The 144,179-nt window shown below is 43.8% G+C and overlaps 3 protein-coding genes across 13 annotated transcripts in view; all 3 read right to left on the bottom strand.

The window, feature by feature from the left end:
- Positions 1-7,161: 7,161 nt before the first annotated feature.
- Positions 7,162-68,150, bottom strand: LOC143807946 (protein CLN8-like). Of its 2 annotated transcripts, none has more exons than XM_077290071.1 (3): positions 68,043-68,150; positions 9,726-10,358; positions 7,162-8,578 (listed from the first exon to the last, which is right to left on the bottom strand). In XM_077290071.1, exons 2-3 carry the CDS (start codon positions 10,272-10,274, stop codon positions 8,291-8,293), a joined length of 837 nt encoding a protein of 278 aa, XP_077146186.1. In that variant the 5' UTR covers positions 10,275-10,358; positions 68,043-68,150; the 3' UTR covers positions 7,162-8,290. The 2 variants fall into 2 exon arrangements, with proteins under 2 accessions (XP_077146186.1, XP_077146185.1); XM_077290070.1 differs by lacking the exon at positions 68,043-68,150 and adding an exon at positions 12,929-13,044.
- Positions 52,083-68,175, bottom strand: LOC143807945 (protein CLN8-like). 2 transcript variants are annotated; one of them, XM_077290068.1, is made up of 3 exons: positions 68,043-68,175; positions 59,088-59,720; positions 52,083-57,238 (listed from the first exon to the last, which is right to left on the bottom strand). In XM_077290068.1, the coding sequence occupies exons 2-3, from the start codon at positions 59,655-59,657 to the stop codon at positions 56,933-56,935; spliced, it is 876 nt and encodes a 291-aa protein (XP_077146183.1). In that variant the 5' UTR covers positions 59,658-59,720; positions 68,043-68,175; the 3' UTR covers positions 52,083-56,932. The 2 variants fall into 2 exon arrangements, with proteins under 2 accessions (XP_077146183.1, XP_077146184.1); XM_077290069.1 differs by having other exon boundaries at positions 68,016-68,112.
- A 51,014-nt stretch (positions 68,176-119,189) lies between these two features.
- The window catches only part of DLGAP2 (DLG associated protein 2), a 1,328,681-nt gene continuing 1,303,691 nt past the window's right edge, over positions 119,190-144,179 (bottom strand). For all 9 annotated transcript variants that reach the window (XM_077290075.1, XM_077290073.1, XM_077290074.1 and 6 more), the window contains 2 exons: positions 123,903-124,055; positions 119,190-121,629 (listed from right to left, as the gene is read on the bottom strand). In XM_077290075.1, the coding sequence (XP_077146190.1) occupies positions 121,411-121,629; positions 123,903-124,055 (372 nt within the window). In that variant the 3' untranslated portion in view covers positions 119,190-121,410. The remainder of the gene's footprint in view (positions 121,630-123,902; positions 124,056-144,179) is intronic.

The raw sequence follows: 144,179 nt of genomic DNA on the forward strand, positions 1-144,179 counted from the left end.
GAAATTTATCAAGGATTTTTCTATCATTGCTAAACCGCTAACTGACATGACTAAAAAGGGTACCAATTTCTCCGTTTGGCCTGAGGCTGCTGTTCGCGCATTTGAATTTCTCAAGAACAGTTTTGTTTCAGCCCCCATTCTTGTGCAGCCAGACGTAGCTAAACCCTTTGTCGTGGAAGTCGATGCGTCTGAGGTTGGTGTGGGGGCGGTACTATCTCAAGGCTCATCCTTGAGTGGTTTGCGTCCGTGCGCCTATTTCTCAAAAAAACTGTCGTCCGCTGAACATAACTACGATATCGGCAACAGGTAGTTATTGGCTATTAAGTTGGCCTTTGAGGAATGGCGACACTTCTTGGAGGGGTCGGTACATCAGGTCACTGTTATTACCGACCATAAGAATCTGCTGTATTTGGAGTTTGCCAAGCGTCTGTCTCCCAGGCAGGCTCGCTGGGCATTGTTTTTCACGCGGTTCAACTTTGTTGTCACTTACAGACCAGGGTCTAAAAACACTAAGGCGGATGCTCTGTCCAGGTGTTTTCCGGGGGGGAGAACCGCGGGAAGATCCAGTACCCATCCTCCAAAAGGGTGTTGTGGTTTCGGCTCTCACTACCGAGGTTGAGGCTGAGATTGCCGAGGCTCAGGAGGAGGTACCATCTGAGCTTCCCATCAACAAATCTTTTGTACCGCTTCATCTCCGCCTAAAGGTGTTGGCGGAGCATCATGATACTGTCCTGGCTGGCCACCCAGGGGTTAGAGGTACTTTGGAGTTGGTGTCACGTCGGTTTTGGTGGCCCAAAATCCGACAGGAAGTGGTCTCATATGTGTCAGCTTGCACCACGTGCTCTAGGGCGAAGACGTCCCGCTCCCGTCCTGTTGGCACACTACTTCCTCTGGAGGTACCTAGTAAGCCATGGACGGAAATCTCCATGGGTTTCATCACTGATTTGCCTCCCTCAGCTGGGAACACGGTCATTTTGGTGATTGTGGATCGGTTTTCAAAAATGTCGCACTTTGTGTCTTTGCCTTCTTTACCTAACGCTAAGACTCTTGCTCAGGTGTTTGTGCAGGAGGTGGTCAGGCTTCATGGAGTTCCGTCTGACATCGTGTCAGATAGGGGTACTCAGTTTATAGCAAAACTTTGGAAAGCATTTTGCTCACGGCTGGGGATCAAGTTGTCTCATTCGTCTGTGTTTCATCCCCAGTCAAATGGTCAGACGGAGCGTATGAACCAAAATTTGGAGCAGTACTTGCGCTGCTTTGTCTCTGATAACCAGGAGGAGTGGTCTACCTTTCTTCCTTTGGCTGAGTTTGCCATCAATAATCACCGCCAGGAGTCGTCTGGGGAGTCTCCGTTTTTTTGTGTTTACGGGCTACATCCTCAGTTTTGTACGTTGAGTCAGAGAGGCTCTTCCGGCGTTCCAGAGGAAGACCAGTTAGGAACACAATTGTCATGAGTCTGGAGGAGAGTGAAACAGCGCCTGTTGAGTGTGGGTGCTAGGTACAAACATGTGGCTGACAGTAGGCGTGTGCCAGGTCCGGACCTGAGTGTGGATGACTGGGTGTGGTTATCCACAAAAAACATAAGACTCAAGATACCATCCCTTAAATTGGGTCCACGGTGTATTGGTCCATTTAGGGTCACCGCCGTCATTAACCCAGTAGCGTACCGACTGGAGCTCCCTACGGTGTATAAAATACACAACGTGTTCCACAGGTCTCTTCTTAAGAAGGTGGGTTCTGTGGAAGCGGCGCCTATGCCACCTCCAGTCTTGGTGGATGATAACCTTGAATTTGAAGTCTCCAGGGTGGTTGACTCTCGTGTGGTGCGCCGCACTTTACAATATTTGGTACATTGGTGTGGTTATGGGCCTGAGGAGAGGTCCTGGGTACCAGCCTCGGACATTCATGCGGATCGGCTGGTCAGGTGTTTTCATCGTCGCCATCCGGACAAGCCGGGTCCTATAAGCCGTGAGGGCCCTGGGGTCCCTCGTAGAAGGTGGGGTACTGTCATGTCGGACACTGTCCAGACCAGGTCGTCTGACAGACAGCGGTAATTCCGCGTTTGACCACTGTTTGCTCATTGGCGTCGGCTAGTTTTCATCTGGCTGCTCCGGGGATAATTTATCTGATCCTAGGATTGGAAGCTGGGCCATGCCTATTTCCTTTAAATGGTTCTCCTGATCTTTGGGCGTCGCCGATTATAGCTTCTGTCTTATCCGTAGTTATCTCGGTCTGGAGTGGAGAGCTAGTTGTTGGAGAATCGTTGCTGGTGGTGTATTTTCCTTTGTCTTATTTACTCCTTCCTATATTTGTATTTATTTTGCCCTGCACCTTTATAGTGTATTCCTGATTGACTGCGGCGTGGTGTATATTTTCCTTTATCCTTGTTTGTTATAACTGTGGGTATTGGTCTATTGCATTCACTGGGTGGTGGGCGGTGGTGTTCAGTCTAGGGCTGAATCAGGAGTCAGGGTGAGGGTGGAGGCCTGAACATGCACACCTTCAGTGTAAACTTCAGGTAGAGGGTCAGACAGGGTTTCCCTAGTCTGAGGGAAATTGCAGGGGCCCGGGTTATTAGCTCTCGCCCTCCTTGTATCCCCGTGACACAATGAGAGTGGAATAGGGGTTTCTAGGCCCATACACACCACACTGAGAGTGGAATAAGGGTCTCTAGGCCCAGACACACCACAATGAGAGTGGAATAAGGGTCTCTAGGCCCATACACACCACACTGAGAGTGGAATAAGGGTCTCTAGGCCCAGACACACCGCACTGAGAGTGGCATAAGGGTCTCTAGGCCCAGACACACCACAATGAGAGTGGAATAAGGGTCTCTAGGCCCAGACACACCATAATGAGAGTGGAATAAGGGTCTCTAGGCCCATACACACCACACTGAGAGTGGAATAAGGGTCTCTAGGCCCAGACACACCACAATAAGAGTGGAATAAAGGTCTCTAGGCCCAGACACAGCACACAGAGTGGAATAAGGGTCTCTAGGCCCAGACACAACACAATGAGAGTGGAATAGGGGTCTCTAGGCCCATACACACCACACTGAGAGTGGAATAAGGGTCTCTAGGCCCACACACACCACAATGAGAGTGGAATAAGGGTCTCTATGCCCAGACACACCACAATGAGAGTGGAATAAGGGTCTCTAGGCCCAGACACACCACAATAAGAGTGGAATAAAGGTCTCTAGGCCCAGACACAGCACACAGAGTGGAATAAGGGTCTCTAGGCCCATACACACCACACTGAGAGTGGAATAAGGGTCTCTAGGCCCAGACACACCACAATAAGAGTGGAATAAAGGTCTCTAGGCCCAGACACAGCACACAGAGTTTAATAAGGGTCTCTAGGCCCAGACACACCACAATGAGAGTAGAATAGGGGTCTCTAGGCCCAGACACACCATAATGAGAGTGGAATAAGGGTCTCTATGCCCAGACACACCACAATGAGAGTGGAATAAGGGTCTCTAGGCCCAGACACACCACAATAAGAGTGGAATAAAGGTCTCTAGGCCCAGACACAGCACACAGAGTGGAATAAGGGTCTCTAGGCCCAGACCCACCACAATGAGAGTGGGATATGGGTCTTTAGGCCCAGACACACCACAATGAGAGTGGAATAAGGGTCTCTAGGCCCAGACACACCACAATAAGAGTGGAATAAAGGTCTCTAGGCCCAGACACACCACAATGAGAGTGGAATAAGGGTCTCTAGGCCCAGACACACCACAATGAGAGTGGAATAAGGGTCTCAAGGCCCAGACACACCACAATGAGAGTGGAATAAGGGTCTCTAGGCCCAGACACACCACAATGAGAGTGGAATAAGGGTCTCTAGGCCCAGACACACCACAATGAGAGTGGAATAAGGGTCTCTAGGCCCAGACACACCACAATGAGAGTGGAATAAGGGTCTCTAGGCCCAGACACACCATAATGAGAGTGGAATAATGGTCTCTAGGCCCAGACACACCACAGTAAGAGTAGAATTATTGTTAGCATAGTGGAATGACAACTCCTAAGAACAGAATCCATATTTCGGGACTAGGGATGAGTGAACAGAACCTATAGAACCTGGAGAAGTAAACTGGGCCCAGAGACCTTTGTTGAAATCCATTCTGCATTTTCTTTGCTGCCTGTGTTGTGCTGTATTGTATTTCAATGGAGCCCATGGAAGTCAAGGACAATCACCCGGCAGCTAATTATTTACAGGTGTGCAATGATTGTTTAATAAACTTAAGTTATTGTTGTTATTAAAACTCCTTAATAAACTGTTCTTGATAAACTTGTCGGTAGTTTTTTAAGTGGGCAATTTTCGCCGACATTCATCTGTGCTGCAGGGCATCTCACCTATAATTCTATGCTATTCTCTGTTCTGCAGAGCATCTCACGTATACCTGCATACGATCCCCCTGTCCTGCAGAGCATTTAACCTATAGATCTTTGCTATTCTCTCTCCTGCAGAGCAACTCACCTATAATTCTATATTATTCTTCTGCACTGCAGAGCATCTCACATATACCTGCATAATATCCCCCTGTCCTGCAGAGCATTTAACCTATATCTCTTGGCTATTCTCTGTACTGCAGAGCTTCTCACCTATAATTCTATATTATTCTTCTGTCCTGCAGAGCATCTCACATATAATTCTATATTATTCTTCTGCCCTGCAGAGCATCTCACGTATACCTGCATAATATCCTCCTGTCCTGCAGAGCATTTAACCTATATCTCTTTGCTGTTCTCTGTCCTGCAGAGCATCTCACCTATAATTCTATATTATTCTTCTGCCCTGCAGAGCATCTCACGTATACCTGCATACTATCCCCCTGTCCTGCAGAGCATTTAACCTATCTCTTTGCTATTCTCTGTCCTGCAGAGCTTCTCACCTATAATTCTATATTATTCTTCTGTCCTGCAGAGCATCTCACCTATAATTCTATATTATTCTTCTGCCCTGCAGAGCATCTCACGTGTACCTGCATATTATCACCCTGTCCTGCAGAGCATTTAACCTATATCTCTTTGCTATTCTCTGTCCTGCAGAGCGTCTCACCTATAATTCTATATTATTCTTCTGCCCTGCAGAGCATCTCACGTATACCTGCATACTATCCCCCTGTCCTGCAGAGCATTTAACCTATAGATCTTTGCTATTCTCTGTCCTGCAGAGCATCTCACCTATAATTGCAGTATATATTATTCTTTTGCCCTGCAGAGCATCTCATGTATACATGCATTTACTATCCCCTTGTCCTACAGAGCATTAACCTATAATTCAGCCTGTGGGCAATTTTCTGTGGGCATTCTTCACCTTGCACCTCAAATATCATGGATCTGAAACTTTGTGATGCTGCAATTGGCAATTTTCTGTGTGGGCAATTTTCCGTGTGGGCAATTTCCATGTGGGCAATTTTCCATGTGGGTAATTTTCCGTGTGGCCAAATTTCCGTGTGGCCAAATTTCTGTGTGGGCAATTTTCCATGTGGGAAATTTTCCTGTGGGCATTTTCCCTGTGGGCAATTTTCCTGTGGGCATTTTTCCTGTGGGCAATTTTCCTGTGGGCAATTTTCCTGTGGGCAATTTTCCTGTGGGCATTTTTCCTGTGGGCAATTTTCCTGTGGGCATTTTTCTGGTCACCAAACCAATGGTATCGTTCAAAAGTAAAACTCGTCCGGCAAAAAACAAGCCCTCATGGCCATTTTGACCAAAAAATAAAAAAGGTATGGCTCTGGGAAGAATAGGAGCAAAAAAATACCGTAGAATATGGACGAGTGCTATGCGAGAAAACCTCGCATAGCACTCGGACCAGTGTTAACCTATGCGGCAGCTCCCATCACCGTTTTTTTTCTTGGGCGTATTCAGCGTGCGAGGAAAATCACAGCATGCTGCGATTGTACGCGTATATCATCCGAGACCCGCCAATGCAAGTCTATGGGTGCGAGAAAAACTCGGACACCACAAGGACCATTCGTCTAGCTTGCGACAAATACGCACACATTTTCCTCATTTCAGCCCATTGAGCCATTAAATTCAATGGGGAAAAGCAGTGAGAAATGTAAAGCCTTACACATGTCATACGGATGCCATACGGATACATAGGTGCGAGAAAATCGCATCATCGCATTGCAAGTTACGCATTACACAAGGATGACCATACGGAGAACACTTGTCTCAGCGGACCAATTGTGACCCCAGCCTAAAACAATCACTGCAAGCAAACACAAGAGCTTTATAAGAGAGGCATTGCTGAAATCTGTATTTTAACCCATACCTCATATTCTCTTCAGCTTACATAGCAAAAGCCTGATGATAGATTTACTTTAAAGGATAATTATGTACTGTAAGTCAAAGGAGCAAGCCTAAATACGCTCCTGGTCATATCAAACAGAAGTGAACACTCTTTGGACTGGTTCTATGATGCATTAAATATCTTCGTATAAGGGCGGTTTCACACGTCCAGATAATTCCGGTACCAGAGAAATCGGTACCGGAGTTATCCGTGTCCGTGTGTTCGTGTGCTCAAGTGGCACATCAGTGTGGCACACGTACGGTATCCGTGTGCCGCCCGTGTGCCGCCTGAGGACCACACGGACCTGCAGGAGAGACAGCGCTAAACTAAGCGCTGTCCCCCCCGCATGTGGTGCTGAAGGCAGAATTCATCTCTTCTCCCCCAGCGTTCGTTGGAGAGAAGAGATGAAAGATCTTTTTATTTTTTTTTTTTGTGAAAAATAAAGTTTGCATGTGCCCCCCGCCTCCCCCCCCAGTGCGCCGCCTGGCCCCTTGCCGAAGAAATACTCACCTAGCTCCCGCGATGCCTCCTCTGTCCTCTCCGCGCTGGCAGCTTCTCCTGTGTGAGCGGTCACGTGGGACCGCTTATTACAGTCAGTGAATATTTCCTACTCCACACTGATGAGGGGCAAATACCCCGAAACAGCTGTCTGTGGATGAATACCATGTTTTGGCATAGGTGGTTTTCCTTTATTGGATGCTGCCCTTCCTGTGATTGTTCCTTCCCGGTGAAAGACCTGGCTATTCATTGCTTGCGTTGAGAAACACGTGATGGTGTCTCCGTGAGACAGGTGAAGTATATCCCCAGGGCTCCCGGTGTATAGATGGAAGATGGTGATGAATGGTGCAGTAAGGAACGAGGACACAGGGTTGCAGTCTCTTTACTTTGTTTACTGAAGACTTCAGGCAGCCACAGTCCAGGGCACTAGATCACAGGGCAGGCAGGGTCCGGCCAGCTTGGAAGCGAATCCAGAGTTCCCCTTTACCAGGTGGAGATGAAAGCCTTCCTTTAGCGCGGTGGTGTTGTAGTCCCTTACTGCCTATGGCTTCAGATAAGGTCCTCACAGTTATTCTCTCTCTCTCCCCATATAGGATAGGACATAACCCGTATGACTGGTGACTTGAGCCTTTTTACAGGGACTCTAGCACGCCCCGGGCTCTGTAGGTGTCACTGTGTCTCCTGGGTATTAAGGCAGACAGGTAACTTGCAGTTCAGCTGTCCTGTCGGTCTCTGCTTTAAGTCGTAGAGATCCTTACAACCTCGGTGGTCCAGCTACCGGTTCTCTGCGCCTCAGAGGGAGGCAGCCTGCTCGTAGCTGGTCTCCCCTGATATCCTTCTCCTTTGCTTCTTTCTCCTTCATGCTCACTAAACAATGTCCTGCTTTCTGGATGATCTCTATCCCGAAGCTGCAGCACTGCGGCTACACAGCTCTTTACACCTTCTCCGGCCTCAGACTGCTCCAGTCTGCTGTCTGGCACTAACTGTTCTAAAACTTTCCCTCCAAACCACAATATATATACATATGTAGGGGAGTCACCTAGTAAATAGGATCAAAAGCTCCCCCTTGTGGCCTGGAGTGTGAACATGTTGTGTGTATTGTGATTACCTGGTGAGAGTTGTCTTTCATCGCTTCCAAACGCAACATCACTCTCCCCGTGAGGAAAGCAATGCTACTGTGATGACCAGGACCCTAGGACGCCACAGTTATCTTTGCTAATAGGTCTTACTTGGGTTTTAAAAGTTACAATTCTCACTCCCATAGGGCAAGTGGAGTAAAAATTGGATAAAACGTTCTAGACAGAATTGGTTAAAGTATGCGGAAAACTTTGATAAGTTTGACATAAATTAAGGCAACACAATCTCCAGCTCTGTCCTCAAATAAAGGCATAAGCAAACATAATCAGAAGACATTTTTATAACAGACAAAAACTGTTCTATCATGATCTTTCCACAGAGCAAGAACAGGGACCATAAAGATGTGTTAGTCATTTTTCTTTATGCTAATTTCGACGTTTTCTTTACTTGAATGAACAGGAGTCAGAAGTTGTTTGGTCTTCATATAGGTCCAATAAGGGTTCAGTATAAAAGTAAGTAAAATCAGAGCAAATAAGAAGAAAGCTACATACAATCCTGTGGTGGATTTCACCAGACGATCATAGTTGTTAAGAGATACCCACCACAAATGATAGGTAAGGAACATGCGGCAATGGAACAAGTGAACCACAATCCACTGATCCACCTTCCAAATAAATGTTTGTGACCAGCCAGCCTAAAAGAAAAAAAAAATGCCTTAAAAATTATCCTGATAGAGTTAAACAACATCTATATAGTGACTTCTGTCCTGAAACTACAATTTGCGGTACAATAAATACCCAATTTTCAAGAATTGTATTATTGCCCCAATTAATTCTAAAGTAAAGCAACTTTGCAAGTAGGAAAATTTTCTTCCTATGCAGAATTAACGTACTTTTGTCTCTATGGTTACAGTCAAACCCTATGTAGTCTGACCCTGCAATCAAGTGTCACCTTATTATGCTCCTACGTGTATAGCATATTCACACATTGCAGTCACACTGTGTATATTTGCTGCAAGAAAATCACACGGTTTTGCTTCCATTTTCCAAAAATGCGGCAAAAATGTTATGCGCTAAAAAATACAAGGCCACAACGTGTGAACAAAGCATAACGGGTGAACAAAGAAAGATTTAATTTTTTTTACTGAACAACTAATGTTGAGCAAAGACAAAGCTTCATTTTCAACTACAATCCTCAAAAGGCAACTATAAATTGTGGCATCGTAACAATATGAGCTTTCGTGTGTGTACATGAGGAATAACACTATTTCTGGAAATAATATGATTTGTATTTTGCATTTTCACCAGTTTTCCCCTCTGCATGCTTGATTTCTTTATTTGTAATTGTCTCTGAGCGGATACGTCTCCCTAAGTACAGCACACATAGAGAGAGTCATGTTCATTATTCTTTTTTAAGCTCACATACAGAACCAGGACATGGAGTAAAATATATCACAGTCCTGAGTTGTTTATATGTGACTTCCCCTCTGGGATGAGGTAAGACTTGTTAGAAAGCTCAGTATTATCTTTCTGAATCTCTCTCTGCTTGTTTTTTTTCACTCTGCTCCTTACTTCTCCTCCCTTCCATAGAATATAGTAGTAAATGTTCCTAACACCTCATTGTTCTGGCAGTCCTTCTATACTTGAGGAAGATGGATTTGAGCTGTTTTGTCAGGAATAAATGGCAAGTACAGGGGAGGGAGGAGACGTAGTGGCTCATAAGTGGAGAAAGTAAATTTGCCTGAAAATATATATTACTTTTTTTTATTTGGCTGTACTATTGATTTATGCAAGCTCTACTTTAAGTACAAATCCCATTTCATACCAACAAGTTATTCTTACCTTTATTAGAATCCATGAAGTACAAGTGAATGGAGTAGCCATCTCTAATAGTAATGCAGCTACTGGCAAATAATGTCCTGCTGTACTGCAAATCGCAGCACCAAAGCAGCCAATAAAAGCGGTAATGTGGTGGGCAGCCACCGACCTATCAAATGTCCAGAACCAAAAATTATATACGAAAAGAGCTACGTTTTCATATAAAAAAAACCCAGCTGCTATCAAGATGATAAAAGCAGCCCACCCCTGCTGACCGGTGATCTTATCTGCAGTGAGAACTGGATCGATGAATAGTGCATTTAGCCCAGCCACATAGCACAAGAGTCCGAAAGATGCCCGTGTAGCGATTGAACTCCAAAATACCTTGTCTTTGGTAGGTAGTGATCTAAAAGTGGCAAAAAGTACTAGTGATGCAAGGTGAATCAAAGCAAAAATACCTGCATAAAATCCAAATCCTCCTGCTATCAACATCAGGCGGACGTTCCATGGTGAATAGTCCAAATCAAAGTCTAAACTGCTCAGGGCAGATATGAGATCACGTGGAGCAGCCATCTTGCAGGAAGAACGAGTCGTGTATGTGCCTTCCTTCTACATGTATACTGGCATCTTATTACACATAGTACATGTCAGCATTATCTGCAAAACAAAGTATACATAAAGAAAGGAACGCACTGTAATGTCATGCAGTGTTCTCTTCTGTAAAAATGGTGAGAGTCTTTCGTTCTACAAAATGTATGTTTTATATAAGCTGTGACCACCTATATGGTTGGGCAGCAACTTCATAGATAACAAATAAGACCAGGGCTGTAATAATGCCAAATCTCAGAAAGCTGGTGTGGTCACTGGTGCTGGATATTCATATATCAATTAGCAAGTACCAGCTTTCAGGAAAATAAACCAGGAAGCCAAACCCTCATGATGACACTGGGCAGGAGCTTCTGTCATCAGGGGCCATGAGGAGCATCCTAGGAAACACCACTAGTACGCCTAGTGTAGGGCCTGAGGGGGCAGTCAGATATTCCAAGAACACCAAGCTAACAGTTGTTCACTGCCCTCTCTGGCCCTAAAATTGTTTCAGTTTTGCGCTCATATAAGTGATCTTCTCATAAACAAGTCACAGGGACGTGTTTTACAATATGGCACCAGGGGATCGGCTGGAAAGGTGATTTCTTTTTTAGACAGCTGTGACAAGCAGAGATAGAAGCAGAGATCTGTCCCTGATGATGGCTCGAGCGTTTCAGTATCCCAACATGCACTGGTATTCTCCAATGAACCGTCATCACACAGGAAGTTGTAAAAAAATGCCGTTAGATCGCTTAGTGAGGGGAAGATAGGGACTTGTTAATTAAAAATGAATACCACCAGAAATGAGCAACAACAACGTCCTTACAAGAGACACTCTCTTAAGTGAATCAGCAACCTACATGAGTAAACCGAGTGCAAAAAGTCTCATATAAAGGGGTTCTGGGGGCGAAGCTTTGGGTGAAACATGCGTTGGGGCTGGTAGGTCAGCACAATACATTCTATCCCGATACATTCACAAACCATCTTTAATGTAAGTATTAGACTTTGAACTATCTTCTAGCTAAAGTCAAGTTATTGTGTGTTTGTTTTTTTGGACTAGGGGTATTTGGCTAGAGGCCACAATGTGGATAGTCCCTGCTGTAAACTACATATATGAAATAATTCTCTGCTAAGTTTATTTACATGTACGCTGGCACCACTTTTTTCAGGTGTCCGCTGTTTGTTTCTTATTTATGTCTGTTCATTTATATTCTTTTTTTAAAAAAAATATTGAAATAAAATGCTATTTTATATGAGACTTTTTGCACTCGGTTTTATGATGTAGGTTTACTTGTTTATTAAAGTATATTAGAAAATAATTAGATCATGACATTAGATATTTAGAATTTAAATAAATTTTAGTTTTGGTGAATAGATATATTTAGTGGCACTCATATATACCTGTATAACTGCTGCAAAATTAGGGTCTCAACCAATTAGACCAACATAATACAAATACAAAAAAATAAGAATCATTTGTGCTGGCTGGCTTCAGGTATTACAACTTCTCTGTGCTGAAACTAAGTATTAGCCTTTGTGCAATATTTTACTGCTTATTAACACTTAAGAGACCTTCAGGGCAAATACACAACAGAGGGGACTTTTCGGATGCTGAGGAACAGTCCTGATGGTTAAAGGGAATCTGTCACCCCATTTTAGGCCTACAAGCTAAGGCCACCGCCATCAGGGGCTTATCTACAGCGTTCTATAATTCTGTAGATAAGTCCCAGATGTAACCTGAAAGATAAGAAATACAAGTTAGATTATACTCACCCAGGGGCGGTCCCGGTTCGGTCCGATGGGCATTGCGGTCTGGTTCCGGCGCCTCCCATCTTCATACGATGACGTCCTATTTGCTTCCTTCTTTGCTGTAAATAAGCCCCTGATGGCGGTGGCCTTAGCTTATAGGCCTAAAATGGGGTGACAGATTCCCTTTAAGGTGCCTCAGTGCAAGGTAGATGTCCTTCAGATACCAATGTGGGGTCCTGATGATTGAGGTGCGTGCGTGCGTGCGTCGGATATCTTGTATCGTGATACCAAATAGAGTAAGTCGCATAGATCAGTCACTGGTGACTTCTGGATGCATGCTCTTGCGAAGATTAAGCAGCCGGTGACAGGCGCATAGATCCGGCGTCCAGCGGTACTGGTGTAAACACATGTGTGCTTACAGAACCTGTAGGGCCTGTGTGACGTATTCAGTCACGTGACACTAGGCGGCCATGTGGTACATTCTTTTCGTTATGATGGACAGATAGGACCAAATCCGAGGTGTTTCGGAAAATGGCGTTTTATAATAACACGATATCAATCAAATGCAAATAGGTCAATTTCATTATTGAGTCCTCTTGGTTATAGGCACCTTAATCATCAGGGCTGTTTATCAGCATCTGAAGGTAAAGTCCCCTCTGTTTAGTATTTGCCCTCAAGGTCTCTTAAGTGTTAATGAGCAGTAAAATATTGCACACAGGCTAACACTTTGTTTCAGCACAGAGAAGGTGTAATACCTGCAACCAGTGCAAATTTTAGTTTTGGACCTATTTTTCCTATGCCAAAAGCCATAAGGCCATAGTATAAATAATAAGGCAGGGGAGTTATGAGTGGATATTTCTATATGTAAATGTCACTTTGTAATTAGCAGTTACCTGAATCCGGAAAATGAGGTCCTCTCCCATCCAGGCCACGGCGTGTACGGTGAGGCACAGGAGTGAGGTCAGGGCTGTCTGGGCTTTGTGTACTGAGAAGAGCTTTCACTTTCTATTTCTCCATTTCTTTCTACTAGAAAATCTCTTTACAGGAAAATGAAAAAACAGTGAGAGCAAAATCCTATGTAGTGTATGTATGATGAATGTACAGTATATGTATGTAGAATGTATATGTATGTAGAATATACAGTATATATGCATATGCAGTGTATGTACTACATGAATGTAGTGTATTTAGTGGATGTATTATGTTTATATGCATATGTGGTGCATGCATTCTATGTACAGTATATGTATGCATGTAGTATGTATATATGCATATGTGGTGTATGTATGTATTACATGTATATGTATGTTTATATGTACATGTATATATGCATGTCTAGTGTATACATGTTTGTGATATCCAAGAATGCAGGGGCACCTAGTAATTGTACCCACTGCGCATCTCCGCTGCCACACTGTGCATTACATGAGCCATCACTGAGTGTTGCAGTATTTACCACACTGCTCCTTCCAGCCAGGCACACATGACAAGGATTACAGTTGTAATTGATGAATACATTGTAATAGGGTATGTGTCCACGTTCAGGATGGCCGGCGGTATCGTCGGAGCGGCAAAGCCGCTCGGCGTTAAGCCCCGCCCCCTTCTGGGACGCGATGATGCCGGATGTGTTCATTGTACACATCCGGGATCATCGCACCCCTCGCATAGGGCCCTGTGATATTCCTTGCGGCTAGAACACATACACTTGGCTTCCGCCTCACTGGTGTGTGATACTTTCCTGCACTCTTCTATCTGCCAGGAGCTGTGGGTTGTTTTTTTTTATCATGTAATCTATGACTGATGAATGTCACTGTTAGGAAGGGCCGGTTTTAGGCAACGTGGGGCACTAGGCAAAAGTTTAAAATGGGGCCCCAAATGCTAATATAGTCCACATCACGCAGAAGCATTTCTCTTGTATTTACTTGCGCTGAGTTCAGGCCGCTAAACGAGTGTAATCAATATTGAAGTCGTTCTATGCTGGTTTCCCGGCCTCTTTCCACTGTCTGATAAAGAATGATGGGGACAGAACAATCACTACTAGAACAATCTGTCCCAATACAGTATCATGTTATCAGCAGCACATCTACAGTTTACCCCGGCGATGTGCTGCTGAGAACAATGATTTCTGTTCCCACATGAACCATCCAATCACTCGATGAATAGGCAGCATTTTGCTTGTTTAGCATAATACACCCCACAGTCCTCCGTATATTATAATGTGCACCACAGTCCTCCATATTGTAAAATGCACACCCCATAGTCATCCATATAATATAATGTGCCCTATAGTCCTCCATATAGTATAATACACTCCCCATAGTCCTCCATATAGTATAACACACTGCTCAGTCCTCCTTATAGTATGATACTCGCCTCATAGTGCTTCATATAGTATAATGCATTCCTCAGTCCTCCATATAGTATAATACACTCCTGTTATGGTTTCCAATGGCAAGGAAACATCAGAAGCATAGAATAAACGGACAAGCTCTCGGGTGATGGAAACTAGAGCTGACCGCGATGCTAAACCTACACACCACACTAGAAGTAGCCAGGGGGCATTCCTGCGTTGTCTCTAGATGCCGCGCGCCAGCCGGAGAACTAACTACCCCTGGTAGAAGAAAACACAGTCCTGGCTTGCCTCCAGAGAATGTCCCCACAGGAGATAGCAGCCCCCCACATATAATAACGGTGAGAGCAGATGAAAAGACACACATAGTATGAAAGCAGATTTAGCACAGAGAGGCCCGCTAACTAAATAGCAGAAAGATACAACAGAGGACTTCGCGGTCAGCTGCAAAACCCTTCAAAACACCATCCTGAAATTACCTTAACTCATGTGACAACTCATGCCACTGGAGTGGTAATTTCAGCCCAACAAGAGCTTCCAGCTGCAGAGATTCACATAAGTGCAAACTGGACAAAACATACAAAAATAGACTTAAGGACTAAAGTGTCCAACTTAGCTGAGCAGAAAACTGGGAGCAGGAACATGCAACAGAATCACTCTGGATACATTGATGGCCAGCATTAGAATGACTGAGGAGCAAGGTTAAATAGGATACTCCCACATCCTGATAGGAACAGGTGAACTGAGAAGGCAAAGCTTGCAGGACACCAGTACCACAAGAGACCACCGGGGGAGCCCACGAACCGAATCACAACAGTACCCCCCCCTTAAGGAGGGGGCACCGAACCCTCACAAGAACCACCAGGGCGATCTGGATGAGCCCTATGAAAGGCACGGACCAAATCAGAAGCATGAACATCAGAAGCTGTAACCCAAGAATTATCCTCTTGACCGTAGCCCTTCCATTTCACCAGATATTGAAGTATCCGTCTGGAAACACGGGAGTCCAAGATTTTCTCCACCACGTACTCCAATTCACCCTCAACCAGCACAGGAGCAGGAGGCTCAACAGAAGGCACAAGTGGTACCTCATACCTCCGCAATAATGACCGATGGAAGACATTATGGATAGCAAAGGATGCTGGGAGGTCCAAACGAAAAGACACAGGGTTAAGAATTTCCAAAATCTTATAAGGACCGATGAACTGAGGCTTAAACTTAGGAGAAGAGACCCTCATAGGGACAAAACGGGAGGACAACCACACCAAGTCCCCAACACGAAGACGAGGACCAACACGACGATGGCGATTAGCAAAACGTTGAGTCTTCTCCTGGGACAACTCCAAATTGTCCACCACCTGCCCCCAAAAACGATGCAACCTATCCACCATGGTATCCACTCCAGGACAATCCGAAGACTCCACCTGACCAGATGAAAAACGAGGATGGAACCCTGAATTGCAAAAGAAAGGGGAGACCAAAGTGGCAGAACTGGCCCGATTATTAAGGGCAAACTCAGCCAACGGCAAAAAGGAGACCCAGTCATCCTGATCAGCAGACACAAAACACCTCAAATAAGTCTCCAAGGTCTGATTAGTACGTTCCGTCTGGCCATTTGTCTGGGGATGAAATGCAGACGAAAAAGACAAATCAATGCCCATCCTGGCACAAAACGCCCGCCAAAATCTGGACACAAACTGGGATCCCCTGTCGGAAACGATATTCTCCGGAATACCATGCAGCCGAACCACATTCTGAAAAAACAGGGGCACCAACTCAGATGAGGAAGGCAGCTTGGGCAAGGGCACCAAATGAACCATCTTAGAAAAGCGGTCACACACCACCCAAATGACGGACATCTTCTGAGAAACAGGGAGATCAGAAATAAAATCCATAGAGATGTGTGTCCAAGGCCTCTTAGGAACAGGCAAGGGCAACAACAACCCACTAGCCCGAGAACAACAAGGCTTGGCCCGAGCACAAACATCGCAAGACTGCACAAAAGTACGCACGTCCCGAGACAGGGAAGGCCACCAGAAGGACCTAGCCACCAAATCTCTGGTACCAAAAATTCCCGGATGACCTGCCAACGCAGAAGAATGAACCTCCGAGATGACTCTATTGGTCCACTCATCCGGCACAAACAATCTACCAGGCGGACAACGATCAGGCCGATCCGCCTGAAACTCTTGTAAAGCACGTCGCAGGTCTGGGAAGACAGCAGACAATATCACCCCATCCTTAAGTATACCCGTAGGTTTAGAATCACCAGGGGAATCAGGTTCAAAACTCCTAGAAAGGGCATCCGCCTTCACATTCTTAGTACCTGGCAGATACGAAACCACAAAATTAAACCGGGAGAAAAACAACGACCAGCGCGCCTGTCTAGGATTCAGACGTCTGGCCGACTCAAGATAAATCAAATTTTTGTGATCAGTCAAGACCACCACCTGATGTTTAGCACCCTCAAGCCAATGACGCCACTCCTCGAATGCCCACTTCATCGCCAAAAGCTCCCGATTACCGATGTCATAATTTCGCTCGGCGGGCGAAAATTTTCGAGAAAAGAACGCACAAGGTCTCATCACTGAACAATCTGAACTTTTCTGCGACAAAACCGCCCCCGCTCCGATCTCGGAAGCATCAACTTCCACCTGAAAAGGAAGAGAAACATCAGGCTGGCACAACACCGGAGCAGAAGAAAAACGGCGCTTAAGCTCCCGAAAGGCCTCCACAGCAGCAGGAGACCAATCTGCAACATCAGCACCCTTTTTAGTTAAATCAGTCAAAGGCCTGACAACGCTAGAAAAACCAGTTATGAATCGACGATAAAAGTTAGCAAAGCCCAAAAATTTCTGAAGGCCCTTAAGAGAAGTCGGTTGCGTCCAGTCACAAATAGCCCGAACCTTCACAGGATCCATCTCAATAGAAGAGGGGGAAAAAATGTACCCCAAAAAAGAAATCTTCTGAACCCCAAAAACACACTTTGAACCTTTAACAAACAGAGAATTGGTCCGCAAAACCTGAAAAACCCTCCTAACTTGTTGAACATGAGATTCCCAGTCATCCGAAAAAATCAAGATATCGTCCAAATACACAATCATAAATTTATCCAGATATTCACGGAAAATATTGTGCATAAAAGACTGAAAGACCGAAGGGGCATTTGACAGACCAAAAGGCATCACCAAATACTCAAAATGGCCCTCGGGCGTATTAAATGCGGTTTTCCACTCATCCCCCTGCTTAATTCGCACCAAATTATACGCACCGCGAAGATCAATCTTAGAGAACCACTTCGCCCCCTCAATGCGAGCAAATAAATCTGTCAGCAATGGCAAAGGATACTGATACTTGACTGTGATCTTATTCAAGAGTCTATAATCAATACAAGGTCTCAAAGAACCATCGCTTTTAGCTACGAAAAAGAACCCCGCTCCAAGAGGAGACGAAGAAGGACGAATATGTCCCTTTTCCAAGGACTCCCTAATATACTCTCGCATGGCAGCATGTTCAGGTACAGACAGATTGAATAGACGACCCTTAGGAAATTTACTGCCAGGGATCAAATCTATGGCGCAATCGCAATCTCTGTGAGGAGGAAGAGAATTAAGAGTAGATTCCTCAAAAACCTCACGATAATCAGACAAAAACTCAGGAATTTCAGAGGGAATAGATGAAGCAATGGAGACCAAAGATGTGTCCCCATGATTTCCCTGACATCCCCAGCTTAATACAGACATTGTTTTCCAGTCAAGGACTGGGTTATGAGTTTGCAACCATGGCAATCCCAGCACCAACACATCATGTAGATTATACAGTACAAGGAAGCGAATCACCTCTTGATGGTCTGGAGTCATACGCATAGTCACTTGTGTCCAGCATTGTGGTTTATTACTAGCCAATGGTGTAGAATCAATACCCTTTAAAGGTATAGGAACTTCCAGAGGCTCTAGATCAAACCCACAGCGCCTGGCAAAGGACCAATCCATAAGACTCAAAGCGGCGCCAGAATCCACATACGCATCCGCAACAATAGAAGATAACGAACAAATTAGAGTTACAGACAAAATAAACTTGGACTGCAAAGTGCCAATAGCAGAGGATTTATCAACTTTCTTTGTTCGTTTAGAGCATGCTGATATAACATGAGTAGAATTTCCACAATAGAAGCACAAATGATTTTTGCGCCTATAAATCTGTCGTTCGCTTCTGGACAGAAAGCTATCACATTGCATACTCTGTGGTGCCTCTTCAGAAGACACCGCCAACTGGTGCACAGGTTTGCGTTCCCATAAACGCCGATCAATCTGAATTGCCATTGCCATGGACTCATTCAGACCAGTAGGCGCAGGAAACCCCACCATGACGTCTTTTACAGCATCAGAGAGACCTTCTCTGAAAATTGCCGCCAGAGCGCACTCATTCCACTGAGTAAGCACAGACCATTTTCGAAATTTTTGGCAATATATTTCGGCTTCATCTTGCCCCTGAGAGAGGGCTATTAGGGCTTTCTCAGCCTGAATCTCCAAATTTGGTTCCTCATAAAGCAACCCCAAAGCCAGAAAAAACGCATCCACATTGAGCAACGCAGGATCCCCTGGTGCCAATGAAAATGCCCAATTTTGGGGGTCACCCCGCAGTAAAGAAATAACAATTTTTACTTGCTGGGCAGGATCTCCAGCAGAATGAGATCTCAGCGAAAGAAACAATTTACAATTGTATTTAAAATTTAGAAAACAAGATCGATCTCCAGAAAAAAACTCCGGTATAGGAATTTTAGGTTCAGACCGAGGAGCATGTAACAAAAAATCTTGTATATTCTGAACTTTAGAGGCAAGATTATTCAAATTGGTAGCCAGACTCTGGGGATCCATATTTCAACAGATAAAGTCTGAGCCATTCAGGGGTTAAGAGGAGAGGAAAACAGGAGACTGCAATTAGAGCTGGAGTGCAACTTCAGAGGAAGGAAAAAAAAAAAAAAAAAAAAGGTTTCACACAGTTCCTTTTCTCTCCTGCTTCAGCCTATAGATTAAACATTTGGGCTGGCCATACTGTTATGGTTTCCAATGGCAAGGAAACATCAGAAGCATAGAATAAACGGACAAGCTCTCGGGTGATGGAAACTAGAGCTGACCGCGATGCTAAACCTACACACCACACTAGAAGTAGCCAGGGGGCATTCCTGCGTTGTCTCTAGATGCCGCGCGCCAGCCGGAGAACTAACTACCCCTGGTAGAAGAAAACACAGTCCTGGCTTGCCTCCAGAGAATGTCCCCACAGGAGATAGCAGCCCCCCACATATAATAACGGTGAGAGCAGATGAAAAGACACACATAGTATGAAAGCAGATTTAGCACAGAGAGGCCCGCTAACTAAATAGCAGAAAGATACAACAGAGGACTTCGCGGTCAGCTGCAAAACCCTTCAAAACACCATCCTGAAATTACCTTAACTCATGTGACAACTCATGCCACTGGAGTGGTAATTTCAGCCCAACAAGAGCTTCCAGCTGCAGAGATTCACATAAGTGCAAAACTGGACAAAACATACAAAAATAGACTTAAGGACTAAAGTGTCCAACTTAGCTGAGCAGAAAACTGGGAGCAGGAACATGCAACAGAATCACTCTGGATACATTGATGGCCAGCATTAGAATGACTGAGGAGCAAGGTTAAATAGGATACTCCCACATCCTGATAGGAACAGGTGAACTGAGAAGGCAAAGCTTGCAGGACACCAGAACCACAAGAGACCACCGGGGGAGCCCACGAACCGAATCACAACACACTCCTCATAGTCCTCCATATAGTATAATGCACTCCTCATAGTCCTCCATATATTATAATATACTGCTCAGTCCTCCATATATTAAAATACACTCAGTCCTCCATATAGTATAATACACTCCTAATAGTCCTCCATATATTAAAATACGCTGCTCAGTGCTCCATATAGTATAATACATTCCTCAGTCCTCCATATAGTATAATACACTCCTCACAGTCCTCCATATATTAAAATACACTGCTCAGTCCTCCATATAGTATAATGCACCACCATAGTCATCCATGTAGTACAATTCACTTCCCATAGTATAATGCACCCCATAGTTCTTCATATAGTATAGTGTATTCCCCATAGTCCTCAATACAATATAATGCATCCCACATAGTATAATGCTGCCACTCCACAGAGTATAATGCAGCCACTCCACAGAATATAATGTAGCCCCCTGAGTATAATGCAGCCCCGCCATACAGTATAATGTAACCCCCATAGAATATAATGTAGCCTACTCATATAGTATAATGCAGCCCCTCCATAGAATATAAGGTAGCCCCCATAGAATATAATGTAGCCCCTCCATAGAATACAATGTAGCCCTCGTCATATGGTATAATGCAGCCCTCCATATAATATAATGTAGCCCCTCAGAGTATAATGAAGCCCCCCCATACAATATAACCTAGCCCCCCATAGAATACAATGTAGCCCCCTCATAGAGTATGATGCAATCACCCCTCATAGAATATAATAAACTTAATACATAGAATATAATGTAACCTGTCAGAGAATATAATACAGCCCACTTCCCCATAGAATATAATGTAGCCCCATCAAAGAGTTTTATGCAATGCTCCCCCATAGAATATAAAACAGCCCCCAAAGAATATAATACAGCCCCCCATAGAATATAATACAGCCTCTCCATAGAATATAATGTAGGCCCCATAGAATATGATACATCCCCATAGAATATAATACAGCCCCCGCAGAATATAATACAGCCCCCTGATAGAATATAATACAGCCCCCCATAGAATATAATACAGCCCCCCAACGAATATAATACAGCCCCCATAACATAATACAGCCCCCCCACAGAATGTAATGTAGGTCCCCACAGAATCTAATACAGCCTCCGATAGACTCTAATACAGCCCCCACATAGAATATAATGTAGCACCATAGAATATAATACAGTCCCCCATAGAATATAATACAGTCCACCATAGAATATAATACAGCACCCTAGAATATAATGTAACCCCCCATAGATTATAATACAGCACCACATAGAATCTAATACAGCCCCCCCATAGAATCTAATACAGCCCCCCAATAGAATATAATACAGCCCCCACAGAATATAATGTAGCCCCCCATAGAATATAATATAGCCCCCAATAGAATATAATACAGCCCCCCATAGAATATAATGTAGGCCCCCTCAGAATCTAATACAGCCCCCACATAGAATATAATGTAGTCGACCCCCCTCCCCTCATTCATTCATATGTTTAAAAAAACCCACAATCCTCACCTCTCCTCGTGGCCCGTGCTGCTCCAGGTTCTGCTCTGGTCTCAGCAGCTGCAGTCTGCCCGGCACACAGCAGGTACGCGATGATGTGACATCATCGCACACCCTCAGTATCAGAGGGGAATGATGGGAGATGGAGCGTCACTGATGCTCTCTCCTTCATCATTGCATTGAACTGTACTGGTGTCTTAGATGCCGGTATACTTGATTGAGTCGGCACTGGCGAGGGGGGCAGTCGGCGCTGGCAGGGGGAAGTCGGGGGGCCCTAGGCTGCTGCCTGGTCTGCCTGCCATTAACGCCAGCCCAGCTGTCAGGCCACGTTCACATAGTCAGTATTTGGTCAGTATTTTACCTCAGTATCTCTTAGGGTGTGTGTCAACGGTCCGGAAACCCGCTCAGCCCAAAGCGCCACCCCCTTCTGTACGCGCGGTGATTCTGGATGTGTTCATTGCACACAGCCGGAAACGCCGCACCCTATACATAGGACCCTGTTATTTACCTTGCGGTGACAGAGCGTCACCGCAAGGTAAACAGACATGCTGCGTTCTAAAAAGACTTGCCACATGTCCGTAAACGCAGGCCCGCCGGGTGCGTGTTTGCATGCATAGTGGAGACGGGATTTCATAAAATCCCCTCCACTATGCTGTAACATCTGGACGCTGCTGGTTTCTATTATACTTTTCCTCTGATTGTTCCACTCCTGGTTTTGGCTTACAGATACTGATGTACAATACTGACCAAATACTCAACATGTGAATGTGGCCTTAATGTCTATCACAGCCTTCAATTAATATAAGCGACAAAAGTTTTTCCCGTTCCCGACATTTGAAGCATATACAGCTCTGGCAAAAATTAAGAAACCACTGCACAGTTTTCTAAAAATCACCATCTCTACATGTCTGACAGCCATTCCATTCCAGTGTCAGTTGAATTCCAACCAGAGTACACCTCATTCTACTTAATGTGCTTATGATTAGGTGATCACCTGAACCAAATCTTATTTAACGAGGGAAAGTATAAAAACCCTGCTATGGTGTTCACAATCCTCTTGCAATAGGACAAGCTGGATGGCCAAATAAGTGCTAGGAATAGCCCCAAATTAATTTGCATGAAAAAATAACTTTTAACCATGTCAAAGGAGTTGAAAAGAAAAGTCTTGAGTGAGGAAAACAAAGGCTCAATTCTGGCTTTACTAGCAGAGGGATACAGTGAGCGTCATATTGCCTCCATCCTTAAAATTTCTAAGATGGCAGTCCATTACAAGAAAGTCAAGCAGCAGACATTGGGGACAACAAAGATACAGACCGGCAGAGAGCAAAAGCGACTCTCCACTGACCAGGCTAAGAGAGCCAGGTTGAAGTTTTCCCAAGACCATAAGAATTGGACCATAGAGGACTGGAGTCTCCAGACCTAAACCTCATTGAAATCCTCTGGAATGTAATCAAGAGGAAGATGGATAGTCACAAGCCATCAAACAAAAAAAGAACTGCTTAAATTTTTGTACCAGGAGTGGCATAAGATCACCCAAAAGCAGTGTGAAAGACTGGTGTAAAGCATGCCAAGATGCATGAAAGCTGTGAATAAAATCATGGTTATTCCACCAAATATTGATTTCTGAATCTTCCCTAGTTAAAACATGAGTATTGTTGTTTCTACATGAATAAGAACTTGTTTGCATTATTTGAGGTCTGAAAGCACTGTTTCTTTTTTATTATTTTGTCGATTTCTTATTTTCTGCAAATAAATACAAATTTTTTAGCTTTAAATTTCGGAGACAGTAGTTTAAAGAATAAAGCAAAAATGTACATTTTACTCAAAAAATATACCTATAAAGAGAAAAATCAGAGAAACTGGAAATTTTGCAGTGGTCTTTTAATATTTGCCAGAGCTGTACGTCATGGCGATTTCCCATGCTCCCATGCTCAGAGCATGGGCTAACAGGCCTGTTAGTGCAGTACTGACAGCATATAAAGCATAGCAATGCTCATGTATACAATGCTTCAGGGGCGGACCTACCACCCGGAGGTGGGCCCCTGCAGGGCGGCTAATGAGGGCAAGCTGTCCTGTTTCTCCCGCCCGAGGATCTTGAGGGCCCATGGCCTGATTGCCCTCATGTGCAATGGGCAGGGAGCGATCCCTGCACTCTGCTGCCTACAGGAGAAAATGTCAGTGGAGAGGAGCTGCCGAGATCCGTGCTCTGCTTCTTGCTCGCACTTTCTGTCTGACACAGCCGCACAACTGGATGATGTCAGCATTCTGTGCCCGTCTGTGTCAGACAGAAAGCTGCTGTCGACAATGATTCTGAGGCTGCAGGGGAACGTGCCGAGAGGAGAGGGGTGAAAGTAAATTTGTGAAAGTAAACAGTGCCCGACCTACTCGATTCACTGCCAATCTCTTAAGTAAACTATGCCTGACCAATTCAACAATTGAATTTGTGTATTCTTTTATGAAGTCATATGAACTTTTTTGTTCTGAATAGACACTATTTCTTCAGTCATAAAAAACTTTTTCCACTAAATAATTGATCAAATTGCCCTTTTTTCAATTTTTTTTTTATGGTTTCACATATTTCTTGCATTTGTGGGCTAACATCTTGTAATGTTCATGCTTGCATGGTGAAAGTATAGCTGTAGTGTGTGATCCTGAGAAACAGAGCAAAAAAAAAAGAGCAGAAAGTGGAACGCTCGCCAGGGCCGTCGAGTACTCGGTACTGGGTCTGGTACTTAAAGGGATGTGTCACAGTGGCGGCGACCCGGTCCGTGGCCCTGGGCGCCCATGTAAAAGGAAAGGTCTTTAAAGGGATTTGTAAAATAATAAAAGTTTTTGACGCCACCTGTGGTGAAGCTGGGTCCCCAGGGCTCCCACTGTAGTAGGGACAGGTGGTGTAGAAAGAAATGGAGGACACAGGGTTGCAGTCTCTTTACCTCTTTACTGTATGATTCAGGCAGCCACAGTCCAGGGTACCGGATCACAGGTGCTGGTGGTGGTCCGTCTGGCTTGGAGGCATCTCAGGAATCCCTCTAACCAGGTGGAGTTGGAAGCCTTCCTTCTAGCGCTGTGTTGTTGTAGTCCCTTGCTGCCTTAGGCCTCACACAAGGTCCTCATGTTCTCTCTCTGTTCCCCTTTTGGTAGAACACTAACCCATATGACAGGTAACTCGAGCCTTTTTACAGGATCTCTATCACGACCCGGGCTCTATGGGCTACTGTGTCCTTGGGTGTTAGTGGTGGACAGGTAACCTGAAATCTAGCTGTCCATTGGTTTCTGCTGTGGGGCATGAAGTTACCCCCACAAACTCGGTCTTCCGGCTACCAGTATATGCGCTCAGCGTGGAGGAAGTTCAGTCACAACTTCTCTCTCCAGCTCTTCACTTCGCCTTTGCTCCTTCCTCCTTTCAGTCTATTTACAAGTTGCTCTGCTCTTTTTCCTTCCCAGGAGCTGCAGAATCACTCATCTCCACGGCCCCAGCTTTCCTTCCTCTCTCCTCGCTCTCCTCTCATCAACTGACTAACACTACCCAACTGGGGTCACTTGTGGGGGGTTTCCACCGTTTAGGCACATCAGTGGGCTCTGCAAATGCAAAATGGCATCTGCTATCTATTCCAGGTAATTTTGCACTCCAAAAGTCAAATGTGTTCCTTCCCTTACAAGCCCTGCCGTGCGCCCGAACAGTAGTTTTCCATAGCATATAGGCTATCAGCGTATTCAGGAGAAATTGCACAACAAATTGTATGGTCCATTTTCTCCTGTCACCCTTGTAAAAATGAAAGATTTGTGGCTAAAGTAACATTTTTGTGTGAAAAAATGAAATTTTCCTTTTTTCCTTTCACATTGCTTGAATTCCTGCGGAGCACCTGAAGGATTAATAAAATTCTTGAATGCGGATTTGAGCTCTTTGATGGTTGCTTTTTTTTTTTTTTAAATTGTGTCACTTTGTGTTATTTTTGGTCACACAGTCCCCTCAAAGTCACTTCAAATGTGATGTGGTCCCTAAAAAATTGGTTTTGTACAATTTTTTGGAAAAATGACAAATTGCTCATAAACTTTTACCCCTTCTAACGTCCAGACAAAAAAAATATTAGCTTCAAAGATAATGCAGATGTAGACATGTGGTAAATGTTAGTTATTAACTTTTTTGTGTGATATCACCATCATGTGCCTTTAAAGGGCCACTGTTACCCCCTCCAGCCGTTATAAACTAAAAGAGCCACCTCGTGCAGCAGTAATGCTGCAGTCTAACAAGGTGGCTCTTTTAGTTTTTGCTTCTGTTATTCCCTCAATAAAGCGTTTTCTAATTTTCCCTAAATACCTATCTTTGAACCTGGAGGCAGGTCTGAAGCCTCCTTTGTGCTCCCCCACAAGTGACCCCATTTTGGAAACTAGACCCCCCAAGGAACTTATCTAGAAGCATAGTGAGCACTTTAAACCCCCAGGTGCTTCACAAATTGATCCGTAAAAATGAAAAAGTACTTTTTTTTCACAAAAAAAATATTTTAGCCTCAATTTTTTCATTTTCACATGGGCAACAGGATAAAATGGATCCTAAAATTTGTTGGGCAATTTCTCCTGAGTACACCGATACCTCACATGTGGGGGTAAACCACTGTTTGGGCACATGGTAAGGCTCGGAAGGGAAGGAGAGCCATTTGACTTTTTGAATGAAAAATTATCTCCATCGTTAGCGGACACCATGTCGCGTTTGGAATGCCCCTGTGTGCCTAAACATTGGAGCTCCTCCACAAGTGACCCCATTTTGGAAACTAGACCCCCCAAGGAACTTATCTAGAGGCATAGTGAGCACTTTAAACCCCCAGGTGCTTCACAAATTGATCTGCAAAAATGAAAAAGTACTTTTTTTTCACACAAAATTTGTTTTAGCCTCAATTCTTTCATTTTCACATGGGCAACAGGATAAAATGGATCCTAAAATTTGTTGGGCAATTTCTCCTGAGTACGCCGATACCTCATATGTGGGGGTAAACCACTGTTTGGGTGCACGGCAAGGCTCGGAAGGGGAGGCGTGCCATTTGACTTTTTGAATGGAAAATTAGCTCCAATCGTTAGCGGACACCATGTCGCGTTTGGAGAACCCCTGTGTGCCTAAACATTGGAGATCCCCTACAAGTGACCCCATTTTGGAAACTAGACCCCCCGAGGAACTTATCTAGATGCATAGTGAGCACTTATAACCCCCAGGTGCGTCACAGAAGTTTATAACGCAGAGCTGTGAAAATAAAAAATAATTTTTCTTTCCTCAAAAATGATTTTTAGCCCAGAATTTTTTATTTTCCCAAGGGTAATAGGAGAAATTGGACTCCAAATGTTGTTGTCCAGTTTGTCCTGAGTACGATGATACTCCATATGTGGGGGTAAACCACTGTTTGGGCGCACGGCAGGGCTCGGAAGGGAAGGCACGCCATTTGGCTTTTTGAATGGAAAATTAGCTCAATCATTAGCGGACACCATGTCGTGTTTGGAGAGCCCCTGTGTGCCTAAACATTGGAGCTCCCGCACAAGTGACCCCATTTTGGAAACTAGACCTCCCAAGGAACTAATCTAGATGTGTGGTGAGCACTTTGAACCCCCAGGTGCTTCACAGAAGTTTATAACGCAGAGCCATGAAAATAAAAAATAATTTTTCTTTTCTCAAAAATGATTTTTTAGCCCACAATTTTTTATTTTCCCAAGGGTAACAGGAGAAATTGGACCCCAAAAGTTGTTGTCCAGTTTCTCCTGAGTACGCTGATACCCCATATATGGGGGTAAACCACTGTTTTGGCACACGTCGGGGTTCGGAAGGGAAGTAGTGACGTTTTGAAATGCAGACTTTGATGGAATGCTCTGCGGGCGTCAGGTTGCTTTTGCAGAGCCCCTGATGTGCCTAAACAGTAGGAACTCCCCACAAGTGACTCCATTTTGGAAACTAGACCCCCAAGGGAACTTATCTAGATGTGTGGTGAGCACTTTGAACCCCCAAGTGCTTCACAGAAGTTTATAACGCAGAGCCGTGAAAATAATAAATGTGTTTCCTTTCTTCAAAAATATTATTTTAGCCCAGAATTTTTTATTTTTGCAAGAGTAACAGGAGAAATTGGACCCAAAAGTTGTTGTCCAGTTTCTCCTGAGTACGCTGATACCCCATATATGGGGGTAAACCACTGTTTGGGCACATGCCGGGGCTCGGAAGGGAAGTAGTGACGTTTTGGAATGCAGACTTTGATGGAATGGTCTGCGGGCATCATGTTACGTTTGCAGAGCCCCTGATATGCCTAAACAGTAGAAACCCCCCACAAGTGACCCCATTTTGGAAACTAGACCCCCCAAGGAACTTATCTAGATGTGTGGTGAGCACGTTCAACCCCCAAGTGCTTCACAGAAGTTTACAACGCAGAGCCGTGAAAATAAAAAATCATTTTTCTTTCCTCAAAAAAGATGTTTTAGCAAGCAATTTTTTATTTTCACAAGGGTAACAGGAGAAATTGGGCCCCAATATTTGTTGCCCAGTTTGTTGTGAGTACGCTGATACCCCATATGTGGGGGTAAACCACTGTTTGGGCACACGTCAGGGCTCGGAAGGGAAGTAGTGACATTTGAAATGCAAACTTTGATGGAATGGTCTGCGGGCGTCACATTGCATTTGCAGAGCCCCTGATGTGCCTAAACAGTAGAAACACCCCACAAGTGACCCCATTTTGGAAACTAGACCCCCAAGGAACTTATCTAGATGTGTGATGAGCACGTTCAACCCCCAAGTGCTTCACAGAAGTTTACAACGCAGAGCCGTGAAAATAAAAAATAATTGTTCTTTCCTCAAAAATTATGTTTTAGCAAGTAATTTTTTATTTTTGCAAGGGTAACAGGAGAAATTGGACCCTGTCATGATTCCCCAATGGCATGGGAACATGAGAAACACAAAATAACAGACTAGCCCTCGGGTGATGGAAACTCCAGCTGACCGTGACCTAAATCTACCACACAACTAACAGTAGCCAGGAAGCATTCCTACGGCTGCCTAGATGCCATGCGCCAGCCGGAGAACTAACTACGCCTGGAAGAGGAAGGAACAGACCTGGCTTACCTCTAGTGAAATTCCCCAAAGATGATAGTAGCCCCCACATATATTAACGGTGAGTTCAGAGGAAAAGACATACACAGTATGAAGGTAGATTTAGCAAAGCGAGGTCCACTTACTAGATAGAGGAAGGATACAAAAGAGGACTTCACGGTCAGCTGAAAAACCCTTTCAAAAACCCATCCTGAAATTACTTTAAGACTCCTGTGTCAACTCATGACACAGGAGTGGCAATTTCAGTCCACAAGAGCTTCCAGTAACAGGAAATGACAAACTGTAAACTGGACAAAAAATACAAAACAAAAAGGACAAGAGTCCACTTAGCTGATCAGCAGACTGGTAGCAGGAACATGCAACTGAAAGACTCAGGTTACAATGATGACCGGCAAGGAAGTGACTGGAGAGCAAGGCTAAATAGGGAACTCCCAAAACTGATGGAAGCAGGTGAGCTGAGGCAGAAAAGAACACACAAGTCTCCAGTACCACCAGCCACCACTAGGGGAGCCCAAAAAGCGGATAACAACAGTACCCCCCCCTTAAGGAGGGGGCACCGAACCCTCACAAGAACCGCCAGGGCGACCTGGATGAGCCCTATGAAAGGCACGAACCAAATCCGAGGCATGAACATCAGAGGCAGTTACCAAGAATTATCTTCCTGACCATAGCCCTTCCATTTAACCAGATACTGGAGTCTCCGCCTGGAAATACGGGAGTCCAAGATCTTCTCTATAACGTACTCCAATTCACCCTCAACCAGCACAGGAGCAGGAGGCTCAGCAGAAGGAACCACCGGCACCTCGTATCTCCGCAACAACGACCGATGGAACACATCATGGACAGCGAAAGATGCCGGGAGGTCCAAACGAAAGGAAACAGGGTTAATAATCTCCAAAATCCTATAGGGACCAATGAACCGAGGCTTAAATTTAGGAGAAGAAACTCTCATTGGGACAAAACGGGAAGACAACCACACCAAGTCCCCAACACGAAGGCGAGGACCAACCCGACGCTGGCGGTTAGCAAACCGCTGAGTCCTCTCCTGGGACAAATTCAAATTGTCCACCACTTGTTCCCAAATCCGATACAACCGATCCACCACAGCATCTACTCCAGGACAATCCGAAGACTCCGCCTGACCAGAAGAAAAACGGGGATGAAACCCCGTATTGCAAAAGAAAGGGGAAACCAAAGTGGCCGAACTAGCCCGATTATTAAGAGCAAACTCCGCCAACGGCAAAAAGGCAACCCAATCATCCTGATCCGCAGACACAAAACACCTCAAATACGTCTCCAAAGTCTGATTAGTTCGCTCCGTCTGGCCATTAGTCTGAGGATGGAAGGCAGACGAAAAAGACAAATCAATGCCCAACCTGGCACAGAATGCCCGCCAAAATCTAGAAACGAACTGGGTACCCCTATCAGAAACGATATTTTCAGGAATACCATGCAAGCGAACCACATTTTGAAAAAACAAAGGAACCAACTCAGACGAGGAAGGCAACTTCGGCAATGGCACCAAATGAACCATCTTAGAAAAACGGTCACACACCACCCAGATAACAGACATCCTCTGAGAGACAGGAAGATCAGAAATAAAGTCCATCGAGATGTGCGTCCAAGGCCTCTTCGGAATAGGCAAGGGCAACAACAACCCGCTAGCCCTAGAACAACAAGGCTTGGCCCGAGCACACACATCACAAGACTGCACAAAAACACGCACATCTCGAGACAGAGATGGCCACCAGAAGGATCTAGCCACCAAATCCCTGGTACCAAAAATTCCAGGATGACCCACCAGCGTAGAAGAATGAACCTCCGAGATGACTCTACTGGTCCAATCATCAGGAACAAACAATCTACCAGGTGGGCAGCTGTTGTGAATTTGGATTCTGGGCTCCCCCGGTGGCTACTGGTGGAATTGAACTGGTGTCTTCATCTTCTCTGTTCACCTGTTCCCATCAAGATTTGGGAGTCGCTATATAACCTTGCTGCTCTGTTAGTTGCTTGCCGGTCAACAATGTTATCAGAAGCCTCTCTGTGCTTGTTCCTGCTCCTAGACAACTACTAGATAAGTTGGACTCTTGTCCATGTTTGTTTTTGCATTTTTGTTCCAGTTCACAGCTGTAGTTTCGTTACTGTGTCTGGAAAGCTCTTGTGAACAGGAATTGCCACTCTGGTGTTATGAGTTAATGCCAGAGTTTTAAAGTAATTTCTGGATGGTGTTTTGATAGGGTTTTCAGCTGGCCATGAAAGTGTCCTTTCTGTCTTCTGCTATGTAGTAAGTGGACCTCAAATTTGCTAAACCTATTTTCATACTACGTTTGTTATTTCATCTTGATTCACCGCCAATACATGTGGGGGGCCTCTGTCTCCTTTCGGGGTATTTCTCTAGAGGTGAGCTAGGACTAATATTTTCCTCTGCTAGCTTTATTTAGTCCTCCGGCTGGTGCTGGGCATCTAGAATCAACGTAGGCATGCTACCCGGCCACTGCTAGTTGTGCGTTAGGTTTAGTTCATGGTCAGCTCAGTTTCCATCTTCCAAGAGCTAGTTCCTATATATGCTGATGCTATGATCTCTTGCCATTGAGATCATGACAGTTTGACCGGACCATAAAGGGTTAAAATCCTTGGCTGAGAAAGGAGAGAAATAAGTAGTCTGCTGAAATTTTTTTTTTTTTTTCTCTCCTCTTTGAATGGCTCTGTATCCACCTGTTTGTAATGGATCTTCAGAGTGTAACTGCAGGTTTGAATAATCTCGCCACGAAGGTGCAAAGTTTGCAAGATTTTGTTTGTCATGCACCTGTATCTGAGCCGAGAATTCCTTTGCCGGAATTTTTCTCGGGGAATAGATCTGGGTTTCAGAATTTTCGAAATAATTGCAAATTATTTTTGTCCCTGAAATCTCGCTCTGCCGGAGATCCTGCACAGCAGGTCAGGATTGTGATTTCCTTGCTCCGGGGCGACCCTCAAGACTGGGCTTTTTCATTGACACCAGGGGATCCTGCGTTGCTCAATGTGGATGCGTTTTTTCTGGCCTTGGGGTTGCTTTATGACGAACCTCATTTGGAGCTTCAGGCAGAAAAAACTTTGATGTCCCTATCTCAGGGGCAAGATGAAGCGGAAATTTACTGCCAAAGATTCCGTAAATGGTCTGTGCTTACTCAGTGGAATGAGTGCGCCCTGGCGGCGACTTTCAGAGAGGGTCTCTCTGATGCCATTAAGGATGTTATGGTGGGGTTCCCTGTGCCTGCGGGTCTGAATGAGTCCATGACAATGGCTATTCAGATCGATAGGCGTTTGCGGGAGCGCAAACCAGTGCACCATCTGGCGGTGTCCACTGAGAAATCGCCAGAGAGTATGCAGTGTGATAGAATTCTGTCCCGAAGCGAGCGGCAGAATTTTAGACGGAAAAATGGGTTGTGTTTCTATTGTGGTGATTCTACTCATGTTATATCAGCATGCTCTAAGCGCACTAAAAAGCTTGGTAAATCTGTTTCCATTTGCACCTTACCGTCTAAGTTTATTCTATCTGTGACCCTGATTTGCTCTTTGTCATCTATTACCACGGACGCCTATGTCGACTCTGGCGCCGCTTTGAGTCTTATGGATTGGTCCTTTGCCAAACGCTGTGGGTATGATTTAGAGCCTTTGGAGACTCCTATTCCTCTGAAGGGGATTGACTCCACCCCATTGGCTAATAATAAACCACAATACTGGACACAAGTAACTATGCGTATTAATCCGGATCACCAGGAGATTATTCGCTTTCTGGTGCTGTATAATCTACATGATGATTTGGTGCTAGGATTGCCTTGGCTGCAATCTCACAACCCAGTCCTCGACTGGAAAGCTATGTCTGTGTTGAGCTGGGGATGTAAGGGGGCTCATGGGGATGTACCTGTGGTTTCCATTTCATCATCTATTCCCTCTGAGATTCCTGAGTTCCTGTCTGACTATCGTGACGTCTTTGAAGAATCCAAGCTTGGTTCGTTACCTCCGCACCGAGAGTGCGATTGTGCCATAGATTTAATCCCGGGTAGTAAATACCCAAAGGGTCGTTTATTTAATCTGTCTGTGCCTGAACATGCTGCTATGCGTGAATATATAAAGGAGTCCTTGGAAAAGGGACATATTCGTCCATCGTCATCTCCCTTAGGAGCCGGTTTTTTCTTTGTGTCAAAAAAAGATGGCTCTTTGAGACCATGTATTGATTATCGGCTTTTGAATAAAATCACTGTTAAATATCAATACCCATTGCCGTTGCTGACTGATTTGTTTGCTCGCATAAAGGGGGCCAAGTGGTTCTCTAAGATTGACCTTCGTGGGGCGTATAATTTGGTGCGAATCAGGCAGGGGGATGAGTGGAAAACCGCATTTAATACGCCCGAGGGCCACTTTGAGTATTTAGTGATGCCTTTTGGTCTTTCAAATGCTCCGTCAGTTTTCCAGTCCTTTATGCATGATATTTTTCGCGATTATTTGGATAAATTTATGATTGTGTATCTGGATGATATTCTGATTTTTTCGGATGACTGGGACTCTCATGTCCAGCAAGTCAGGAGGGTTTTTCAGGTTTTGCGGTCTAATTCTTTGTGTGTGAAGGGTTCTAAGTGTGTTTTTGGGGTACAGAGGATTTCCTTTTTGGGATATATTTTTTCCCCCTCTTCCATTGAAATGGATCCTGTCAAGGTTCAAGCTATTTGTGATTGGACGCAGCCCTCTTCTCTTAAGAGTCTTCAGAAATTTTTGGGCTTTGCTAACTTTTATCGTCGATTTATTGCTGGTTTTTCGGATATTGCTAAGCCATTGACCGATTTGACTAAGAAGGGTGCTGATGTTGCTGATTGGTCCCCTGATGCTGTGGAGGCCTTTCGGGAGCTTAAGCGCCGTTTTTCCTCTGCCCCTGTGTTGCGTCAGCCTGATGTTGCTCTACCTTTTCAGGTTGAGGTCGACGCTTCTGAGATCGGAGCTGGGGCAGTGTTGTCGCAGAAAAGTTCTGACTGCTCCGTGATGAGGCCTTGTGCCTTCTTTTCCCGTAAATTTTCGCCCGCTGAGCGGAATTATGATGTTGGGAATCGGGAGCTTTTGGCCATGAAGTGGGCTTTTGAGGAGTGGCGCCATTGGCTTGAGGGGGCCAGACATCAGGTGGTGGTATTGACTGACCACAAAAATTTGATTTATCTTGAGACCGCCAGGCGCCTGAATCCTAGACAGGCGCGCTGGTCATTATTTTTCTCTCGGTTTAATTTTGTGGTGTCATACCTACCGGGTTCTAAGAATGTTAAGGCGGATGCCCTTTCTAGGAGTTTTGAGCCTGACTCGCCTGGTAACTCTGAGCCCACAGGTATCCTTAAGGATGGAGTGGTATTGTCAGCCGTTTCTCCAGACCTGCGGCGGGCCTTGCAGGAGTTTCAGGCGGATAGACCTGATCGTTGCCCACCTGATAAACTGTTTGTTCCTGATGATTGGACCAGTAGAGTCATCTCTGAGGTTCATTCTTCTGCGTTGGCAGGTCATCCTGGCATTTTTGGTACCAGGGATTTGGTGGCAAGGTCCTTCTGGTGGCCTTCCCTGTCACGAGATGTGCGAGGCTTTGTGCAGTCTTGTGACGTTTGTGCTCGGGCCAAGCCTTGTTGTTCTCGGGCTAGTGGATTGTTGTTGCCCTTGCCTATTCCTAAGAGGCCTTGGACGCACATCTCGATGGATTTTATTTCAGATCTGCCTGTTTCTCAGAAGATGTCTGTCATCTGGGTGGTGTGTGACCGTTTCTCTAAGATGGTCCATTTGGTTCCTCTGCCCAAGTTGCCTTCTTCTTCCGAGTTGGTTCCTCTGTTTTTTCAAAATGTTGTTCGTTTGCATGGTATTCCTGAGAATATCGTTTCTGACAGAGGGACCCAATTCGTGTCTAGATTTTGGCGGGCATTCTGTGCTAGGATGGGCATAGATTTGTCTTTTTCGTCCGCTTTCCATCCTCAGACGAATGGCCAGACCGAGCGGATTAATCAGACCCTGGAGACATATCTGAGGTGTTTTGTGTCTGCTGACCAGGATGATTGGGTTGCTTTTTTGCCATTGGCGGAGTTCGCTCTCAATAATCGGGCCAGCTCTGCCACTTTGGTGTCCCCGTTTTTCTGTAATTCGGGGTTTCATCCTCGATTTTCCTCTGGTCAGGTGGAATCTTCGGATTGTCCTGGAGTGGATGCTGTGGTGGAGAGATTGCATCAGATCTGGGGGCAGGTGGTGGACAATTTGAGGTTGTCCCAGGAGAAGACTCAGCTTTTTGCTAACCGCCGTCGTCGTGTTGGTCCTCGTCTTCGTGTTGGGGACTTGGTGTGGTTGTCTTCTCGTTTTGTCCCTATGAGGGTCTCTTCTCCTAAGTTTAAGCCTCGGTTCATCGGCCCGTATAAGATATTGGAGATTCTTAACCCTGTTTCCTTCCGTTTGGACCTCCCTGCATCCTTTTCTATTCATAACGTTTTTCATCGGTCATTATTGCGCAGGTATGAGGTACCGGTTGTGCCTTCCGTTGAGCCTCCTGCTCCGGTGTTGGTTGAGGGTGAGTTGGAGTACGTTGTGGAGAAAATCTTAGACTCTCGTGTTTCCAGACGGAGACTCCAGTATCTGGTCAAGTGGAAGGGATACGGCCAGGAGGATAATTCTTGGGTGAATGCATCTGATGTTCATGCCTCTGATCTGGTTCGTGCCTTTCATAGGGCCCATCCTGATCGCCCTGGTGGTTCTGGTGAGGGTTCGGTGCCCCCTCCTTGAGGGGGGGGTACTGTTGTGAATTTGGATTCTGGGCTCCCCCGGTGGCTACTGGTGGAATTGAACTGGTGTCTTCATCTTCTCTGTTCACCTGTTCCCATCAAGATTTGGGAGTCGCTATATAACCTTGCTGCTCTGTTAGTTGCTTGCCGGTCAACAATGTTATCAGAAGCCTCTCTGTGCTTGTTCCTGCTCCTAGACAACTACTAGATAAGTTGGACTCTTGTCCATGTTTGTTTTTGCATTTTTGTTCCAGTTCACAGCTGTAGTTTCGTTACTGTGTCTGGAAAGCTCTTGTGAACAGGAATTGCCACTCTGGTGTTATGAGTTAATGCCAGAGTTTTAAAGTAATTTCTGGATGGTGTTTTGATAGGGTTTTCAGCTGGCCATGAAAGTGTCCTTTCTGTCTTCTGCTATGTAGTAAGTGGACCTCAAATTTGCTAAACCTATTTTCATACTACGTTTGTTATTTCATCTTGATTCACCGCCAATACATGTGGGGGGCCTCTGTCTCCTTTCGGGGTATTTCTCTAGAGGTGAGCTAGGACTAATATTTTCCTCTGCTAGCTTTATTTAGTCCTCCGGCTGGTGCTGGGCATCTAGAATCAACGTAGGCATGCTACCCGGCCACTGCTAGTTGTGCGTTAGGTTTAGTTCATGGTCAGCTCAGTTTCCATCTTCCAAGAGCTAGTTCCTATATATGCTGATGCTATGATCTCTTGCCATTGAGATCATGACAGGCAGCGATCAGGTCTATCCGCCTGAAACTCTTGCAAAGCACGTCGCAGATCTGGGGAAATAGCGGATAATATCACCCCATCCTTAAGGATACCTGTAGGTTCCGAATCACCAGGGGAATCAGGCTCAAAACTCCTAGAAAGGGCATCTGCCTTCACATTCTTAGAACCTGGTAGATATGAGACCACAAAATTAAACCGAGAGAAAAACAACGACCAGCGCGCCTGTCTAGGATTCAGGCGCCTGGCAGACTCAAGATAAATCAGATTCTTGTGATCAGTCAAAACCACCACCTGATGTCTAGCACCCTCAAGCCAATGACGCCACTCCTCAAATGCCCACTTCATGGCCAAAAGCTCCCAATTACCGACATCATAATTTCTTTCGGCGGCAGAAAATTTTCGAGAAAAGAACGCACAAGGTCTCATCACTGAGCAATCGGAACTTTTCTGCGACAAAACCGCCCCCGCTCCGATCTCGGAAGCATCGACCTCAACCTGAAAGGGGAGAGAGACATCAGGCTGGCGCAACACAGGGGCAGACGAAAAGCGGCGCTTAAGTTCCCGAAAGGCCTCCACAGCGGCAGAGGACCAATTGGCAACATCAGCACCCTTCTTAGTCAAATCCGTAAGAGGCTTAGCAACACCAGAAAAACCAGTTATAAATCGACGATAAAAATTAGCAAAGCCCAAGAACTTCTGAAGACCCTTTAGAGAAGTAGGCTGCGTCCAGTCACAAATAGCCCGAACCTTCACAGGGTCCATCTCAACAGAAGAAGGGGAAAAAATGTACCCTAAAAAGGAAATCTTTTGAACCCCAAAAACACACTTAGAACCCTTTACACACAGAGAATTCTCCCGCAAGACCTGGAAAACCCTCCTGACCTGCTGAACATGAGACTCCCAGTCCTCAGAAAAAATCAAAATATCGTCCAAATACACAATCATAAATTTATCCAGATATTCACGGAAAATATCATGCATAAAGGACTGAAAAACTGAAGGTGCATTAGAAAGGCCGAAAGGCATTACTAAATACTCAAAGTGGCCCTCAGGCGTATTAAATGCGGTTTTCCACTCATCCCCTTGCTTAATTCGCACCAAATTATACGCCCCACGGAGATCAATCTTGGAGAACCACTTAGCCCCCCTTATGCGAGCAAACAAATCAGTAAGCAGCGGCAACGGATACTGATATTTGACAGTAATTTTATTCAGGAGTCGATAATCAATACAAGGCCTCAGCGAGCCATCCTTTTTAGAGACAAAGAAAAACCCAGCTCCTAAAGGTGATGAAGAAGGACGAATATGTCCCTTTTCCAGGGACTCCTTAACATACTCTCGCATGGCAGCATGCTCAGGTACAGATAGGTTAAACAAACGACCCTTTGGAAATTTACTGCCTGGAATCAGATCTATGGCGCAATCACACTCTCTGTGGGGAGGGAGAGAACCAATTTTAGGCTCTTCAAAAATATCCCCAAAATCCGACAAAAATGCCGGAACCTCAGAGGGAATAGATGACGAGATAGAAACCAAAGGTATGTCCCCATGAGCCCCCCGACATCCCCAGCTTAACACAGACATAGTTTTCCAGTCCAGTACTGGGTTATGAGATTGCAACCATGGTAATCCAAGCACTAACACATCATGTAAATTATGCAACACGAGGAAGCGAATCATCTCCTGATGGTCTGGAGTCATACGCATAGTCACTTGCGTCCAGAACTGTGGTCTATTACAAGCCAGAGGTGTAGAATCAATACCCTTCAGAGGTATAGGAACTTCCAGAAGCTCCAAATCAAACCCACAGCGCCTGGCGAAGGACCAATCCATGAGACTCAGAGCGGCGCCAGAGTCCACATAGGCATCCACGGTAATAACTGATAATGAACAAATCAGAGTTACAGACAGAAGAAATTTAGACTGTAAAGTGCCAATAGAAACAGACTTGTCAACCTTCCTAGTACGTTTAGAGCATGCTGATATAACATGCGCGGAATCACCACAGTAGAAGCACAAGCCACTTTTGCGCCTATAATTCTGCCGCTCGCTTCTTGACAGAATTCTGTCACATTGCATTTTCTCTGGCGTCCCTTCAGAAGATACCGCCAAATGGTGCACGGGTTTGCGCTCCCGCAAACGCCGATCAATCTGAATCGCCATTGTGATGGACTCATTCAGACCTGTGGGCGTAGGAAACCCCACCATGACATCCTTAACGGCATCAGAAAGGCCTTCTCTGAAAATTGCCGCTAGGGCACACTCATTCCACTGAGTAAGCACAGACCATTTACGAAATTTTTGGCAGTATATCTCAGCTTCATCTTGCCCTTGAGACAGGGCTATTAAAGCTTTTTCAGCTTGAATCTCCAAATTAGGTTCCTCATACAGCAACCCTAAAGCCAGAAACAACGCATCCACATTGAGCAACGCAGGATCCCCTGGTGTCAATGAAAATGCCCAATTTTGAGGGTCACCTCGCAGCAAAGAAATCACAATCTTAACCTGCTGAACAGGATCTCCAGAGGAGTGAGGTCTGAGAGAAAGGAATAATTTACAATTACATTTGAAATTCTGAAACCGAGATCTATCTCCGGAAAATACCTCTGGTGTAGGAATCTTAGGTTCAGAAATAGGGGTACGTATAACATAATCTTGTAAATTCTGAACCTTCGTAGCAAGATTATTTAAACCTGCAGCCAAACTCTGAGAGTCCATCCTTAAACAGGAGAGATCAGAGCCATTCAAGGATTAGAAGGAGAGAAAGGCAAGGCTGTAAATAGAGCAGAAATACAACTGAGCCAACTAAGTAGCAAACATGTGAGGAAAAAAAAAATAAAAATAAATCTACAGACTTCTTTTACTCTCCTTTCTTCTGCCAATTACTTTAACAGTGGCCGGTCATACTGTCATGATTCCCCAATGGCATGGGAACATCAGAAACACAAAATAACAGACTAGCCCTCGGGTGATGGAAACTCAAGCTGACCGTGACCTAAATCTACCACACAACTAACAGTAGCCAGGAAGCATTCCTACGGCTGCCTAGATGCCATGCGCCAGCCGGAGAACTAACTACGCCTGGAAGAGGAAGGAACAGACCTGGCTTACCTCTAGTGAAATTCCCCAAAGATGATAGTAGCCCCCACATATATTAACGGTGAGTTCAGAGGAAAAGACATACACAGTATGAAGGTTGATTTAGCAAAGCGAGGTCCACTTACTAGATAGAGGAAGGATACAAAAGAGGACTTCACGGTCAGCTGAAAAACCCTTTCAAAAACCCATCCTGAAATTACTTTAAGACTCCTGTGTCAACTCATGACACAGGAGTGGCAATTTCAGTCCACAAGAGCTTCCAGTAACAGGAAATGACAAACTGTAAACTGGACAAAAAATACAAAACAAAAAGGACAAGAGTCCACTTAGCTGATCAGCAGACTGGTAGCAGGAACATGCAACTGAAAGACTCAGGTTACAATGATGACCGGCAAGGAAGTGACTGGAGAGCAAGGCTAAATAGGGAACTCCCAAAACTGATGGAAGCAGGTGAGCTGAGGCAGAAAAGAACACACAAGTCTCCAGTACCACCAGCCACCACTAGGGGAGCCCAAAAAGCGGATCACAACAGGACCCCAACAGTTGTTGCCCAGTTTGTCCTGAGTACGCTGGTACCCCAAATGTGGGGGTAAACCACTGTTTGGGCACACGTCGGGGCTTGGAAGGGAGGGAGCACCATTTGACTTTTTGAACGCAAGATTGGCTGGAATCAATGGTGGCGCCATGTTGCGTTTGGAGACCCCTGATGTGCCTAAACAGTGGAAACCCCTCAATTCTAACTTCAACACTAACCCCAACACACCCCTAATCCTAATCCCAACTGTAGCCATAACCCTAATCACAACCCTAACCCCAACACACCCCTAACCACAACCCTAACCGCAACACACCCGTAACCCTAATTCCAACCCTAATCCCAACCCTAACCCTAATCCCAACCCTAACCACAACTGTAACCCCAACGCACCCCTAACCCTATCCGTAACCCTAACCACAAGCCTAATCTTAACCCTATTTCCAACCCTAGCCCTAATTCCAATCCTAACCCTAAGGCTATGTGCCCACGTTGCACATTCGTGTGAGATTTTTCCGCACGATTTTTGAAAAATCTGCAGGTAAAAGGCACTGCGTTTTACCTGCGGATTTACAGCAGATTTCCAGTGTTTTTTTGTGCAGATTTCACCTGCGGATTCCTATTGAGGAACAGGTGTAAAACGCTGCGGAATCCGCACAATGAATTGACATGCTGCGGAAAATACAACGCAGCGTTTCTGCACGGAATTTTCCGCACCATGGGCACAGCGGATTTGGTTTTCCATAGGTGTACATGGTACTGTAAACCTGATGGAAAACTGCTACGAATTCGCAGCGGCCAATCCGCTGCGGATCCGTGGCCAATCCGCTGCGGATCCGCGGCCAATCCGCTGCAGATCCGCGGCCAATCCGCTGCAGATCCGCGGCCAATCCGCTGCGGATCTGCAGCCAAATCCGCACCGAGTGCACATGCCATAACCCTAACCCTAACCCTAACCCTACCCCTAACCCTAACCCTACCCCTAGTTCTAACCCTAACCCTAGTGGAAAAAGAAAAAAAAAATATTTTCTTTATTTTATTATTGTCCCTATCTATGGGGGTGATAAAGGGGGGGGTTATTTATTATTTTTTTTATTTTGATCGCTGTGATAGGACCTACCACAGCGATCAAAATGTACTTTGTAATGAATCTGCCGGCCGGCAGATTCGGCGGGCGCACTGAGCATGCGCCCGCCATTTTTGGAAGATGGCGGCGCCCATGGAGGAGGCGGACGGGCACCGGGAGCCTCGGTAAGGGGAGGGAGATCGGGGCACGGGGGGGGGGCGTCGGAGCACGGGGGTGTGACATAGGAGCACGGGGGGAGCGGACAGGAGGACGGGGGAGCAGAGCACAGGACGGAGGGGACTACGGGACAGATCGGTGGCTTGGGGGGGCGATCGGTGGGGTGGGGTGGGGTCACTTCAGTATTTCCAGCCATGGCCGATGATATTGCAGCATCGGCCATGGCTGGATTGTAATATTTCACCAGTTTTTTAGGTGAAATATTACAAATCGCTCTGATTGGCAGTTTCACTTTCAACAGCCAATCAGAGCGATCGTAGCCACGGGGGGGTGAAGCCACCCCCCCTGGGCTGAAGTACCACTCCCCCTCTCCCTGCAGATCGGGTGAAATCGGAGTTAACCCTTTCACCCGCTCTGCAGTGACGCGATCATTCCATGACGCCACATAGGCGTCATGGGTCGGATTGGCACGGGTTTTCATGACGCCTACGTGGCGTCATGGGTCGGGAAGGGGTTAACAGACATAGGTTGAGCGGAGCTCGGCCCACGACTTTTAATCTGTTAAGTTGACCACTACTTGGAAAACTTCTCGTCATACCCCTCATTTGTCGGCACTCTCTCTCCCTGGGGCTACCGTGCTATTGTTGTGACACGTGAAGCTGGCGCCCAATCAGCGCCATCGTGCCTGTCCCTACCTCCTATCGAATTGAGCATGAACAGGAAGTCTGAGATCAGCTGCAGCCCAGACTTCCTCTTCCTGTTTGATTTATCTGAAGGTAGAGACAGTTACGCTAGCACTGATTGGGCACCTACAGTATGTCAAGTGTCACAACAACCTTACGGGAGAGTGAGTGCCGACACTGCGGGAACAGTGCCGACAATGGAGGGGAGTATAAGCTTTAGGCTAGGGTCACACTTGTGAATTCAATGCGAGAAACTCACGAGAATCTCTCACATCAATACCCGGCACTGCCACTGGCACTTGGGACCAGAGCGTGAGGCTGCATAGAAATACATGCAGCCGCATACTCCCGTCCCGAGTGCCGGTGGCAGTTTCGGGTATTGAAGCGAGAGACTCTCGCGAGTTTCTCGCATTGAACTCGCAGTGTGACCTTGGCCTTATTATTTTATGGGGGCCAAACTTTTTGATCAAGAAGGGGTCACTTTAGTAGTGGATAATGCCGAAATCAATGTCTGACAGTGGCATCTAACATGCGCCACCAGGGAGAAAAGTAAGTTATTTCACGCTCCCATCTCTGAAGATGACCCCTGTGCCGGTCATTGTGATCCTCTTATGAAAGTTAGCCCATAGCTGGCATTCATAGGAGATAATTATTTTAGCTATACATACCAGTGCTGATGCTTTGCTATGCATAGCACAGGCGATCAGACGATCACGGCTTCAAGCGGACTATTAAACACAGTGAAAAGTGGAAAAAAGTTTTAAAGAATATGAAAAAATAAAAAACACAAAAGTGCATATCACCCCCTTTACATGATTACAAATAAAACAGTTAAAAAACCTATATTTGTTATTGATGTGTTCATAAAAGTCTGATCTATCAAAATATAACATTAATTAATCTGATTGGTAAACGGCGTAAACCCCTAAATTGTATCAGTACAAAAGTCAGCTCAGTGCACAAAAAATAAGCCATCACATAGCACCATAGTCTGAAAAATGCAAACGATGCAGGTCTCAGAATATGGTGACAAAAGCAACATTTTTTTTTTCTTACAAATTTCCCCCAAAATTTTCACCACTTAAATACAAAAAATATACATGTTTGGTATCTGCGTGCTCTTACTAACCTGTGGAATCATTAATCAAGGTCAGTTTTACCATATATTGAACATGGTAAATAAACAATTGTGGAATTGCACTTTTTTGCAATTTCAAATGTACTGTGAATTTTCTTCCTGCTTCATATGATAAAATTATGTAATTCAAAAGTACAAGCTCTCAAACAACTACATGGCCTGAAAAAAATAAAATAAATGGCTCTTGAAAGAAGGGAAGGAAAAAATTGAAAAAAAAAAAGGAAAATTGCAACGTTGTGAAGGGTTTAACAGAAGTAACTATGAGGGCTTTTTCACATATCCGTGACTGACACACATAGACCCATTAAATTAAATGGGTCTGTGCACATGCCAGTGAGTTTCCACGGACTATGTGTCCATGGGCAAAACATCCTGACGTGTCTTTTATTTATCATGAGCACGGGACGCAAAACATTCCGCACACATGCACACTGATGACACACTGGGATGTCATCCGTATGACACATCCTGGCGCCTGAGAAGCAGCGTACAGTAAGCGCTGTTCTCCGATGCCAGGTGCCGAAGATGCTCATCATTCTCCCATGCTCTGCCGGCAATCAGCATGAGCAGGGAAGAATGATGAGAGTTATATTGAAGTGATAACAATGACAGCAGGCTGATGGGACTATTACTACTATCAGCCTACATCTGCTGCCGCTAATACCATTGAGAGCAGGAGCGGCTGATAGGAGTATTCCTCACCTGCCGCTTGTGCTATAAATAAATAAATGAAAATACTGGCGTGGTTTCCTCTGTATTTTTTATAACCAGCCAGGCAAAACTCACAGCTGAGGGCTGCAACCCTCAGCTTCAGCAAGGCTGGTTATCAAGAAGGGGCCAATTCTGGCGCTTTGCCCAGCTCTTCCACTTGCCCTGTAGCGGTGGCAATTGGGGTTCATATTTGTGGGGTTGATGTCACCTATGTATTGTCAGGTGACATCAAGCCCACAGCTTAGTAATGAAGAGGTGTCTATAAGACACCTCTCCATTACTAATCCTATAGTTACAGTTAGGTCCATATATATTTGGACAGAGACAACATTTTTCTTATTTTGGTTATAGACATTACCACAATGAATTTTAAACAAAACAATTCAGATGCAGTTGAAGTTCAGACTTTCAGCTTTCATTTAAGGGTATCCACATTAAAATTGGATGAAGGGTTTAGAAGTTTCAGCTTCTTAACATGTGCCACCCTGTTTTTAAAGGGACCAAAAGTAATTGGACAGATTCAATAATTTTAAATAAAATGTTTATTTTTAGTGCTCGTTTGAAAACCCTTTGTTGGCAATGACTGCCTGAAGTATTGAACTCATGGACATCACCAGACTCTGTGTTTCCTCCTTTTTGATGCTCTGCCAGGCCTTCACTGCGGTGGTTTTCAGTTGCTGTTTGTTTGTGGGCCTTTCTGTCTGAAGTTTAGTCTTTAACAAGTGAAATGCATGCTCAATTGGGTTGAGATCAGGTGACTGACTTGGCCATTCAGGAATATTCCACTTCTTTGCTTTAATAAACTCCTGGGTTTCTTTGGCTTTATGTTTTGGGTCATTGTCCATCTGTAATATGAAACGACGACCAATCAGTTTGGCTGCATTTGGCTGGATCTGAGCACACAGTATGGCTCTGAATACCTCAGAATTCATTCAGCTGCTTTTGTCCTGTGTCACATCATCAATAAACACTAGTGACCCAGTACCACTGGCAGCCATGCATGCCCAAGCCATCACACTGCCTCCGCCATGTTTTACAGATGATGTGATATGCTTTGGATCATACGCCTTCGCCATACTTTTCTCTTTCCATCATTCCGGTAGAGGTTGATCTTGGTTTCATCTGTCCAAAAAATGTTCTTCCAGAACTGTGCTGGCTTTTTTAGATGTTTTTTAGCAAATTCCAGTCTAGCCTTTTTATTCTTGATGCTTATGAGTGGCTTGCACCGTGCAGTGAACCCTCTGTATTTATTTCATGCAGTCTTCTCTTTATGGTAGATTTGGATATTGATACGCCGACCTCCTGGAGAGTGTTGGTCAATTGTTTGGCTGTTGTGAAGGGGTTTCTCTTCACCATGGAGATTATTCTGCGGTCATCCACCACTGTTGTCTCCCGTGGGCGCCCAGGTCTTTTTGCATTGATGAGTTCACCAGTGCTTTCTTTCTTTCTCAGGATGTACCAAACTGTATATTTTGCCACTCCTAATATTGTAGCAATTTCTCGGATGGTTTTTTTCTGTTTTCGCAGCTTAAGGATGGCTTGTTTCACCTGCATGGAGAGCTCCTTTGACCGCATGTTTACTTCACAGCAAAACCTTCCAAATGCAAGCACCACATCTCAAATCAACTCCAGGCCTTTTATCTGCTTAATTGAGAATGACATAACGAAGGGATTGCCCACACCTGTCCATGAAATAGCCTTGGAGTCAATTGTCCAATTACTTTTGGTCCCTTTAAAAACAGGGTGGCACATGTTAAGGAGCTGAAACTCCTAAACCCTTCATCCAATTTTAATGTGGATACCCTCAAATGAAAGCTGAAAGTCTGAACTTCAACTGCATCTGAATTGTTTTGTTTAAAATTCATTGTGGTAATGTCTATAACCAAAATAAGAAAAATGTTGTCTCTGTCCAAATATACACTCACTGGCCACTTTATTAGGTACACCTGTCCAACTTCTTGTTAACACTTAATTTCTAATCAGCCAATCACATGGCGGCAACTCAGTGCATTTAGGCATGTAGACATGGTCAAGACAATCTCCTGCAGTTCAAACCGAGCATCAGTATGGGGAAGAAAGGTGATTTGAGTGCCTTTGAACGTGGCATGGTTGTTGGTGCAAGAAGGGCTGGTCTGAGTATTTCAGAAACTGCTGATCTACTGGGATTTTCACGCACAACCATCTCTAGGGTTTACAGAGAATGGTCCGAAAAAGAAAAAAAATCCAGTGAGCGGCAGTTCTGTGGGCGGAAATGCCTTGTTGATGCCAGAGGTCAGAGGAGAATGGGCAGACTGGTTCGAGCTGATAGAAAGGCAACAGTGACTCAAATCGCCACCCGTTACAACCAAGGTAGGCCTAAGAGCATCTCTGAACGCACAGTGCATCGAACTTTGAGGCAGATGGGCTACAGCAGCAGAAGACCACACCGGGTACCACTCCTTTCAGCTAAGAACAGGAAACTGAGGCTACAATTTGTACAAGCTCATCGAAATTGGACAGTAGAAGATTGGAAAAACGTTGCTTGGTCTGATGAGTCTCGATTTCTGCTGCGACATTCGGATGGTAGGGTCAGAATTTGGCGTAAACAATATGAAAGCATGGATCCATCCTGCCTTGTATGGAGCATCTTTGGGATGTGCAGCCGACAAATCTGCGGCAACTGTGTGATGCCATCATGTCAATATGGACCAAAATCTCTGAGGAATGCTTCCAGCACCTTGTTGAATCTATGCCACGAAGAATTGAGGCAGTTCTGAAGGCAAAAGGGGGTCCAACCCGTTACTAGCATGGTGTACCTAATAAAGTGGCCGGTGAGTGTATATGGACCTAACTGTATATGGTAAATACTCAGCCAGAATAAAGTCTTTTATTAGAAATAAAACAAAACACAGTTTACCATTTTTGTTTAAAAACAACAAACTCAGTTATACTAACCTAATGCCAAATTCCACCGAGTCCCTCGTCTCCTGTGATAAACCAAAAATAAAAAACAATATCCCTCACCTGTCTGGCATTCTGTCCCAAGCCGTAATCCATGTCTGGGGGATAGTTTTCAATCTGGACGGTGCCAAGATGCGACCGCCCAGGCTGAGAACCACGGGTGAATGAACTGCTGTGAGCGCAGCATTATCGACCAGTGGTGACATCATTGAGGTTACCGCCGGTCAGTGAGCCTGCGTTCCCAGCAGGGCTGAACTGCAGTGACCTCAGCACCATGGGAAAAAGTCAGTGATGAGGTCACCGCAGGTCAAGCTCAGTGTATATATATATATATATATATATATATATATATATATATATATATATATATATATATACCTCATCATTCTCTCCTGCTCGCGCTCATTGCCAGCAGAGCAGTGGAGAATGATGAGTCATCTTCAGCACCCAGTGCCGGGGAACAGTGCTTACTGTACTGCTTCTTCCCTGGCGCCTGTGCAAGTGGTACTGATGCGGCACACAGGTGGAACACGGTTGCCACATGTGTGCCGCAAGTATTACACACACTGACACTGTCATTTCTGGTACCGTTTTTTTCCTGTACCGGAAATATCAAGTGTGAAACCAGAATGAGATAGATGGAGTGGTGGGCTGGTGGTAATGCAGAAAACATGCAATATACAGTAAAATAAAAATTCTTCCAATTCTTGAAAACAGAGATATTTTTTTTTATAACGAGTACCGTATTTTTCTAATTATATGATGCACTCCCCCCCCCCCCCCCCTCCGAAATTCTGCTCCCGGGATCTCAATATGTGCTTGTGGCCGATGACCATTTTCAACCACAGTGAAAAGCATGGGAAGTGTGGGGACTCTGGACATTTTCTGAAAGCCGGGAGCCCGCCACAACCACACAGCGATGAACATCTCCTTTTCCCAGCCCACTGCTGCCACGACCGCCAGCTTACTGCAGCAGCAACCCTGCTCCAACGCAGCCGTCCTCCTCCCCTGGTATGCTACAGTAAAAGCTGACTATAAGATGCACCACCATTTAATTAAAACATTTTTTCCTATTTTCCTCCCCAAAATTTGTGGTGCGTCTTATAATCTGCAAAATATGGTATATTAATTTATTTGTTTATATAGAAAATAACTAAAAATACTTTCTTTTTCAAGTTATTTTTTAGCATTCAGCTGATGGCTGATCAAATCAGCCTACTTCTATACCCAGCATTTCATTTGGAGGAACCCCAATTTTTTATCTGGCAGGTCTTGATCTTACAGGTTACAAACTACCAGTAGTATAAAAACAGCAATAATTGGAGTTTGTTCAAATGATGTGCCTTAGGCCTCTTTCACACTAGCGTAGGTACGGGGCCGTCACGCTGCGTCGGCCCGACGTACCGACGCAAACTGTGAAGAAAATGCCCGACGGCAGCGGAAGCAGTCTTAAGACGCTTCCGCTGCTTCATTGTAAGGTCCGGGGAGGAGGGGGCGGAGTTTCAGCCGCGCATGCGCGGTCAAAAATGGCAGTCCCGACACACAAAAAAAAGTTACATGTAACTTTTTTTGTGGCGGCGGTGCGCCAAAACACAACGCAACCGTCGCACGACGGTTGCAATGTGTGGCACTGCGTCGCATTGCGTCGGTAATGTTAGTCTATGGGGGAAAAACACATCCTGCGGGTAACTTTGCAGGATGCGTTTTTTCTCCACAACGACGCATTGCGACGTGCAGTGCATGATGCTAGTGTGAAAGTTGCATGATGCTAGTGTGAAAGTAGCCTTAGTAAAAAAACAAAACAAAACCAGTAGGATTCTGTTGTTGACAACCTGCACCACTGTCTCTTCCAGCACATTTTTTGAGGATATGCAAAAATGTATCTAGGTTTTCTGGCACCCTGGTCAAGAATTCACTTTTGCTAAGAGAAGCAGGAAGAACAGCTCGTTGTCACGTGACTGTGTGTTTGAAAATCGTATATGAGTAAAGTATCCAATGTGATGATTCATGGAACCAGCAAGCAGAGCTGAATCCTGACAGTAGGTATATTACACACTGTTAGGATTGGCATGCCCTGGTGCTTTCATTTTATAATTAAAGGGCTTGTCCAGATTTGAGATACAAGTTTGCAGTCACTATATGTGACTGCAGGCTTCTCAATTCTCACAGCACATTCACTGCACACTTTTGGAATTCTCCCTCGCCAGTGGCAAGAGTGAAAATTCAAGTCAGCACCAGTAAGAGAGTTGTATACTTCTGGCCACATTCCGACTAGACGTGTCCATCATCTCTCAATTCTTTTTCATTGAGGGAGGCCATGCATGCCTAGTCGGTGCATAACTCCATATATGCAAATCGCCTGCACCAGAGTCATGAGAGCGTGCAGTGAGAATTCACAAGTCGGCAGTCACATAGAATGATTGCAGACTCATCATAAACTTGGACAACCCCTTTAATGCTTCTAAAAAAATAAAAGTATGAGAATTGGTCAGTATCACAAAAAACATTTACATTCAGGTACCTGATAGAGGACATTGTCTCTGATTGAAGTCATTCTCTTTCTTTTCCTCATTTTGTCCATACTCCATGATGAGTTTTCACATTAACAGCTCTTCCCTGCAGACTCCAAACTTCTACGGTCTTCTGCAGCACATCCCCACATGATGCCCTTACAGATAGCAGTGTCATTATAATTCCCATGAATAAAAATATCTGCCCTATGCTGAGACCCAAACTAACAATGACAGACTGATACAGAGGGGAGAGGATCCTGCCCTTGCGGGATTACATTCTACAGGATGGTGGGGAAGGAGACAGTAGGTTGGGGGTGGGGGGGTTGCATGGCCCAGTCTTTATACTGTGCCCCCTCATCATTCTTCCCCTTCTTGGCATACTGTCCCCTCGTAGCTGTGCCCTTACATTGTCCTCCCATGCTACCCCACACTACTCGGTCTCTATTCTGTGCGCCTAATCACACTTTTCTCCCCCTGTACTGTCTCCTCACACTATCCCCCTCAACTGTTTCCCTCTTCCTCCTCATACTATCTCCTCTCACATCCCCCTGCTCACCATACAGCCTCTTCATATATTTATTCCCTCACTTTCTATATTGCCTCCTCACACATCCCCTCCGACTGCCCATACTGTGTCTGGACACATACCAACACCCTCGCTCCCCGTACTGTGCACATATATTTTTCCCCTTGCTACTCATACTGTGTTTCCACCCATGCCCCACTCACATACTGTGTCTTCACCCATTCCACTTGTTTCCCATACCATGTCTGCATACATTCCCTCATCTCCCCATACTGCATTCACACCCATTCTGTCTGCACCAATCCCTACACTCACCATACTGTGTCTGCACTATCCCCTCTCATACATTCCCCCCTCGCTCTTCATACTGTGTCCGCATCCATACCTCCACTCACCATACTGTGTCCACACCCATCCCCCCACTCCCCATACTGTGTCCACACCCATCCCTCACTCACCATACTGTGTTAGCACCCATCCCCCATACTGTTTCCTCATACATGCCCCGCATCTCCCTCCTCATACTGTGTATTCAAGTTTCTCCTGCTCCCCATATTGTGTCTGCACCTGTCCCTTCCTTGCTCCCCAAACTATTGTCCTCAAATCTTCCCCACCCTCCATTATCCTAAATCTCCCACCGTCCTCCCCTGCACTATGATCAATGTTCTTCACGCCTCTGTGTGCCAGCGAATGATGTCAGCAGAGTGATCACGTGACCTGCCGGATGTAAGGATTACGGATTTCCCTTTGAGCCTGTTTGCCCTGATCCAAGATGGAGTCTTGTATCTCGCCCTGTCATGGAACTTCCTGTCTGTCCTGTTATTTAAGTCTGGGTCGTCTGTTCCTCCTTGCCTGAATATTTTGTGCTATTGGCTCCTGAGCTTCTGCCTGTTTGCTGGTGAACTCCCTGTTTCTGCTGCTCATTACCTGGTGGTCTGCCTCGCCACGTTCAGCTGCCTTCCATCTTCTGTGTGCTCCTGGATCCTGAAATTGATCACCCTTGTTTGCAAACTTTTCCCAGTGTTGTGCCTCCTTTCACAACCACACCAGGTGAGCAAGATTCAAGTAATACTTTTCGCACCAAGTAACATTACTCATCTGCTACGCTTAGATAGCGCTCTCCCTCTTTTCCCCCTCATTCTCTCTTTCCCCTCATCCTCTCTTTCCCAGGACTTCATTCTCACAACGCACCATCTGCGTATTATTGAACTTCCACTAACAAGTGCTGTGTGCACGTGTGATCAAGTTATTGCTGGACTTCCTCGTTTAAGTACTCTGTGCAGTCCCACTAGATTTTTGCTGGATTCCCACATTTATGTACTGTGTGCATGCGCTCTAATATCCTTATAGGACTTCCTCGTTCACTCCCGCATCATATCCTTGCTGGACTGGTTCATACTAGCGGTCGCGCCCCGCTATTCAGCCTGCTAATCTGTGTGCTGTGATTTACTATATTGTGCTGAACATCTCGTTCCAATTCCAGGAATATGTGTTAGCTCTGTTTGCTTTTGTTTAAATACATCTTTTTGCTGTAGCTTTGCTGTCAGACTGGTTTTATCCCACGCTATCAGATTCCAGTAATTACCTAATTGTTACACCGGGTTGCTTTGCTGTTTCTGGATCGCCGCACAGACTTTGAACACTGAATTCCCACCACCCGGACCAGCTGGATGCTTTGTGGTCCTGCGGTATTCTAACACACAGGATCAGTGCACCACGGCACCTCTTCTCATCTCTCCCGAGACACAGCAAACGCCAGGCATCTCCTGTGCAGTGACACAGCAGCAGGTAAAAGACTTTTTCCTCCTGCATACCACTGATACTCTGTGAGACACGGACCTCACTGAGTCACTAATGGACTGCACTTATTTACTTTTCCCCTTTCTTCCCCTCCATACTCAGGGATCACCTTGCAATAGAGGTCTCAAATTTCCCCTTACTAGCAGCTATGTACCATATTGACAGCGATACCACCTGGGCATAATATTTGATTAGATGATGATAGGATATCTTTACAGTAATGACCTCATGGCACTATTGTCCTATTACGGCTATGTTGTACTAGACAAGTTCTTTTATTGTATGTGAGTGACACTCGGTATAGTTACACACCGAGCAATTTATTTTATTGTATCCATTTGAGATCAGACTCTAGGACTAGTCACATATGCGTTATTCTATGTGCACACTCTCCTTTGCCCTTAGCGTTGTTTTAACTTAACCTACAATTTTTAGACAACAGGTGGTAGTTGTCCAACAAACTAGGCAGCTGGTCAATCTTCCATCCTGTCTAGAGCCAGTGTTTTTGATTAAGAATTAAATATACCTTGTAACTTTCCATATATGTCAATGCACAAATAAAAATATTTTGACTTAATAACCATGAATTCAACACAGAAATGTATTTTCCAAATGTGTTTTTATTTTGCAAAAGTAGCAACCCTTAAAAAACAATATTTTTCAGACTAAATATTTATGGCAAAACAAAATTTGGATAAAAAGTTTTTACAGCTTACAGTCCAAAGTCATGGGAGCGTCTCTGCCGGACTCCTGACAACTTCCTTGATGATCAGGAAGAGTGTTCATAAAGCGGGATTAAGTAGTAATGGCTATAACTAGCCAATCTCATTATTCTTCAGATTGTTTAGGCAAGGGCTATAATAAAATGGGTAGTTGTAAAAACAGAATTAAAAAGCGGGGTGCTGTTAGAATTGTGGGTAGAAGCACCAGGCATTTGTGGTCGCTGCTGCATCCAGTAAACACATTTCTTTAAAGGGACTCTGTCAGCAGGTTTTTGCTACCTCATCTGTGAGCAGCCTGATGTAGGCAAAGAGAAGCTGAATCCAATGATGCATCACTTAGATTACTGGGTGCAGCCGTTCTGACACAGAGTTTTTAGATTTAGAATGAAGCAGAGCTGAGGAAGCTAACCCCGCCCACACCAGGCTCTGTATGTACAATATCGATAGACATTAAGGTGCCTATCACAGAAGAGGGCGGGTTGGACTAGCATGCACACACTGCTGTGTCCCAGTATGATCAGTTCCTGGTGCTAAAGCAATCACTGCAAGCAAACAAAAGATCACAGCTTGCTAAGGCTACTTTCACACTTGCGTCGGTACGGGCCCGTCGCAATGCGTCGGGCCAACGTACCGACGCAACCTGTGAAATTTCTGCAAGACGTGGGCAGCGAATGCAGTTTTACAACGCATCCGCTGCCCATTCTGCAGTCCAGGGAGGAGGGGTCGGAGTTTCAGCTGCGCATGCACACGTTTTTGTGCCGACGGTCCCCCAAAACACGACGCATCCGTCTAACGACGGATACGACGTGTGGCAATCCGTCGCAGATGCAAGTCTATGGAGAAAAAAACGCATCCTGCGGGCAACTTTGCAGTATGTGTTTTTTCTCCAAAACGACGCATTGTGACGGACGTTACCCAACGCTAGTGTGAAAGTAGCCTAAGAGATTAATTGGTGAAATCTGTGTTTTAACCCCTACCTCATATTGTCTTCAGCTTACATAGCAAAAACCTGCTGACAGATTTCCTTTAAAGGATAATTGTGTACTGCGAGTCAAGGGAGCAAACCTAGATACGCTCCTGGTCATGTTAAACAGAAGTGAACACCTTTTGGACTGGTTCTATGATGCATTAAATATCTTAGTATAAATGCTATGATTTATCCCTCCACCTTGCTACAAACAAAACCACAGAGTATTAGCCTTACCATAGTGGTAAACCCAACATATGCAAAATAATGGGAATATATTTACATTAGTCAAGCAAAATACAATTTGAAATGATGTAACAATTTACACACGTCTACACCTACCAAGAAAACACAATTTGAGATTATGTAACATTACAAACAATATTATTGAATATACTTGCCCCTATGTTTGACCTGTATCATGTCTGGGGAAGAAGTTTGCCATGATAATGCTAGTGTGCGTTGTACGTCAGTGCCTAGATGACCAACCGATGGAGTAATGTAGGGCTTCCCATCCAGTTTCAAGAGTCAGCAGGACTAGTTTACAAGAGGGAGTGGTATCATTGTGAAGCTGCTGAACTAAAAGCAGCAGGTAATGTGCCACATGTGAATGCGTACGTGTGTAGTTTTAGCATGCTTAACCCCTTTCAGACATCGGGTGTAATAGTACGCCGATGCCAGACTCCCTCCCTTTGATGTGGGCTTCGGAGCTCAGCCAACATCTTTCCTGGCACATGTCAGCTGTTTTGAACAGCTATGTGCCTGGAATAGCCACGGGTGGAATCGTGATCCACCCGCGGCTATTAACCCGTTAAATGCGGCTGTGAAACGCTGACAGCAGCATTTAACATGCACTTCCGGCAATTGAGCTGGAAATAAAACCATCGGTGACCCCCGATGGGTGACCGATGGGTTGGGCATGACAACCAGAGGTCTCCTGGAGACCTGTATGATTGTCACTGCCGGATTGCTATGAGCGCAGCCCGGTGGTCGGCGCTCATGGCAAGTTAATTATTCTGCTACATACAGGTGATCTGATCATCGCCAGTATGTAGCAGAGCTGATCGGGTTATGGCAGCTTCTAGTCTCCCATGGAGACTATTAAAGCATGCCAAAAGTGAAAAAAAAAGTATTTAAAAATATTTAAAAAATAAGTTCAAATCACCCCCCTTTCGCCCCATTCAAAATAAAATAGAAAAAAAAAAAAATCAAACATACACATATTTGGCATCGCCGCGTTCAGAATCGCCCAATCAATAAAAGGATTAGCCTGAGCGCTAAACGGCGTAGCGAGAAAAAAAAGTAAAAATGCCAGAATCGCGTTTTTTGGTCGCTGCGACATTGCATTAAAATGCAATAACGGGCAATCAAAAGAACGTATCTGCACCAAAATGGTATTAAAAACGTCAGTTCAGTGCACAAAAAATAAGCCCTCACCCAGCCCGAGATCACGAAAAATGGAGACGCTAAGGGTATCGGAAAATGGTGCAATTTTGTTTTCTTTTTAACAAAGTTTGGATTATTTTTTCACCACTTAGATAAAAAAGAACCTAGACATGTTTGGTGTCTATGAACTCGTAATGACCTGGACAATCATAATGACAGGTCAGTTTTAGCATTTAGTGAAATATATCGTGGCACAGCTGTGTTGGTGCACTAGATAGGTTCCCCAAACCAGTGAACATATAGTAAATAATTAGGCACTCAACTTATTCGTGGTTGTAGCTTTGAAAAAAGTTTTTTTAACTGCAGTCCAAAATAAATCGTTTCGGTCAACACAAGACCTTCTTCAGTAAACCGACTGCTCAAGTGGTGAGTATAGCAGGTGTCCCTGTACATCAATTGGGTCCAAATATATGGGGTACAGCCCTAAGTGACCTAACGGGAGAGTAATCACCCAGTCGTTGTTATGCGTCTAATGTGACGTGAAGGCCAAAAGCTCCAAATTTATATTGTGTCAATAACTGTTAGGCTGCGTGTCCACGTTCAGGATGGCCGGCTAAGCCCCGCCCCCTTTTTGGACGCGATGATGCCGGATGTGTTAACTCTTCACATCCGGGATCATCGCCCCCCTCCCATAGGGCCTTGTGTTATGCCTTGCGGGGACGCTGCGTCCCCGCAAGGTGTACGGACATGCTGCGATCTGAAAAGACGCGCAGCATGTCCGGAGTCGCAGGCCCGCCGCGTGCGGGTTTCCACGCATAGTGGACACGGGATTTCAAAAAATCCCCTCCACTATGCTGGAACATCTAGACGCTGCGTGTTTGATGCTGCAGCGCTGCGCAGCGTTTACTGACCGTGGACACATACCTTTATAAGCCACTAGATGTGGGCGGAGCTGGTGTGGCTATATGTCTAATCAGACATCAAGGTCCAGGGCTTCAAATTTGTAGTAGGGAGGACAGAAAGCAGGTTAGCGGATTATAGTATAATATGTCACTTGGATAAAGGAGGGAGAACTCAGTGGATATGCGTGCCCATAAGTGTCTGTAGTGTTGCGCCTCTAACCACGAATAAGTTGAGTGCCTAATTATTTACTATATAGTTTTAGCATTTAGTGAACATAGTAAAAAAGCAAAACAAAAAAACAACTGTGGGATTGTACTTTTTTTTTTTGCAGTTTCACCGCACTTGGAATTTTTTCCCATTTTCCAGTACATGATATGTTAAAACCAATGGTGTAGTTCAAAAGTACAACTTATTCTGCAAAAAATAAGGCCTCATTTGGCAATATGACAAAAAAATAAAAAAGCTATGGCTCTGGGAACTAGGGGAGCAAAAAAGCGAAAACGCAAAACCGATAATACCTCCGGTAATGAAGGGGTTAAGTTGATGTGTAACAAGCCTGAATATTAAAAATATATAAACGCAGGTGTAGTACCCTGTGTTCAGTAACATACCACGCCCTGAGGCCTGTAGTGGCCTCAGTGAAAAGGGGCAAGACCTGGTGTGCAAAAAATGTCCACCAAAAAAGTGCCAAAATTGTGGGGTAAAATCTTGGTGGAAAGTGAATTATTAAACAGCATAAACTACTTTGAAAAATTGGGTGCATTTTAAGACTATAAAGTCTTTTGCCCCAGTTTTTTGGTGTCATTTAGAGGTGAGAGGATTGCTTTGTGCAGTATCGGTCCATGGTCCAGGTCAGTGCTCTCTGGCCATAGATATGAGCTGCGCACATTTTCTGACCTTCTAGGATCCCCAACTTCCCTATTGATTTGCTTGGCTGGCATCTCGATACCTGGGGCACTGCACATATGATAGAGAATTAAAGGAGAATTAAATGTTGGGTTAAGTAACCAGGAAAGGTCAGGAAATTCGGGCACCTTCTGTCCACGGCCAGGGAGAAATTATCTGGACCATGAATCAGGGTTGCACGAAGCCATACTCTCATCTGTAGCGTTAAGTAGCACATTTTGTCACAAGTTTTTTTTCCAGCAAAAAAAATTGTGACTTTGACACTTTTGATGTATGGGTGGGGAGATGGGCTTGGTTAGCTTTGATAAGGTCTTACTCGGGTTTTTAAAGTTACAATTCTCACTCCCATAGGGTAAAAGAAGTAAAATTGGATAAACCGTTTTAGACAGAATTGGTTAAAGTAAAATATGCAGAAAACTTAGATAAATTTGACATAAATTAAGGTAACGCAGTCTCCAGCTCTGTCCTCAAATAATGGCATAAGCAAACATAATCAGAAGACATTTTTATAACAGACAAGAACTGTTCTATCATGATCTTTCCACAGAGCAAGAACAGGGACCATAACGATGTGTTAGTCATTTTTCTTTATGCTAATTTTGCTGTTTTCTTCGCTTGATGATTTTGTGGATGTTGAATGAACAGGAGTCAGAAGTTGTTTGGTCTTCATATAGGTCCAATAAGGGACCAACATAAAAGTAAGTAAAATCAGCCCAAAGAAGAAGAAAGCTACATACAATCCTGTGGTGGATTTCACCAGGCGATCATAGTTGTTAAGAGATACCCACCACAAATGATAGGTAAGGAACATGCGGCAATGGAACAAGTGAACCACAATCCACTGATCCACCTTCCAAATAAATGTTTGTGACCAGCCAGCCTAAAAGAAAAAAAAATGCATAAAAATTATCCTGATAGAGTTAAACAACATCTATATAGTGACTTCTCTTCTGAAACTACAATTTGTGGCAACAAATCAGGAGTTAACTCATACAGTAAATGCCCAATTTTCAAAAATTGTATTATTGCCCCAATTCATTCTAAAGTAAAGCAACTTTGCAAGTAGGAAAATTTCCTTCCTATGTCTCTATGGTTACAATCAAACCCTATGTAGTCTGACCCTGCAGTCACGTGTCACCTTATTATGCTCCTATCCTTATAGCATATTCACACATTGCAGTCACACTGTGTATGTTCGCTGTTTTGCTTCCATTTTCCAAAAATGCGGCAAAAATTTTATTGTGCTAAAAAAATACAAGGCCACAATGTGTGAACGCAGCGTAACGGCTGAACAAAGTAAGATTTAACAACTAATGTTGAGCATAGACAAAGCTCCATTTTCAACTATGATCCTCAAAAGGCAACTATAAATTGTGGCATCGTAACAATATGAGCTTTCGTGTGTGTACATGAGGAATAACACTATTTCTGGCCATTATATGATTTGTATTTTCTATTTTCAGCAGTTTTCTCCTCTGCATGCCTGATTTCTTTATTTGTAATTACATAGTAACATAGTTAGCAAGGCTGAAAAAAGACATTTGTCCATCCAGTTCAGCCTATATTCCATCAGAATAAATCCCCAGATCTACGTCCTTCTACAGATCCCAATAACTGTAAGATACAATATTGTTACGCTCCAGGAAGACATCCAGGCCTCTCTTGAACCCCTCAACTGAGTTCGCCATCACCACCTCCTCAGGCAAGGAATTCCAAATTCTCACTGCCCTAACAGTAAAGAATCCTCTTCTATGTTGGTGGAAAAACCTTATCTCCTCCAGACGCAGAGAATGCCTCCTTGTAACCGTCACCTTCCTTGGTATAAAAAGATCCTCGGAGAGATAATTGTATTGTCCTCTTATAAATACTTATACATGGTTATTTGATCGCCCTTCAGTCATCTTTTTTTCTAGACTAAATAATCCTAATTTTGCTAATCTCTCTGGGTATTGTAGTTCCCCCATCCCCTTTATTAATCTTTTTGCCCTCCTTTGAACTGGCTCTAGTTCCATGATATCCTTCCTGAGCACCAATGCCCAAAACTGTACACAGTACTCCATGTGCGGTCTAACCAGGGATTTGTAGAGAGGCAGTATAATGTTCTCATCACATGTATGCAGACCTCTTTTAATGCACCCCATGAGCCTGTTTGCCTTGGCAGCCGCTGCCTGGCACTGGCTGCTCCAGGTAAGTTTATCATTAACAAGGATCCCCAAGTCCCAATTGTCTCTAAGCTGATGTGTTTCCCAAAGAACAGCGCACATAGAGTCATGTTCTTTATTCCTTTTTTAAGCTCACATACAGAACCAGGACATGGAGTACAATCTATCACAGTCCTGAGTTATTTATAGGTGACTTCCCCTCTGGGATGAGGTAAGACTTGTTAGAAAGCTCAGTATTATCTTTCTGATTCTCTCTCTGCTTGTTTTGTTTTTTTTCACTCTGCTCCTTACTTCTCCTCCCTTCCATAGAATATAGTAGTAAATGTTCCTAACACCTCATTGTTCTGGCAGTCATTCTATACTTGAGGAAGATGGATTTGAGCTGTTTTGTCAGGAATAAATGGCAAGTACAGGGGAGGGAGAAGGAGACGTAGTGGCTCATAAGCGGAGAAAGTAAATTTGCCTGAAAATATATACTACTTTTTTTTTTAATTTGGCTGTACTATTGATTTATGCAAACTCTACTGAAAGTACAAATCCCATTTCATACCAACAAGTTATTCTTACCTTTATTAGAATCCGTGAAGTACAAGTGAATGGAGTAGCCATCTCTTGTAGTAATGCAGCTACTGGCAAATAATGTCCTGCTGTACTGCAAATCGCAGCACCAAAGCAGCCAATAAAAGCGGTAATGTGGTGGGCAGCTGACGGGATTTCAAATGTCCAGAACACAAAATCATATATTAAAAGAGCTACGATTTCATATAAAAAGAACCCAGTTGCTATCAAGATGATAAAAGCAGCCCACCCCTGCTGACCGGTGATCTTATCAGCAGCGAGAACTGGATCGATGAATAGTGCATTTAGCCCAGCCACATAGCACAAGAGTCCGAAAGATGCCCGTGTAGTTGCCAAATTCCAAGCTACCTTGTCTTTTATAGGTAGTGATCTAAAAGTGGCAAAAAGCACCAGTGATGCAAGGAAACCAAATGCAAAAACGCCTGCATAAAATCCAAATCCTCCTGCTATCAAGATCAGGCGGACGTTCCATGATGAATAGTCCAAATCAAAGTCTAAACTGCTCAGGGCAGATAGGAGATCACGAGGAGCAGCCATCTTGCAGGAAGAACGAGTCATGTATGTGCCTTCCTTCTACATGTATAATGGCATCTTATTACACATAGTACATGTCAGCATTATCTGCAAAACATAAAGTATACATAAAGAAAGGAACTGACAGACTGTCATGCAGTGTTCTCTTCTGTAAAAATGGTGAGAGTCTTTCGTACTACAAAATGTATGTTTTACTAAAGCTGTGACCACCTATATGTTTGGGCAGCGACTTCATAGATAACAAATAAGACCAGGGCTGTGATAATGCCAAATCTCAGAAAGCTGGTGTGGTCACTGATGGTGGATATTCATATGTCTAATAGCAAGTACCAGCTTTCAGGAAAAAAAACCAGGAAGCCAAACTCTAAGGGTATGTTTCCTTGGTCAGGAAATGCTGCGTGTTTGACGCTGCGTAGAGCCACAGCGTCAAACACGCAGCGACGTCCAGATGTTACAGCATAGTGGAGGGGATTTCGTTTTTTCAGAACGCAGCATGTCTGTTTACAATGCGGCTCCGCACCGTAAATTTCCCATAGATAATCATTAGATGCGGTAAAACCGCATCTAATGATTAGTCACATGCGTAGTAACTGCGTAAAGGCAGCTTACTACGCATGTCTCCTAATTTAAATAAGCTCTTACCTGTCCTGCTGCCGGAAGTCCCACGTCCACTGCAGTTCTCGCGATAACTTGGCTTTCCGCGAGGACTGCCGTGCACGTGACCGGGGGCTATCTCCAGTCACTAGTCTGGTGCTCACGGTCAGCTGATTGTGAGAACGCTGCAGTGTAGGTGATCGCCGGAGCTCTCCGGCGGTCATCAACAAGCTCTGCTGTGTCTGGATTGGATGTCAGGCATCCAGATGTAGCCGAGCTAGACTCGTCGTGGGTCACTCGTTATTAAGGACTATGTCAGACTCAGGGAGTATACTGTTGGTTTATTAATTTTCTTTTTTTCTAGGAAACGAGGGCTTCGCTTGGATTACCAGTACAATAAAAATATGGTCAAAACTGTGTGGTGTTTTAGTTCGTTAAAATACTTTATTCTGCATGTGTGTGTTTTATTAACCCTTTACTAAGTATAGGATTAGTAATGGTAGGTATCTTATTGACGCCTCTCCATTACTAAGCCAGCTTAATGTCACCTTACAAAGGTGACATTAACCCTTTATTACCCCATATCCCACCGCTACAGGGGAGTGGGAAGAGAGAGGCTAAAAGCTGGAATTGACACATCTTACAGATGCGCCATTTCTGGGGCAGCTGGGGGCTGGTATTTGTAGCCAAGGGAGGGAGGCCAATATCCATGGCCCCTCTTTAGGCTATGAATATCAGCCCACAGCTGTCTGCGTAGCCTTTCTGGCTAAAAATTAAAGGGGGACCCCACGTCATTTTTTTTGGGGGGGTCCACCTATTTTTATAGCCGGTAAAGGCTAAATATACAGCTGTGGGCTGATATTCATAGCCTGGGAAGCTCCATGGGTATTAACCCCTTCCCAGGCTACAAAAATCGGTCCCTCAGTCGCTGGCTTTCCCTCTCTGGCGCAGAAAATTGCACGGGAGCCCACGCCATTTTTTTTTTCAAATTAAACATATTGCTTTTAAGGCAGGGGTCACACTTGCGAGAAACTCACATGAGTCTCTCGCCTCAATACCTGTCACTGCCACCGGCACTCAGGAACGGAGTGTTCAGCTACACAGAAATACATGCAACAGCACGCTCCGCTCCCGAGTGCCGGGTATTAAGATGCAAGACTCGTCCGAGTTTCTCGCATGTGTGATCCCGGCCTAACTCTTTATGTACCATTTGCTTATATTTATTACTAAACATTGGGCTGGGTACTATCTATCTATCTTTAGATATATCTATCTCATCAATCTATTTATCTATCTATTATCTATCGTAAAAATCAATTTTTCTGTTTATATGTATATATCTAATATATAAAGCTGAATGTGTGTGTTTATGTCCGGGATTGGCATCTGCACCGTCGCAGCTACAGCCACAAAATTTTGCACAGTCACACATCTGGACCCCGAGAGCGTCATAGGCTATGTTGTGAGGCAAAATTTTAACCCCGCGCGTTCCAATTCACCAAACAATTTTGCCCCTATCTACATAGTGGGGAAAAAGTAAAAGGAAAAGTGTTGGAGGCAAATTGACAGCTGCCAGATGTGAACAAGGGGGACTTAAAGAGTGAGAGCGATGGCGCTAAAGAGTATATACCGTACAGTTGCTAAGGTGGGGCCCCGACATGGGATACTCACCACACACGGGGATATGAACACACACACAAAATGCGCCACACACTACCATGTGCTTGAACACATATATCACCCTCAGTACACATTTCACCACACATACAGCAACCTCGCCACGTAAAAGTCGAAACACAAAAGTTGCCACTCAAAACTCACCATGCGCAAAATTCACCACATGCAAAACTCGCCACATGCAAAACTCACCACACGTGCAAAACTCACCTCATGGAAAACTTGCCACACGCAAAACTTGCACAAGCAGAAAATTTGCCACATGCACAAAAGTTGCAACACATGCAAAAGTTGCCTCACACAAAACTTGCACATACTCAAAATGCACCACACATAAAACTCGCCATGCGCAAAACTTGCCATGCGCAAAACTTGCTGCACACAACTTGCTACACTAACCTGTCACATGCAAATCGACACACAAAAAGTTGCTACATGCATGTCGCCACACAAAACTCATCTCACAAAAGTCGCTACATGCATGTCACCACAAGCAACTAAAACACACAACTTGACACATGAAACTCGCCCTAAAACACACACAAGTCTGGTATTATCCTTCAAAAATAAAAATCTGATTAATAAGCAGACAAACTACAAGAGCAACGACTGTATCATATAGGAAATACGGCAGCTGTCAGTCACATGACCTGTCTATTATGTGTGTGTAAGCTAATATATACTGCCAGGGGGTGGGCTTACTGTTGGCTGGGGATTTATCAGGCTGCCAATTTAGCTTACAAATACTGAGGTAAAAATACTGACCAAATAACGTGTGAACTGAACGCGGTCTAATACAGGAGGAGATGACATACAGATATATACTATATACAGGAGGAGATGACACACAGATATATACTATATACAGGGGAGAAGACACACAGATATATACTATATACAGGAGGAGATGACACACAGATATATACTATATACAGGGGAGAAGACACACAGGTATATACTATATACAGGAGGAGATGACATACAAGTACATACTATATACAGGGGAGATGACACACAGGTATATACTATATACAGGAGCAGATGACACACAGGTATATACTATATACAGGAGCAGATAACACACAGGTATATACTATATACAGGAGGAGATGACATACAGGTATATACTATATACAGGAGCAGATAACACACAGGTATATACTATATATAGGAGATGACACACGTATATACTATATACAGGAGATGACATACAGGTATATACTATATAAAAGAGGAGATGACACATAGGTATATACAGGAGGAGATGACATACAGCAGGTATATACTATATACAGGGGAGATGACATACAGGTATATACTATATACAGGAGATGACATACAGGTATATACTATATACAGGAGATGACATACAGGTATATACTATATAAAAGAGGAGATGACATACAGCAGGTATATACTATATACAGGGGAGATGACATACAGGTATATACTATATACAGGAGGAGATGACACATAGGTATATACAATATACACGAGATGACACACAGCAGGCATATACTATTTACAGGGGAGATGACATACAGGTATATACTATATACAGGGGAGATGACATACAGGTATATATAATATACAGGAGATGACATACAGGTGTATACTATATAAGGGAGATGACAAACATGTCTATACTGAGGGGAAAAATAAGAGGTGTGAGGTGAAAATGAGAGGTGTGAGGTGAAAATGAGAGGTGTGAGGTGAAAATGAAAAGGTGTGAGTGCAAAATGAGAGGAGCGAGGGAAAATAGTGGAGTGATTGGAAAATGACAGGTGAGGTCGAAATGACAAGTTTTAGGGGGGAATGAGAGAAGTGAGGGGGAAAATAAGAGGAGTGAGGGGGAAAATGAGAGAAGTGAGGTGCTAAATGAGAGGCGTGATGGGAAAATAAGAGAAGTGAGGTGCTATAACTAACCACAGACATTTTTTTAAAGCGCTGTGACTTAGTTGATCTGAGGTTTCGTTCCTTTGTAACATGCTGTTAACTTGGATCTTTTTGCCTTTACCCAAGAGAGTGGGACACGTCATGGATGTGATTAACAAGGTTGTACACCAGTTTTATCATTACCAATTGATGTTTAAATTCATATTTTTCAATGCCTTTTCTATCTATATTTATGCACTGCACTTTATGTGATGAATAATTCCTGTATCACTGTCTGCACTTTATGCATGTCAATTATAATGTAAATACATGCTCTTACAATGATGATTAATGCAAATGATTATAATTAGTGATGAGCGAATATACTCGTTACTTGAGATTTCCCGAGCATGCTCAGGGGTCCTCAGAGTATTTTTTAGTGCTTGGATTTTTAGTTTTTAGCACCGCAGCTGAATGATTTACATCTGTTAGCCAGCATAAATACATGTGGGGATTCCCTAGCAACCAGGCAACCCCCACATGTACTTATGCTGGCTAACAGATGTAAATCATTCAGCTACGGCGCTAAAAACTAAAACTCCGAGCACTGAAAAATACTCGGAGGACCCCCGAGCATGCTCGAGAAATCTCAAGTAACGAGTATATTCACTCATCACTAATTATAATCATGTATACTCTTTATATACCTGGCACTTTCACATGTTCACTGCTTGAGAAAGGTTCCTGTTGGGACCGCAACGTCGCTTTCTGGGCTGATTAAATAGCTCCTTTTCACTACAAACGGTGTGCTGCCTCCAATTTTTCTGGATTTTTATACTTGAGGTTTGGTATTTGCCTGGGGGGCTCTGCACCCGGACTCTTTATTTGTGCTGCTCTAATTTTCTTTCTATTATCTATCGTATCTCTCTATTATCTATCTATCGATATATCTACAGATAGATAGATTGATACAATAGATAGGTAATAGATACGATAGATAAGAGATAGATACGTGTTATGGATTGGTGATTTAGGAGCGACACGCGACTAGCTCTGAGCAGGTGGTAACTATACTGACCACAGTTCCTGATCTTAACACAACACTAGAAGTAGCTGTGGGATGTTCCTGTCACTCCCTAGACACCTCGTCACAGCCTAAGAACTAACTACCCCTAAAGGTAGAAACAGGAAAGCTATCTTGCCTCAGAGAAAATCCCCAAAGGATAGGCCAGCCCCCCACAAATAATGACTGTGAGTGGAGAGGGAAATGACATACGTAGAATGAAACAAGATGTAGCAAAGGAGGCCAATTCTAGCTAGACAGATAGTACAGGACAGAACACTGTGCGGTCAGTAATAAAAACTAGAAAAAGTCCACCGCAGAGAATGCAAAAATCTCCACACCTGACTAAAGGTGTGGAGGGCAAAATCTGCTGCCCAGAGCTTCCAGCTTAGCTTAATAGATCCATACTGGTAAGCTGGACTAAAGGTACCTTCACACTAAGCGACGCTGCAGCGATACAGACAACGATGCCGATCACTGCAACGTCGCTGTTTGGTCGCTGGAGAGCTGTCACACAGACCGCTCTCCAGCGACCAACGATGCCGAGGTCCCTGGGTAACCAGGGTAAACATCGGGTTGCTAAGCGCAGGGCCACGCTTAGTAACCCAATGTTTACCCTGGTTACCAGTGTAAAATGTAAAAAAAACAAACACTACATACTCTTCGCGTCCCCCGTCGTCCGCTACCCTGCACTGACTGAGCCCGGCCCTAACAGCAGAGCGATGACGTCACCGCTGTGCTGTACTTTCACTTTACGGCCGGCGCTCAGTCAGTGTGGGAAGCGGACGCCGGGGGATGCGAAGGTGAGTATGTAGTGTTTGTTTTTTTTACATTTTACACTGGTAACCAGGGTAAACATCGGGTTACTAAGCGCGGCCCTGCGCTTAGCAACCCGATGATTACCCTGGTTACCAGTGTAAAACATCTCTGGTATCGTGGCTTTTGGTGTCAAACACGACGATACACGCCGGTCTGACGAACAAATAAAGTTCTGAACTTTCTTCAACGACCAGCGATATTACAGCAGGATCCTGATCGCTGCTGCGTGTCACACTCAACGATATCGCTAGCCAGGACGCTGCAACGTCACGGATCGCTAGCGATATCGTTTAGTGTGAAGGTACCTTAAGAGAAAAACATAGAATGTGCTGAACAATCAAGTCCACAACAAGTGGACTGCAAAAGGACAAGCATCTTTGCTGAACTGGTCAGAGTGTCAGGGAAATCCAAAAGAGCTGTGACTCCAAGCAGGAACAATTGACAACTGGCATTGATTGAGGGATAAGGCCAGACTAAAATAGCCGAGCCAGAAAGACGATCAGTGGAAGCAGCTGCTGATGCTAAATCCAAGAAGCAGCCATTCCACTCAAAACCACAGGAGGGAGCCCAAGAGCAGAATTCACAACAGATATGATAGATAATAGATAGATAGATTTATCGTATCTATCTAGTATCTATTGTATCTATTATCTATCATCTATCTGTTATTTATCATCTGTCTGTGGAGTATGTAAATGAAGAGGCTGGACAAGAAGTGACATCACAATTCTTTTTTTTTGGTATATCTTTATTTAGCTTACAAAAACACACACAAATCCGCATCAAAAACACAGGTGACCTGCCAGTGACCTCAGGTGCAGATTTTACCTGCGTCAAATCCTGAGCGAATCCTGAACGTGGACACATACCCTTATGATAACACTGGGCAGGAGCTTCAGTCATCGGGGGGCCATGAGGAGCATCCTAGGAAACACCACTAGAACGCCTAGTGTAGGGCCTGAGGGGGCAGTCAGATATTCCAAGAACACCAAGCTAACAGTTGTTCACTGCCCTCTCTGGCCCTAAAATTGTTTCAGTTTTGCGCTCATATAAGCGATCTTCTCATAAACAAGTCACACTGATTAGGCAGGTCAGGGAAGTATCTTACAATATGGCACCAGGGGATCGGCTGGAAAGGTAAGTGATTCTTTATTAAACAGCTGTGACAAGCAGAGATGGAAGCAGAGATCTGTCCCGGATGACGATTCGCTTCAGTATCCCAACATGCACTGGTATTCTCCAACGAACCGTCATCACACAGGACATTGTAAAAAAAAGCAGTTAGATCGCTAAGGCCGGATTCACACTTGCGTACGGGGGCTTTGCGGAAGGCTACGCACTTCCGTGAAGCTCCGCCCACTTCTGCCGTTTAGGTCCGACTACTTCTGCATGCGTCCTGCGTACCTATCTTTAACATTGGGTATGCAGGACATGCGGATGTATGCGGTGGTCGCCACACACCTCAAATCGCCGCATGTGGACGCTCCTGCATACGTCCGCATGTCCTGCGTACCCAACGATAATGATAGGTACGCAGGACGCATGCAGAAGTTGGCAGAGCGTAGGCGGGGCTTCACGGAGGAAGTACACAGCCCTCCTCAGTGCAAATGTGACCGTAGCCTTAGTGAGGGGAAGGTGGGGACTTGTTAATTAAAGTATATTAGAAAATAATTAGATTGTGACATTAGATAGAGATATTAGTTGTGGACATGTTTTTCCTGTGCCAAAAGCCATAAGGCCATAGTATAAATAATAAGGCAGGAGAGTTATGAGTGGATCTTTCTATATGTAAATGTCACTTTGTAATTAGCAGTTACCTGAAGCCTGAACCTGAAGCCCGCTCCCATCCAGGCCACGGTGTGTGTGGTGAGGCACAGGAGTGAGGTCAGGGCTGTCTGGGCTTTGTGTACTGAGAAGAGCTTTCACTTTCTATTTCTCCATTTCTTTCTACTAGAAAATCTCTTTATGGGAAAATGAAAAAACAGTGAGAGCAAAATCCTATGTAGTGTATGTACAGTATATATTGCATGGCGTGTGTGTGTGTGTGTGTGTGTGTGTGTGTGTGTGTGTGTGTGTGTGTGTGTGTGTGTGTGTGTGTGTGTGTGTGTGTGTGTGTGTGTGTGTGTGTATTATGTATATATGTGTAGTGTATGTTTGTGATCTCCCAGACTGCAGGGGCACCCAGTAATTGTACCCACTGCCCATCTCCGCTGCCACACTGTGCATTACATGAGCCATCACTGAGTGTTGCAGTATTTACCACACTGCTCCTTCCAGCCAGGCACACATGACAAGGATTACAGTTGGAATTGATGAATACATTGTATAACATTACACTATAGAGCTGTACTCACAGGCGTGCACTACAGACGGTCACTCACCAGGCAGCCGCTGACGATCCCACCGCGCCGATCACTCTGCACTGTGACTCCTGGCTCACTGTATCTCAGCAACCCAGCGATGGTAAGTGCCCAGCGTCACGTGATCACAGCCCCAGTCCGCGGCCGCAGCAAGTGGGAACTTTTCAGGCCGGGGGGCGCGGTGCTGGGGCTTCTGCTGCGGAAACTCCAGAGCGGCCTCACGTCAGCAGTGCTCAGCGCTATATGGGGGACACTTTGTGCTGGAGACCGGGAAACGGGCGAGAACCGCTCACACTATTCATTGTGGCCACAGTGCAGGGTTATCTGAGGGCTAGCACACATACACTTGGCTTCCGCCTCACTGGGGTGTGATACTTTCCTGCACTCTTCTATCTGCCAGGAGCTGTGGGTTTTTATTTTTTTTTATCAAGTAATCTATGACTGACGAATGTCACTGTGAGGGTATGTGCACACTCTGCGGAGTACTCTGCAGGTTTTTCCGGACTGTTTTTGGTAAATCCGCAGGTAAACCGCACTGCGGATTTCCTGTGGATTTACCACAATTTTTCTGTGGATGTGCGGATTCCACCTGCGGTTTTACACCTGCAGATTCCTATAATGGAGCAGGTGGAATCCGCACAAAGAATTGACATGCTGCGGAATAAACAAAGCTACGTTTCCACATGTTTTTTTCTGCAGCATGTGCACTGCGGATTTTGTTTTCCATTGGTTTACATGGTACTGTAAACGCATGGAAAACAGCTGTGAATCCACAGCGGCCAATGCGCTGCAGATCCGCAGCCTGTGCACATACCCTGAGGGCTCATACTCACCTGCAAGAAAATCGGATGAGTCTCGCATGTTAATACCCGGCACTCAGTTCGGAGCGTGTGGCCGCATAGCAATACATGCAGCCGCACACTCCGCTCCTGAGTGCCGAGTGCAGTGCCGGGCATTGACGTGCAAGACTCATCCGAGTTTCGCGCAGGTATGAACCCTAAGGGCTCATACCCATTTGCGAGAGAAAAAACGGTCCGTAATCTGGACCAGAAAAAATGGACGAGTGTCATGCAAGTAGAATGCGATTTTTCTCACATAGCATCCGTATGCAATGCGTTTTTTTTCTCTGCTACTATTTTTCTACAATCATTTACAGGACCATTTACAGTGTTCTATGCCACAGAATGGTAAGGTATCTGTAAAAAATGGACGGCATACGGATGGTCTGTATGCCGTGCGACTTTTTCTCACACCCATTGACTTGCATTGGCGAGTCTCATCCGAGATACGCAGCAAATCTTTTTTTTTTCTCAGTCCGATTTCAGCTGAGAAAAAATTTGCAGATAAGATGTAATTAATTGAATAACATTGGTCAGAGTGCAATCCGATTTTTTTATCAGATTGCACTCGTCCGTTTTTCTCGCAAATGAGTATGAGCCCTAAGGCCACATTCACACCGTCAGTATTTGGTCAGTATTTTACCTCAGTATTTGTAGACCAGAACCAGGAGTGGGTGATAAATACAGAAGTGGTGCATATGTTTCTATTAGGCCGGGGACACACTTAACGTATAAAAAAACGGTCTGTTTTTCACGGCCGAGAATCGCACAAATGTTTCAAAAACAGTGATCCGTGTGCAGTGCGAGGATGCAATTTCCTCGCATCAAATGATCCGTGTGACATCCGTGTGACATCCGTATGCCGAGATTTTCTCGCAAGCTTGCAAAACCGACATCTAATGGATTTATGTGCTCAAATGTTCGGGAAAACATATATACAGTATATATATATATATATATATATATATATATATATGTCATTGAGACACATATATATATATTCTGTATTTATATTTTATTCAGCGCGATATCTGTGAAAAGCCGGTAATTCAATTGCCGGCTTTGCATTTCTCCTTCACAAACCCGACAGGATATGAGACATGGTTTTCATACAGTAAACCATCTCATATTCCCATTTTTTTTTGCATATTCCACACTACTAATGTTAGTAGTGTGTATGTGCAAAATTTGGCCGCTGTAGCTGCTCAAATAAAGGGTTAAATGGCGGAAAAAATTGGCGTGGGCTCCCGCGCAATTTTCTCCGCCAGAGTGGTAAAGCCAGTGACTGAGGGCAGATATTAATAGCCAGAAGAGGGTCCATGGTTATTGGCCCCCCCGTGGCTAAAAACATCTGCCCCCAGCCACCCCAGAAAAGGCACATCTGGAAGATGCGCCTATTCTGGCACTTGGCCACTCTCTTCCCACTCCCTGTAGCGGTGGGCTATGGGGTAATGAAGGGTTAATGTCACCTTGCTATTGTAAGGTGACATTAAGCCAGATTAATAATGGAGAGGCGTCAATTATGTCACCTATCCATTATTAATCCAATTGTTTGAAAGGGTTAAAAAACACACACACACATGATTAAAAAGTATTTTAATGAAATAAACACAGCGGTTGTTTTAATATTTTATTGCTCTCTCAATCCATTTTCAGACCCTCGCTTGGCAAAACAATAAACACACAATATACATACCCTCTCTGATGAACTGTCACGTCCCACGAAGTAATCCATCTGAAGGGGTTAACTAATATTACAGGCAGAGCTGCGATAATCCACTCGCTCGTGCCTGTAATCCCCGGGTGCTGAAAGGAAAGCAGTGATCTATACTTACATTCAGTCGCGGTGATGCGCCCCCTGGTGGATGTCCTCATATGACCTGGAGCCTGGGGAAAAGTTCCCAGGCTGCAGTTCATGAGAACATCCAGCAGGGGCGCATCACCGCGACTGAATGTAAGTATAGATCACTGCTTTCCTTTCAGCACCCGGGGATTACAGGCACGAGCGAGTGGATTATCGCAGCTCTGCCTGTAATATTAGTTAACCCCTTCAGATGGATTACTTCGTGGGACGTGACAGTTCATCAGAGAGGGTATGTATATTGTGTGTTTATTGTTTTGCCAAGCGAGGGTCTGAAAATGGAATGAGAGAGCAATAAAATATTACAACAACCGCTGTGTTTATTTCATTAAAATACTTTTAAATCATGTGTGTGTGTGTTTTTTAACCCTTTCAAACAATTGGATTAATAATGGATAGGTGTCATAATTGACGCCTCTCCATTATTAATCTGGCTTAATGTCACCTTACAATAGCAAGGTGGCATTAACCCTTCATTACCCCATATCCCACCGCTACAGGGAGTGGGAAGAGAGTGGCCAAGTGCCAGAATAGGCGCATCTTCCAGATGTGCCTTTTCTGGGGTGGCTGGGGGCAGATGTTTTTAGCCACGGGGGGGCCAATAACCATGGACCCTCTCCTGGCTATTAATATCTGCCCTCAGTCACTGGCTTTACCGCTCTGGCGGAGAAAATTGCGCGGGAGCCCACGCCAATTTTTTCCGCCATTTAACCCTTTATTTGAGCAGCTACAGCGGCCAAATTTTGCACATACACACTACTAACATTAGTAGTGTGGAATATGCAAAAAAAAGGGGATATGAGATGGTTTACTGTATGTAAACCATGTCTCATATCCTGTCGGGTTTGTGAAGGAGAAATGCAAAGCCGGCAATTGAATTACCGGCTTTTCTATAGAACACCGCTGCGTATTTCTCGCAATGCACACGCATGGTCCGTGTGTAATCCGATTTTTTCTCGCACCCATAGACTTGCATTGGCGAGTCTCGGCCGAGATACGCTGACAATCGCAGCCTGCTGCGAGTTCCCTCGGATCCGAAATACGGTGGAGAAAATATCGGATGATGGGAGCTGCACCATAGATTAACATTGGGCCGAGTGCTATGCGATTTTTTATCGCATAGCACTCGTCCGTATTACGGTCTAGTGTGACCCCGGCCTTATACTTTCCCTCTGATTGTTCCTCTTCTAGTTTTGGCTTACAAATACTGAGGTAAAATACTGACTTAATACTGGCCATGTGACCGTGGCCTAAATATCCATCACAGCCTTCAATTAATATAAGTGACATAAGTCGTTCCCAACATTTGAAGTATATATACGTCATGGCGATTTCCCACGCGCCCGAGCTCAGAGCATGGTCTAACAGGCCTGTGTGTCCGTGCAGTACTAATAGTTTTTAAAGCTTAGCAATGTTCATGGTTCATGCATACAATGCTTCAGGGGCAGACATACCACCGGTGCAACAGGTACAGCCGCTCCGGAGCCCGTAAAGGGTCCCTGCAGGGCGACTAATAATGAGGGCAATCTGGCTGATGTTTCTCTGGCCCCGAGCCTCCTCGGGCCCATGGCCATATTGCCATCATGTGCGGCAGGCAAGGAACGATCCCTGCACTTTGCTGCCTGCACGAGAAAATGTCAGCGTAGCAGAGCTGCCGGGTTCCGTGCTCTGCTTCTGTCTGACAGAGCCGCATGACTGGATAAGGTCAGCATTCAGCGCGTGCCTGTTTCAGACAGAAAGTTGCCGGCAATGATGATGCTGCGGGGGAATGTGCAGATAGGTGTGTGGTGCTGTGTTTTTGTTTTTTTTTAACAATACATGTGGTGGAGGACAATGATGGGGGTGGTGGAGAGGGGAATGTTGGAGGTGTTGGAAAGAGCAATGATAGTGGTGGTGTAGAGGGCAATGATTGGGGTGGTGGAGAGGGCAATGATGGAGGTGGTGGGGACAACAATGATGGAGGTGGTGGAGAGGGCAATGATGGGGGTGGTGGGGGGAGAACAATGGTGGAGGTGGATCAGAGGGCAATAATGGAGGTGGTGGATGGCATGGCCCCAATCCCTATCCTGGTATGCAGGGACCCCATGTCCGTCCTGGTATGCATGGCCCCATCCTTATCCTGGTATGGTTGGCCCCATCCTAATCCTGGTATGCAGGGCCACCATCCCCATCCTGGTATGCATGGCCCAATCCTTATACTGGTATGATTGGCCCCCATCCTAGTATGCATGGCCCCATCCTTATCCTGGTATGATAGGCCCCCGTCCCCATCATGGTTAGCATGGCCCCATCCTTATCCTGGTATGCGTGGTCCCAATCCTTATCCTGGTATGCTGGACCCCCATCTCAGTTCTGTTGTGCATTGCCCCAATCTCTATCCTGGTATGCATGGCCCCATCCTTATCCTGGTATTATTGGCCGCCATCTCCATCCTGGTATATAGGGACCTATCCTTATCCAGGTATGCAGGGCCCCCATCTCAGTCCTGGTACACAGGGCCCCAATACTTATCCTGGTATGCAGGATCAGCCATCTACATCCTGGTATGCATGGCCCCAATCCCTATCTTGGTATGCATGGCCCCCCATCTCCATCCCGGTATACATGGCCCCATCCTTATCCTAGTATGCAAGGACCCCATCTCCATCCTGGTATACATGGTCCCATCCTTATCCTAGTATGCAGAGACCCCATCTCCATCTTGGTATACATAGTCCCATCCTTATCCTGGTATACAGGGACCCCACCTCCGTCCCGTTATGCATGGCCCCATCCTTATCCTAGTATGCAGGGACGCCATCTCCGTCACAGTGTGCAGGGACCCCATCTCCATCCTGGTATACATGGTCCCATTCTTATCTTGGTATGCAGGGACCCATCTCCGCCCCGGTATGCATGGCCCCATCCTTATCCTGCTATGATTGGCCCCAATCCCTATACTGGTATGCATGGCCCCCCATCTCCGTCCCGGTATACATGGCCCCATCCTTATCCTAGTATGCAGGGACCCCATCTCCATCCTGGTATACATGTTCCCATCGTTATCCTAGTATGCAGGGACCCCATCTCCATCCTGGTATACATGGTCCCATCTTTATCCCGGTATGCAGGGACTCCATCTCCATCCCGGTATGCATGGCCCCATCTTTATCCTAGTATGCAGGGACGCCATCTCCGTCCCGGTGTGCAGGGACCCCATCTCCATCCTGGTATACATGGTCCCATCCTTATCCTGGTATGCAGGGACCCATCTCCGCAGCGGGGTGCATAGCCCCATCCATATCCTGGTATGATTGGCCCCAATCTCCATCCTGGTATGCAGGGACCCCATCTCCATTCTGGTATGCATGGCCCCAATCCTTATGTGTGAAGTTTCCACAATCAGTGTTGGTTTGGGGAGCCATGTCATCCACTGGTGGGATAGTTATTGAGACTTAAATGGCTGTTCCAATAGAGACATTCCATATATGATATTAGTCCAGCAATTCTGTATATTGAAGCTTTCGTTCATGAGATATAACTCCCCTCTTGAGTCAGAGCCTTAGGGTATCGTAGACAATTATAATTGTACTATTTATTGAACCCGTTCTACACCTGGGTGGCGAGCATTTATATTGGTATATGGTCTCCATCCTGGTATGTGCTGCTTCCATCCTGCGCCCTAATCTTGTCATGTGCTGCCCCCATCCTGTCATGTGGTGCTCCCATCCTGCACCCCCATGCTGTCATGTGCTGCTCCCATCCTGCGCCCCCATTCTGTCATGTGGTGCTCCCATCCTGCACCCCCATGCTGTCATGTGCTGCTCTTTTCCTGACCCCTCATCCTGTCATGTGCTCCCATCCTGCGCCCCAATCCTGTCATGTGCTACTCCCATCCTGCGCCCTCATCCTGTCATGTGCTGCTACCATCCTGCGCCCTTATCCTGTTTTGTATGCCTCCATCTTGTCGTGTGCTACTCTCTTCCTGAGCCCTCATCCTGTCATGTGCTGCTACCATCCTGCGCCCTTATCCTGTTTTGTATGCCTCCATCTTGTAATGTGCTACTCTCTTCCTGAGCCCTCATCCTGTCATGTGCTCCTATCCTGCACCCCAATCCTGTCATGTGGTGCTCCCATCTTGCGCCCCATCCTGTCATGTGCTGCTCTCATCCTGTGACCCCATTCTGCAATGTGCTGCTCCCATCCTGTGCCCCCATTCTGTAATGTGCTGCACCCCTCCTGCGCCCCAATCCTGTCATGTGCTGCACCCATCCTGCGCCCCCATCCTGTCATGTGCTGCTCCCATCCTGCGCCCCCATTCTGTCATGTGCTGCTCCCATCCTGCGCCCTCATCCTGTCATGTGCTGCTCCCATCCTGCGCCCCCATTCTGTAATGTGCTGCACACATCCTGCGCCCCTATTCTGTAATGTGCTGCTCCCATCCTGTGCCCCATTCTGTAATGTGCTGCACCCATTCTGCGCCCCCATCCTGTCATGTGCTGCTCCCATCCTGCGCCCCCATTCTGTAATGTGCTGCTCCCATCCTGCGCCCCCATTCTGTAATGTGCTGCTCCCTCATCCTGTCATGTGCTGCTCCCATCCATATGCCCCGTACGCTGCTCCATAAAGGCTGATGGCCCCCATTAGATGCTCCATCATATAATATGCCCCGTATGCTGCTGCGATTAAAAAAAAAAAAAAGACACAGTCACCTCTCGTCGCTAGACGTCGAGTGCCGGGGGCCTGAGCAGGCGGGGACACCGGCACGCTATGTGGGTCAGGTGCCGGAGTCGCCGCTGGCTCAGGCCCCCAGCACTTGCTATATTCACCTGTCCCCGTTCCACCGCTGCGCGCCGCTCCGTCTTCCGGGTCCTCTGGCTGTGACTGTTCAGTCAGAGGGCAGGCACTAACCACGTCATCGCGCTGAACGTCACAGGCAGAGGACGCGGAAGACAGAGCGACGTGCAGCGGTGGAACGGGGACAGGTGAATATAGCATACTCACCCTCCTGGCACGTCCCTGCTTCTCCATCGGAGATCGCGGTATGCATTCAGTGCTTACGCATACCGCGATCTACTGGGCTGCGTCACTCTGTGGGGTCCAGACTGCGCAGGCGTTTGCGCTTGCACAGTCTATAAAGGGGACGGACAGAGTGACGCTCCCAGCGTTATAGATGTTGAATGCATGTTGAATTATTGCTATAGCTCTTTACAATAGGGGCATGCATGGTGATTGAGGGACTGCCGACATTGTTGAGCGGGGGGCGCCATATTGAATTTTAAGGTGCCAACCTCCGCTGGTAGGTAGGACCAGGGACGGGCTGGGACTGAAATTCAGCCCTGGCATTTGAAATCACATAGGCCCAAGCTGTGTTCGCCCCCCAGCACCAGATGCATATACACTCACCGGCCACTTTATTAGGTACACCATGCTAGTAACGGGTTGGACCCCCTTTTGCCTTCAGAACTGCCTCAATTCTTCGTGGCATAGATTCAACAAGGTGCTGGAAGCATTCCTCAGAGATTTTGGTCCATATTGACATGATGGCATCACACAGTTGCCGCAGATTTGTCGGCTGCACATCCCAAAGATGCTCCATACAAGGCAGGATGGATCCATGCTTTCATGTTGTTTACGCCAAATTCTGACCCTACCATCCGAATGTCGCAGCAGAAATCGAGACTCATCAGACCAAGCAACGTTTTTCCAATCTTCTACTGTCCAATTTCGATGAGCTTGTACAAATTGTAGCCTCAGTTTCCTGTTCTTAGCTGAAAGGAGTGGTACCCGGTGTGGTCTTCTGCTGCTGTAGCCCATCTGTCTCAAAGTTCGACGCACTGTGCGTTCAGAGATGCTCTTAGGCCTACCTTGGTTGTAACGGGTGGCGATTTGAGTCACTGTTGCCTTTCTATCAGCTCGAACCAGTCTGCCCATTCTCCTCTGACCTCTGGCATCAACAAGGCATTTCCGCCCACAGAACTGCCGCTCACTGGATTTTTTTTCTTTTTCGGACCATTCTCTGTAAACCCTAGAGATGGTTGTGCGTGAAAATCCCAGTAGATCAGCAGTTTCTGAAATACTCAGACCAGCCCTTCTGGCACCAACAACCATGCCACGTTCAAAGGCACTCAAATCACCTTTCTTCCCCATACTAATGCTCGGTTTGAACTGCAGGAGATTGTCTTGACCATGTCTACATGCCTAAATGCACTGAGTTGCCGCCATGTGATTGGCTGATTAGAAATTAAGTGTTAACAAGAAGTTGGACAGGTGTACCTAATAAAGTGGCCGGTGAGTGTATATTATATATATTACTAACATAGTACTAATGTTTCCCTGTGGAAATGTGTGGTGATGGGGTGGGGGGCGGGATTATGTGTGGTGATGGGTTAGGGGGGCGGGATTATGTGTGGTAATGGGGTAGGGGGGCGGGATTATGTGTCGTAATGGGGTGGGGGGGTGGGATTATGTGTGGTGATGTGTTGGGGCGGGATTATGTGTGGTGATGTGGGGGCGGGATTATGTGTGGTAATGGGGTGGGTGGGCGGGATTATGTGTGGTAATGGGGTGGGTGGGCGGGATTATGTGTGGTGATGTGGGGGGGCGGGATTATGTGTGGTAATGTGGTGGAGGGGCGGGATTATGTGTGGTGATGTGGGGGGGCGGGGTTATGTGTGGTGATGGGGTAGGGGGGCGGGATTATGTGTGGTGATGGGGTAGGGGGGCGGGATTATGTGTGGTGATGGGGTAGGGGGGCGGGATTATGTGTGGTGATGTGGTGGGGGGCAGGATTATGTGTGGTGATGTGGTGGGGGGCGGGATTGTGTGGTAATGGGGTGGGGGGCGGGATTATGTGTGGTGATGTGGTGGGGGGCGGGATTATGTGTGGTGATGGGGTGGGGGGCGGGATTAGGTGTAATGATGGGCTGGGGGTGGGATTATATGTGGTGATGTGGTGGGGTGGCGGGATTATGTGTGGTGATGTGGTGGGAGGGCGGGATTATGTGTAGTAATGTGGTGGGGTGGCGGGATTATGTGTGGTGATGTGGGGGGGTGGGATTATGTGTGGTAATGGGGTGGGGGGCGGGATTATGCGTGGTGATGTGTTGGGGGGCGGGATTGTGTGGTGATGTGTTGGGGGCGGGATTATGTGTGGTGACGTGTTGAAGGGGTGGGATTATGTGTGGTGATGTGGTGGGGGGGCGGGATTATGTGTGGTGATGTGGGGGGGCGAGATTTGTGGGGGGCGGGATTGTGTGTGGTTATGTGGTGCGGATTGTGTGTGGTAATGTGGTGGGGCAGGATTATGTGTGGTGATGTGGGGGGCGGAGCTGCTGTGCAGGGGGCAGTATTAGCAAGCAATCACAATGCCTCTTATATATATATATAGATATCTATCTATATATATATATATATATATATAATGTCAGTGAGACACATATACAGTTATATGAAAAAGTTTGGGCACCCCTATTAATCTTAAGCGTAATGTTTTATAAAAATTTTTTTTTTTTAAACAGCTATTTCAGTTTCATATAATATATCTAATAACTGTTGGACACAGTAATGTTTCTGCCTTGAAATTAGGTTTATTGTATTAACAGAAAATGTGCAATCTGCATTCAAACAAAATTTGACAGGTGCATAAGTATGGGTACCCTTATCATTTTCTTGTTTTAAATACTCCTACCTACTTTTTACTGACTTACTAAAGCACTTTTTTTGGTTTTGTAACCTCATTGAGGTTTGAACTTCATAGCTAGGTGTATGCAATCATGAGAAAAGCTACTTAAAGTGGCCACTTGCAAGTTGTTCTCCTGTTTGAATCTCCTCTGAAGAGTGGCATCATGGGCTCCTCAAAACAACTGTCAAATGATCTGAAAACAAAGATTATTCAACATAGTTGTTCAGGGGAAGGATACAAAAAGCTGTCTCAGAGATTTAACCTGTCAATTTCCACTGTGAGGAACATAGTAAGGAAATGGAAGAACACAGGTACAGTTCTTGTTAAGGCCAGAAGTGGCAGGACAAGAAAAACATCAGAAAGGCAGAGAAGAAGAATGGTGAGATCAGTCAAGGACAATCCTCAGACCACCTCCAGAGAGCTGCAGCATCAACTTGCTGCAGATGGTGTCACTGTGCATCGGTCAACTATACAATGCTCTTTGCACAAGGAGAAGCTGTATGGGAGAGTGATGCGAAAGAAGCCGTTTCTGCAAGCACGCCACAAACAGAGTCGGCTGAGGTATGCAAAAGCACATTTGGAGAAGCCAATTTCTTTTTGGAAGAAGGTCCTGTGCACTGATGAAACCAAGATTGAGTTGTTTGGTCATACAAAAAGGCGTTATGCATGGCGGCAAAAAAACACAGTGCATTGTATAGTTGACCGATGCACAGTGACACCATCTGCAGCAAGTTGATGCTGCAGCTCTCTGGAGGTGGTCTGAGGATTGTCCTTGACTGATCTCACCATTCTTCTTCTCTGCCTTTCTGATGTTTTTCTTGTCCTGCCACTTCTGGCCTTAACAAGAACTGTACCTGTGTTCTTCCATTTCCTTACTATGTTCCTCACAGTGGAAATTGACAGGTTAAATCTCTGAGACAGCTTTTTGTATCCTTCCCCTGAACAACTATGTTGAATAATCTTTGTTTTCAGATCATTTGTTTTCCCAACATCCCACTCTCCGCTGTATGTTCACCTTTTAGTGCCTTTTCCCAGGAGTTGCAGCACTTCATGCCAGCAGAGCTCCTCTCCTTCTGTCTGCCTGACAGGAACTGAACCCTAAACCCCTTTTCCCTCCAGATCAGGATGTAAATAGGGGAGTTCACCCTAAACAGGATTAGAGCTCCCCCTTCTGGTCTGGAGTGTGAACATGTTGTATGTTTGTGATACCTGAATGTGGTTGTCTTTCATTGCCTTCAGACATGACATCACTTCTCCCCTGAAAGGATAATGACATCACTGCGACGACCAGGACTCTGGGGCGCCGCACTAACATGCACAGAAGTTGACACAAATGGGTTTGAATGGCTACTAAAGGTAACATCACAACTGTATACAACAGTTGTGTGAAAACGTGTTTGCACCATTCCTGATTTCCTAATCTTTTGCATTTTTCTCACACTTAAATGTTTCAGATCACCAAACAAATTGAAATATTAACGAAAGATAACACAGATACAACATGCAGTTTTTAAATTAACGTCTTTATTATTAAGGGAAAAAGAAATCCAAACCTACAGGGCCCTCTGTGAAAAGTGATTGCCTCCACCCACCCCCACGTTAAAACATAAATTAACTGTGGTTTATTGCATCTTTGGGAAACTGTTGAACCCTTAGCAGCAAGCAACAACTGCAATATTCATGACTCTCCACGCCCATGAGAGTGGAGAGCAGTGAATATTCATTTCTCTTTAATAGTGGGCTGAGTATGCGCAGCTTGCGGCTTCCTGCAACAGCGGGCTATCATGTGTGCCCACTGCTAAACAGAATGAATATTCACTGCTCTCCATGCCTATGGGAGTGGAGAGCACTGAATATTCATTCCCTTAAGTAGCGAGCATGTGATCTCCCCGCCGCAGGAAGACGGCTACTGTTCCTGCTATTAAAGAACAATGAATATTCACTGCTCCCCACTCCTATAATCCTAGGGTGGAGAGCAGTGAGTATTCCGGCAGCTGTCCTCTGCTTGTAAGCAGCACATGATGTCACTGCCATGCCCTTCTTATAAGCATAAATCAGCTGCTGGTATCACAACAAAATGTTGTGAGGGAGCGCAGAGAAGGTAAGTAGAATGGTTTATTTTTTTTATGGGGGCCATGCATTCCAGGATAGGGATGAGGAGGCCATGCATACCAGGATAGGAATGAGGGAACCATGCATAGCAGGATGGGGATGAGGGGACCATGCATGCCAGGATGGGGATGAGGGGACCATGCATACCAGGACAGGGATAAGGAAGCCATGCCTACCAGTATAGGGTTGAGGGGACCATGCATACAATAATAGGAATGAGGAGACCATGAATACCACAATGGGGAAGAGGAGGCCATGCATACCAGGATGGGAATGAGGAGGCCATGTTATACCAGAATGGGGAAGAGGAGGCCATGCATAACAGGATGGGGATGAGGAGGCCATGTTATACCAGAATGGGGAAGAGAAGGCCATGCATACCGGAATAGGGATAAGGAGGGCCATGCATACCAGGATAGGGATGAGGAGGCTATGCATACTAGGATGGGAATGAGGGGGCCATGCATACCAGGATAGGGATAAGGGGGCCATGCATACCAGGATAGGGATGAGGAGGCCATGCATACCAGGATAAGGATGATGGGACCATGCATGCCAGGATAGGAATGAGGGGGCCATGTATACCAGGATGGGGATGAGGGGACCATGCATGCCAGCATAGGGATGAGGGGGCCATGCATACCAGGATAGGAATGAGGATGCCATGTGTTGTGAATTCCGTTCTCGAACTCCCTCCTGTGGTCATGAATGGTACTTCGGCGAGTTCTGTCCGTGGACTCCCTCTGGTGGCTGTGAGTGGAGCTGCTGGTTCTGAGATTCCTTCCTCAGCTGCCCTCGTTTATGGCTAGGCTGGCTTCTCTATTTAACTCCACTCAGATCGTTACTTCATGCCAGCTGGCAATGTCTTAGTACTGGTTCCGATCTCTCCTGGATCTTTCTGATGACCTGTCTACTCCAGCAGAAGCTAAGTCCCTGCTAGTTACTTTGTTGTTCATTGTTTTCTTGTCCAGCTTTCTATCATGAAATTGCCTTGCTAGCTGGAAGCTCTGGGATGCAGAGTGGCACCTCCTCACCGTGAGTCGGTGCGGGGGTCTTTTTACACACTCTGCGTGGTATTTTGTAGTTTTTTGTGCTGACCGCAAAGATACCTTTTCTATCCTCTGTCTGTTTAGTTAAGTCTGGCCTCCTTTGCTAAAACCTGTTTCATTCCTGTGTTTGTGACTTCCATCTTAACTCACAGTTAATATTTGTGGGGGCTGCCTTTTCCTTTGGGGAATTTCTCTGAGGCAAGGTAAGGCTTTATTTCCTATCTTTAGGGGTAGTTAGCTCTTAGGCTGTGAAGAGGCGTCTAGGCAGAGTTAGGTACGCTCCATGGCTATTTCTAGTGTGTGTGATAGGATTAGGGTTTGCGGTCAGCAGAGTTCCCACTTCCCAGAGCTTGTCCTGTTCTATAGTTTAACCATCAGGTCATTCCGGGTGCTCTCAACCACCGGGTCCATAACAGTACAGCTGGCCCGCAAAGTGTTAATGCATCTCAATAGAGGGATAAGAGAAGTTCTGAGACCATTTTTTTTTCTCTGCAGTGTGTTTTGTCTTTCTTTTCCCCTTAACCTCTGGGTGGTTCAGGACTCAGGTGCAGATATGGACATTCAGGGTCTGTCCTCTTGTATGGATCAACTCACTGCAAGGGTACAAAGCATTCAGGATTATGTGGTTCAGAATCTGATGTTAGAGCCTAGAATTCCAATTCCTGATTTGTTTTCTGGGGATAGATCTAAGTTCCTTAATTTCAAAAATAATTGTAGACTGTTTCTTGCTTTGAAACCCCGCTCCTCTGGTGACCCCATTCAGCAAGTAAAAATTATTATTTCTTTGTTACGTGGCGACCCTCAAGACTGGGCATTTTCCCTGGCGCCAGGAGACCCTGCATTGCGTAATGTAGATGCGTTTTTTCTGGCGCTTGGATTGCTCTATGACAAACCGAATTCAGTGGATCAGGCAGAGAAAAACTTGCTGGCTTTGTGTCAGGGTCAGGATGAAGCGGAGGTATATTGTCAGAAGTTCAGAAAGTGGTCTGTGCTTACTCAATGGAATGAGTGTGCTCTGGCTGCAATTTTCCGAAAGGGTCTTTCTGAAGCCCTTAAGGATGTTATGGTGGGGTTCCCCACACCTACTGGTCTGAATGAGTCTATGTCCTTAGCCATTCAGATCGATCGGCGCTTGCGTGAGCGCAAAGCTGTGCACCATTTGGCGGTATCTTTTGAGCAGAGGCCTGAGCCTATGCAATGTGATAGGACTTTGACCAGAGCTGAACGGCAAGAACATAGACGTCAGTATGGGCTGTGTTTTTTCTGTGGTGACTCCACTCATTCTATCTCTGATTGTCCTAAGCGCACTAAGCGGTTCGCTAGGTCTGTCACCATTGGCACTGTACAGCCTAAATTTCTTTTGTCCGTTACTCTGATTTGCTCTTTGTCGTCCTATTCTGTTATGGCATTTGTGGATTCAGGCGCTGCCCTGAATTTGATGGACTTGGAGTTTGCCAGGCGCTGTGGTTTTTTCTTGGAGCCCTTGCAGTATCCTATTCCATTGAGGGGAATTGATGCTACGCCTTTGGCCAAGAATAAGCCTCAGTACTGGACTCAGTTGACCATGTGCATGGCTCCTGCACATCAGGAGGATATTCGCTTTTTGGTGTTGCATAATCTGCAGGATGTGGTCGTATTGGGTTTGCCATGGCTACAGGTCCATAATCCAGTATTGGATTGGAAATCAATGTTTGTGTCCAGTTGGGGTTGTCAAGGGGTACATGGTGATGTTCCAGTGTTGTCAATTTCTTCTTCCACTCCTTCTGAAGTCCCTGAGTTTTTGTCGGATTACCGGGATGTATTTGATGAGCCCAAATCCAGTGCCCTACCTCCTCATAGGGATTGCGATTGTGCTATTAATTTGATTCCTGGTAGTAAGTTTCCTAAGGGCCGACTGTTTAATTTATCTGTGCCAGAACACGCCGCTATGCGGAGTTATATAAAGGAGTCCTTGGAGAAAGCGCATATTCGCCCATCATCGTCACCGTTGGGAGCAGGGTTCTTTTTTGTGGCCAAGAAGGATGGTTCTCTGAGACCTTGTATAGATTACCGCCTTCTCAATAAAATCACGGTCAAATTTCAGTACCCTTTGCCTCTACTGTCTGATTTGTTTGCTCGGATTAAGGGGGCTAGTTGGTTCACCAAGATAGATCTTCGAGGGGCGTATAATCTTGTGCGTATTAAACAAGGCGATGAATGGAAAACAGCATTTAATACGCCCGAGGGCCATTTTGAGTATCTCGTGATGCCATTCGGGCTTTCTAATGCCCCATCTGTGTTTCAGTCCTTTATGCATGACATCTTCCGAAAGTACCTGGATAGATTCATAATTGTATATTTGGATGATATTTTGGTCTTCTCGGATGACTGGGAGTCTCATGTGAAGCAGGTCAGAATGGTGTTCCAGGTCCTTCGTGCTAATTTCTTGTTTGTGAAGGGGTCTAAATGTCTCTTCGGAGTTCAGAAGGTTTCATTTTTGGGCTTCATTTTTTTCCCTTCTATTATCGAGATGGATCCTGTTAAAGTTCAGGCCATTTATGATTGGACTCAGCCTACATCTGTGAAGAGCCTTCAGAAATTCCTGGGCTTTGCTAATTTTTACCGTCGCTTCATCGCTAATTTCTCTAGTGTGGTTAAACCGTTGACTGATTTGACCAAGAAAGGTGCGGATGTGGTGAATTGGTCCTCTGCGGCCGTTGAGGCTTTTCAGGAGTTAAAACGTCGTTTCTCTTCAGCCCCTGTGTTGTGTCAGCCAGATGTTTCGCTCCCTTTTCAGGTCGAGGTGGATGCTTCTGAGATTGGAGCAGGGGATGTTCTATCTCAAAGAAGTTCTGATGGCTCTGTGATGAAGCCATGTGCTTTCTTTTCTAGGAAATTTTCGCCTGCTGAGCGTAATTATGATGTTGGCAATCGGGAGTTGTTGGCTATGAAGTGGGCATTTGAGGAGTGGCGACATTGGCTTGAAGGAGCCAAGCATCGCGTGGTGGTCTTGACGGATCACAAGAATCTGACTTATCTCGAGTCTGCCAAGCGGTTGAATCCTAGACAGGCTCGATGGTCGCTGTTTTTCTCCCGTTTCGATTTTGTGGTTTCATACCTTCCGGGCTCTAAGAATGTGAAGGCTGATGCCCTTTCAAGGAGTTTTGTGCCTGATTCTCCGGGAGTTCCTGAGCCGGCTGGTATTCTCAAAGAGGGGGTAATTTTGTCTGCCATCTCCCCTGATTTGCGGCGGGTGCTACAGGAGTTTCAGGCTGATAGACCTGACCGTTGTCCAGCGGAGAAACTGTTTGTCCCTGATAGATGGACTAGTAGAGTTATCTCTGAGGTTCATTGTTCGGTGTTGGCTGGTCATCCTGGAATCTTTGGTACCAGGGATTTGGTGGATAGGTCCTTTTGGTGGCCGTCCTTGTCACGGGATGTGCGTTCCTTTGTGCAGTCCTGTGGGACTTGTGCTCGGGCTAAGCCCTGCTGTTCTCGTGCCAGTGGGTTGCTTTTGCCCTTGCCAGTCCCGAAAAGGCCCTGGACGCATATTTCCATGGATTTTATTTCAGATCTCCCTGTCTCTCAAAGGATGTCGGTCATCTGGGTGGTTTGTGATCGCTTCTCTAAGATGGTCCACTTGGTACCCTTGCCTAAATTGCCTTCTTCCTCTGATTTGGTTCCATTATTTTTCCAGCATGTGGTTCGTTTGCACGGCATTCCGGAGAACATCGTGTCGGACAGAGGTTCCCAGTTTGTTTCAAGGTTTTGGCGGTCCTTTTGTGCTAAGATGGGCATTGATTTGTCTTTTTCTTCGGCTTTCCATCCTCAGACAAATGGCCAAACCGAACAAACCAATCAGACTTTGGAAACATATCTGAGATGCTTTGTTTCGGCTGATCAGGATGATTGGGTGACCTTCTTGCCTTTGGCTGAGTTAGCCCTTAATAATCGGGCCAGTTCGGCTACATTGGTTTCGCCTTTTTTCTGTAATTCTGGTTTCCATCCTCGTTTTTCTTCAGGGCAGGTTGAGCCTTCGGACTGTCCTGGTGTGGATTCTGTGGTGGACAGGTTGCAGCAAATTTGGAATCACGTAGTGGACAATTTGACATTGTCCCAGGAGAAGGCTCAACGTTTCGCTAACCGCCGTCGCTGTGTTGGTCCCCGACTTCATGTTGGGGATTTGGTTTGGTTGTCGTCTCGTTATGTTCCTATGAAGGTTTCTTCTCCTAAGTTTAAGCCTCGTTTCATTGATCCTCCTGCTCCGGTGTTGGTCGAGGGGGAGTTGGAGTATGTGGTGGAGAAGATTTTAGATTCTCGTATTTCGAGACGGAAACTTCAGTACCTGGTCAAATGGAAGGGCTATGGTCAGGAAGATAATTCCTGGGTTGTTGCCTCTGATGTCCATTCTGCCGATTTAGTTCGTGCCTTTCATTTGGCTCGTCCTGATCGGCCTGGGGGCTCTGGTGAGGGTTCGGTGACCCCTCCTCAAGGGGGGGGGTACTGTTGTGAATTCCGTTCTCGAACTCCCTCCTGTGGTCATGAATGGTACTTCGGCGAGTTCTGTCCGTGGACTCCCTCTGGTGGCTGTGAGTGGAGCTGCTGGTTCTGAGATTCCTTCCTCAGCTGCCCTCGTTTATGGCTAGGCTGGCTTCTCTATTTAACTCCACTCAGATCGTTACTTCATGCCAGCTGGCAATGTCTTAGTACTGGTTCAGATCTCTCCTGGATCTTTCTGATGACCTGTCTACTCCAGCAGAAGCTAAGTCCCTGCTAGTTACTTTGTGGTTCATTGTTTTCGTTTTCTTGTCCAGCTTGCTATCATGAAATTGCCTTGCTAGCTGGAAGCTCTGGGATGCAGAGTGGCACCTCCACACCGTGAGTCGGTGCGGGGGTCTTTTTACACACTCTGCGTGGTATTTTGTAGTTTTTTGTGCTGACCGCAAAGATACCTTTTCTATCCTCTGTCTGTTTAGTGAAGTCTGGCCTCCTTTGCTAAAACCTGTTTCATTCCTGTGTTTGTGACTTCCATCTTAACTCACATAATATTTGTGGGGGGCTGCCTTTTCCTTTGGGGAATTTCTCTGAGGCAAGGTAAGGCTTTATTTCCTATCTTTAGGGGTAGTTAGCTCTTAGGCTGTGAAGAGGCGTCTAGGCAGAGTTAGGTACGCTCCACGGCTATTTCTAGTGTGTGTGATAGGATTAGGGTTTGCGGTCAACAGAGTTCCCACTTCCCAGAGCTTGTCCTGTTCTATAGTTTAACCATCAGGTCATTCCGGGTGCTCCTAACCACCGGGTCCATAACAGCCATGCATACCAGTATACAGATGAGGGGACCATGAATACAATGATAGGAATGAGGAGGCCATGCATACCACAGTGGGGATCAGGAGGCCATGCATACTCGGATGGGGATGAGGGGACCATGCATACCAGGATGGGGATGAGGGGACCATGCATACCAGGATGGGGATGAGGGGACCATGCATACTAGGATGGGGATGTGGGGACCATGCATACCAGGATGGAGATGAGGGAACCATGCATACCAGGATGAGGATGAGGAGGCCATGCATACCAGGATGGGGATGAGGAAGCGATGCATACCAGGAAAGGGATGAGGAGGCCATGCATACCAAAATAGGGATAAGGGGGGCCATGCATACCAGGATAGGGATGAGGAGGCCATGCATACCAGGATAGGGATAAAGTAACCATGCATACCAGGATAGGCATGAGGGGGCCATGCATACCAGGATGGGGATGAGGAGATCACGATAGGGATGAGGAGCCATGCATACCAGGATAGTGATGGGGATGCCATGCATACCAGTATAGAGATGAGGGGGCCATGTATACCAGGATAGGGATGAGGGGGCCATGCATACCAGGATGGGGATGAGGATTCCATGCATACTAGTATAGGGTTGAGGGGACCATGCATTCCATGATAGGAATGAGGAGGCTATGCATACCAGGATGGGAATGAGGAGGCTATGCATACCAGGATGGGAATGAGGAGGCCATGCATACCAGTATGGGGATGAGGGGACCATGCATACCAGGATGGGGATGAGGGGACTTTGCATACCAGGATAGGGATGAGGAGGCCATGCATACCAGGATGGGGATAAGGTGACCATGCATACCAGGATAGGGATGAGGGGGCCATGCATACCAGGATAGGGATGAGGAGGCCATGCATACCAGGATGGGGATGAGGATGCATGCATACTAGTATAGGGTTGAGGGGACCATGCATACCACGGTGGGAATGAGGAGGCCATGCATACCAGGATGGGGATGAGGAAGCGATGCATACCAGGATAGGGATGAGGGGGCCATGCATACCAGGATGGGGATGAGGATCCCATTCATACTAGTTTAGGGTTGAGGGGACCATGCATACCATGATGGGAATGAGGAGGTCATGCATACCAGGATGGGGATGAGGGGACCATGCATACCAGGATAGGGATGAGGAGGCCATGCATACGAGGATAGGGATGCGGGGACCATGTATACACTGATGAGGATGAAGAGGCCATGCATACGAGGATGGGGATGAGGAGGCCATGCATACCAGGATGGGGATGAGGAGGCCATGTATACCAGGATAGGGATGAGGAGGCCATGCATACCAGGATGGGGATGAGGGGACCATGCATACCAGAATGGGGATGAGGGGACCATGCATACCAGGATAGGGATGAGGAGGCCATGCATACCAGGATGGGTATAAGGTGACCATGCATACCAGGATAGGCATGAGGGGGCCATTCATACCAGGATGGGGATGAGGAGACCATGCATTCCACGATAGGGGTGAAGGGGCCATGCATAACAGGATAGGAATGAGGAGGCCATCCATGCCAGGATGGGGATGAGGAGGCCATGCATACGAGGATGGGGATGAGGAGGCCATGCGTACCAGGATAATGATGAGGAGGCCATACATACCTGAATAGGGATGAGGGGGGCCATGCATACCAGGATAGGGATGAGAGGACCTTGCATACTAAGATGGGGATGAGGAGACTATGCGTATCAGGATAGAGATGAGAGGACCATGTATACCAGAATGGGGATGAGGGGACCATGCATACCAGGATGGGGATAAGGGGACCATGCATACCAGGATGGGGATGAGGGGACCATGCATACCAGGATAGGGATGAGGGGTCTTGCATACCAGGATAGGGATGAGGATGCCATGCATACCAGTATAGGGATGAGGGGGACCATGCATACAACGATAGGAATGAGGAGGCCATGCATACCAGGATGAGGATGAGGAGGCCTTGCATACCAAGATAGGGATAAGGGGGCCATGCATACCAGGATAAGGATGAGAGGACCATGTATACCAGGATCGGGATGAGGGGACCATGCATAGCAGGATAGGGATGAGGGGGTAATGCATACTAGGATAGGGATGAAGGGACCATGCATTCCAGGATAATGATGAGGTCATGCATTCCAGTATAGGGATGACGAGGCCATGCATACCAGGATGGAGATAAGGGACCATGTGTACCAGGATCGGGATGAGGGGGCCTTGCATACCAGGATAGGGATGAGAGGACCATGTATACCAGGATGGGGATGAGGGGACCATGCATACCCGGATTGGTGATATATATATATATATATATATATATACAGTATATATATATTTATATATTTACCAGGAAGGGGGATATAGGTGGCTCTCACAAAATTAAAGTATCATCAAAATTAATTAATTTCAGTTCTTCAATACGAAAAGTGAAACTCATATATAGAGTAGTTACAGAGTGATCTATTTCAAGTGTTTATTTCTGTTATTGTCGATGATTATGTCATACAGCCAATGAAAACCCAAAAGTCATTATCTCAGTAAATTAAAATAATTTAAAAAAATCACCTAAGCATAAAAAAGGTCCCTTGGTTTGTTTTAGTAGGCTCCACAACCATGGAGAAGGCTGCTGACTTGACAGATGTTGGCAGTCATTGACACACTCCACAAGGAGGCTAAGCCACACAAGATTATTGCTAAAGAAGCTGTCTGTTCATAAAGTGCTTTATAGAAGAATATTAATGGAAAGTTGAGTGGAAGGAAAAAGTGAGTTAGAAAAATATGCACATGCAACCAGGGAAACCGCAGTTTTGAAAGGATTGTTAAGAAAAGGACATTCAAAAATATGGGGGAGAATCACAAGGTTTGGACTGCTGCTGGAGTCATTGCTTCAAGAGCCATCACACACAGACGTATCCAGGACATGGGCTACAAGTGTCTCATTTCTTGTGTCAAGCCACTCTTGCCAGAAGCATCTTACCTGGGCCAAGGAGAAAAAGAACTGGACTGCTGCTCAGTGGTCCAAGGTGTTGTTTTCAGATGAAAGTAAATTTTGCATTTCATCTGGAAATCAAGGTCCCAGAGTCTGGAGGAAGAGTGGAGAGGCACACAATCCAAGCTGCTTGAGGTCTACTGTAAAGTTTCCACAATCAGTGATAGTTTGGGAGCTATGTCTTCTGCTGGTGTAGGTCCACTGTGTTTTATCAAGACCAAAGTTAGCGCAGCCGTCTACCCGGAACTTTTAGAACACTTCATGCTTTCCTCTGCCGACAAGCTTTTTGGAGATGGAAACTTCATTGTCCAGCAGGACTTGGCACCTATCCACTCTGCGAAAAGTACCAATACCTGGTTTAAAAACAACACTATCACTGTGCTTGATTGGCCAGCAAACTCATCTGACCTTAACCCCATATAGAAGGTATTGTCAAGAGGAAGATGAGAGACACCAGACCCAACAATTCAGATGAGCTGAAGGCTCCTATCAAAGCAACCTGGGCTTCCATAACACATCAGCAGTGCCACAGGCTGATCGCCTACATGCCTCGCCACATTGATGCAGTAATTGATAAAAAAGGAGCCCCGACCAAGTATCGAGTGCATTTACTGAACATACATTTCAGGATGCCGCCTGACAAAGACTGGCGAGACGCTCGTTGAGGCGGCAGGTTGGGGTCCACAGCTCTTACTTCATGTAAGTTATACTTATACATATGCATATATAATCTACTTGCACAGCACGCACTATTGCACTTTACATCTCCTATGCTGCACGCACCAGTGTACTGTATTCTCCCTACTTCTGATTCCTTTTGGACAGACGTGTATATGGAAACAGTATTCAATGTTTTGCTGGAGCAATCTTGCTGCACCGTTACTATTTTTATTAGGATCCCTGATAGGACCGCTTGATATTGAGATATACCTATGATATTGATTTACTATTTTTCATAGTACATACTATACACTTTCTATACTCATAATGGATAGGTTACTCTATTCTTTGAAGTAGATATATCATCCCCCAATTTTCCTGCTTTTTGTGTTACTCTGTATTGTTTCAATTTTAATTATTTTTGAATAATACAATTTATAACATTTTAATACTCTGACCTTTTTTCTATAATTTGACTAATAGAATGGGTTTTATGCGGTAATTTAATTGAGAGGCATTTGTTACCAAAGTCGCCATTTTCGCCTGTCAATCACGCTGGTCTGGTCAAAAGGTCGTGGTGAAATGGCTTTTTCTCCCCCACCTCTTGCTTATCTTCCCGGCGTTGGCGTAGTGTTCTGCGCATGCGCAACTGCCGAATGCACTGCGCAGCGGCAGACAATTAGCGCAATCTGCGCTATTCACCGGCTTTTCCGTGGCGGCGGCCATCTTCCTGAGGCCGCGCGTGCGCAGATGGAGTGCTCTGCTGCCCGGGGCTTCAGGAAAATGGCCGCGGGATGCCACGCGTGCGCAGATGGAGATCGCGGCGGCCATTTTCCTGAAGCAGAGATGCAAACTCGGATTAGAGAGTTAGAGAGATAGAACGTTACGGAGCTGCGCCTGCACCTCATTGCGGCAGCATCCTAAGAAAGGACAAGAAGCGAAGTATATTGTGGAGAAGTGAGAAACGAGATCACAGCACAAGGAGATAACACCAAGAGGAGTCTTGCCTTAAGATCGGCAACATCCTTCTGAGGCGCGTAGCCGGTGGCCAGAACACCGAGGGAGTAATAGGCTCTACGCATTACTTCAAACTACGGCAGGACAGGTAATTCCAAGTTTGCTGCCCAACCCTTAACCTAATGAAGACAACGGAGGCAAATTGTAGGAGAGGAGGGTCTCTAGGGTCCCTATAAAATAGCTCCAGGCCTACCCCGTCATACGGGTTGTCCTATCCATACCATCTGGGGGACGGAGAGAGAATATCAGAAACATACACGACAGTTGTGAGGACTATCCCGTGGTGCTCAGCAGGGAAGTACTACAAGAAACAGGCGCTAGTAGGAAGGCTACTGATTTCCACCGGCAAAGGGAACTCTGGATGTGCCTTCGGACCGGCCAGATTCAGCCAGCCCTGTTAGCAGTGCTCTGGATTGTGGACGCTGAAGTCTACAGTAAAAGGTAAAGAGACTGCAACCCTGTGTCCTCGTTATTTACTGCGACCTACACCATCATCATCTACCTTACTGGGAAGCCCTGGGAACATACTTCACCTGTGGGAAGGTATTCCATCTAGCTGCCATAACATCACCCCAGCGGACCCGTAAGCAGCGTCGGTCACCCTGACCGAACACCACAGGTGGCGTCACGAACACTTGACAAACTACATCCTTTAATTGGGCGCCCCTTAGCAGGGCAACGGACCGGGTCGGGCCACCGTGACATCCCTGGAACCGAGACAGAAGGACCCGGTACCGAGTACCCCTCTGCCCTGCGCATGGGGGCGATCCAACTTTGGCGTCACAAACAGGATCTACTTAAGCCCGAGAATCGGGTCATGTGTGCCTAAGAACTGTGTCAGAACTGTATTGGAACTGTGATTTATTGCAAAGACTGTGTATTGCTATTTGCCACCAAAATTCCCGCCAAAACCGCCGCCATTACAGCGCCACGAGGAGTGCAGGAGAAGAAGAAGGGCATGGAGTTGTGGGCGTGAACGAACTGAGAAGCGCGAAGAACAATGGCCGCCCAGTCTAAATATTTCTGTACCTTGAGGACGTGTCCGTCAGCAGCCGAGGTCCGCCTCCTGATCCTCAATGGCGGGCGGAGACAACGAAAACGGAACCACCCACGAAGGAGAGAGCGGGAAAAGAACCAGGAAGAGGCGAACTACGTGGAGGACGCCATGGCGAGCTGCCTAGGACCAGAGCGTGGGGTCAGAGCAGAGGACTCCCCCAGCTACCCGGAAGGGCACCGGAACCAGGCCTCCACCGCTGACACCGACTCCCTGCAGGCCGGAATGGAGGAGTTGATTGACCAGCTCCTGCAGATGTGGGTTGTTATGACCCCAATGGCGAGGGTCTCAGAGAAATAGGTAAGTCTGCGAAGTACAAAAATCCAGCTCATAGGGCAGTGGTAACTGGGTTGACCATATATCTACTCCTAACGCCAACACTAGAAGTAGCCGGGGAACATGCCTACGTTGGTCGCTAGATGTCTCGCGCCAGCCGGAGGACTAACTACCCCTAGAAGAGGAAAACAAAGACCTCTCTTGCCTCCAGAGAATAGACCCCAAAAGTTGGATACAAGCCCCCCACAAATAATAATGGTGAGGTAAGAGGAAATGACAAACACAGAGATGAACTAGATTTAGCAAAGAGAGGCCCACTTACTAATAGCAGAATGTAGTAAGATAACTTATATGGTCAACAAAAACCCTATCAAAAATCCACACTGGAAATTCAAGAACCCCCGAACCGTCTAACGGCCCGGGGGGAGAACTCCAGCCTCCCTAGAGCTTCCAGCAAGGATAGGATACAGATTATGTACAAGCTGGACAAAAATGCAAACAAAAACAAATAGCAAAAAGCAAGAAAGCAGACTTAGCTTAATCTAGCAGGAACCAGGATCAGTAGACAAGAGCTCAACAGATTAGCTCTGATTACAACGTTGCCAGGCATTGAACTGAAGGTCCAGGGAGCTTATATAGCAACACCCCTGACCTAACGACCCAGGTGAGCATACAAGGGATGGCAGACATTCCCAGAGTCAAATCACTAGTAACCACTAGAGGGAGCCAAAAGGTAAATTCACAACAGTACCCCCCCCTTAGTGAGGGGTCACCGCACCCTCACCAAGACTACCAGGGCGATCAGGATGAGCGGTGTGAAAGGCACGAACCAAATCGGCCGCATGCACATCAGAGGCGACCACCCAGGAATTATCCTCCTGACCATAGCCCTTCCACTTGACCAGGTACTGAAGCCTCCGCCTGGAGAGACGAGAATCTAAGATCTTCTCCACCACATACTCCAACTCGCCCTCAACCAACACCGGAGCAGGAGGCTCAGCAGAAGGGACCACAGGCACAACGTACCGCCGCAACAAGGACCTATGAAATACGTTGTGAATGGCAAACGACACCGGAAGATCCAGGCGAAAGGATACAGGATTAAGGATTTCCAATATCTTGTAAGGACCAATGAAGCGAGGCTTAAATTTGGGAGAGGAGACCTTCATAGGAACAAATCGAGAAGACAGCCATACCAAATCCCCAACGCGAAGTCGGGGACCCACACCGCGGCGGCGGTTGGCAAAACGCTGAGCCTTCTCCTGTGACAACTTCAAGTTGTCCACCACATGACTCCAGATCCGCTGCAACCTATCCACCACAGAATCCACCCCAGGACAGTCAGAAGGCTCCACATGTCCCGAGGAAAAATGAGGATGGAAACCAGAGTTGCAGAAAAATGGCGAAACCAAGGTGGCGGAACTAGCCCGATTATTAAGGGCAAATTCAGCCAACGGCAAGAAGGTCACCCAATCATCCTGATCAGAAGAGACAAAACACCTCAAATAAGCCTCCAGAGTCTGATTAGTTCGCTCCGTTTGTCCGTTAGTCTGGGGATGAAAAGCGGACGAAAACGACAAATCAATGCCCATCCTACCACAAAAGGATCGCCAGAACCTGGAAACAAACTGGGATCCTCTGTCCGACACAATATTCTCAGGAATGCCGTGCAAACGAACCACGTTCTGGAAGAACACAGGAACCAGATCAGAAGAGGAGGGCAGCTTAGGCAAAGGAACCAAATGGACCATCTTGGAGAAACGATCACATATCACCCAGATGACAGACATGCCCTGAGACACCGGAAGATCAGAAATGAAATCCATAGAGATGTGTGTCCAAGGTCTCTTCGGGACAGGCAAGGGCAAGAGCAACCAGGGCCTCTCTGCGACAAAACGGCCCCTGCCCCAATCTCCGAAGCATCCACCTCCACCTGAAAGGGAAGTGAGGTGTCAGGTTGGCACAAAACAGGCGCCGAAGTAAACCGGCGTTTCAACTCCTGGAAAGCCTCCACGGCAGCAGGAGCCCAGTTAGCTACATCAGAGCCTTTCTTGGTCATATCCGTCAATGGTTTAACAACGCTAGAAAAATTTGCGATAAAACGACGGTAGAAGTTAGCAAAACCCAAGAACTTCTGAAGACTCTTAACTGACGAGGGTTGAGTCCAATCATGAATAGCTCGGACCTTGACTGGATCCATCTCCACAGCAGAAGGGGAAAAATGAACCCCAAAAAGGGAACCCTCTGTACACCAAAGAGACACTTTGAGCCTTTAACAAACAAAGAATTTTCACGCAAAATCTTAAAAACCATCCTGACCTGCTCCACATGCGAGTCCCAATCATCAGAAAAAACCAGAATATCATCCAGATACTTCCGGAAAATGTCATGCATGAAGGACTGAAAAACTGAAGGTGCATTAGAGAGACCAAATGGCATCACCAAGTACTCAAAATGACCTTCGGGCGTATTGAATGCGGTTTTCCATTCATTGCCTTGCTTAATGCGCACAAGGTTGTACGCACCACGAAGGTCTATCTTGGTGAACCACTTGGCACCTTTAATCCGGGCAAACAAGTCTGACAACAGCGGCAAAGGATACTGAAATTTGACAGTGATCTTGTTTAAAAGCCGATAGTCAATACAAGGCCTCAAAGATCCGTCCTTTTTGGCCACAAAAAAGAATCCCGCACCAAGAGGGGAAGAAGAAGGACGGATATGCCCCTTCTCAAGAGACTCCTTGATATATGAACGCATCGCGGTATGTTCAGGTACCGACAAATTAAACAGTCTCCCCTTAGGAAACTTACTGCCAGGAATCAAATCTATTGCACAGTCACATTCCCTATGAGGAGGCAGTGCACTGGACTTAGACTCGCTGAAGACATCCTGATAATCAGACAAATACGCCGGAACTTCCGAAGGCGTAGAAGAAGCAATAGACAAGGGCAGGGAATCTCCATGAATTCCATGGCAGCCCCAACTTGACACCGACATTGCCTTCCAGTCCAAGACTGGATTATGGGTCTGTAACCATGGCAAACCCAAAACAACCAAATCATGCATCTTATGCAGAACAAGAAAACGTATCACCTCCCGATGTTCGGGAGTCATGCACATGGTAACCTGTGTCCAAAACTGCGGTTTATTTTTTGCCAAAGGCGTAGCATCAATACCCCTAAGAGGGATAGGATTTTCTAATGGCTCCAGAACAAAACCGCAGCGCTTGGCAAATGACAGATCCATCAGACTCAGGGCAGCACCTGAGTCTACAAACGCCATGACAGGATACGATGACAGTGAGCAAATCAAAGTTACAGATAGAATAAATTTAGGTTGCAAATTACCAATGGCGACAGGACTAACAACCCTAGTAAGACGTTTAGAGCATGCTGAGATAACGTGTAGAATCACCACAGTAGTAACACAAGCCATTCTGGCGTCTATGAATTTTCCGCTCATTTCTAGTCAGGATTCTATCACATTGCATTAAATCAGGTGCCTGTTCAGACAACACCATGAGGGAATTTGCGGTTTTGCGCTCCCGCAACCGACGGTCGATTTGAATTGCCAGGGCCATGGAATCATTCAGACCTGTGGGAATGGGAAAACCCACCATCACATTCTTAATGGCTTCAGAAAGGCCATTTCTGAAATTTGCAGCCAATGCACACTCGTTCCACTGGGTCAGCACGGACCATTTCCGAAATTTTTGGCAATACACTTCAGCCTCGTCCTGGCCCTGAGACATAGCCAGCAAGGCTTTTTCTGCCTGAATCTCAAGATTGGGTTCCTCATAAAGCAAACCGAGCGCCAGAAAAAACGCATCAATATCAGCCAATGCCGGATCTCCTGGCGCCAGCGAGAAGGCCCAATCCTGAGGGTCGCCCCGTAAAAAAGAAATAACAATTTTCACTTGCTGAGCGGAGTCTCCAGATGAACAGGGTCTCAGGGACAAAAACAATTTACAATTATTCCTGAAATTTCTAAATTTAAATCGGTCTCCGGAAAACAGTTCAGGAATCGGTATCTTAGGTTCTGACATAGGATTTCTGATAACATAATCTTGTATGCCCTGCACACGAGCAGTAAGCTGGTCCACACCTGTAATCAAGGTCTGGACACTCATGTCTGCAGCAAACACAAGCCACTCAGAGGTAAGGGGGAAAAGAAAAAAAAATGAGAAAGAGAAAAAAAAACTCAGAATTTTCTTTCTTATAATCCCGCTTCTGCAATGCATTTAACATTTAATACTGGCCTGGCAAACTGTTATGACCCCAATGGCGAGGGTCTCAGAGAAATAGGTAAGTCTGCGAAGTACAAAAATCCAGCTCATAGGACAGTGGTAACTGGGTTGACAATATATCTACTCCTAACGCCAACACTAGAAGTAGCCGGGGAACATGCCTACGTTGGTCGCTAGATGTCTCGCGCCAGCCGGAGGACTAACTACCCCTAGAAGAGGAAAACAAAGACCTCTCTTGCCTCCAGAGAATAGACCCCAAAAGTTGGATACAAGCCCCCCACAAATAATAACGGTGAGGTAAGAGGAAATGACAAACACAGAGATGAACTAGATTTAGCAAAGAGAGGCCCACTTACTAATAGCAGAATGTAGTAAGATAACTTATATGGTCAACAAAAACCCTATCAAAAATCCACACTGGAAATTCAAGAACCCCCGAACCGTCTAACGGCCCGGGGGGAGAACTCCAGCCTCCCTAGAGCTTCCAGCAAGGATAGGATACAGATTATGTACAAGCTGGACAAAAATGCAAACAAAAACAAATAGCAAAAAGCAAGAAAGCAGACTTAGCTTAATCTAGCAGGAACCAGGATCAGTAGACAAGAGCACAACAGATTAGCTCTGATTACAACGTTGCCAGGCATTGAACTGAAGGTCCAGGGAGCTTATATAGCAACACCCCTGACCTAATGACCCAGGTGAGCATACAAGGGATGGCAGACATTCCAAGAGTCAAATCACTAGTAACCACTAGAGGGAGCCAAAAGGTAAATTCACAACAGTGGGTAACCACCAGGGCCGCATACCGGACGACACCTGCGGAGGATTCCTCAACATCGCCACCGCTTCCTACATCGCTACAGGAGCCGCTGCCAACACCGTCGCAGATGCCGCTGCCAGCAGAGCCAGCCGACATCGTGGACACCGCTGCAGCAGGTAAGAATGCCGACCCTGCCTCGGTGACCGAAGGACTGCTGATAGGCCCCGTAGCAGTGCTACCTGCTGCCACAACTAAAACTAACGACATTAACCCCCTAGTCTCTGAACTAGCGAATCCCAACACTACCACCACTGTGTGCATCATTTCTACTACTGAACCTGCCACTAAAACTGACATTCGAACCCAGACTCCTAGTGACTTGACCGCATTTGAAATGCGAACCAACGACATTGACACCGCATCAGACGAGAGCACATTCCCATCAAATTGTTTTCCAGCCATCAGTCCTGGTTATGATTTCTGCCATAGTGTAGCGGTCGTGGTTGAGATTCTGCTGTTGTAGCCATTGTTTTTATTGTTTTTATAGTGTGGATAGCCACTTCTGTGTGAACCCACATGCTGGAGCATACACTGCAGTTCAATTGTAGTCCACTAGGTGGCTTCAGACGTGTACAGGGGCTATGGAGCCCTTCTATATAGCTGTTGATGGCACATGGCTACTGAGATGATATTAGAACGATTTGATGACGAAGATTATGAAATTGAGGACTGAGCAATGATTAAATTGGGAAAAATTAACATTAGGCATTATTTTGCTAGTGAGCAGGCATTCTAGGCTGCCAGTTCAAAATTGATGCTACAAGCAACTAAAAATGAAAGAATATAATTGAAAAAGGTGAGATATTTGCTATAAGGAAACCAACATAGCCACATTTTCAGGCTAGCCCCATCATCACACATAAAGCTAGAAGAGAGTAGTCCAACTTTGTTTTTAGTTTCTTCTCCGAAATAAGCGTCAGATTTCTACCATAGCGTCAGATTTCTGTGACAAAGCCAAGTATTCAATGACTTTGCAGTAAGTAATAAAAATGCCTTAAAACATTCTCTCTCTCTCTCTCTCTCATTATTCTGGCATTTTGCAAATATTAATAATTATGATAATCCTAAAACGGGAAAGGTTTATTCTGATTTCATGTCAGATATTGAGAAAAACATGCATGTGTGTCTTTTTATATAGTGTAAATAAACGTCTAGTTTCCATTGTGTAAATATATATATATATATATATATATATATATATATATATATATATATCTATATACTGTATTTTCTGGCGTATAAGACTACTTTTTAACCCCTGAAAATCTTCTTAAAAGTCGGGGGTCGTCTTATACGCCGAGTGCAGACACCAATGTGTATATGGTGGGTGGGGGGGAGTGGTCCCGATGACGAAGAGGGGGCGTCTCACAGGAAAGTGTGAGTGGAGTATCCCCCATTACCTCATTGTAGCTGCAGCATGGGGTCTCTGTGCTGGGGAGAGGCGGCAGCTGCTGCTCCTCTTTGTGCTGCATGGGTGCTGTGCTGTGGGGCGGTGGTCGCCGCCGCTCCCCATCACCCCACACTGCAGCTACAATGAGGTAATGGGGGATACTCCACTCACACTTTCCTGTGAGATGCCCCCTCTTCGTCATCAGGACCACTCCCCCCCAAAAGGCACATTAGTCACCGGCCCTATAAGACGACATACGGCGTATAAGAAGACCCCCGACTTTCCGACTTTTAAGAAGATTTTATATTTTAACCGGAAAAGTTGGGGGTTCGTCTTATACGCCCAGTCGTCTTATATGCCGGAAAATACGGGTATATATATATATATATATATATATATATATATATATGTCATTTTTTACATTTTAAAAATTACAACAGGGAAAAAACACCTAAAATACAAAGTAGATGTGTCATCTTTAACTTTAGGCCTGTTCTAGATCATTGCATCTTCAACTTGCTTAATTGTTCACAATAACAGTCATTTGGACCAGGGGTGCCCAGACTTTTACATGCCATCGTATATTATAACCACAGGTTAGAGCCTGTGTCAGTAAATTGAACTCAAAACACCACAGGTCTTAAAAACATCATTTTATTGTTTTTGCTATTAATATATACAATACATAGATAAACATGGCTTTTTTGCTGCCCTGGTTGATAGAATGTTAACGGTTTAAAAAGATGTATATATTGCACTTAAAAATGTTATCCCGTACCGAAAACATTTTACCAACAGCAGTAAACATTATGTGTACATTATATATATATATTTATATATATTTATATATCTTCTATTGGAGCAAAAAGAGAAACAAAGCATAAATGATACATGTCTAAAGGAGTCGATTCTTTAATACCATAATACAAACTATGTTAATGAGTCCATGAAATTTGCTTTTCATACAGGCCCTGTTTCTAATAATGGTGGCTGGTTTATTGATAATACAATAAAAACAGTTACAGGTAATAGCAAAATTGTGTCCACATGATATGAAGAAAGCATATGTGACTGATTCCACAATGGCGTAGTATGAGTGTATGAGCCATACAGAACTCTTTGTATTGTACTTTACACTATAAGATATGATTAGTATTACCAATAGCAGAAGTGAACTCAAAACCAAATTATTTAGACACAAGTTGACATTTGGTTGCTGTAGGTTCGAGCATTTTGCTGCTATTTGCCTCATTGTCTATTTTGTATTTTTTTTTAAACAAAATATTAAATTATAGCAAGGAATGAGAAAAATGTCAGCAGTTACATCACTTTGCAGCTTGTAAAGGTCAAGCTGAATTTTGCCAAATGTTGACTTCGTCAGAAGATAGGTTGGACATTAATTTATCACAATAATAGTATAAATGGCTTGTTATATTCGGTAGAATTTTTGGAAACTGTACTAAACTTCCATGCATTTTTTAGTTAACTCAATATAATCTCTGACTTCGATTTTAGATCTCACACTGAACTGGAAGAGGTTCGCTCATTGCTTTGGCTACGGAGCCCTCTAGTTACACATAGTATCATTGTCACATGCAGAATCGTTGAGATGTGAGTTGATTAGCAGCTTGACATGAACAGCCTAAATGCCGTTACTGGAAGGAAATGCATGATTGGGAGGAAGCGGCAACCCATGGAAATGCACTGCAGACCTTCACAGCATAGCCTTCAGATAAAAATGAGCAGCATACCTCATCTACAGTAGTCATAAAAGTTCTAACTTTAACTGCCATATAAAACATGATGTTGCGTAAAAAATATTTCACTTTTTTATGAGTTTTTGCATTCATGCATTCAATATAGTGTTTGGCACTAGGTAAAAGAGGAACATTGGAGAAGTAGACCTTTGTCTTTTCTGGAAGATGCGTTCCTCGGTCGCGTTCTACTTATACTGCAAATTTATTTTACCCTTATCTCAAGGAGGTAAGGAGAGGTCCATACATTCACTGTCCCCACTTTTCTTTTCTTGCCCTCGATTCTCCATTCTTCACATATTGCTTTCTTATTTGCTCAGAATAGTTCAAAAGGCTAACATCATCAGTAGACTTTTTTTTCCACTGATTTGTGTAGCTTATACTGACTCTTTTGTCTGGGTAGAAAATAGCATTTCGATTCTGTCTCACTGGTGGTACCATTTGGATATAAATGGCCATTTTAGAATTATGGGACTGATTACCCATAGTGGTCTGATTGAACCAAGATGAACCACAAGGTTTTTATCGTAGCGTTATTTTGTAGTTGAGGGTCAGAATACAAACCAGTTTAGGCTGTGAGGCTACCGTGGGTATTTGCCCATTGTTCTAGTGAAAATAATCAATTACTATATATATTTACATATATGCAGAAATATAATAGGTATATATCATTTTATATGAAAACGTATACATTCATCCATTTTGTAGTTTAGCTTTCAGTTACACTTTAAGGCGATTTGGTTATTCATCTTTCAGAAATCAAATAATTTCCATCTTCTCGGTGTTCTCCTAACTAGTCAGTCTGAGACATCAAAGATCTGTGGTGAAACATGCGTATGTTTGCTTTCGCCATACTCGTCACATGCTAATTAAGTATTTGCTTTCCAGAAATTTCTTAGTATAAGAAATATTTAATTTAATATTACAACCTTTCTCTGTGTATTCAGGCATATGACAGGCTTGGTGGTACGGTGACAGATAGATAAAGTGCTTAACAAGGTGGAAACGATGTTTTGCTCCTTGTATAGGGATGACAATCAATATTTCGTGATCAATAATAATGAATTATACACTGGGTTGCATATAATGGGCATGTCAGAAAAAATACATATTTTATTACTAGGTTGATACAATCAAAGGTCTGTTTGGCACACCGACACATTTTAAATCAACATATTTTTTCTTCTCATTTTTTTTTTAAATATTGGATCGGTACATAGCTAGGTGTTTAATTGCTGTCAATCTCCTTTTCTTTGTCAACCAAAATATTATTGTAATTTAATTTAAAAAAAAATATTTTTTAAAACATCTCTTCTAGTCTGTTTGCTCCATTGAAATCAGTGGATCTCCGATGCTCTGACACTGAAAGCTACAAAAATAGCAGAATCAAAGGACAATTAGAGCTGGATAGGTCCAAGTGAATATGCCCTTTCTTTACTGGGTTTGTTGACCCAAATCCTGGACGTCCGCCAATTATTTTGTTGAACGGAAGTTATCAGAAGATGATCTACTATTGAAATCAAGTAATTATGTACCGTATTTAAAAAAATCTGCAATTTTTTTTTCATCACTATATGATCAAAAAGTTAAATTATTAATCCTGCAATTTTATCACTGGATACTAGGGCTTTTTTAGACTCTCACTTTCTGCCCTTTCAGGAAAAGTTTACAGTTTTTTTTTTCAGTAGAGGCAGGATTGGCAATGAGGTGTAACACCTCTATACACAGCTGATAAGACCAGAATCCACCAATCACTATAGGTGATGTCACAGGTGACTTTGCTTCCCCTCCCTCCACAATGAATTTTGTACAGGCTGCTTAGATATTTCAATACAAAACATAGGTTCAGGGTTTGACTACTATGGCTATGTACATGTGTTATTTCCTGAAACAAAAGTAAGTATGATTCTATAAAATACCAAGTGGCTAGTGTGATAATAGTCAGATTTCTATTCTTAATCCAGATTGTGCTAAGAAAAAAACAGCCAAAATAAAAAAAAACATATGTAACACAAAAACCTGATTTAATCAACAGGTCATTTTCTGATGATAGCTTCCCTTTAGTTAGAAACTGCTGAGTTCTCCAAGATTAGATTTGATAGCTTTGCTTCAAAATATATAGTTTAGCTCAGAACAAAAATAATTATATTATTTTTCAAATGATCATTTAACACATTATCAAATGTTTGATTTAAGGGCCTTTCTGGCATTTTCTAAAAGTTGGCAATGAGTAGGGAAACTTCAAGGAAGTCAAGAGATAACTAATGCTTATTTCTTTATTTTAGAAAATTCTCTGCTTTTTGCCAACTTTTCAAAAATCCCAACAGCCCTCTTTAAATTTAGCTACTTTTACTGTGGAAGAATGGATATGATATTTCAAAAGCGGCAATGTCCTGTATTGTGTGTGCATTGGAATTTTGACTAGTTGGTGGATGAAACAACATGCAGAGTTTCTAAGCTTTTTGGGGCTTTTTCAACCTTTTTTACAGTTAGTTACTCTCTTCCACCTCAACAGATAAAGTAGAATACTAGTAGACATTAGATTCAGACTACACTGAGTTTGTTTGTAGTCTGTTGCCCAGGAAACACGAAGGTCAATGTATTCCCAAGTATTAAGTAATATGTAAAAATCCACTCAACTTTTTCCAGTGTTTGAATATAATTTAACTTAATGCTTTTAGTTCTTCAGCTTTCTTTCTTAGCTACAATGTTTTACTTTAGGCTTCACGTGGGGATTATGGAAAATTATATAGAGGGTGGGCCATTTATATGGGTACACCTAAATAAAATGGGAATGCTTGGTAATTTCAACTTCCTGCTTGTGGCACATTAGTATGTGGGAGGGTGAAAACTTTTCGAGATGGGTGGTGACCGTGGTGGCCATTTTGAAGTTGGCCATTTTGGATCCAACTTTATTTTTTTCAATGGGAAGAGAGTTATGTGACACATCAAACTTATTGAGAATTTCACAAGAAAAACAATGGTATGCTTGGTTTTAACTTAGCGTTATTCTTTCATTAGTTATTTACACGTTTCTCTTTGTTTACAGCCATTGACATGTCGCAGAGGTTAACACGTTGTAGAGATCAGATTGAAGAATCCATTTTGTCTTCCTATTCAGAAACGTCTGGCTCATATGAGCAAACTTGAGCAAGGTAGACATTTCCTTTTATGGACGCATTCCTTCTTGTTATTGTGACCTTTAACCTACATTCCAGAAGTTGAACGTTATCAGTAGAATAGATACTCTTGTTAGAGAATATGAGCGCTTGTACGCATGTCTGTAATGCTTATCTCTTTGCCATATAAAAAGAGGGGTGAGAGACCAGGGGGGCCAGATGCGCTCCTGGGCGATCCCTGCATATGATCACACAACTCTTGTGCTGCGTGTCATTACTTGGATTCCTATATTAGTAAGCCGGGGACTGATAAGGACTCAACATTTCCTGGCGCCCGAACAGGGACCTGAGGAGAGAGTGTTTGCTCGAGATTTACCTGCGGATACGGACAACGGAGATCTCGGATAATGGACGGCAAATGAACTGAAAAACCTGGCCAGGTAAGAGACATTATTAGTTCTCTTTTATCTGCCCTGTATTATCCGAAAGATCTCTATGAGCCGTGTCACGCTGGGTTAGTCTAGTAGTGAGTAGATACCTATAGAACTCGGGTTACCATATTGTATAGATTTATGAGTCTAGTCCCTGGCAGTGTGTGAACAGTGTGTGAACAGTGTGTGAACAGTGTGTGAGCAGTGTGAAGGTTGTGACATGTTGTGAAAGAAGAATAGAAGTACGTAGAACAATAAGCCACGATTGTTAGAACAAGGTTATTGGTGAAGTCAGCCTAACTGGGTTATGAGGTAGCGTCCTTCTGGGAGACCTCCGCCCATGCTTGACTCTCCTATAGAACTTGTTTCTACATTCCCTGGATAAGGTGTGATAGAATGAGCCCAGGACGCGGTTTTCATGAGCCTGGGACAAGTATGCTAACTGACACAGAAAGTTTTGTGATCTGTATGGTGTTGCTGGGTCTGTGTGCATAATAGCACTTAAGTACGTCCTGCATATTAGAAGAAACAGAGCAGACAAGCCCTTCAATATTTTAGCTCCCTAGGAGAGAAGGCAACGAGACGCCACCAACAGAGGAAGTGGTTGTCCAAACGTCACCTGGGGTAGAAATAGCAAATATTGAAAGGATATTTTAGCTCCCTAGGAGAGAAGGCAACGAGACATCACCATAGAGTAAGTGATTGTCCAAACGTCACCTAGGGTAGTCATAGCTAATATTGAAAAGAAAAATGGGAAATAAACAGACCAAAACCGTCTTAGGACAAGTGGAAGCAGCAGATATCATACAGGAAAGATGTGGAAAGATAGTCAGAAAACAGATTAGAAGAGTAAGAGGAAAATTGGGAATTTCAGAAGCACTTATGTTCAGTACAGAATGGGAAAGACTGAGTAAAGAACGAGGTGGAATTATCAAAGACAATGGGTGGGAAGAAATCATACACTGTATGATAGAGGTCTCAAAAACAGCTAAAGAGGAGAATTGGAAGTATGATCCAGACACTTCCAAATGGATCATGGGAAAGGGAAAAAGTTGTGATATAATCCCACCACCTTACCTAGATCCAAAAGCCCAATCATTTGTACCATCTGGAAGAGCAGAAGGAGGAAAACAGAGGGAAAGGGGATCAACAGGTGTGATTATGCAGAAATTTGGGCAAAGTATTGAAGAATATAGTCAAGAACTAGAAAATAGCTTTAGGGATGAAGGATTGGATTTGACTGATGCTTCAGTAAGGAGACTTTTTTACAAAACAATTAATAGAGGGGCTAGATCCGAAAATCAGAGAAAAATTTAAATCCTCTACTCCAGATTGGAGAACAATTGAACAACCAAATATTGTGAAACAACGATGTTTAGGAATAGCCATGGATATGAGAGAGAATCATAAGCCTGTTAGAATAGCACAAGCTAATACAGGAGGAAGAGTGAGACACAATTTTCCTTGCCACTACTGTAAAAAGCCAGGTCATTTCCAAAGAGAGTGCAGGAAGAAGTTGGCAGATATAAAGTCAGGCAAATTTGTTCCCAGAAATAACCCTCTCCAAACGGCCAATCAGCAGAAATCTACCATCATAGATGGTCCCATATCAGATTCAGATTGACTCGATGTGTTACAAACTTCCCTACCAGCTAGGAGACCTATGATACAGGTGAATGTGGGGGGGAGAGAGATTCCATTTTTGATAGATACAGGTGCAACTTCCTCAATTTTGAATCAAGATTTTCTTCCAAATCCGGAAGATATTTCAGAACAAACAACTTTTGCTGAGGGTTATGATGGGGTAATTCGAACACTGCCATATACTGTGCCCCTAGAGGTCTCATTAGGACCTAAATGTTTTGCATCCAGATTTTTGTATGCCAGAGGTGCCCCAACATGTCTGTTAGGAACTGATGTACTAAAGAAATTAGAAGCTAACATCAATTTTAGGGAAGATGGCACAGTTATGTTGACTATCCCTGATGATGCAGAAACATTAGAACAATATGTCAGAATTCAGGCTTTTGAGGATTATGCTGAAGAAAAAGAGTACACCACAGATCTAGATCTCTCAATGGTCCCAGAAACACTGTGGGCACAGGGTGACACTGATGTGGGATTATTGCATATCTCTCCTGTAAAACTATCTGTGCAACCAGGAACTGTTCTCCCACAGCTCAGACAATACCCTGTGAGTGCCCAGCAGGAATTAGCAATTACAAAACAGATAGAGGGATATAGAGAGAAAGGAGTTTTGGTAGAGATACAATCACCTGCTAACACCCCTCTGTATCCAGTCAAAAAGAGAACTCTTGATAAGAGTTCTATGCCCAAATATCGTATGGTACATGATCTAAGAGAAATAAACAAAGTTCTAGATCCAATCACCCCAGTTGTACCCAATCCTCATACGTTACTATCACAGATACCAGCCAGTTCTCAAGTGTTTACTGTAATAGATCTTTCAAATGCATTTTTCTCGGTTCCTTTACACCAAGATAGTTGGCATTTGTTTGCATTTACATTTAAGGGCAAACAGTTGGCGTGGACACGCCTTCCACAGGGAATGATACACTCCCCTACTCTTTATTCAAATGCCCTACAAACAGTTCTTCAAAGGTTTGAACCTGAATCACAGGTAGTAATTTTGCAGTATGTGGATGACCTACTACTTTGCTGCCCAGATCTAGAAACTGCAGAAAGGTCCACTGTGAGTTTACTATGTTTTCTAGGAAAAGAAGGGTGTAAAGTGAATAGACAAAAGCTACAAGTTTGTCAGATCAAAGTGGTCTTTCTAGGTCATTGCATTTCTCAAGGTAAAAAGCATCTTACACCTCAAAGAACTGAAGCAATAAGACAGATGAATGAGCCTAGAAATCATAAACAGCTACGAGCATTTTTAGGAATAGTGTCTCATTGTAGACAATGGATTATACATGCCAGTCAACTAATGCAACCACTGTATGACTGTGTAAAAAGTGAACCTTATTTGTTGACAAAAGAAGGTCAGATTTCGTTCCAACAATTAAAAGATGCCCTTGTTTCAGCTCCAGCGTTAGGGCTACCAGACTATCACATTTGCTAGGCTTCAGACTCTTAATTTAGCAACACTGCTACCTCTCGAGTCTGAAGGGGGGAATAAGGACACTGATCCACACGCAAATTTTTTCCCTACAGACACACATGATTGTACAGAGCTCATTTTACAAGAAACGGTAGGCTTACCCAATGTATCCGAAACACCACTTCAAAATCCAGATTTAGAGCTGTTTATAGATGGTAGTAGGTTTGCAGATGACACAGGTAACTTCCATACAGGGTATGCAGTTGTGTCAGAATCTGAAACTCTCAAAGCAGAGCCACTTCCACCGAAACAGTCTGCACAAGAAGCAGAACTAACAGCATTGATTGAAGCGCTAAAAATAGCTGAGAATCAGACAGCTAATATATACACTGATTCTAGGTATGCACATGGTATTGTGTTTGATTTTGGAGTAATCTGGAGAGCTAGAGGTTACATGACAGCGTCAGGACAACCTGTAAAACATGCTTCTCTGATCAAACAGATCTTAGAGGCTGCACAAGAAACAAAAGAAGTAGCAGTAATTAAGGTAGCTGCACATGTGAGACTCGACACTAGGGAATCTAGGGGAAATGATAGGGCTGATAAAGCAGCCAAGGCAGCAGCGGTCAAACCCTTACAGCAGGTTCATACTGTAAACCCCACAGAAAATACTGAAGATAGACTGAGACAAGCACAGGAAGATGCAGGAGAAGAGGAGAGGGACAGGTGGAAAAAGGAAGGGGCAGAAGAACAAGCAGGAATTTGGAAGAAAGATGGACTAATATGTCTACCTAGAGCCTGGTACCCGATTGTAGTTGGTGGACTGCACCACCCTACTCATGTGTCTGCAAATGCAATGACACTACTGGCAAAGCAAGTCTGGTTGGCTCCAGGTTTTGGCAACTACGCAAGAGACTATTGTGCAACATGCGCTATATGCCTGGCACATAATCCCGGACAGACAACAAAGACCCCTATGAAGCATCACGTCCGACCTCTCTATCCGTTTCAGCGATTACAAATAGACTTTATCCAGCTGCCGAAAAGTAATGGGTATGAGTATGTGTTGGTATGTGTGGACATGTTCTCGGGGTGGCCAGAGGCCTATCCAGTTCGGAAGGCTTCAGCTAAAAACACTGCTGTAAAGCTAGTTGCCGAACTGATACCCCGTTACGGTCTCCCTGAAGTGATCGAGTCAGATAGGGGTACTCATTTCACTGGAGAAATATTTCAAAATGTATTGAAAATGTTGGGTGTTGAAAGTCAGTTACACACTCCGTATCATCCTCAAAGTTCCGGTAAGGTGGAACGCATGAATGGAACTTTAAAATTAAAAATACAGAAAGCCATGGCTGAAACAGGAAAGCCTTGGACAGAATGCCTTCCACTGGCCCTTTACTCAATACGCAATACCCCAAGGGGTAAGACTAAACTGTCTCCATATGAAATTTTGTTTGGCAGGACTGCCAATTTAGGATGTTATTTTCCACAGCAACTTGTGTTAAATATTGAGTCATTGACTTCTTATGTGCAAAATCTTCAGAAACAATTAACTAAGGTGCATGCACAAGTTTTTGCTTCCCTTCCAGATCCTGACAACATTGAAGGAAGTCACAAGTTGGAACCAGGTGATCAAGTCTATGTAAAAAGACACACCAGAAAGGCTCTTGAACCAAGATTTGACGGACCCTTCCAAGTCCTGTTGACAACACCTACATCAGTCAAGCTTGAAGGAAAGGCATCATGGATACATGCAAGCCATTGCAAAAGAGCAGTATAAAACTCATAACATTGATGTTAATAGTATTAACCTCAACGGAGGCATGGGATAGACTAAATTCTTTAACCCCTTTGAATAATAGATTCGTGCAACATCATAGAAAATTAGTACATGACATTTAAATTAAAGGACGTACAACGACTCAGAGATCAGTATGATAAAGACAATGACCAGAATAAGGATAGCTGGTGGTCTGATACTTTCTCTTTTCTCAACCCAGCCAACTGGTTCAGAGGGATTGGTGGGTGGGTTGCTGGGATCATGCAGAGCATAATACATATAGTTATGATTATTGTAGTCATATACGTACTATTCCAGATTGTGCTCAAGGGTATCTCAGTATGCACAGATAAATTTTGTGTAATGGATGCAAGAGTATAAATTTTCTTCTTCATTCTTATGTTATCCTCTAGTGATTCTAATTAATATTACTGTACTAATTTTTGTTTTTATATTTTAGTATACTTATTGCAGAACAAAGAAAAGGTTGTGAGAGTTAAACGGAAGAATTGATAGTAGATTTGATTCTCTTATTGAATACAAGCGTGTACATGTGTAATACCAAAAATAAAGGCTTTGTCTTTGGCCCTGTGGTAATCTAAAATATGGATATGTTAAAGGGGATTTGTGATAGATCATAAAAGGAATATGTCAAAGGGGGGAATTGTAGAGATCAGATTGAAGAATCCATTTTGTCTTCCTATTCAGAAACGTCTGGCTCATATGAGCAAACTTGAGCAAGGTAGACATTTCCTTTTATGGACGCATTCCTTCTTGTTATTGTGACCTTTAACCTACATTCCAGAAGTTGAACGTTATCAGTAGAATAGATACTCTTTTGTTAGAGAATATGAGCGCTTGTACGCATGTCTGTAATGCTTATCTCTTTGCCATATAAAAAGAGGGGTGAGAGACCAGGGGGGCCAGATGCGCTCCTGGGCGATCCCTGCATATGATCACACAACTCTTGTGCTGCGTGTCATTACTTGGATTCCTATATTAGTAAGCCGGGGACTGATAAGGACTCAACAACGTGAGGAGTGGATAGAAATTGTGTTGATGTCTGGTGAATGCAGTACCCGGGTCATTGCAGCAGATTTCAATGCAAGACACCCTACGAGACTACCCATCTCCCATGCTACAGATAGCAAACTGCTTGCCAAATTTCGTGAAACAGGTTCAGTGTTGGATTTGCCAAAATGTGGACGCAAGAAAACTGTCACTACTGAAGAAACATCAGTGGCTGTCCTAGCTTCATTCAGCAAGAGCCCACAGCGTAGCACTCGCCGCATGTCACTGGAGAGTTGTATCAGTCGAACATCCCTTTGGCAGATATTAGCTACTCACAAATGGCACCCTTACAAAATCCAGCTGCTGCAGCATTTCAATGAGGATGACCCAGATCAGCTCTCTGAATTTGCAGAATGGGCAAAACAAAAATTGGAACAGGACCCTCAGTTTACACAAAACATTATGTTCAGTGATGAGGCAAACTTTTTTGAAACAGCGGATACTGGAAGCCTATGCTAGCATTTCTTCTGCAGTATTGCTATCAGTGTGTCAAGAGTGGGAGAAGAGGGTTGCATTGACAATCCAACACAATGGGCAGCACTTTGAACACATTTTATAAGTGGTCATAAACTTGTAAATAACTCATGAAAGAATAAAGTTATGTTAAAACCAAGCACACCATTGTTTTTCTTGTGAAATTCTCAATAAGTTTGATGTCACATGATCCTCTTCCCATTGGAAAAAATAAAGTTGGATCCAAAATGGCCGACTTCAAAATGCAAGATTGCCTTGTGCAGGCATGTACTATGGAGGACAGAGAATGAACTTCAATCCAATATTGCAGCCAGCATGCAGCCAGCGGGTATGGAAAGGGTGAATCAAACACCCGAAAACCCCTCCCATATGACTGAAAATTGTTCCCTCCAAATTCAGGTGACAGAGTCGCCATGGTCATGACCCATCTTGAAAAGTTTTCCCCCTCCCATATACTAATGTGCCACAAACAGAGGAAGTTGATATCACCAACTATTCCCATTTTATTTAGGTGTATCCATATAAATTGCCCACCCTGTATTATGTCACATATCACTCTTCAGAAAGCTCAATATCACAGAGGGCTCAGTGCTGGCAAAAGTTTTCTTAAAACTTTAAGATCAATTTACCGTAATTTTGAAAAAAAAGACAAGCACATATTTATCAATAGTTACACATTTCTGGACTACCTATTTAGGGTAAGCTTACATGTTGCAGATTTGTTCAAGAAAGTTTGCAACTTGCTTGATACATGTGAATGTATTTGTATATAATGCTGATGCATTGATTCTTACAAACTGCATTCAGATGAATAGGTCAGTTGCATAATTTTTACAAAATAGTTGTCTTATATATTCATATATATACCCTTACTGAAAATGAACTACCTGTGACATATTTTCTATACAGTTTTCAAAAATTACATGTATCTTCTGTCAAATTCTTGAATACTCTGCTGGGACTGTATGTTATTTTTTCGACAGCAGAAACTATGCTACATAGAAAACAATAGAAAACATTCTTTTTAATAGTGAAGAAAAGCCAACAACCTGTCCCATCGAAACCAAGCTTATAAGGCTTGTTCATTATATTTGGAAAACAACAGTTTGGTTTAGGATGGGCTTATCACTAGTGTTGAGCGATACCTTCCGATATTTGAAAGTATCGGTATCGGATTGTATCGGCCGATATCTGAAAAGTATCGGATATCGCCGATACCCGATACCAACACAAGTCAATGGGACACAAATATCGGAAGTGATCCTGGATGGTTCCCAGGGTCTGAAGGAGACGAAACTCTCCTTCAGGCCCTGGGATCCATATTCATGTGTAAAATAAAGAATAAAAATAAAAAATAGGGATATACTCACCCTCTGACGCGCCCTGGTTGTAACCGCTGCAACCGGCAGCCTCCGTTCCTAAGAATGAGCGAGTGAAGGACCTTCGATGACGTCGCGGTCACGTGAGCGGTCACGCGACCAATCACAAGACCGCGACGTCATCGCAGGTCCTTCACTCGCTCATTCTTAGGAACGGAGGCTGCTGGTTGCAGCTGTTACAACCAGGGCGCGTCAGAGGGTGAGTATATCCCTATTTTTATTTTTATTCTTTATTTTACACATGAATATGCATCCTGATCCCGATTCCCGATATCGCAAAAATATCGGAACTCGGTATCGGAATTCCGATACCGCAAATATCGGCCGATAACCGATACTTGTGGTATCGGAATGCTCAACACTACTTATCACTATTCACCATAGTAAACAGTACATTGCTTTGTTAAGGGAGCTAGACCTAGATCTGATAAAGGTACCCACTTACTGTAAATCATATACAGCTACAGTAAATCCTGCACATAACATCACAATATTTTAAAAAATTAACACAAAGTTGAAGATCTAGTAAAGAGGACCTATTACCAGTCAAAAGTGGAAATTTTTTGCTCTTATTTTATTCCCCCTGCTCCCCTGAATCTCTCCACCAGCCCTCCAAAAAACAGAATACTCAAGAGCAATGGTAATAAACTATGAGCAAAAATTGGTCACTTTTGTCCTTGTGACAGGTCCTCTTTAAAGAAGCTTTCCCATTATTTTTTTATTCCTTAAATCTGTGTAAATGTTAGTGTAGTATACTTTAAGTGTGTTAATATACTCACCGATTGCAGTCTTCACTGGTGCCCAGTGCTCCTCTAATCCTTTTCTGGGTCACATGATGGCTTTTCCGACTAATTGCCTCACACTGGCTCCATAGGCTTACATTGTAAAAGCGACTTACAGTTCACACATAGAGCCCAGTGTGATCCAGAGTGTCAGAACCACTGTCACGTGATTCAGAAGACCAAAGTGGCACTAGATACCGGAGAAATGACTATTGGTACATATATTAAATCACTCACACTACACTACCATGTATATACATTTATGGAATACAAAAAATAATGTGTGTACTTATTTAGGACTAGTATCAGTCTTTAACTGAATTTTGTTCTAGTAAAATGGTGCATGTCAATAGGTTTTGTGTGTTTTAATGTGTCTTAAACCCAGAAAATAAAATCTATGCCTTCTATGAGTGGGGGAGTATTTGCTCTGCTTTTTATACCACATTCGGTCTTGAATTATACATTTTTTGTAGCACTGCTGGCTACAAACTTCCCACTAAGCTTTGTCCTCTTTTCTTACCACTATTGAAAAGCGGTTCTAGAAGAAAACTCTTAAAGTTTTGAGCTAATATAGCGGGTGCCAAAATGTTTATTGATTAATACATTTCCATTATTGTGCTGAAATGGAGCTCTTAATATGGTGGAGGGAACATTTATTCTTAGTCTTTGGAGCTTGCAAAAGGCCAAGCTAGGGTTTTCATCTAAATCAGATTATCCAAATGTCAAAGCAATGGCAACAAAAACTTGTGTACAGTATATATTCATTAATTAGCTAGGGTAGATACTGGCCTTATGGTAACACCCATGAGGCCTGAAGCATTGAAAGGGTTAATGTCAGTAATTCCTGTTAGCTTAGGACAGAGAAGTGGTAAAATCTCAATCGTTGGTGGTCTGGCACTATGAAGTGGTTAATATCAATATTACAGGTGATCTAGGGCAGAAAAAGGATTAATGTTGGATACTTGGTGTCTAGTGGGTTACTCATCCCTCCAGAATTGTCCCTATAGCAGGAAGGCTAAGAACAGGCATCCCCCTCTCACAGATTGTTCATATGATCTATAATCTCTCAGTGACTACTATCTTTGCCCCATCTATGTTACACAGGCAACTCTTAGTCCCCCCTTTCACACAGACTGCTTCCCATGGTGTTACCTTCATAAAGATTGCTCCATCATAAACTGCTCCTCCATCATAAACTGCTCCCTTCTCACAAACAACTCTTCCCTACCGATGAACAGCTTGCCCTCCAGACTAATAGCCCTGTTACACATTATTTTCTCCTACGTTCAGTGGCCCCATCAGGGAAAATGGGATTCGGGTGTAACCCTCAACGGGGACATTGACTATAATGGTAATAATGGAGTCACAGTGTGCTCTGTGGTGCATCATTTATAAATCTATCGGAGGTGGGTACCAAGATGTAGTCTGCTGTGTCTTGCTGTCCGCTTCCAATAGCCATATAAGGTTGAAAATGATGAACGGTAGAGCACATTGTGACTCTGTCTGCACCATTAGAGTTATTGGCCCCGTCGCCACATACACCCGAATCAAGTTTTGAGGGAGAAAGGGTTTGGATGTGAACCCCAACTGGGCCAGTGAACATAAGAGAAAACACAGTGAGGGTATGTGCACACGTCTGGATTTCTTGCAGAAATTTCCTGAAGAAAACCGGAAATTTTCTGCAAGAAATCCGCATTTTTTTTTTGCGTTTTTTTTCCATTTTTTTCGCGTTTTTTAGCATTCTGCAAGCGTAATTAGCTTGCAGAATGCTAAAGTTTTCCAAGCGATCTGTAGCATCGCTTGGAAAACTGACTGACAGGTTGGTCACACTTGTCAAACATAGCGTTTGACAAGTGTGACCAACTTTTTACTATAGATGCAGCTTATGCAGCATCTATAGTAAAAGTTAGAATGTTTAAAAATAATAAAAAAAATAAAAAAATGGTTATACTCACCTGCAGGCGTCCGTTCCTATAGATGCCGGTGTGGTTCAGGACCTTCCATGACGTCGCGGTCACGTGAGCGGTCACATGACCGGTCTCGACCAATCACAGGACCGCGACGTCATCGCAGGTCCTTCACCGCACACCAGCTATAGAAACCGAAGCGGCAGCATGCAGCGGAGAGGCGGGAAGACATCGAAGGTGAGTATATCACTATTTTTTATTTTAATTCTTTTTTTTTTACCAATTATATGGAGCCCAGTCCGTGGAGGAGAGTCTCCTCTCCTCCACCCTGGGTACCAACCGCACATGATCTGCTTACTTCCCGCATGGTGGGCTCAGCCCCGTGCGGGAAGTAAGCAGATCAATGCACTCCTAGGTGTGCGGAATCCCCGCAATTCCGCATTTTTAATGAACATGTTGCTTTTTTTTCCGCGATGCGATTTTTTTCGCGGAAAAAATCGCAACATTTGCACAAAAAATGCGGAATACCCTGTAAATAATAGGAGGCATATGTAAGCGTTTTTTTCGCGTTTTTATCACGTTTTTATAGCAAAAAAACGCGAAAAATCCTGAACGTGTGCACATGGCCTTACACAACACATTTCTTTCTATGATCAGACAAAGCACTGCATCAATGCGCTTTCTAATCATTGTGAAGATTGCTCAGGGACCCTGCACAGGAGCAGATTATCTTTGAGCGTGAGGCAAAAGGTTAAAAACAATTTAAAGTGAACAGTGCTAACCAGTATGTAGAACTCCCTAAATCCCTTGATGTTATACTGTTTCTGATGGTGACAATATAAAAAGGTCAAAGACTCATGCATGTAACCCCGCAGAGTGCATGGAGGTACACCTCGATACACAGACTTCAGGCCATGGGTCTCTGTACGGAGTCTCCATGCACCTCTGTAAGACATTGCATTCTTACCTAAAAGCAGAGTTATTCTAGGAGCTCTCCGTGTGGCATGAAACTTGAGTACAGTATGAAGTCAGGGCATGAGGCCTTAAATGGGAAATGGCTAGAAAGTAAAATCTTATGTACAGATAAAAATATCTATATTCTATTGATTAAACATGCAAAGGATTGGAAGTACTAGTTTTTACAATGGATTCTGTTTAGATCTTGCACATACATTACTGTGTTCCATATTGACTAACTTTTTTAGCTTTTATTATGCTGCTTTTGAGGACTGCATTTTCTGGAGTATTATTCAATTGCAAATGGCCCTTAATGAATTCACTTGAGACAAAATATACATACAGATTAAATGTTAGAACATTTCATTTTTTTCTGGTAGCAGTATTTTTTTCATTTGTTCTATTATATATATTAGCTTGGATTTGGACAGTGTTTTGTTTCTAAAAATTACATTTTTTTAGGAACTCCTTTATTCTTTAACCTTTTTAGTAGATTGTTATGTGATGTTATTTTGAAGTCTATATTGAAAGATAAAATGTACAATATACTTTAGTTTGGCAGTATTTTGGGGCAGCATTTGTTAGGTATGGCACTATTTTCCGGCATATTTCCAATAAGCAAATTAATAATTCAATTAAAAATAATGTAAAAGATGCCACATTTAAAAAAGCATAGAATTTTAAAATGTGAGGTTTTATCGAAATTTTAAGATTTCAGGAAATAAGCCTTTGTGTGAAAGCCTACCTGTCTACTTCTACAATAGTTGTGTAAACTGCTGTATCATGGTCGCTTATTATTTGCTAGTTAGAGATGAAAATTTGAATGGAATTAAATTCTACTTGAATATTACAAGAATCTGGAGTCACCAAAATGCAGATTTTTTGTAATTTGCTTCCGCGCGATTTCACAAAATGTGGCCAGCGTGAAGGGCTATCAGAAGGTTAAAAAAATCTTCATACTCACATTACCGCTCACCTCTCCGGCAACTGCGCTACTCACCACCACCTGTGTTATATCATGATCTTCTCTGTGTTTGTGGGATTTTAGCTTGAATGGTGGAAATCAAAAGATGCTGCAAGGAACCGGACAGAGAGCGGTGACTAGTGGAGGGGCGTGAGTGGTAACAGGTAAGGTGAGTATAATGATTATTTTAATTTTTTGCATATAAAGTTTATTATGGTTACGGGTCTGGAGAGATGCTAGAATACAGTAAGAGACATTGAACTCGTAGAGAATTACTTCTCTGAAATCGAATTTCCCAGGCAAGTTAGAATTTTGCCTGACCCACTCGTCTTTACGGATCTCTATCTATAATATATTTAGCTTGGAATAAACATAACAATTCCCTGAAGGCTTGCTAACACCTGATAATAAACTTGTTTGTGTTTTCTATTATTTTATTTTAGAGCTAGGGAATTTTGAATATTTAGTGTCTTTTTATTTCTATTTTAGCTAAGCAGAAATTGGAAACGATTGCAGCTTGCCTTGTCTGTACATCTTGGTGCACGTCTTTTTTAAAGACTTCTAAACCTACAGTTGTGTAATTACTTTACCAAATGGAAAAAAGCCATTTTATTATTTCTATGAAGTCAATTACAATGTATGTAAAACTAAGGCTTAATTGTATAATTCTCTAGGCAAATCTTTTAAAAAAAAGGTAATAAAAATATTTTAAATATTACCTTATATAATTTAATGAATTATTATGTATTTGGCTATTTAGTTATCGATTATCTGATTACTATGCATTAACCACATTATTTAATTACATAAAAGTTACATTATTTTTCTTCAGCATGTCCATTCTTTAGTTAATGATGCCAAAAATTGAAAGCCGTACTGAGGAAAAAAATGACCAAATGATTGTCAGTTTTATTATAACGTTTTAAGCGGTTAGTGGCAGACATATGTTACTCTGTAGCCTATGGCTAGCCATACATTTACATTTATCAGAACCATTTTAAATGGTGACACCAAATCTGAACACTATGAATTTAGCCCAAGTAGTCTACTTTAGTAACACTTTTCCTTCTTCTTTTTAACCACTCCTGGCATTTATTGAAAAAAAAAATGCATTAAAACTGCATGTATTAATCTAGTCTCAAGCAATTGAAGATGTCAAAATAGAAAAATCACATCTTTGATTTCAGGTTAATCTAAGACCAGCTGATGGTGACCAGCTAAGCATTGGATGGTGAAAAATTGGATGGTCTTTACTGTATTTTCAAAGAATAACTATGGCCCCGAGCTAATTCCTGTAATCAATATTACTCTCAGCTAGGGTTGAGCGAAACGGGTCGGCAATTTTCAGAAGTCGCCGACTTTTGGCAAAGTCGGGTTTCATGAAACCCGACCCGACCCCTGTGTGGGGTCGGCCATGAAGTCGGCGATCTTCTGAATCTGGAATCGGAATTCCGATACCGATTCCCGATATGTTTAAGATATTGGGAATTCGTATCGGAATTCAGATTTAAGTGTAAAATAAAGAATTAAAATAAAAAATATTGCTATACTTACCCTCTGACGGGCCCTGGTACTAACCGGGAACCTTCCTTCCTTAGAATCAGCCTTCCAGGACCTTGCGGTGACGTCACGGTGACGTCGCGGCTTGTGATTGGTCGCGCGGCCGCCCATGTGACCGCTCGCGCGACCAATCACAAACCGCGACGTCGCCGTGACGTCACCGAAGGTCCTGGAAGGGCTGATTCTTAGGAAGGAAGGCTGCCGGAACGAAGCCGAGGGTGAGTATATTCCTATTAGGTATATACTCACCCTCGGACACGCCCTGCTTCTTTCCGGCAGCCTTCCTTCCTAAGAATCAGCCCTTCCAGGACCTTCGGTGACGTCACGGTGACGTCGCGGCTTGTGATTGGTCGCGCGAGCGGTCACATGGGCGGCCGCGCGACCAATCACAAGCCGCGACGTCACCGCGAAGTCACCGCAAGGTCCTGGAAGGCTGATTCTAAGGAAGGAAGGTTCCCGGTTAGTACCAGGGCCCGTCAGAGGGTAAGTATAGCGATATTTTTTATTTTAATTCTTTATTTTACACTTAAATATGGATCCCAGGGCCTGAAGGAGAGTTTCCGCTCCTTCAGACCCTGGGAACCATTGGAAACCCAATGCACTGCATTGGGTTTCGAGTTTCCGCCGACCCCGACCCCGACTTTTTTATAGGATCGGCCGATTTCACTCGACCCGACTTTTGAAAAAGTCGGGTTTCGTGAAACCCGACCCGATCCTATAAAAGTAAAGGTCGCTCAACCCTACTCTCAGCTTTAACCAATAAAAAAGTATGTATCACGGACTTTTACTAACTTAGCTTGCTATAGTAGAGCACATGGAAATGGACATTCTAAGCAAGACAACTCTGTAGCTGAAAGTTTGACAAGTGGGATGATAAAATAAATAAAGTAACTAAAGAAAAACAAAACAATAAACTTATTTTATTTAGTATGTACAGTGTAGGCAGTCTATGAGTTAGTATTCTTACTTAATATATTAACTAAAAAATTTTAATTATTGACTAGCTTTTCCAAATTTCTAAAATTTAGCAATTTACTCTATTGTCTTTTTTTGCTTCCTTCTCTCAAAGACTTAATGCAGAGAGTGATATTTTAACTTCCTATTTCATGCTCCTTTAGAAGATACTTTCAACTGCTGAACAAAAATCCATATTCAAACACTATTTACAAACATACTCCATGCATGAGCTTCTAAGCTCCACTGCCCAATGTTCAAACAGTGAGAGTTTTCATAAATAGTGTTTGAGAGTGCATTCTTTATAGAGCAGCAGTTGAAAGCAGCTTCTAAAAGTGCATTAACTAGCCAGGTAATTTTCAGCATGGTTTTTGGAACAGAAGAAAGCAAAACAATGCAGTGGAGTATATTATAAAGATTCATAACCTTGCAAATGCTAATTAATAATTAAAAAAAAGTTTAGGTAATGGTATTAATGATGACATTTTTATTAAACTTCATTAAAAAGAAAAAAAATACTAAAATGTTTAAGGCTTTTTATGACCATATCTGAAGGTTTTAGTTTTGTCATGTTCCTTTTGCAACCATATAGAAATACTATCTTGGAAGGATATAGCAGCTAATGCAAATTACATTAATAGTTATTTTATCCTGAAACTAAAAAAAGCCCTTTCCGCTAGTTAGCCACACACATAAAGGGAAGCTTTATGATAAATTGGACAAGAAAAACTGAACTGAAATTTGAGGTTACATGGTTCCTCTTTACGTTAACTGGAGATGCGAAAAATTGCTACATTCCCTTATTCCCTTACACTGTTGCATGTTGAGACAATCAAGTTATTAATGAAATCTGCTAAGGAAGAAAAATAATTTATATAAAAATAAATTAATAAATTACAGGTGTAAACCACATATCACCATTACTATACCTTAAAATAACCATCAAAACGGAAAGATATCTACCACTTATAGTCATGATTTTAAAAATTATTACCACGTCACAACTGGCATTTTAAACAGCAAACATTCATATTTGAAAGGATGCCCTGTCAACATAGTAGTAGCTTTGAGTGTGTGTTAATATAGCATATACAACAATGTATTAAAAATAAAGACAAATGTAAACAGAAGTGTAGAGTCCATGGAAGGACGTTTGACTATCCATTTCATATTGGGTTTCAAAACATCTTTTTGTTAAGGCATTCACTTTCTTTCCACAGATACACTCATGAAGTCTTCTTGCATTTCGAATACATGGTTGGATTGTAGAGTGCAAAGGGTTAACCCGACAAAGGTTCTTGGAGGTTCTATTTTTCCAAGCAACCAAATGAAATATTAGAGATTGGTGATCTTTGGTTGCTCTATGCAACCTGCTAATGTGAATAGGAGCAGCATAGTTACCTATCTAGTCTGATCTAAACGAAATAAAGAGGAGTTCAGAGAGTAATGCATTCATTTTCCCCTGCATTTCTAATGTGTAGCACCTTCTACTTGGAATAGCTAATGCCTCTAATGAGTGGCGAGATGTACCCATTTAGTTATTCTTGTTTCTAAAGATCGTGTAATTTATAAAAATAGAAATAACCAAGAATTTAGGCTGGGTTCCATCTTGGAGGTTTTTCTCGTTGTCCTCTGAGAACATGTTGGAGAAGTCAGGTCTCAACAAGCCCTATGCATGTAGCTGATCTCGAGTCAGACATGGGTAGCAAAACAAGGAGTTTTTGCAATGAGTTTAGCAAACTCGGAGGAAATGAAATAGCATTCCACTGCGCTTATGGCACAAAGAGCACAATGACAAGGGCATATATAAGTAGAGAGATTAACTAAAATGATCAGGTGTGCTACAAACTGTACAAATATGTTGTTTAAAAAAGACCAATACAGTGCTTTGTTCTTAAAGCCTAGTTTGGGCTTCTGGTATGTATATTTCGATGCTGTCTGCACGCTCACTGGCTGAATTTTGCCGGAATGAAGCCGCTCTCTTTGCCGCCATTAAGCGTCTTCTGGCTTCTTGTCTTTGACGGTCAGGTAGGTCCAGAGACCTTTCTCGAGTGACAGGGAATTTTCCCCTGGAAGTTTTCTTTGGTATTGCAGGTGGGAATTTCTTGTCATCCTAAAAATGATATAGAGATTATGTTATTTAATTTAAAAAGTGTGAAATATTTCTCATAGCAAGGAAACCTGCAGTAGGCTGTGAAACTCAGCTGGAACGCTCTGTTTCTAATTTGCTCAACCTTAAAGGGAACCGGTCACAAGATTTTCCAAATATAAAGTACAACCATCAACTTTAAGGTCTGTTTTACCTTTTACAGTATTCTAGTAATCTGTATGTAAGTCCTCAATCCCCTAGCACACAAAATACCTTGTTAATTAACCCCATACAGTGTGGTCTGGTCCTATGGGCATCACTGGTCTTGATTCGGTGCGTCCTCTCGTTGCAATCACAGTTCTTCCACTTGCTTCCTGTGGATGATACATCTCACGTCATCCACACAGTGTCTCCCTGCGCAGGCGCACTTCTCTCTAACCTGCTGAGGGCAGAGCAAGGTACTATAATGCGCATGTGCTGGGAGAGTCCAAAGAGTGCCAATGACCCGGAAGTGAAGACGGCACATGCACATTGCAGTATACCTGCGCAGGAGGGTGGTTAGGGGACACTGTGTGGATTATGTAGGATTTGTCATCCACATGAAGCTAACAGGAGTACAGTGAGTGCGACAAGAGATCAAGACCAGCGACGCCCCTTTGAAAGGATTTCACATTATAGGGGTATAATAAAAGGTATCATAGTGCTATGCAGAGGAGATTGGGGACTTACCTGGTGACAGGTTCCCTTTAACTTTACGTTCACACTAGGCGTTTCTTCAATGTTTTTCTTCAGCAGCAAAACCTGATCTCTTGGCAGGAAAGAAGCTGCAGAAAAAAAATGTTTTCTATGTTTTTTTGGCTTTTTTAATGCGTTTTTTGTGCATTTTTTGTGGCAGTTTTGGAATGTTAGATGTGTGCCTTGTGCATGCTCATAAAGTTTAGAGTCAGGTTTTGGCACAAAAAACGCAGCAAAACCTGATACTTGCGTTTTTGGTGCATTTTTGCAGCATTTTTTTACCACCCATTTATTTCAATGGGTGAAAAAAACGCTGTTGTGTAAAAAAACATGCATAGCACAAAATCCTGATGACAAAAAAACCAAGCTGTGTGCATGAGATTTCTTAAATCTCATAGACTTTGCTGGTACTGTAAAAAGCAGCTGAAATGTTTCATAAAAAAACAAAAAATGCTGCAAAAAAGCCTGGTGTGAACTTCGTCTAAGAGGAATAATTTTCTGGTGAATTGCATGTGAGTATGCATCTAACCCCTTTCTGACCTCGGACGGGATAGTACGTCCGAGGTCAGATCCCCTGCTTTGATGTGGGCTCCGGTGGTGAGCCCGCATCAAAGCCGGGACATGTCAGCTGTTTTGAACAGCTGACATGTGCCCGCAATAGCGGCGGGTGAAATCGCTATTCACCCGCCGCTATTAACTAGTTAAATGCCGCTGTCAAACGCAGACAGCGGCACTTAACCGGCGCTTCCGGCCGGGTGGCCAGAAATGAGCGCATCACTGACCCCCGTCACATGATGCACACCTGGATTTCTGCTGCATAGCAGCGATCTGATGATCGCTGCTATGTAGCAGAGCTGATCACGTTGTGCCAGCTTCTAGCCTCCTATGGAGGCTATTGAAGCATGGCAAAAGTTAAAAAAAAGTAAAAAAAAATGTGAAAAAAAATAAAAAAATATAAAAGTTTAAATCACCTCCTTTTCGCCCCATTCAAAATAAATCAATAAAAAAACCAAAACCTACACATATTTAGTATCTCCACGTTCAGAATCACCCAATCTATCAATAAAATAAAAGCATTAACCTGATCGCTAAACAGCGTAGCGAGAAAAAAATCTACGCACACAGGCAAATTCGAATGTTGCCTTATCCGCTCATTTCTGGTCTCAGAAGTTTTAATCCCTTAGATGAGGTTAGGTTAGAAACTTTGCATTTAAAGTGTTTGACAGAGGGTTTACCATGTTGGCTGTGGGGCCAACGAAGGCCTAGTCCCCCCAGGTCCCCCAGTCAGCGTAACACTGAACAACAACAATGCTTTGAAATACAAGTAGAACAAAAAAAATCTCAACTACAAATAAAAAGCCCTAAAGACTAGATTTACATGCTTACACAATGCAAAAATATATTGTTTAGCTTTTAAAAATGTAATTGATTTAATAATAAAAATGTTTCAAGACCTGTATACAGTACATTATGAGCTGATTTTGTAAAAATATTACAGTTTTCTAGAACACTGTGTTAGAATATGAGGAATAGGCCGTGTTATTTGCTATGTATGCTCCCACCTTCTTTTCAGGAGAATCCATTGCTTTCCAATCATTGGCTTTCAAATGGTGCAACTTGTCAAACTTCAAGCTTACATCCTCAATGGATAATTGCAGGAGGTCCCAGAATCCTGCTAAGTCTTGTGAAGTAGGCCTGGGCATTGCACTTGGATCCTTAAAGTTAAAAAAGGTAGAACAAATCTTAAAATATTAGGGATGAAAAAAATTTCAAAGAAATAGTAATATATTTATTTTGATATAACAACTGTTTTCACATAATATTATAACTAGAGGATCATAATGGCAACGGTGAAAATACTGTTCTATCTAATCTGGTTCTCATCAGTTCTTGTTAAAATCATCAACAGCAAAACTTTTTTCACATTAAAGCTGACCCAGTATTCAGATGATTGATGTGGCTCCAGCTTCGTACGGCTATATTCACACAACCCTGACAGTGTTACAATTCGAGAGATTGTGAATTATTTTTTTCACAGGCGCCATCCTAGTTGCTTGTGATTTTTTTCTAATCCGTTTTTCTTTTTCACTAAAGTAGGCAAACTGTCTAAATTGTTTTATCCATCGACTCTTTACAATATATCAGTTAAAAACAGATGAACATAGGATGGAAGTCTACAGTACAAAGTCTGTATTTTATGTTTCATTTGTTTCATACAGATACCCATAGACTTTAATGGCAGAGCCTGATCTGCAAATTGCTCATGTTCTGAGTATCACAGATTAGACACACGGATCTGTGCTTAACCCCTTAACATCCAATGACGGACATAGTCCATCATTGGACGCCTTCCCCGGTTTGGTGCAGGCTCCGGCGATGAGCCCGCACCTTTTCTGGCACATAACAGCTTACCTGATCAGCTGACGTGCCCGAAACAGCCGTGGGTGGAATCGCGATTCATCCACGGCTGTTAACATGTTAAATGCTGCTGTCAAACGTTGACAGCGGCATTTAACATGCACGTGCAGGAAGAGCGTCATTACCTCCTCCCATCAAGCGCCCGTGTCACATGACTGCGGGTCGCCGATGGGTTGGCATGACAACCCGGGGTCAGCAGGAGACCCCTGTGGTTGTCATAGCTGGATCGCTATGAGCACCGTCTGGTGGTCGTCGCTCATAGCAAGTGAGCATCTCTGCTGTATAGAGCAGGTCTGCAGCCCTATTCTATATAGCAGAGGCGATCAGACAACTGCAGCTTCTAGTCTCGCATGGATATTATTGAAGCAAGTAAAAAGTAAAAAAAAGTTTTAAAAAATATTTAAAAAATTTAAAAAATATGAAAGTTCAAATCACCTCCCTTTCGCCCCATTCAAAATAAAACAATTAAAAAATCAAATATACATATATTTGGTGTCGACGAGTTCAGATTCGCCCAATCTATCAGTATATTAAAAGAATTAATCCAATCGGTAAACGGCATAGCGAAAAAAAAATCAGAAAGCCAGAATTATGTTCTTTTTTTTTACATTGCAACAAAATGCAATAACTAGCGATCAAAAGATCGTATCTACACCAAAATGGTATCAATAAAAACATCAGATCTGCGCACAAAAATTAAGCCCTCACCCAGCCCTGGATCCCGAAAAATGGAGACGCTACATGTCTCGGAAAAAGGCAACTTTTTTTTTCTTTACAAACTTTGGAGTTTTTTTTCACCACTTAGATAAAAAACATGTTTGGTGTCTTCGAACTCGTAATGATTTGGGGAATCATAACTGCAGGTCAGTTTTAGCATTTAGTGAACCTAGTAAAAAAACAAACAAAAAACAAGTGTGGGATTGCACTTTTTCTTGCAATTTCACTGCACTTGGAATTGTTTTCCTGTTTTCTATTACAAGACATGGTAAAACCAATGGTGTCATTCAAAAGTACAACTCGTCCCGGAAAACAAGCCCTCACATGGCCATTTTGACTAAAAAATAAAAAAGATATGACTAGGAAGAAGGGGAGCAAAAAACAAAAATGCAAAACCAAAAATACCTCTGGTTGTTAAAGGGATAAAACTGCTGTGTGTTTGGATCAATTAAACTCTATGGGTTAATATACTTGCTGATAAAAAAGGGACAGCACTAGGATGGGTCTGAATGCAGCATGAATCTCAGGTGTTTGCAGTAACTGCTCTGGCTTATATAGAGTTGTGCTCAAAAGTTTACATACCCCTGCAGAAGTTTTGCTTTCTCCATGACTCACAATCCAGAAGCGTCAGTGGCTGGATGAAAGATGCAAGAGTCTGTCTGGATCCCAGAAACTCACTCAGCTTTTATGCACACACACTGATTACAAGTAAACAGGTCACAGGTGAGGATGTTACCTTTAGTAGCCATTCAACCCCATTTGTGTCAATGTCTGTGCATATTATCAGACCAAAATCACCAGGGTATGTGAACTTTTGATCAGGGTCATTTGGATGTTTTGGGTTGTCATTATGATTTAAAAAGATAAAACACAGTAGTTTCATAATAAATGGCTTCACCCAACCACTAACCATGATTGGAAAAAAAGTTGTGGTGTTATCATTCATATTCTCTGAAAAAGGCCAAAAAAGCAAAAATTCTGCTGGGGTATGTAAACTTTTGGGCACAACAGTAGGTTCTATGGAGGCTACTCCTCTGTATGACACACATATGCCCAAAGAAAGGCATATACAATAAGTTTTCTATGTAAATATATTTCTAAAGGTGCTATTGACATGAAATTCCCATCATATGTAGGTAACAACCCATCTAATCCACACAGGCAAATAAATCAAACCATAGATGTCCACAAATTGTTATTTTTAATAATGTAAAATGACACAAGGAAAAAGTATTGAACACATGAAAAAGGAGAAATTCAAAAAGTCATAGAACATCATGGCACCAACTGGAATCTATCACTAATCAGAAAGCAATCCTGCCACTTAGTGAAAAATAATATCAACTGGTTCTATGGCCTATAAAAAGGTGTCTCAGTTCCAAGGTGCCACACAAAAAAACATCTCATGATGGGTAAAACCAGTAAGTTGTCTCAAGACCTTCACAACCTTTTTGTTGCAAAACATATGTGTTACAGAAGAATTTCTAAACTACTGAATGATCAAGTGAGCACCGTTAGGATCAGAAGTGGAAAGAACATCATTTCACCATAAACTTGCCACGACCATGAAAATTTATAGAAGGAACTAAAGCTCAGAGTTCATAGAAGAAGCTTATAGAACCTTCAGAATTTGAAGAGTGTGTGAAAGAATGGGGCATAATCACGCTTGAGCAATGCATGTGAATAATTTCTCTATAAAAGAGGCATCTTAAAGCTATCATCACCACCAAAGGCTTTTGTATGAAGTATTGAATACATTTCAGTAAGCATGTTCAATACTTTTGCCCAGTGCCATTTCTCATTATTACACATAACTTAATTTATGGACATGTATTGTTAATTTCTTTGCCTGTGTGGATTGGATGGCTTGTTACCAACATGTGGTGAAAATTTCATGGCAATAGCACCTTTAGAAATATATTTACTTAGAAAATTGGTGACTTGTTCATTACTTATTTCACCCACTGTACAATGAGTGAGCCACTTTAATGCACAGTAAGTAGCAGTTCCAAGCACTTGTAAGGTAGGGAAAACTCACTGTTTACTGGATATCTTAAGAGCCTTAAGTTGCCTCTATAATAAATATATACAGTACATAGTTTGTTTGCTTTTTGTCATGCTGAATTGTTATTTCAAAATGTCTTACATCTGTAAACTTTAGATTATCCACTAGATGTCAGTATCCCCTAACATTGTGATATAGTTTAGAGCGTGCACTGGGATATGTCATTTGCTATTCTCAGTGGTTTCCCGTAGAATTGTATATTTCTCTACTATAATGGCAAATTTCAATGCCTGCAATATGGCTTTCTAAAGGAGCTAATAGAGATGAGTGAGCTCATGTAAATCGAATTTACAGGACCTGGAAAGCAAAATTTGATTTGCGTTACCCAACAAAAATACCCACTGCTATTTTGCATAATGCAGAAGATTTCATTAGCCAGAATAGGCTCACAAAACGTTGTTGACTAACTTCTCAATAATGCCTAGTAGGTATCACATTGCATAGCACATCACATAGTATAGAGCAGCTGATCATAGCCTATATAAAAGCTGAGGCAGGGGAGCTGAGCAACAGCCATTCTGGTGTGAGTCTGATTAATGAAAGGATGTCACATTTCACAGATTAACATTAGAAATAGGGAGAAGAAGCCATACAACTCTGAATATTCTGTAGTGTGTGTGGCAAATCAGCAGTGAAGATCAGTTTCCACCCATTTACCCATAGTAATATATGTGGAGGTCACTTTGACATTAATAAGGTGGTGTTTGCATTAAAGCGTTTGAAAGGGGTTTATACAGTCCTAGTATTATATACGTCTTTCCAGGGCAATTGGAGTACCTGCAGTTTAATGCAAATCTAAATTGTGTACAAATTGAAAATTTCAAAATATTCGATAATCTATATGAGCTTGATAACTCCCAAATCTTCCAATTTTGAAAGACATGAAAGATGAACAAGTATTGCGGCGTGAACATCAGATTTTTCTTAGGATCAGCCAGCATGATCCACCCACATTGCCCTCCACACATGATGATCTCAAGCACCCCACTGACACATAATGTCAACCACGGTAACCCCTCACACACACAGTATGATGCTGCAGGGTACTCCACCACACACAATTTGATGCCCTTGGGTATTCTCTCAAAAGTCTAGGGGATTATCAAGATGTTTTCTGGCAAAACATGGCATGTTCTTATTGCTCAGCAGTGCTTTTTGTCTTGAAACTCTGCCCTGCAGGCCATTTTTGCTCAGTCTCTTTCTTATAGTGGAGTTATGAACGCTGATCATAACTGAAGCAAATGAGGCCTGGAGTTCTTTGGATGTTGTTGTGAGTTTTTTTGTGAGCTCTTGGATGAGTGGTCACTGCACTCTTGGGGTAATTTTGGTTGGCTGGCCACTCCTGGGAAGGTTCACCATTGTTCAATGTTTTCGCCATTTGTGAATAATGGCTCTCACTGTGGTTCGCTGGAGTCTCAAAGCTTTAGAAATGTCTTTATAATCTTTTCCAGACTGATAGATCTCAATGACTTTGTTGCTCATTTGTTCCAGAATATATTTGGATTATGGAATGATGTCTAGCTTTTGAGGGTCTTTTGGCTTACTTCACTTTGTCAGGGAGGTCCTATTTAAGCAATTTTTTGATTGAGAACAGGTGTTTTCAGTAATCAGGCCTGTGTGTGGCTTGGGAATTTGAACTCAGCTTCCCAAAGATGTAATAAACTACAGTTATTTTATGTTTACAGGGGGAAGCAATCACTTTTCACACAGGGCCCGTTAGGTTTGGATTTCTTTTCCCCTTAATAATAAAGACTTTCATTGAAAAATTGCATTTTGTGTTTACTTGTGTTATCTTTGTCCAATATTTAAATTTGTTTGGTGATCTAAACCATTTAAGTATGACAAACGCACAAGAATAGGAAATCAGGGAGGGTGCAAACACTTTTTCATACAACTGTAGTTATTTTAAATGACAAAAACACATTGAATGGGAAGAGGTTGTCCCAGTACTGGAAAACCACTTTAAATTAATACTACATTTGCCAATTCTTCCAAAATGCACATGGAAGTTCCTGTAAAAGAGAAGATCTCTGTGTCTATGGCAGCACTAACTATAAATACAGCCCTGACCCTTCCCTTTACTATATGGTGCCCCTCCACACAACTGTGCGCTTGTTAATTAAAAAATACTCACCTAGCCCAATTTTCACGATGAACAGAACTAATGCAGGCCTGCTTCGGTCTTTGATGTGAGAGGCTCAGCGCAGCAGGCATGATCTTCACTGCTCCACCATTGTATTAAACTTTAATAGTTGATCCCACAGTCCCCTGTCACACAGTATAATGCCCCAGGTGGCCTCTCATGCAGTATTGTGCCCCCTCCACAGTACAACACCAAATGTTGACCCTACTCAGAGTATTGCACTGTCCAAAAAAAAACATGGTCCTATTCCCACAAGCAAGTCGCAGTGGCATCTGCTGTGCATGACTCCTCACAGAAGGTGTGATCTAGTAGTGACATCCTCAACATGCTATGCCAAGTCTCAGATAACATAGGCTGAATAGTGGAGCAAGGAGCAGAGGATGCAAATACAGTTAAAATTGGGACATATTGCCAACCTCCAAAAACAGCAGGATAGTCTTCCAATTTCAGGACTGTGCCACAAAAAATAAGGAATCCTATCCTAAAGAAAACTTTGCAAAATACTTTCTGCATGGTACTCACCAGATTGTATCCTATTCTTGACAATAAATATATTACTTTGTACCAAGCATTTTTAAAGTACCCATACAGCAAATTTAATTGAACAGCCTTCGGCTTGATCTCGAGCAATGATGACTTGATAGATGAACACTCTGTAGGAACATCGATCTTGTGCAAGTCTATATAGGTCCACCAGGGCCTTCTCTGCTGCTGTCTTGATAGTATCAAGCCATCTGGTTGCTGGTCTTCTTCAGCTTGTTTTTTCTATTCTTCTGACCATAATGTCCTCCAGTGATTGCTGTCTTCATATGATAATGCAGGCATGTCACAGCTTGGTGGTCCTTGGTTCGCGTGACATGTTTGGTTTGACATTTATGGTATGGATAGCATCCTTTTCCAGCACCAGGTTTCAAAGGCATCAATTCTTGTTCTGCTTTGTTTCTTTATCGTCCAGGTTTCACATCTGTATGTTACCACAGAAAAGACCAAACTATGTGTGACTCATATTGTCTTCATCGCAATTGAAATGTTCCTCAATTTGAAGATCTTTTCCAGTGACTTCACTGTTGATTTGCCCATAGCTATTCTTGTATTGACTTCTGGTGTCGTCACTACATCTTGAGTGATCATCGATCTGAGTAAGTTGAAGTCCTTTATAACCTAGTTTGTCACTGACCATCTCAAATGTGTCCTGGTTGTACCTGGTAATAGTCATTACCTCTGTCTTCTTTATGTTAAGTAGCAGCAGTCCCATGTTCAAGCTCTCCATCTTGACATTCGGTAATAAGTCCTTGATCCCATCATCGCTTGTTGCTATCTACGCTACAGCTATCTCTCCTGTTACATAAAATGGGTATTGTCAAAGCAAAAGTGTAATAAAAATAGTGATGTCAAGGTTGAAAAGTCTAACACCCACAATGAAGTCATAACAAATAAATACCGTAATAAGCACAGCATGGGAAGAATAAATAACACCGCGCACAGTGCAGAAAAAACACTATATTCTCACTGTTTTCTTTTCAGTATACATTGAAGGTATACGTCCTGATGTACAGTATGTTTAAATGTGTAAGTTATATAGTGGCATATGTGCAAATACTGGATGCACATTAACATACTGTAGCTTTATAAACATTGGCATTCCATTAAAGGAATCTGTCACCAGGTTTTGGTTTATAATCTGAGAAATTACACAAGAAAAACCTGCTGACAGATTCCCTTTAAGTGGCAGAATCTCTTTTGAGAGCCTTCAAGCCCTCAGTCCCAGGTGCAACTTGTCACTTTTGCAAAACCTGTCATTACACCCTTGCTAGAACAACTTAATTCACTTTAGTCTTATATACTGGATTGCCAACATATGGCTGGAAAACATTTCCATTTCTGCTAAGGATTTTTTATTTTATGTGCAATGCTAGTCAGAAAAGGTGAGCAGCTCAGGGGGACAGAATTACAGAGCTCTTTTCGGACCATGCCCCAGATCAATGTAAGAGTATGGGAGCAATGGAAAGCATAAACTTTCTACTACATCCCAATCCCCCTTTATGAGCGTGCTGAGAAAAGACGTATGCGCTCCTGTCTCTTGAGTTGTAGACCTTGTTGTGTTGTGTTGTGAGTTGTGTATTTTGGAGCAATAGGTGGGGTTTAAAGGACCCAGACCCCTGCTTATCTACTTGCAATTAAAAGAGCACCATATAAAAAATAACAGCAGATGTTTAGTTACTCTTAACTTGTTATCCTCTATATACAGTTATATGAAAAAGTTTGGGCACCCCTATTAATCTTAAGCTTAATGTTTTATAAAAATTGGGTTTATTGCAACAGCTATTTCAGTTTCATATATCTAATAACTGTTGGACACAGTAATGTTTCTGCCTTGAAATGAGGTTTATTGTACTAACAGAAAATGTGAAATCTGCATTCAAACAAAATTTGACAGGTGCATAAGTATGGGCACCCTTATCATTTTCTTGTTTTAAATACTCCTACCTACTTTTTACTGACTTACTAAAGCACTTTTTTTGGTTTTGTAACCTCATTGAGCTTTGAACTTCATAGCCAGGTGTATGCAATCATGAGAAAAGCTACTTAAAGTGGCCACTTGCAAGTTGTTCTCCTGTTTGAATCTCCTCTGAAGAGTGGCATCATGGGCTCCTCAAAACAACTGTCAAATGATCTGAAAACAAAGACTATCTATATATATAATTGTCTAAGGGGTACTTCCGTCTTTCTGTCGGCAACTTCCGTCACGGATATTCATTCGCTGATTGGTCTCGCCAGCTGCCTGTCATGGCTGCCGAGACCAATCAGCGACGGGCACAGTCTGATTAGTCCCTCCCTACTCCCCTGCAGTCAGTGCCCGCTCCATACTCCCCGCAGTCACGGCTCACACAGGGTTAATGCCGTTATGCCGCGGGTAACTCACTCCGTTACCGCCCCTATTAACCCTGTGTGACCAAGTTTTTACTATTGAGGCCGCCTATGCAGCCTCAATAGTAAAAACATCTCATGTTAAAAATAATTTAAAAAAAATAACAAATCATTATATACTCACCTTCCACCCACTTTCCGACTCTCTGGTGACCGGTCCATGCAAGCAGCAGGTTCCGGTGCTAAGGTTGGTGTGCGACAAGGACCTGCCATGACGTCACGGTCATGTGACCGCGATGTCATCACAGGCCCTGCGCGAGAAGGACCTGCCGTGACGTCACAGTCATGTGACCGTGACGTCATCGCAGGCCCTGCGCGCCTGCGCGAGAAGGACCTGCCGTGACGTCACGGTCATGTGACCGCGACGTCATCACACCCTCGGACCGGAAGCTGCCGCCTGAACCGAACACAGGTGACAGAACTACAAGGGGCCCCTCGGAAGGTGAGTATATGTTTATTTTTTAACCTGTGACTTACGTGGCTGGGCAATATACTACGTGGCTGGGCAATATACTACGTGGCTCTGTGCTGTATACTACGTCACTGGGCAATATACTATGTGGCTCTGTGCTGTACACTATGTCACTGAGCAATATACTACGTGGCTCTGTGCTGTATACTACGTCACTGGGCAATATACTATGTCACTGGGCAATATACTACGTCACTGGGCAATATACTACGTCACTGGGCAATATACTATGTGGCTGGGCAATATACTACGTCACTGGGCAATATACTACGTAACTGGGCAATATACTACGTAACTGGGCAATATAGTACATAACTGGGCAATATACTACGTGGCTCTGTGCTGTATACTACGTAACTGGGCAATATACTACGTCACTGGGCAATATACTATGTAACTGGGCAATATACTACGTCACTGGGCAATATACTACGTCACTGGGCAATATACTATGTGGACATGCATATTCTAGAATACCCGATGCGTTAGAATCGGGCCACCATCTAGTTCAACATAGTTGTTCAGGGGAAGGATACAAAAAGCTGTCTAAGAGATTTAACCTGTCAATTTCCACTGTGAGTAACATAGTAAGGAAATGGAAGAACACAGGTACAGTTCTTGTTAAGGCCAGAAGTGGCAGGCGAAGAAAAACATCAGAAAGGCAGAGAAGAAGAATGGTGAGATCAGTCAAGGACAATCCTCAGACCACCTCCAGAGAGCTGCAGCATCAACTTGCTGCAGATGGTGTCACTGTGCATCGGTCAACTATACAACGCACTTTGCACAAGGAGAAGCTGTATGGGAGAGTGATGCGAAAGAAGCCGTTTCTGCAAGCACGCCACACAGTCGGCTGAGGTATGCAAAAGCACATTTGGAGAAGCCAATTTCTTTTTGAAGAAGGTCCTGTGGACTGATGAAACCAAGATTGAGTTGTTTGGTCATACAAAAAGGTGTTATGCATGGCGGCAAAAAAACACAGCATTCCAAGAAAAACACTTGCTACCCACAGTAAAATTTGGTGGAGGCTCCATCATGCTTTGGGACTGTGTGGCCAATGCCGGCACCGGGAATCTTGTTAAAGTTGAGGGACGCCTGGATTCCTCTCAGTATCAGCAGATTCTTGACAATAATGTTCATGAATCAGTGATAAAGTTGAAGTTACGCAGGGGATGGATCTTTCAGCAAGACAATGATCCAAAATACCGCTCCAAATCTACTCAGGCATTCATGCAGAGGAAAAATTACACTGTTCTGGAATGGCCATCCCAGTCCCCAGACCTGAATATCATTGAACATCTGTGGGATCATTTGAAGAGAGCTGTCCATGCTCGGCGACCATCAAACTTAACTGAACTGGAATTGTTTTGTAAAGAGGAATGGTCAAAAATACCTTCATCCAGGATCTCATTAAAAGCTACAGGAAGCGACTAGAGGCTGTTATTTTTGCAAAAGGAGGATCTACTAAATATTAATGTCACTTTTCTGGTGAGGTGCCCATACTTATGCACCTGTCAAATTTTGTTTGAATGCAGATTGCACATTTTCTGTTAGTACAATAAACCTCATTTCAAGGCAGAAACATTACTGTGTCCAACAGTTATTAGATATATGAAACTGAATTAGCTGTTGCAAAAAAATCAATTTTTATAAAACATTAAGCTTAAGATTTATAGGGGTGCCCAAACTTTTTCATATAACTGTACCTATCTAAATTCACTTTGACTAGGACTTTTCTACATCTTTATCCTTTACAAGTCATCTACAACAAAGCATATAATCTACCATAATCTTATTACTACCTAGGCAATCCTGTGTACATCTGTATTAGTTCCCGCTGCTGACACATACTGAAAACTCTTTCTTGCTTGATTCTCTTTGATGCATCCCTACTGCTATGTTATTTTCTTTAGTAGACATATATAGTGTATTTATTTATTTATAATTATATGCAATTACCTGTTTACACAATATTGTACTTCACCACAGAATATATTGTAGTGATAAAGGAATAATACTATGATAGTGTTAACACAATGCTTTGATAAATGATATTTCTTTGACATGGCTTCACCAATGACTGCAGTAAGATGACAGAGAGCATAATCTGCTCTTTGTGGCATTAAATGACAGTGACACTAAGAATTCTTATTATGATAGAATTAAATATGGAAGGCTGCTTACATTTTTTCATTTTACATGTTTACATTTTTTGAATAGAACATTCTAAGGTCTGTTTGGTATGAGGGATGCGTGAACGTGCTGGGTGATACTCGGATATCACGTAAGTATCTGGGTGCTCTGCACTCCGTGAGCATTACCTAGTGCTCGGTTTCAAACTTGATTCCCTGCCTCGCATGTTTGGGGCCTGTGACACAGCCAGTAAGCATGCGGGGATTGCCTGTGAGTCACTGTAATGCAGTAGCCATCTTGGTAGTTTCACTACTGTGATTGACTGGTCATGTAACATCATCAGGGGTTATAAAAGGACAGGCGCCACCAGGCTCGACCCACTGACGCCATTGCTCTGTAAACGTTGTTATTGGAGGGAGAGAGCTTGTCCAGGCGTGTGTGTGCACAGTTTAACAAATCAGAGTCCTGTAGTGTTGATACTGGTGGTGAAGCTCAATCATCATACTAACAGCCCATGTAAGGGCAAATCTGCTGTTTTGCTGTTTGTATCAGATACATTCTGCATTTAGCCTAGGGAGGGAGAGAGTTACAGGAGCAGAGAGAGTGTCTCAATACAGTCTCTAGGCAGAGATTATGGTTTTGCTGTCCATTGCTAAATATATAGCTGCAGTAGTTGACCACATTTTTATTTTTTGGGTTAAAAAATTGACTACCGTATATACTCGAGTATAAGCCGATCCGAGTATAAGCCGAGCCACCTAACTTTGCCATGGAAAACTGTGTAAGCTTATTGACCTGAGTATAAGCCAGGTATGAATTGTCCCCTTATCACTGTCCTGCTATGCGTGGCTCCACCGTCCTGTCCTGGTATGTGTGGCTCCCCCTGTTGTATGCATGGCTCCCCGATCCCGCATGGCTCGGCTACCCCGGTCCCGCATGGCTCACGCCCCCATCCTACTCACCCTCCTCGCACTGTCATTGCATCTCCATAGTCCTGGTGCGGCAGCTCTTTCTGTGCTCAGCGGTCACGTAGTACCGTTCATTAAGGTAATGAATATGCACTCCACGCCTATGGGAGTGGGATGCGTGCATATTCATTACCTTAATGAGCGGTACCACATGACTGCTGAGCACATGAAGAGCTGCCAGCATCGGGACAGAGATGCAGCAATGGAGATGCAGTGACAGCGCAAGGAGGGTGAGTATGGTGTCCTCCGTTAGCCAGCAGCTGCAGCTGTAACTGGGCCACAGCCACCGACTCCTGCCCCTGCACTGCCATTCCCCCTCCCCCGCCGGCTTTCTGGACAATGACTTGTGTATAAGCTGAGGGGGGCGTTTTCAGCACAAAAAATGTGCTGAAAATCTCAGCTTATACACGAATATATACCGTATACTGTCATCCTTAGAGTATTAGGTGCATTGTGTTACATTTCTGCATTTATTAACACTCCAAAAAAGCATTGAAACATTTTTCTATATTCAATTACTCATCTATATACTATTACGTGGTCTATGGTACATTTTGGCATTATATAACAGTCAAAAAAGCATTGAAAAATGTTTCTGTATTCAATTACTCATGCATATACTATTACATGCTATGTGGTACATTTCGGTGGCATATACAGTAACACTCCAAAAAAAGCATTGAAACGTTTTTCTACATTCAATTACTTATCCATATACTATAACGCTTTAGGCGTTATATAACAGTCCAAAAAAGCATTGAAAAATTTTTCTGTATTCAATTAATCATCCATACAGTGGGGGAAATAAGTATTTGATCCCTTGCTAATTTTGTAAGTTTGCCCACTGACAAAGACATGAGCAGTCTATAATTTTAAGGGTAGGTTAATTTTAACATTGAGAGATAGAATATAAAAAATTTAAATCACATTATATAAGTTATATAAATGTTTGCATTCAGTTAGTCATCCATAACGTATTAGGTGCTTTCTGTTACATTTCGGTGGTATATAAGACTCCAAAAAAGCGTTGAAAAATTTGTCTGTATTTAACCCCTTTCTGCCAGCTGACGGAATAGCATTTAACAAGTGCTTCCAGCCACCAGGCCGGAAATACGCACACCGCTGACCCCCGTCACGTGATACATCGGAGATCTCTATGGTTGTTGATGGCGGATTGCTATGAGCACCACTCTGTGGTCTGTGCATTAACTCTATGTAGCAGAGGCGATCGAGTTGTGGCAGCTTCTAGCCTCCCATGGAGGCTATTGAAGCATGCCAAAAGTAAAAAAAAAAAAAAATGTTTAAAAATATAAGAAAAAAAAAAACCATAAAAGTTCAAATCACCCCTTTCGCCCCAATCAAAATAAAACAATAAGAAAAATCAAACCTACACATATTTGGTATCGCCGGGTTCAGAATCACCCGATCTATCAATAAAAAAAAGGATTAACCTGATTGCTAAAACGACGGAATGAGAAAAAAAAAAAAACGCCAGAATTATGTTTTTTTTGTCACCGCGACTTTGCATTAAAAGGCATTAACGAACGATCAAAAGAATGTATCTGCACAAAATAGTAACATTAAAAACGTAAGCTTGGCACGCAAAAAATAAGCCCTCACCCAACCTGAGATCACAAAAAATGGAGACGCTACGGGTAACAGAAAATTGCGCAATGCTTTTTTACCAAATTTTGGAATTTTTTTCACCACTGAGATAAAAGAGAACCTAGACATGTTTGGTGTCCATGAACTTGTAATGACCTGGAGAATCATTTTGGCAGGTCAGTTTTAGCATTTGGTGAACCTAGCAAAAAGCCAATCAAAAAACAAGTGTGGGATTGCCCTTTTTTTGCAATTTCACCGCACTTGGAATTTTTTTCACATTTTTGAGTACATGACATGGTAAAACCAATGGTAATGTTCAAAAGTAAAACTCGTCCTGCAAAAAACAAGCCCTCACATGGCCATATTGATGGAAAAATAAAAAAGTTATGGCTCTGGAAAGAAGGGGAGCGAAAAATGAAAACGAAAAACCAAAAAAAAGCTGCGGGGGTTAAGGGGTTAATTAGTCATCCATAGTGTATTAAGTGCTTTATGTGACATTTTGGTGGTATACAGCACTCCAAATAAGCACTTTAAAATTTGTCTGTATTCAATTAGTTATCTATAGAGTATTAGGTGTTTTATGTGACTTTTATTGGTATATAAGACTCCAAAAAAGCGTTGAAAAATTTGTCTGTATTCAGTTAGTCATCCATAGAGTATTAGGTGCTTTCTGTGGCATTTTGGTGATATACAGTATAACATTCCAAAAAGCGTTTAAAAATTTGTCTAGATTCAATTAGTCATCTATAAAGTATTAGGTGCTTTCTGTTATGTTAGGGCAGTAGATAACACTCCAAAAATGAGTTAACAATGTGTCTGTATTTAATTAGTCATCCATAGAGTATTAGGTGCTTTCTGTGACATTTTGGTGTTATATATATTTCTGCTGACATCCCCACTATCATCATGGGTGACTTCAATATCCCCATTGACACATCCACCTCAGCTGCCTCTAAACTTTTATCACTGACTGCCTCCTTTGGCCTCATTCAGTGGTCCTCTGCGGCCACTCACAAAGATGGCCACACGCTGGACCTTATCTTCACCTGTCTCTGTTCCCTTACTAATCTCACTAACTCAACCCTCCCCGTCTGACCACAACCTACTGACATTTTCTTCCCTCTCCTCTCCTAGTGTGCAACCTCCACTCCACAAACTCACCCGCTCTCACAGAAATCTCAAACACCTCAATTTACACTCACTCTCTAAGTCCCTTTTCCCTCTTACAGACATAGCTTCCTTACATGACACAGATGCTGCTTCCACTTTATACAACGCCACAATAACAGCAGCACTTGATTCGGCCACCCCCCTCACATGCAGCAAAACTCATACAATCAACAGGCAGCCCTGGCTGACCAGCCTGACCAAAGAACTGAGACTTCCAGTGGGCTTCCAGTGTTGGTGAGCGGAGATGGAAGAGATCCCGCTCTGCCGAGCACTTTGTCGCCTACAAGCAGTCCCTCGCCAGCTTCAGGTCCACACTCACTGCCGCAAAACAAACTTACTTCTCATCTCTCATATCCTCCCTGTTTCACAACTCTAAACAGTTGTTCAACACTTTCAATTCTCTACCCCGTCCCCAAGCAACACCTCCCTCTCCTCTCATTTCTGCTGAAGACTTTGCCTCTTTCTTTAAGCAAAAGATTGATACAATCAGAGAAAGTTTTGGCCCGCATCCCCCAATGCCCCTCTTAGCTGCTCAACCCTGTTCCTTCAAAACTAACTTCTCCACCATGACAGAAGATCAGCTCTCCACCCTCCTGTCAAGATCACATCTCACCACTTGCACGCTTGACCCGCTCCCATCCCACTTCATCCCTAACCTCGCCACAATCTTCATCCAAACCCTAACACACCTCTTCAACCTCTCACTCACAACTGGTGTCTTCCTCTCATCCTTCAAGCATGCCTCGATCACACCCATCCTCAAAAAGCCCTACCTCGACCCATCCTCTTTGTCTAGCTATCGCCCAATATCTCTTCTCCCTTAGGCCTCAAAACTACTGGAACAGCATGTCCATCTTAAACTGTCCTACCTCTCCTCCTGCTCCCTCTTTGACCAGTTACAATCTGGCTTCCGATCGCATCACTCAACTGAAACTGCCCTAATAAATCCACCAATGACCTACTAACCGCCAAGAGCAAGAACACTACTCTGTCCTCCTTCTCCTGGACCTGTCTTCTGCATTTGACACTGTGGACCACTCCCTCCTGCTACAGATTCTCTCATCTCTTGGCATCACAGACTTGGCCCTATCATGGATCTCATCATATCTAACAGACCGAACATTCAGTGTCTCCCTCTCCCATACCACCTCCTCACCTTGCCCCCTGTCTGTCGGTGTTCCCCAAGGCTCAATCCTAGGGCTCCTGCTCTTCTCCTCGGATAGCTCATTCCTGGGATAGCTCATAGAATCCCAGAGTTTGCAGTATCATCTCTACGCTGATGACACGCAGATCTACCTATCTGGACCCGACCTCACCTCCTTACCAAAGTCCCACAATGTCTGTCTGCTATTTCAGCTTTCTTTTCTGCTCGCTTTCTAAAACTGAACATGGACAAAGCAGAATTCATCATCTTTCCCCCTTCTCACTCTACCCCTCCATCAAACCTATACATCAATGTCAATGGCTGCTGACTTTCCCCAGTCCCGCATGCTTGGTGCCTCGGAGTGATCCTTGACTTTGCCCTCTCTTTCAAACCTCAAATCCAAGCCCTTGCCTCCCCCTGCCAACTCAAACTCAAATATATTTACGGGATCCGTGCATTCCTTGACCATGAAACCACAAAAACGCTAGTGCATGCCATAATCATCTCCCGCCTCGATTACTGCAACCTCCTAGTTTCTGGCCTCCCCTCCAGCACTCTGGCACCACTCCAATCCATCCTACACTCTTCTGCCCAACTAATCCTTCTTTCTCCCAATTATTTCCCAGAAACCTTCGATCCTCTCAAGATCTCCTTCTCTACTCCCCTCTTATCTCTTCTTCCTACAACCGCATACAAGACTTCTCCCATGCTTCCCTCATACTCTGGAACTCTCTACCCCAACACATCAGACTCTCGCCTACCACGGAAACCTTCAAAAAGAACCTGAAGACCCACCTCTTCCGACAAGCCTACAATCTGCTGTGATCCTTAGTCTGCTGAACCGCCACACGACCAGCTCTACCCTCTCCTAGTGTATCCTCACCCATCCCCTGTAGACTGTGAGCCCTCACGGGCAGGATCCTCTCTCCTTCTGTACTTGTGTGTGCCTTGTATTGCTCATGTTTATTGTGCATGTCTATATTTGCTCCTTTTCACATGTAAAGCGCCATGGAATAAATGGTGCTATATAAATGTATAATAATAATAATAATAATATAACACTCCACAAAAACGCAGAAAAAATTGTCTATATTCACTTAGTCGTCCATAGAGTATTAGGGTATTTCTGTGACATTTCGGTGATATGTAACACTCCAAAAAAGCATTTAAAAATTTGTCTGGATTCAGTTAGTCATCCATAGATTATTAGGTGCTTTCTGTGAAATTTTGGGGGTATATAACACTTCAAAAAATCTTGAAAAATTGGTATGTATTCAATTCATCATCCACAGAGTATTAGGTGTTTTGTGTGACATTTTGTTGGTATATAAGACTCCAAAAAAAATTGGAAAATGTGTATGTATTTAGTCATCCATAGAGTATTGGGTGCTTTCTGTGGCATTTTGGATATAATATATATATATATATATATATATATATATATATATATATATATATATATATATATATATATATATATATATATAACACTCCAAAAAAGGGTTTAAAAACTTGTCTGGATTCAATAAGTTATCCATAAAGTATTAGGTGCTTTCTGTTACATTTTGGTGGTATAAAACACTCCAAAAAAGTATTGAAAAATGTGTTTATATTCAATTACTCATCCCTAGAGTATTATGTGCTCTTTATTACATTTCAATGGTACCTAAGACTCCAAAAAGTGCAGAAAAATGTGTCTGTATTCAATTAGTCATCCATAGAATATTAGGTGCTCTCTGTTGCATTTCGGGGCTACATAAGATTCCAAAAATGCGTTGAAAAATGTGACTGTATTCAAGTAGTCATCCATAGAGTATTAGGTGCTTTCTGTGATATTTTGGTGATATATAACACTCCAAAAAAGTGCTGAAAAATTTGTCTATTCAATTAGTCATCCATAGAGTATCAGACTCTTTCTGTGATATTTCAGTGGTATACAATACTCCAAAAAAAGTTTAAAAACTGTGTATGTATTCAATTAGTCATCCATAACGTAATAGGTGCTCTCTGTTACATTTTAATAGTACATAAAACTCCAAGAAAGTATTGAAAAATTTGTATTCAGTTAGTCATCCATAGAGTATTAAGTGCTTTCTGTGATATTTCGGTGGTATGTAACACTCCAATAAAGCATTTAAATATTTGTCTGTATTCAATTACTCATCCATAGAGTATTAGGTGCTTTCTGTGATACTTTGTTTGTATATTACACTCCCAAAAAATCGCTGAAAAATTTGTCTGTACTCAATTTGTCATCCAGAGAGTATTAGGTGCTTTCTGTGACATTTTAGGGGTATATAAAACTCTAAAAAAGTTTAAGAATTTGTCTGGATTCCATTACTCATCCATACAGTATTACGTGCTTTATGTGAAATTTCAGTGGTATATAACGCTTCAAAAAACAATCCAAAATTTTTTATGGATTAAATTAGTCATTCATATAGTTTAATGCAGTTCTAGCTACATTACAGTGGTATATAAAACTCCATAAAAACCTTTAAAAAATGTTTATTAATTCAACTATTCATCCATACAGTTTAACACAGGTCTTTTTACCTAACAGTGATATACACTACCGTTCAAAAGTTTAGGGTCACTTAGAAATGTCCTTATTTTTTATAGAAAAGCACAGTTTTTTCCAATGAAACCAACATTAAATGAGTCAGAAATACACCCTATACATTGTTAATGTGGTAAATGACTATTGTAGCTGCAAACGTCTGGTTTGTAATGCAATATCTTCATATAGGGCTGTAGAGGCCCATTTCCAACAACCATCACTCCAGTGTTCTTATGGTACTTTGTGTTTGCTAACTGTGTAAGAAGGCTAATGGATGGTTAGAATACCCTTGAAAACCCTTGTGCAGCTGAAAACAGTTTGGCTGATTAGAGAGAACCTATAAACCTGACCTTGCTTTGAGCTAGTTGAGAATCTGGAGCATTACACTTGGTTCCAATAAATTTCTCAAAATGGCAAGAAAAAAGAACTTTCAAGTGAAACTCAACAGTCTATTCTTGTTCTTAGAAATAAAGGCTATTCCATGCGAGAAATTGCCAAGAAACTGAAGATTTCCTACAGCGGTGTGTACTACTCCCTTCAGAGGAGAGCACAAACAGCTCTAACCAGAGTAGAAAGAGAAGTAAGAGGCCCCACTGCACAACTGAGCAACAAGACAAGTACATTAGAGTCTGTAGTTTGAGAAATCAACACCTCACAGGTCCTCAACTGGCAGCTTCATTAAATAGTACACGCAAAACGCCAGTGTCAAGTCTACAGTGAAGAGGCGACTCCGGGATGCTGGCCTTCAGGGCAGAGTGGTAAAAAAAAGCCATATTTGAGACTGGCTAATAAAAGGAAAAGATTAATATGGACAAATGAACACAGACATTGGACAAAGGAAGATTGGATAAAAGTGTTATGGACAGACGTATCCAAGTTTGAGGTGTTTGGATCACACAGAAGAACATTTGTGAGACGCAGAACAACTGAAAAGATGCTGGAAGAGTGTCTGACACCATCTGTCAAGCATGGTGGAGGTAATGTGATCATCTGGGGTTGCTTTGGTGTTGGTAAAGTGGGAGATTTGTACAAGGTAAAATGGATATTGAATAAGGAAGGCTATCACTCCGTTTTGCAACGCCATGCCATACCCTGTGGACAGCGCTTAATTGGACCCAATTTCATCCTACAACAGGACAATGACCCAAAGCACACCTCCAAATTATGCAAGAACTATTTAGGGAAGAAGCAGGCAGCTGGTATTCTATCTGTAATGGAGTGGCCAGCTCAGTCACCAGATCTCAACCCCATTGAGCTGTTGTGGGAGCAGCTTGACCGTATGGTACGCAAAAAGTGTCCATCAAGCCAAACCAACTTGTGGGAGGGGCTTCTGGAAGCATGGGGTGACATTTCTCCAGATTACCTCACAAATTAACTGCTAGAATGCCAAAGGTCTGCGATGCTGTAATTGCTGCAAAGGGAGCATTCTTTGACGAAAGCAAAGTTTGAAGGAGAAAATTATTATTTCAAATAAAAATCTTTTTTTCGAACTTTGTCAATGTCTGGACTAGATTTTAAA

Source organism: Ranitomeya variabilis, chromosome 2 (genome assembly GCF_051348905.1).
Source record: "Ranitomeya variabilis isolate aRanVar5 chromosome 2, aRanVar5.hap1, whole genome shotgun sequence".
Classification (NCBI taxonomy): Eukaryota; Metazoa; Chordata; class Amphibia; order Anura; family Dendrobatidae; genus Ranitomeya; species Ranitomeya variabilis.

Bases quoted from the DNA above. Each gene is read 5' to 3' on its own strand.
- LOC143807946 (XM_077290071.1), bottom strand. From the start codon at position 10,274: ATGGCTGCTCCACGTGATCTCATATCTGCCCTGAGCAGTTTAGACTTT. The intron at 8,579-9,725 runs GTAAGAATAACT...TTTTTCTTTTAG, and splicing joins CTTCATGGATTCTAATAAAG to GCTGGCTGGTCACAAACATT.
- LOC143807945 (XM_077290068.1), bottom strand. From the start codon at position 59,657: ATGACTCGTTCTTCCTGCAAGATGGCTGCTCCTCGTGATCTCCTATCT. The intron at 57,239-59,087 runs GTAAGAATAACT...TTTTTCTTTTAG, and splicing joins CTTCACGGATTCTAATAAAG to GCTGGCTGGTCACAAACATT.